The 115,569-nt window shown below is 49.0% G+C and overlaps 3 protein-coding genes and 1 non-coding gene across 7 annotated transcripts; 2 read left to right on the top strand and 2 right to left on the bottom strand.

Moving 5' to 3' along the window:
• Positions 1-4,488: 4,488 nt before the first annotated feature.
• MYH7B (myosin heavy chain 7B) lies at positions 4,489-32,185 on the top strand. 2 transcript variants are annotated; one of them, XM_027442963.3, is made up of 43 exons: positions 4,489-4,636; positions 5,387-5,542; positions 6,446-6,549; positions 8,412-8,555; positions 8,660-8,816; positions 8,974-9,001; positions 10,118-10,214; positions 11,079-11,102; positions 12,441-12,533; positions 13,307-13,370; positions 13,488-13,586; positions 14,411-14,514; positions 15,085-15,223; positions 16,066-16,184; positions 16,715-16,864; positions 17,197-17,367; positions 18,050-18,229; positions 18,314-18,446; positions 18,940-19,016; positions 20,585-20,672; positions 21,133-21,250; positions 21,843-21,966; positions 22,462-22,598; positions 23,013-23,268; positions 23,812-24,054; positions 24,424-24,600; positions 24,953-25,098; positions 25,656-25,746; positions 26,361-26,750; positions 27,162-27,288; positions 27,710-27,828; positions 28,058-28,254; positions 28,424-28,773; positions 29,267-29,391; positions 29,662-29,777; positions 29,913-30,105; positions 30,188-30,391; positions 30,477-30,602; positions 30,763-30,933; positions 31,156-31,260; positions 31,607-31,702; positions 31,834-31,977; positions 32,060-32,185. In XM_027442963.3, the coding sequence occupies exons 2-43, from the start codon at positions 5,446-5,448 to the stop codon at positions 32,066-32,068; spliced, it is 5,832 nt and encodes a 1,943-aa protein (XP_027298764.1). In that variant the 5' UTR covers positions 4,489-4,636; positions 5,387-5,445; the 3' UTR covers positions 32,069-32,185. The 2 variants fall into 2 exon arrangements, with proteins under 2 accessions (XP_027298764.1, XP_038021985.1); XM_038166057.1 differs by lacking the exons at positions 4,489-4,636; positions 5,387-5,542; positions 6,446-6,549; ... (1 more) ...; positions 10,118-10,214; positions 11,079-11,102 and having other exon boundaries at positions 8,704-8,816.
• A 1,113-nt stretch (positions 32,186-33,298) lies between these two features.
• On the bottom strand, positions 33,299-73,318 carry TRPC4AP (transient receptor potential cation channel subfamily C member 4 associated protein). 3 transcript variants are annotated; one of them, XM_013092174.5, is made up of 19 exons: positions 72,336-73,318; positions 59,317-59,445; positions 58,935-59,051; positions 56,320-56,377; positions 55,137-55,192; positions 53,411-53,539; positions 51,990-52,191; positions 49,682-49,870; positions 47,905-48,047; positions 43,976-44,107; positions 43,258-43,316; positions 40,785-40,886; positions 39,608-39,691; positions 39,179-39,269; positions 38,700-38,840; positions 36,948-37,056; positions 36,490-36,602; positions 36,098-36,304; positions 33,299-35,344 (listed from the first exon to the last, which is right to left on the bottom strand). In XM_013092174.5, the coding sequence occupies exons 1-19, from the start codon at positions 72,402-72,404 to the stop codon at positions 35,207-35,209; spliced, it is 2,268 nt and encodes a 755-aa protein (XP_012947628.3). In that variant the 5' UTR covers positions 72,405-73,318; the 3' UTR covers positions 33,299-35,206. The 3 variants fall into 3 exon arrangements, with proteins under 3 accessions (XP_012947628.3, XP_071882626.1, XP_012947629.3); XM_072026525.1 differs by lacking the exon at positions 72,336-73,318 and adding an exon at positions 68,335-68,546; XM_013092175.5 differs by lacking the exon at positions 72,336-73,318 and adding an exon at positions 67,905-68,041.
• Positions 73,319-73,470: 152 nt separating this feature from the next.
• On the bottom strand, positions 73,471-81,660 carry EDEM2 (ER degradation enhancing alpha-mannosidase like protein 2). The gene is made up of 11 exons (XM_027442968.3): positions 81,500-81,660; positions 81,290-81,400; positions 81,177-81,216; positions 80,837-80,942; positions 79,644-79,769; positions 78,707-78,918; positions 77,396-77,537; positions 77,050-77,174; positions 76,202-76,346; positions 74,918-75,039; positions 73,471-74,117 (listed from the first exon to the last, which is right to left on the bottom strand). The coding sequence occupies exons 1-11, from the start codon at positions 81,610-81,612 to the stop codon at positions 73,632-73,634; spliced, it is 1,728 nt and encodes a 575-aa protein (XP_027298769.2). The 5' UTR covers positions 81,613-81,660; the 3' UTR covers positions 73,471-73,631.
• Positions 81,661-114,503: 32,843 nt separating this feature from the next.
• TRNAE-UUC (transfer RNA glutamic acid (anticodon UUC)) lies at positions 114,504-114,575 on the top strand. Its single transcript has one exon. It is a non-coding gene; the product is annotated as a tRNA-Glu (tRNA).
• Positions 114,576-115,569: the final 994 nt, after the last annotated feature.

The following is a 115,569-nucleotide window of genomic DNA, read 5'->3' as shown; positions in this document are numbered from 1 at the left end:
GCAGTGGGGCTCCTGCTGCGGGCACAGCTCGGGGGGCTCCCCCAGAGCACAGCCCCTCGGCCCCGTCCTGCAGAGAAACGCGGCTCTGCTCCCGCAGCCCGGCTGCCCTGCCCTATGGGTGCCAGCTTCGGCGAGGGTATGAAAGCAATCTGTTGTCCCCCAGGCCGCCTCTCGATGCGAAATGCTCCGCTAAGGCCAGCAATCCTAAACCCCCCCCCACGTGTGCCTATTGTCTGAGGTGCAGAACAATTGGAGGGTGCTCTCATGGGCTAAAGATAGCCAGGCAGCTGGTGCTGTCCTTTTGGCTGTAACTGAGAATAAAACAATGCCCGCCTATTGTCTGCATGACTGGAGCGGTGACATTGGACTCTCTGCCAAGGCAGCATCCACAGGATCAATGAAACGCGGGTTATTTATAAACGGGTAGTGTCATTTCTTCCCCAAAGTAATTTCACTTCCTTAGCTTTTCCACCAGGCCTTTCTGCGCCGTGGAGCGAGGTATAAATAGCACCGAGCCGGGCTGCGAGGGAGCCAGCGGGACCAGCGGGTGGAAAACCAAATTGGGGGTTTCCACCCAAGTTTGGGTGTGCTTTTGCTTCCCGGAGCGATGCCCGAGCTCCTGGATGGGGACACGTGTGGGGACACTGTGCCCTGCTCCCCTGCCATGGACGCTCACCCACTTCTGCTCGGCTCAGCCTGCAGGGAGCAGCCCACAAGGCTGGTGACTGGAAACCTGGAATCCACGGCCAAAACAGAAGTCCTGGGGTGGTGGCCACCATCTCCTGCTGCCCTCACCTGGGCAGGGCAGCCAGCAGCGAGCCACCTCCTTGCTGTGACCGCCTGATGGGCCACAGCGACGTGGGGAGGTCCTGGCACAGCGTGGGGACACACAGCAATGCTGCTCCCTCCGAGGTGGCGGCCAGGCCCAAGCCTACCAGGTCCCATGGGAAAATCCCACGTTTGCTGCCTCTCCGTCTTGAACTGCTGTCCCCTGTCATGAGCTGAGCTGAGGTTGATCAAGCGGGAGAAAACACCTTGGAAACACCTAAGACCAGGGCAGCTCTTGGGCTTCTTTTCCAAAGGCTGCTGTGTGCCAGGGCCTGTCCCGGCAAGCCAGCTGCAATTGAGGTGCCATTAAGTGTTCAAACGAGGGGGGCGAGAGGCCCTTTTCTCTCATCTCTTTTTGTAATGCACTGCCAAAACCTCAAGCGTCTTCACTGAAGTCGGCTCACACATTCCTGTAATTTTTGCAGTGTTTGTTACAACCTCTGTTCCTAAACAGATACTGGGTCTTTCCAGTGGCCATCCCTCTGGAGAAGAACGTCCCTAAAACCTCAACGCTGGGAAATGAAATGCAAACAAATAAAAACTCCCCAGTTTTCCCCATCTCCAGGTGACCTTGCTGTCTCTTTGCCCGAGTGGGACCTTCCCAGCACATTGCTTACTAACTCCAGCCCCCGATTTCTCATGTCATGCCTCTTCCAGGTACATTCCCAATCCCAATCCTCATTTTGGATGCGTTTTGTACATTCATTTCTTTCACTCACTGTGGGAGCACAGTGCCCAGAGGCTCCGGTGTGCTCATGCTGCCCAAGCCTCACACTACAGCAAGCAGCAGCACTATTCCTGAAGGCTTTTTTGGTGAAAAAGTGCTTTGCAGAGAGCACAGCCAGGGTTTAGGGGTCTGCTTTGGAGGGAACCTCGCAGCCACAGGCTCGGGGTGCAGGCTGAGCCCGAGGGACACTGGCGGGTGGCAGTGCTGTGCTGTCACCCCTGCCTGAACGCAGACATTCCTGCTGCATGGAAATATGCCTGAAATAGCCCCTCTGCAGATTGTCTTTATCTAATCAGGCGCCTTCGCACTCCCCTCCAGTGCATTTCAGGGAGCTGATAGCGGTGATATGTTAAGTGTGGAAAGAAACCTCTAGCAAATGGCCCGGCTCGGAGAGTAATTCTCCTTCCTGCCACTTATCAGAGCCTGCTAATGGGGAGCATTCCTCCCGCGGGGTCGGGGAGCAGCAGGGAGGTCACAGGGGGGCGGCCGAGCCCCTGGCACCCCCTGGCTCTCTGGGACTGACGAGGAGCTGCTCTGAGTGCAAAACACCCAAACAGTTGGGTGCTGGTGGCGTCCTGGCCCATGGGGAGAGGCTTGTCCAGCCCTCAAAGGCATGGCCAAAGAGCCCCATCCTCATCTGCCACCTCACGGGATGCCGATACGTCAAGCGTAGAGCTGTAGGGGGAAAAACGGGGTGCCTCAATGGCAGGGGAGATGCTCACAGTGCTGAGGGTGGTTGTGGAGAGCTGGTGGGATGTCTGAGCAGGCCTGGCACCAGGTGATAGCCACCTAAAGCAAGTCCTCTCTGCTCCAGCTAAAGCTTTGGGCTCCTCGTCGTGCCCGTGGGGTTCTGTGGGAGGTTCATGGAGCCCTCCCCAGCCGCTGCCCCGCTGAGGGTGCTGCACTGCACCTGTCTGAAAGGCACAGCTCAGGCCTGGCCGGGAATGGCAGGATGAGCATCCTACCACCCTGAAAACCACATCACAAAGGCTCCGAAATCACCCGCACCCAAAGGAAGTGCGTGTCAGCAGCTGCTGGAGTGACCATTCCACATCTCCCTTTCTACAGAGCTGCTCGGCCTTTGATGGACCCTGCTGGAACATCTTCAAAGAGGGAGGGAAACTAGGGCGAGCAGAAGGAACTGCAGAAGGAATCTCCGAAAATAAAATCGCTTTAAAGATAAGGCAGGGAGGGGGTGAGCAGAGCGCGGGGTGGGTACGTGCCCTGAGAAGAATGTGCGAGGCCGGGCCAGCTGGTAGGGCCAGCACGAGCGCTCGTCCCACTGCCCGTGGCAAAGGTACTTGGCACCGCACCCGCCTCGGGCCTCGGGCCCCTCCAGGGCGTGGGTGGAAACCCGACTCCGAGCTCGGGACGGGGAGGCAGAAGACCACCGGGCCGACCTCAGAGGAACCTGTGGCCCACCGCCGCCTGTTGCTCTCCCAGACGCTGCAGCCCTGCCGTCTTGGTGAGGTTGAAGGCCTCTGCGGCGCCACGGCCAGGTGGGGGCTCAGGACCCCCGATGGTCTCCCCCCAGGGGAGATGGAGGAGACACATCTGTGGAGTCCAGCTCTGCAGCAGCTGCTCTCACGTCCTGGTGGATGAAGAAATGGATTTCAGGCCACCATAGTGGGGGAGTGACCATGTGGTATTTGGAGATGGGGGCTTGCAGCCTGCTTCATCCTGGTGGGCTCAAGGTCACCTTGTTAGTGACAAAGCAACACGCCTTGGGCACCAGGCCACAGCCTCCTCTCCATTTTAATTAATGGGAAGACCAGCACCATGCAAAGCCCTTACATTACACTGTGCAGTCACTGAAGGCATTACCGACCCGTCTCTGAGCTCAGCCATCCCCTCCAGCAGGGCTCCCACCCCAGGGGGAAGCTCTGGAGTCCTCCTCCACCTCACAAAGCTCCCAGGCTTCACTCCGGAGTCACCTTGGTGGGATCAGTTGGCATTTCTGTGCTCCCAGGACATGACCACAGGACTGGGCAGCCAAGAGGTGTCCCCCATGTCTGCACTGAGGCCCACCTGCTTCCCCAGGGGGTGAGGTGGCCTGGTGCCTGGGACAGAGCAGAGCTGGGCTGCAGAGGGGACCAGCCATGAGCTGGCTGGGAGGAGGTGTGGGGGTCTTCTGCGAGCAGTGCCAGTGCCAGCCAGGAGGGCAGAAACCACTTAGGATGCCAGCAACTACATGGCTCTTCCTTGAACCTGGCAGACAAATTCCCGTGACACAGCCATTGGGTTGTGCTGCTCCCACCGGGCCCATTCCCATCTCAGAAAGTTCATGGTGCTGCTGTTGGGATGGAGCTGTGCTCTGAGTGGTGGTCACCGTGCTGCCCATGGACTCTTTGGGGTCAGCCTGGGTAAAATGATGTGGAGGAAACCCAGCAGCCTCTCTGTACAGAGTGATTTTTCATCTGCCTCAGCCATGAACAAAGCTCTGGCATTGAGGTGAGCATGCTCTGGAAGCAGGACCCAGGGGTTTAGTGCTGGGCAGAGCCCATCCAGAATCAGCCCCTCCAACAAACCCATTGCATTTCCATTGCCTATAACCAGAAAAGCAAATTCATGACTTTTGGTGTTCAATGGGAAGCAGCTAGTGTGGTTGGATAAACTAACCAAGCCCATGGAGAAGAAGGCAAAGGGGTATCAAGGGCCGACCCCAACGTCCTTGCCCTGGTTCCCTGCTCCCAGGCAGTCCAGTGAGGAGAGCCTGGACCAGAGCTGAGCCAGAGGTTCGGATGGGCCAGCCTGGGAAGGTGGAAAGCAAAGATTTTGATCCTGCACTCTTGGCAGAGCAGGCTCCAGGAGCTGTGCTGCCTCCCGGGGCTGCAGTCCCTCGTTCTGCCTTTGTGCTCGCCTGACAATACAGGAGTAAAAATAACCAGGCTGCATTTGCAGGGAGATAAAAGCGAAGTTTGCCTTTTGTGTCTCTCCGGGCAGTGGGACAGCAGCACCAATGGAGCTGTGTGGACATGACACATGGGAATTTCTGACATATCTTTTCCCACTCTGACCTTGACAGACACAATAAAAAGGGGCTTTGCGGCACGCACGCAGCCGCTCAGTCCTATCAGCAAGGTTAGTAATAAAGAGCACGGCTGTGTGCATGCTTCTCCTCTGCTACTAACCCGCTTCACCTCCGCAGGGCGGGTGTTCCTGGGAGACAGGGGCTGGCACAGGGTGGGACGGACCCGAATCAGGAGTATTTTTGCTACGGTTTGTGCACTTTGCCAAAGTTTGTGCACTTTACCGACTTTGCACTGGGCGCGTTCGTGGCAGCAGCGGCGTTTCGGTGTCGTGCCGTGGGACACTGCGTTAGATGGATGTTAGAAAGCAGTGTCATAAAAGTGCCTTTCCAAGCAGCTGTCAGCGCCGTCCTCTAGAAGGGCTCTTCCAAGGGATAATGCCTCCGGTCTTGCTTTTATTGTCTTGCAATACTGCTCTGCAGCACGGACACGGGTCTTTGCAGAGGCTTTGTGCAGAGCACCAGGGCTCCAGCAGGTCTGCAGAGCTGCAATAGCTCTTAGCTGGGCTTATCAAGAAAAGGGGTGCTGCTGATGATCTCTGGTCAAGCCCTAAATGCGAATGATTTTGATACCAGGGCGATGCAGGCTCACATAGCTGGGACTTGTAGTGCGAGACTGATAGCAGCAGCAGGAGGTGTTCGGTGATTGTGTTGTTATTAAGGTTATTATTAGCTAGTATTGTCGCTGTCTTCTCTCACTGTCTAAAATTAAAAGGACTTTTGGTGACTGTTCCTCTGGGTTAGCAGCCCAGCGGTGGATGCCTTCTCTGTGCACTGACTTCTTGCCCCTTCCCTCTTGTCAGCATTCAGGTGTTGTTCACTCTTCCTTTGCTGTTGGCAAGTCCTCCTCCAACCAGGCAAGATGTCTATGCTGGACATGAGCGAGTTTGGGGAGGCTGCTGAATACCTCCGGAAAAGCTACACAGAGCAGCTGAAGCTTCAGACGATCCCATTTGATGGTAAGCCCCAAGACACAGCCCCAAGGAACCCATGGCCGTGGCTCTCCTTGGAGATTGTCCCCATCCCTTCCCCAGGGCTGTTTCTCAGGGTGTTGCAGGTGCTGCAGAATTGCCCCCAGCACCCTGGAGGATCTCAGAAGGTTTCTGACTGTCCCCTTCTCTTCTGAGGTGCGGGAGGAGTTGGCCCATCATTTCCCCTGGTCCTGAAGGGCAGAAGGGCTGGGGAAGATGGGCTGAGGGAATGGTGATGGCAAAGCCTTCTCCAGCTCCATTTCATTTTGGAGTTGTGCAGAGCTTGCTCTGAGGCAACCCGCTCTATCCCACACTTCTGGGCACTACAAACCAGGAGAGGGTTTTTTTGGTTTTGTTTTTGCTTCCTCTCACCTTTCTTTTTTATTAGAGTTTGACTGCAAGCACATGGGAAGCAGCAGACTTCTGTCACACCAAAAGTTGATCCAGGCAAATTAAACAGCTGCCAAACATGGAAAAGGCAAATAAATCCCCACTCCTATGACCAAGAGTGTAGGAAGGAATAATCACTGTCCTGCCATGTTATCAGACTGCATTGATGCAGCTTTCAGTTGACACTTTCAATATTTTTTTTCCTTTCCTTTCCTTTCCTTTCCTTTCCTTTCCTTTCCTTTCCTTTCCTTTCCTTTCCTTTCCTTTCCTTTCCTTTCCTTTCCTTTCCTTTCCTTTCCTTTCCTTTCCTTTCCTTTCCTTTCCTTTCCTTTCCTTTCCTTTCCTTTCCTTTCCTTTCCTTTCCTTTCCTTTCCTTTCCTTTCCTTTCCTTTCCTTTCCTTTCCTTTCCTTTCCTTTCCTTTCCTTTCCTTTCCTTTCCTTTCCTTTCCTTTCCTTTCCTTTCCTTTCCTTTCCTTTCCTTTCCTTCTTCCCCCCCTCTAGGAAAGAAGCGTGCTTGGATCCCAGATGAGAAAGAAGCTTACGTTGAAGTGGAAATCAAAGAAAGCTCCGGTGGCAAAGTCACTGTGGAAACCAAAGATAAGCAAGTAAGCAAAATACCTTTCCTTTTCCGAGAGCCAGCAAGTGTGTGCAGAGGGGGGATACGCGTGACAAGATCACGTCTGGACCTAGCCAGGCTCTCCCTGAGAGCCCATCCATGCTCAGCAGTCAGTTGTCCCCTGAGGGCTGGCCGTGCTGTTTGTCACACCGCCGTGTGTCGGCACACATAGGACAACGACTTTCTGAGCATGCCAACCGTTCAGCATCCCCCCGCCGAGGGGCTGCTTTCGAACCCAATTTACCGGGTGAGATGGGTGGATGGGACAGTGGGCCGACTCCAGCACAGCCCCGTGTGCTGCTGAACTGTTGCTTTGCCAACCTTGAAGGTTGAAACCAGAGGTAAGGAGCCAAGTCCTGCTTGTTTTAGCCTGAATTTGCAGCAGAGACAGCGGTGTTGGGGGAACAAGCAAAGAACAACTGTACGGGGGCCGTCATCGTGCCACTTGCTGCATGAACATGACTGAAAAATTGTTCTTTGCCAAATGCTAGGGTGGTGTTGGGCACTGAGGGGCTGATTCTGCGCCCTGTGCTCCCTCCCGCAGCCCAGTGGCTGCTCCCACCGCTGCCCTGGGGAGCAGGGCTGAGGCCGGCGGGCTGGGGCAGTGCAGCTCCAGCTCTGCAGCAGTGGGGGGAAGGCAAAGCAGGCAGCCGTCAGCTGGTATTTCTCCAGATAACATCCATTATGAATAGCCACAAATGGGCTTAATTAATATTCCCTTCTCAGCTGTGGGAGTTGCATGCCCATGCAGCGCTGCTGCTGTGCAGAGACTTGCACTGGTGTAAAATGGGGAAGAGAACAAGGTGCTGGCCCGGCAGTAAATGATAGACGTCGATGTTTTTATTTCTTGCCTAGTCTTAATGACACTGAGAAGTGCTCATGTCTGCCCAATTGAAGTGTATGCACTTGTCTATGAAAAGTGTAAAGGTTTTAAAAAGATTTTTGTCCGAAATTGGGGAAATTTTTCTTCTTCCATGAAATTTTCCCTCCATGACAGATAATTTACAGTGGAGGAGGGTGTCAGTTTGAAAGGTTTATTTTGCTGTTTAAAATGCTCTGGTTCGAGATCTTCAGATTATGCAAACAAAAGAGTTTCCAAACCCTTTTTGCCATTCCCTCTTGAAACTATTTTTTCAATTTGTCATGGATTTGCAAAATCTCAAGCTATACAAGCTATACCTGCTGCCACTGGCTCCAGGGTTCCAACAGAAACAGTTTCAAGAGAGAAACTCCACCCTCGTTCTTCTATTCACTTTCTGGCTTTTAACACCTAACACCTTTTAACATCACATGCTCAATACCTGAAAGAAAAAGAATCTCTTTGAAAGATATTGTTTCACATGCACTAACAAGCCCATTTGCTAAATCCAGCGCCTTGCATACAGATATGTAAGGCAATAGTTCCCCAGGGCTTGGATTTACGGGATTAAATAGACCCAGCTAGAAGTGGTGGGGTCTCGTTTCAGCTGTTTGCCCAAATAACCAGAGACCCCTCTGGTGGGCTGAGGGGTGCTGAGCACCTCGCGGGGCCAGTGCAGTGCCATTTCCCCTGTCCCGTGTGTGGCCATCCCGGTGGCACCTCTGGGAGGGCAGAGGGAGGTGGCACCTGCAGGGCAATGTCTCCATGGGGAAGCTGGGGCAATGAAGGGTTGGAGGTTGGGGGGTGGCATCTTGGTGCCCCCAGGCTTGGAGCCCTCCTCAGCTGTGTCCCTGGGGAGGGACAGGATTGGGGCTACTCCTCCCAGCCTGGGGTGCCACCACCCTGCCACCCCAAAATGGAGGGCAGCCCGTTGGTCTGGGGGAGAGGGTGCCCTGGAGCCAGCCCCAACGCCCCCATCCTTGCTGTGGCAGACGCGGGTGGTGAAGGAGGACGAGGTGCAGCCCATGAACCCCCCCAAGTTTGACATGATTGAGGACATGGCCATGCTGACGCACCTCAACGAGGCCTCCGTGCTCTACAACCTCAAGCGCCGCTACTCCCACTGGATGATCTACGTAAGCCACCACCACCCGGGGGGACCCCGCCACCCTCACCCCACCATGAGGGAAAGGGGTGCCGGGGCTCCCCTGCGCCTCAGCCGCCCCCTTCCTGCCCGCAGACCTACTCAGGGCTCTTCTGCGTCACCATCAACCCCTACAAGTGGCTGCCCGTCTACACCGCGCCCGTGGTGGCGGCCTACAAGGGGAAGCGGCGCTCCGAGGCCCCCCCTCACATCTACTCCATCGCTGACAACGCCTACAACGACATGCTGCGCAGTAAGGGGCTCGCTGGGCACCATGGCGGCCGTGGGGCTGGGGGGGAAGGCTGAGGGATGAGGAGGGGGGCACTGCCGCCAGCCTTGGGGGGGTGAAAATGGTGGAGTGGGCAAAACCCTCGGGCATCCCCACTGACTGCCTGCTCCTTCCCTTGCAGACCGAGAGAACCAGTCCATGCTCATCACGTAAGTCTCTCCCTGCGCCTCCCACCCCCCATCTCACCCCCAGCCACCATCCGGCTGCCCTCACCAGCAGCACCCCCTGCCCCAGCAGGGCCCCCAGCACCTCGCACCCCCACCCCGGCAGCTGTCAGCCCATCCCACGCCAGGTGACAGTGCCAGGCTGCCCCGCACCCCAACAGCTGCCACCGGGCTCCCCGGCCGCCCACCGGCGCCCGTCCCTGGACCATGGCAGGCAGAGATGGAGGCTGAGGCCAGGGGGGAGATGGCGGCATCGGCAGGTGGAGGGGTGGCGGGCGATGTGGGAGGATGCAGGCCAGGTTAATTTCAAGTGACATATAGATAAGGGCTATATAAAGGACTCTAAAGGACCCCCGGCCGCTGCCAGGAGCCACGGACATTTTTAGCCTCGGCCATAGCCTAATTAGGTAACGCAGGGGCTGAGGAGAGATGCTTGGCTCTGGTCCTGCGGCGCTGCGCTCCCCAGCTCCCCCCGCTCTTTGTCATCTGGGATTACAATAGGGGAGCGGCTATCTATAGGGATGAGCTCAGCGGGCCTGTGCAGCCGGCCAGCCAGCCAGGCCCTACGCTCATCAGCCCCCGCGTGGGCACAGCCTGGGCAAGATCGGCCCCACTGCAGCACCCTGGCTGTCTCCAAGCTCCCCCAACAAAGCGGGGCGTGCTGAAACCAGCCAGCACACGGCCCCGCGCTGATCCGGGACAGCTGAAGCCCCGGGGCGAGGGCTTCGTGCCCGCCAGACAAAGCTCGGCACCGCCTCGGTGTCTGCTGGCACCCCCTGACAGCCGGCTGTGTGCGGCCCCGCAGCAGAGGCAGGCAAAACCCAGGTTGGCGGTGGGTTTGCTCCGGAGGACGCGGAGCAGGGTTTTGCTTGCCTCTGCGGGGGCCCAAAGGACACCACGTTCGCCCTCGCCTCGAAAACTGCTGCCCAGGATGGCAAGTTGGTAGCCCCGTCTCTCCCTGGTGCTCCGCTTCTCCTACCTAGCATGATGCGTGGGGTGGCTGGGCAGCCCCGGCAGGTTGGCAGGGTCTCTGTTTGAAGTTTTTTTTTTTGCCTGTTCTTTGCCTCATGTCCTTGATCTGTGTATTTCTGTTACTCTAAGCGGAGAATCTGGTGCTGGTAAGACTGTAAACACCAAGCGGGTCATTCAGTACTTTGCCATTGTCGCAGCCTTGGGCGACACACCGGGCAAGAAATTAGTAAGACCCTCTTTTGAAAGAAATTCTTGCTGTTTTGTTCCTTCCTTTTTTTTTTTTCCTTTCTTTTTCCTTTTTTTCCCCTTCCCTCTTTCTTCTTTTTACTTTTTTTTTTTTTCTTCCCCCAACTTTTTGCATTTGGAAGCGTGTTTTGGTCTGACCCACCCAGGGCTTGGCTTTTCCCTGACTTTTGAACAAGCAAGGCTTGAAACAATCTTGCTCAAGGGGGAATGGATGTTTTTTTAAGTGGCTGCTCAGACTGAGCAGCCTGGAAGAGGTGCGTTAGATGCCCTCTTCATCTTCTCTTCCTTCTTCCACACGCCACAGATCTTCTTAAGGACCATTAAAGAAATGGAGTAAAGCTGCCATTACCCACCTTGTCTCTTTTAAGCCTTGCTTTTCGTCCTTTTCTCCTTTTTATTTTTCTCTTTTGTTCATCTTGACCCTTTTCTACCTTGTGCTTTTCTTGCTTTTGTTTTGATTCTTGCATTTCTTTGGTGCTGGTTATTTTTGAGCTGCTCTTGCAATTGCTTATTTCTTCTTGACATGTTGAGGCTCCAGCCTGCTTTCCCCTTACAGAAGCAAACTGGCTGCTTTAGGTATCAGATAAGCCATACTTCAGCATTATTTTCTTTACTCTTCTTTGGGTTTGGATTTAACTCTTCTTGCTTTTTGATGCATTTCTTCATTTTCTTGAGCTAATCTATTTAACAAGTTTTTGGCATATCTTAAAAAATTTAATCCTCCCATTTTTTCTTGGACCGTTTTTGACACTAAGTGGCCGTGTCCTGCTTTTCTGACCATGCTTCTTGTGGCTCTTGCTTGGCTTTTCCAGATTCTAAAGACAATTTTCTTTCTTTTCTCTAGGCAACTCTTGCCACTAAAACTGGGGTAAGTGTTATGGACTCTTAATCTTTAACGCTGAGGGCAGAGTTCAGCTGCACCAGAGCTCCAGCAGGACAGCGGGGAGTGCCAATGTGGGGCAGCAGTCCTGGCTCAGCCATTTCAGCAGCTCAGTTCAGTGCCCTTGGCCCCCAGCTTCTCCATCCAGCACTGAGGGGTGGCTTTAGCTGATGCACATGGCCAGCTGCCTTCATGCCCTGTTGGGTGGGAGACGCTTGTTAATACTTGAGGCTCAGGAAAACTGGTACTAAGAGCCAGCTAGTTGGAGGACTGAGGCTGTGGTTCTAGGGCAGCCCATGGGGCAGCCCCCCTGGCATCTCGCAGGCAATTTTTGATGAGATTAGATTTAAATAGATCAAAGGATATCCAAGAGACAAGATAGTCTGCTAGTAAAGCCGTGATTCACAACAGCTCCCTGTCTCTTTTGCCCTTTAAATGCCTGGAGCTGCTAGAGGTGGGGACCAGTCACGGCTCCAGCCTTGGAAGCCCAGAGCTGGTGTTTCACCCCCAGCAGGAAGGTGCTGTGAGCTGTCATGGTGTCAGGGAGCGGGCACTGAAAGGCTCTCTCCTGACAAATCCTGCAGGTGCCAGTGCTACCAAACTCTGCTGCTGTTGTCAGACCCCACTGTCCTTCATGTGGCTTGGCAGGAGTCTCTCTCTCTCTCTTCTAATTCTTTTCCTGCTTTGTCCGTGTTAGGTGGTGACTTTCTCTGTCTTTTTGAACTATGTGTATGAAACATGAATAGAAAAACAAGGTTATGGGGAGATAAATATTGGGGTTTTCTCCAAAGAGCTCCAGAGAGTTCAGAAGATGACACCAGCTGGGACCTGCAATGTGTCCCCATCACGCTGTGGCCCTGCTGTGCATTTTGTTAGCACAGGGAGCCAAGCTTCTTTTCTGCATCTGTTTACTTGCAATTTGCTGTGACTGGAACTCTCCAAGACTTTGGTTTGGTGGAAGGGGAAATGCCTGGCAAAGAGCCTGAAATGCTTCAGACTGTCGTGGTGGCAATGTGTGCTTGCTCTTGGTTTGCACATTGCAGCAGCCCAGGAAAGGGGCTAAGGACCTTGTGCAGAGAGGCGAGTTTAGGCAAGGAGAATCTCAGAGAGAACTTTGCTGCAAAACCCAGCTCTTCTGCCCCTAAATCCAGCTGCATCCCCTCATGAGAAAAGGAGAGGCCTCAGAAGCAGCAGGCTCTAAAGACAATTAATGAGCATAGCACGCAGACGGGACAAGGAGCCTCATGCTCCCTTTCCCTGCAACATTGGTGACAGATCCCCTCCAGCTGGGCGGGAGCTGACACAACCTTTGGTTTTGTTTTCCAGGGCACCCTCGAAGATCAAATCATTGAGGCTAACCCAGCTATGGAAGCTTTTGGCAATGCCAAAACCATAAGAAATGACAACTCCTCGCGTTTTGTAAGTGTCGGAGGAAGACGGGGTGCTGATGTGCAGCATTTATGTAACTGAATGCATCATCTGTGATATTTGTGCTTTTGTTCAGTGGAGTATCTAGCTGCAGAGCAGCCACCTAGCTCTTCCTCTAGTGGGGTTGGTCTGCTAGGGCCAGGCTTCTGCTGGCTAAATCAGCGCAGTGGGTCCGTGTGAATTGCCTGTGTCACGGCCTGGGGCTGCAGTCAAGTCCCTTACAAGACCAAAGCTGAGGGGCCAGAAAGCACAGATTGGAGTGCTGCAGTTGGGGCAGACAGGCATGCCACTTCCAAGCAGTATCAGCCCTTTTGCTAAGCCCAGCCTGGGTCTGCACTGGGATGTGGAGCTCATTGACCACAGGTGGCTTTGATGGCTATTTGTGTGCCTGGAGAGGAAAGGAGGGGCTCAGGGGCTGAGGTTGCCCAGCACACGATGAACAGGAGGCTGTGGACAGGCTCAGTGTCATACTGCCCCGCGGGAGGAACAGGCCTGAGGACAGGGATTTATCTGCTGTGAGTGGAATTTCTGCCTACCCAGTGTTTAAAGACCTAGGCAATACTGACTGACCCTCAGCACATTACAAACAAGAGAACTTCACCAACCTATCCCTCACTGAGCACAGTTATTTGCCTGGCATCAGCAGAAACCTAAGAAGTGGGGAATTACCAGTGTCCTGTAGCTATCTGAGGTTTCTAGGAGCTGCCTGGAATCGTGCCTGTGTAGCCAAGCCCAGTGCTTACCTCCTTGTAAACGTTTTTCAGGGCAAGTTCATCCGCATCCATTTTGGCCCCTCAGGGAAGCTGGCCTCTGCAGACATCGACATCTGTGAGTAACACGTGCCAGCTGCAGCAGGGATTTCTTTCTCACTATTTCTGCTGATGCTTGGTCAGCTCCAGGGAAAAGCAAGCCCTCCTTTAACCCCTCTGCCCTATTTGCTTCTAGATCTTCTGGAAAAATCAAGAGTGATTTTCCAGCAACCCAAAGAGCGAAGCTACCACATCTACTACCAGATCCTCTCTGGGAAGAAACCAGAGCTGCAAGGTAAGGCAGCAAAAGTTGCAGCATAGCCTTTACAGTGTGGCAGCTTGAAAACAGCCAGAAAGAACTATGTTGTCAGGGTCCTGCTCTCCACAGAGCTGAGCAAACCCAGCTCACCATGCAGGTATGGCCCTCAAATGCATTGATGGCTGTGCAGGACTGTAGGGTTGCTGGATAATTCACGGTAGAAGGGATTTTAAGATGTTGTCTACTCTGGCATCCTTTATCTTCACAGACTGAGAAACCAGTCACTTTGGTCTGAAAATTAAAGCCCTTTCTGCAACTGTCTGGGAGCAGGGCAGACATATCCTAAATGTGTTCCCCAGGACAGTCTCAACTGACCCTGAATTTGCCCTGGGGCCACTCTCGTGCTCTGGGCAGCCCTGCCCTCCAGGTGCCAGGTTGCACAGTGCACAGGAAACCTTTGTCCACTGCAGAAGGATGGCTGGCACGATGCCCTGGGGTGGTCAGTCTTTTGGCTGCAGGCTCTTGAGCCTGCTGCTGGCTCCAGTACGATACCTTATTAGGTAGTTCTGGAGAGCTGTGCTGAGCAGTAATCTTATCTGGTGGTCACAAGGGCATGGATGGCCACTTCTAAATCAGTCTACCGCCAAGCCATCTCCCAAGATAGCAACCAGGAGGAACATCACAGAAGGGACTGACCCATATGAGGGCCTGCCTGGGCGTGCAGAGATTGTCCCACTGGTTGGTGCCATCTAGTTGAGGCCACTGTGGCCTCACCTCTTCATCTACATCCAGTGTTACCCCTCTTTCACCCAGATTCATCTCAGTCTGGCCTCACCCCTTGCATGTCTCCTCCCATACAGATATGCTGCTGCTCTCCCTCAACCCCTACGACTACCACTTCTGCTCTCAGGGCGTAACAACCGTGGACAACCTGGATGATGGCGAGGAACTCATGGCGACAGATGTACGTGCGCTTCCTTCATGCCACAGAACCAGAAGTGGGGGCCTTAGGGAGGGCACGGCCTCACAACCACACTCATAAGGACATGTCCTGCGTTTTCTCTGTCCCTCTCTAAATTAGCTGTGGGCTCCTTCTGGTTCATTGGCAGTTGCTCTGCATGTGCTGTGAGCCTACAAGAAATGGCAGGGTGACTGATCCCCTGTGAACAGCCTCTTCCAGGCACAGAAGGGACAGGAGGTCTCTGCAGTAAGAAGCGCCTGTGGTGCATAAGCACTTCACAGAGCTCCCATGAAAAAATGAGAAATATGGTCCCTAGACCTCAACTCAGAAAACCTAGCTGTGGATGCTAGGTTGGTCTTTTTGCTTTCAGATGGATCTTGGGAAAGTTGAATTCACATTTGAAACCCTGTGGAGCAGGATTACTCAGCTAGGTGCCCACCAACTAGAGCATCCTGCACCACTCAGCCAGTAGAGCCTCAGGACGGGGAGAGCACCTTAGGAGGCAGTAGGAGCACCAAACCTTATCTCAGATCCATGACTTTGTCCTGTTTATGCTGCTTTGTCTCTCCTCAGCATGCCATGGATATCTTGGGCTTCAGCAATGATGAGAAGTACGGCTCCTATAAAATAGTGGGCGCCATCATGCACTTTGGCAACATGAAGTTCAAGCAAAAGCAGCGGGAGGAGCAGGCAGAGGCTGACGGCACTGAAAGTAGGTGTTGACTTTTTTTTGTTGTTGTTTGTTTGTTTTTTCTTCTCCATGATACTTGACACCCAGTGTGGCCTTTACATGCAAAACTCTCTGAGAGCAGACTGTGATAACACCCCTGGCCTGGTCTGTGAAGGTCCATGATCACAATCCCTAGCAGTCAGATCCCTAGCAGTAGGTCTTAGGACTTACTTTGGGTACACAGAGGGGTTTGTCTATAAGCAGGCATTTTTGGGGACAGACCCTTGCAAGAAGTAGATGTTCTCATTTGCATCAGACCCATTTCAGCCACAGCCCATCACAGAGTTGTGACAGACGTCAAGAAACCTGCCAGTACTTCACCTTCTTCAGTGTTCTCATGCCCTTGCTCACCAGAAATGTGAACACAAGATTCTGCTGCTACCTGGTAATTGAAGATTGTGATCTAGTAGAAATTATTTCCCTACAGAGCTGTTTTTCTTGCTACAATCTACTATAAAGAGTCTATGAAAGATAAGCAAGAAAATCACTTTTCATCTGATCAGTTGAAATTTTCCGCATGGGAATCCAAGCTCCCACAGGAAAATGCGTAGAGATTCACAGATAAGAAGACTGGAAACCATACTGGGGGCAGCAGGTCTATTAAGGCTATCTCCAACAAACTCTGACTTCTCAGGCAGGAGGTCCAGACTTTAAAAGTAAAATGTGATACCCAAAGCAGGAAATCACAATACAGAGACTGGAGCAGATTATGAAGCAAGTGGATAAAATGATATAGTTAGTGTTGATCAGCAGAAGAGCTGGTAATATATATTTTTTTCATGGCTTACTTGCTGGCTTCCTCATGCCTTCCAATTGTTTTTCAGGTGCTGACAAAGCTGCCTACCTCATGGGAATCAGCTCAGCTGACCTCATCAAGGGATTGCTCCATCCTCGTGTGAAAGTGGGCAATGAATACGTGACCAAAGGTCAGAATGTGGAACAGGTGGGTGTGCCAGGACACAGGCTCCCTGCTCATACTGGTATGTGTCTCCTCTGTGGTCAGGTCTGTTGTGTAATGTTTTCTGTACAGGGTGCATCGTGCTTCAGTTCACTCTCTTGGGTTTGGGAAGAGACTCCAGAGTGCCATAACAAAATGTGTCTACAGTTACTGGCTTTTAGTTGCTAGAAAATTTGGTGGCAGGGCTGGCAGAAAATTTTGGGTGTTAACCAGGGATGGAGTTTCAGTTCAGTGTCTTTGCAATGTGGGCTGGATCACAGCCAGAAGAAATCCAAATTCTATGGGTCTGCTTCAGAGTCAGTTCCAATCCCATGAAGAGTTCAGCTCTGACAGAAATCTCATCCGAATCACTGATCTTGTGGGAAACTTAAATGCAGCAAAAATGCATCCTGTCGGCCACATCAGAGCTAGGAATCTAGACCTGGCACGGATGGAGCTCTCTTCTGCAGCCTATTCCCTACAAAATCAGGGAGAAACATGAGTGCTCATGACCTCGGCTCTGTTTGCCTCGGCAGGTTGTCTATGCTGTGGGAGCCCTGGCTAAAGCCACCTACGATCGTATGTTCAAGTGGTTGGTGACTCGGATCAACAAGACCCTAGACACCAAGCTGGCCAGACAGTTCTTCATCGGAGTACTGGACATTGCAGGCTTCGAGATCTTTGATGTGAGTTCTGTAGGCCCTCTGCAATCAGGGGAATGTGGTAATGACACAGCTAGGTCCCCTGGTGTCCGACAGCTTTCCTCCAGGAAACTGTTGGCCTTGATAACAAAAAGAGCTCTTGCATGAATTCATTTGTCTAGAATAAACAAGTAGCTTACTACTACTGTTCTAACATTGCTGTGGGCCCATCTCCAGTGAGCTCCTGGCTACTTGTTCACATAGCAATCCAGCTGATCCTAGCACAGATTGCTCTTCACACCCAGACAAAGCAGAACAATGACTCCGTTCACCTCTGGAGCTCCTCCTGCTGAAGCAGGTTGGTTTTGTTCTTGCAGTTCAACAGCTTTGAGCAGCTGTGTATCAACTTCACCAACGAGAAGTTGCAGCAATTCTTCAACCACCACATGTTTGTTCTGGAGCAAGAAGAATACAAGAAGGAAGGCATTGAATGGGTCTTCATTGACTTTGGCCTGGACCTGCAGGCTTGCATCGACCTGATTGAGAAGGTAAAGCATGAGCCAGGTCACAAAATTGGTATTTCTGGTAGGCAGCTTGTTTGCAAAGGCTGAAACAGTGAGAGGTGCTCTGCTACCAAAAATGAGACAAGTCCCTCTCCCAGTCAGTAGCAAGTGCACAACTTTGTTTTGCCTGCATTTATAACTGAACCTGCAGCTCATTAGACCCTTTTTGAGACAAATTTTGGTGTTGTAAAACCATGGCAATTCTGTTCCTACTCACTGGTGAGCCTGGTGGGGCCTTTTCCTCCAGAGAACAGTTATCTCTGCCCCCTTTTCCCCACCCTCATTGCTTCTCATTGGGGTGTTTACTGATTCAGAGAAGCTTGTATTAAATTTTGGAAACCTTTTATGGAGGAAACCCACCTTTTTTTGGAAAGGGGCAGGAGAGGGCCTCCCCTGCAATAGAATGGATCTGGGCAAGCCCCATGCCTGGCCAGTCCCACTCTGACAGGCTGGCAAATGGCAGCAGACCATGCAGCCTGAGGTACACCAGAGGAGCAGTGAGAGCTTGCCCCATGGTAGATGTCCTGCACTATTTGTCTGAAGGAGGACAGGACCTCCTGGGTCAGACCTTGCCTCGCCTTGCCCAGGAGCACAGAGAATCCCCTGTACTGGGATGGCACCTGGCAGCACTGAACTCAGACGTCTTTATACCACCTTTTTCCTACAGCCACTGGGAATCTTGTCCATCCTTGAAGAGGAGTGCATGTTCCCAAAAGCCTCTGACATGTCGTTCAAAGCTAAGCTCTACGACAACCACATTGGGAAATCACCCAACTTCCAGAAGCCCCGTCCGGATAAGAAGCGGAAATACGAGGCCCACTTTGAGCTGGTGCACTATGCTGGTGTGGTACGTCCCTTGTCAGCTCTTCTGCAGCACTCGCACTCCTCCTGCACAGCCGTGCTTACCTTTGCCTCTCTCGTTTTCTGACAGGTGCCCTACAACATCATTGGGTGGCTGGACAAAAACAAGGATCCCCTGAATGAGACAGTGGTGTCTGTCTTTCAAAAATCCCAAAACAAGCTCCTGGCCTCCCTTTACGAGAACTATGTGGGCTCCACTTCAGGTGAGGAACAACTTTATCCTCCTTCTAGCTGTTCCTCCCTCCCTCCTTTTACAGCAAAACCCTATCATGCACACCCCCAGCTGTGAGTGCAGCATTCCTGCACCTAGCAGCCTGGGCAAAGGCAAGACCCGCATCAGCTCTGGAGGAGCAGAGCTGGCCTAGGGGCTTCAGGCGGGTGGGCAAGACCAGGCTGAGCCTGTGCAGTGCTGTCCTGGTGGCCCTGCCAGAGGTAACATGGGTTGTGTGAAGGGCAGCCCTGTTACCCAGAGCTGGGTGCTGTGGGAGGAGTTTTTGGCAGTCCAAGGCTTTGCTCTGCAGTGTGGTGCTGCCATCTCCGCTTTACAGAGAGCAGGGGCTGTGAGCATTTCACTGATATTTTCATTGCAGGTTTGCTTGGAGGTGCTCCTGAGTCCTCCAAAGCAAGCTGACAAGTCATTATTTGTCATTAATTGCATGTTTGGTCATGTAATTAATCAATATCTCAACCCTACAGAGGAACCTCACAAGCCGGGGACCAAGGAGAAACGTAAGAAGGCAGCTTCCTTCCAAACAGTGTCCCAGCTACACAAGGTAAGAGCCTGGCCCTCATCCAAACCCACGAGGGAAGCGTGTTCAGAGCATCCCAGTATCAATCCCACTTCCCTTCCGAGACTCCAGGGTACCTTACACACCAACTCCTGGGCCTTGAAGAACCCCAAGGCCTCCAGAGAGTTGTCTTGGCTAGGCAAAAGCTCCTGAATATCTTCTTGCCCCTGGCAAAGGTTGGCTCTGGTCCTGGCAGAGGCCCTGTCCCCGTGCTGCTAGGGAAGGACACGAGGCTGGGGCTGGTGCTGCTGCTGCCCGCGTGATGCCTGTGCTGCCCAGCAGCTCCTTCGCCTTTGAGAGAGCGGCAGTTAAGACTTGTAGTGATGTTTAGATAATGTATTACATGAACATCACTTTAAGTCTGTGCTACTTCTCTCCTCATTCTTGTCGGCGGGAAGGCCAGCCTTTGGGCAGAAGAAAATGGAGGAGCATCTTACGGGTCTCTGAGCAGGCGGCTCTCTGTTCAGGGAGAGCTATGTGACAGCTCAGGATAGCTCACACCCCTGATCCCATGCTCAGAACAGGAGTTATTTGTCCACCCCAGAGCTTAAGCAGCTGAAAAACAGCTCAGGGGTATCTGTGAGCCCAAAGCTGAGTCCTGCTGTGACAACTTTATGGTTCAAAGAGGGCAGCATTTCTAATAGGTCCACTGACAGCTCTGGTAGCCAAGTTGTTTCCTGAGGGCAAGGTCCCTGACCCAGCCCTGTCCAGGGAAACATGATTTTCTTCCTTCCAGACAAGCCACAGACCTTGGGGAAGGTGTCTGTGGTGAGAAGTTGCCCCACACTGAGGCTTTCCAGAGCAGGTCCTGGATAGGCTGAGCCTCTGAGGAGGGAAAGGCAGCCTGGAAAGACCAGAGATGCAGACGTCTTTTCTGCAAGAAAACGTAGAGCCAGGAGTCATCCCAGGATTCAGGGCCTATGATGGTGCTCTGCAGGGCTCTAATCCCAGAGACCCAATCCCACAGTCCCTGCAGGGCACACAGGCCTTGAAGCAGACGTTCACAGAGCAACCCCCATGAGCCAGACCTGGGACAAAGCTGGCTGGCAGGATGCAGAAGGCCCAGGCTGGCTCGGCAGGGCCCTGTCACAGCCAAAGGGCATGGGCAGCACTGTGGGGTACAGGGAAAACAAGATGAGATGGGGGCTGCAGGCAGCGTGGATGCCAGCACTGGGCTTGCAGGGTGCTGAAGGGAGGCTGGTGGACACCAGCAGAGGCGTATGCCAGAACTGTGCTCAGTCCTGTGTTCCTGGCTCTTCCCTGTAGCCAAATTTTACTTACAAATACTGGCGAAGCATCTGGCTCCTCTCTGGCATAGCAAAACCAGCAGGTTCCTATCGGCACGGCTGCCAGCCCAGTCCTCTCTGCTGCTGCACCCAGCCTGGCAGAAGTGGTGCTGCTGTGGGGCGGGGGATGTCCGGGTAGCAGAGCAGCACTGAGAGCAGCGAAGCAGGAGGAAATCCCTCCTCTCCCGTGGGGAGAATGTGCTGGAGAGAAGTGTTGTAGGGGCAGAGGCATCACCTCATGCCTCATCCCCCATGTCTGCCCTACAGGAGAATCTTAACAAGCTGATGACCAACCTGCGCTCCACTCAGCCCCATTTTGTCCGCTGCATCATCCCCAATGAGACAAAGACCCCAGGTAGGCACGGCACAAGAGAGCGGCCTGGCAGGTCCTTCGGGTGACAGCCCTGCACAGCAGCTGGCAGGGTGTCCTGCCCAACTCCTGCACCCACCAGCTCCCCAAACCTTTCCTCGCAGCAGTTCTGCTGCTGCTGAGCCCTGGCCCCATGTCTGTGTGGAAACCACCGTGCCCCTTCCCAGTCTCTTTTACTGGGGAACAAGAGTTTTGCCAGGCTCCCAGCTGGGCTCTGTGCTGGCAGTTGGGCTGCCTTGTGCCTGTCTGGCACCGGGCACGGATGAATCTTTCAGACCAAATTCCATCCTTTGGGGCCTAGGCTGCAGCACCAGTGCTCATCATAGATGGGTTAACACCCCTGCTCAAAAACAGAGGCTGTTTGCAGAGCTCAGGCCCGTGGTGCAGCTGCACTTCCCCATCTGCTTGGGCTGAGCCCCTGCCCCATCCCTGCTCTCCCCCCTAGGAGCCATGGATGCCTTCCTGGTGCTGCACCAGCTGCGCTGTAACGGTGTCCTGGAAGGTATCCGCATCTGCCGCAAGGGATTCCCCAACAGGATCCTCTACGCAGACTTCAAGCAGCGGTAATTGCCTCCTCTCCCCTCGCCAGCTGCCAGCACGTGTTCTGGGGGGAAGCAGGCTGCCGTGGCTCTGACTTGCCCCTCAGCTTGTGCCCGGCTGCCGTGAGCCACCAGCACAGGGTGTGCACAGCTCAGGACAGCTCTGCTGGTGGCTCTGGGGAGCCAGTCAGGGGTAGATTGATGCCTGGCCTGATGATACAGCAGGGTTGCTGTGTTTTAAGATGTTGCATGCAGGGCTGGTCGGGTGGATGGTGGCCAGGCTCAGGACCTCTGATCCTGGTTCTGATTTCCCTTTGCACTTGGAATCCTTGTCATTGTCCAGCCTGATTCCATCCACCCTGCTTGGGCTGGGTCTGGCCCAGGCCAGGTGAGGCCAGCGACCTTCTCCTGCACAGCCCCCCTTGGGTACAGGGACTAATTCATGCTGGGATCCCTGGGCTCTGCTCTGCAGTAAAGCCCGTGCTTCAGCTGGAGCTCCAGCACACACTGCAGTGACAGCTCCCAGGGAAACTGGCATGGCACAGGGACAGTGACAGAGTTGTCAGGTCTGTGCTAGGGTTCTCTTGCATGCCGTCCCTCTGCTCTGTGCCTGCAGCTACCGTATCCTGAACCCAGCAGCCATTCCCGATGACAAGTTCGTGGACAGCAGGAAGGCCACAGAGAAACTGCTGAGCTCCCTGGATCTGGATCACTCCCAGTACAAGTTTGGTCACACCAAGGTGAGGTCGGGCAACTGCTGGTCCTCGAGAGGGAGACCTTGTGGCTCCTGTCTCTCTGTAACCCCAGCTCGCTGTCACTGCCCAGCCTGCTCTCTGCCTGACCACAGCTCTGCTGAAGCTCTGGATGCTCTGTGGGCTGAGTGTGGCCCCTGAAGGGACTGAGGAGGGCAGGGGGAGAAGCAGGCTGGGCAGAAACAGGTCTGAGCAGAAGGTCACTGCTGCCTGAGCTTGTATCATCCAACACAGTGGCCAGTCCCTGCTGGGCGACGTGAAGGGAAGGGCACGGGGCCAGGAGATCTGGTGCCTGGCTGTTTCTGTGTCCTGTGTGGGTGAATCTTCAACCAGTTCAGAGCGTGGGTGCCTGCCCATGCAGGGCATGTTCCTTCTGCTCCGTGTATCCCTGCTTCGGGTCATGTTTTGTAGCCCTGTCTGACAGGTCACCCCTGAGCTCTGTCCTCTGTGCCATTGACTCTGTTCTCATGCCCTTGCCTGCAGGTGTTTTTCAAGGCTGGTTTGCTGGGCTTGCTGGAAGAGATGCGAGATGAGCGTCTGGCCAAGATCCTGACCATGCTGCAGGCCAGGATCCGTGGGCACCTCATGCGCATTGAGTATCAGAAGATCATCAGCAGGAGGTAGAGTTTTGGGGGGAGGCAGAGCTTTGTGAGCACCTCTTCTTGTTCCCTCTGTGTTTCAGTGGGTTTGGTTTGTGGGTCTTGGCTGTGGGTGGGAATGGAAGGGATGGAGGCGGACCTGCAGGGTCCAGCACAGGCCTGACAGGGACAGTCACCGGTCGCTGTATCTGGGCTGGGGAAATTTGGTTTCCACTGGAAGGATTCAGTGAGATGCAGATGGAGGAGAAGTGGCAGCCAGGCTACACCACTCATCCCACCGAGGCCACTACAGTGTGCTGACAGCGTGCCATTTATGCAGCTCTCTGCCACTTGGTGGGGAACAAAACCATCTCCAAAATCCTGCCAAAGCTAGGGGTCTGCTGCAGTGAGGATGGGAATCTACACAATGACGATGCTGTGCTTGTATCCCTGCAGAGAAGCCCTCTACACTATCCAGTGGAACATCCGGGCCTTCAATGCTGTTAAGAACTGGTCCTGGATGAAGCTGTTTTTCAAGATCAAGCCTTTACTCAAGTCTGCCCAGACTGAGAAGGAAATGTCCAACCTCAAGGAGGAGTTCCAGAAGCTGAAGGAGGCTCTGGAGAAGTCAGAGGCTAAGAGGAAGGAGCTGGAAGAGAAGCAGGTCTCCATGATCCAGGAGAAGAATGACCTGGCTCTGCAGCTGCAAGCAGTGAGTGCCTCACCGTGTGCCTGGCAGCACACAGACAGTGCAGGGTCCTTGGGTGGGCGAAGGAGCAGAGAGCACCAGATCCCTCCTTCAGCCTCTTGCAGTTCTGAGGCCCACTCATTGCCACAATCTGTTTGAAGTGCAGCGTTGGTCTCAGTGGAAACCTGAAGCTACATCACAGACTCACTGTCTTATGGGAATTCATGGTCCCCTGGCTTTGGAAAGGGTGATATTGTCATGTGGAGGTGGGAGGGATGGGAATGTTTGCTCTCTCAGTTGTGGCTAATTGGTGGCATTTCTGTGTCACAAAGTGTCAGGCCAGTGTCTCCTGCTTCTGGAAACATTTGGTTGCCATTAGCTCTTCACCCCAGTCAGTGTTAGTTGTCCCATGGTCTGGCATGGATCTCCTGATACGCCTGAGCACCTCGAGTTTGCTCTGCCCCTTCCACAAGGAGAGCTTGACCCTTAGCCAGGGCAGTGTGGCTGATCCTGCGGGTATGCTCTTGGGGCAGTGGGTGAGCACCTGCTCTCCTTTGCCTGTCTTAGGAGCAAGACAACCTGGCGGATGCGGAGGAGCGCTGCGACCTGCTGATCAAGTCCAAGATCCAGCTGGAGGCCAAGGTGAAGGAGCTTACAGAGCGTCTGGAGGACGAGGAGGAGATGAACTCAGACCTCACTGCCAAGAAGCGCAAGCTGGAGGATGAGTGTGCAGAGCTCAAGAAAGACATCGATGACCTGGAGATCACACTGGCCAAGGTGGAGAAGGAGAAGCATGCCACGGAGAACAAGGTCAGTAGCCCTTTCTGCAGAGAACAGCCTCATTGCCACGGGGCCTCAGTGCTTGTGGGGGCACAAAAGAGAATCCCTGGGGACGAGGCTGCTGGTGTGAGGGAGGTGAGGCTGGGCAGAGGGCAAAAATATGTGGGAGAGGGCGAAACCATTTCTCCAGTATCCTGCCTTATTGCATGGGAGTGGAATGAGCAAACGGTTCTGTGCATTGGCAAATGACTTGGGGTTTGGGCAGAAGCCTGGCCAAGTGGAGAGGAGCTGGCTGCTGCTGAACGTGAACTCCTGCCCTCCATGGGCCAGGCTGCTGGACTGGCTTTGCATCGCTTGTCTCAGAGAAGATGCACTCAATTTGTGACTTCATTGATCTAGGTTAAAAACCTGATTGAAGAGATGGCTGCCCTGGATGAGATCATCGCCAAGCTGACAAAAGAGAAGAAAGCGCTGCAGGAAGCCCACCAGCAGGCCCTGGATGACCTGCAGGCTGAGGAAGACAAGGTCAACACACTGACCAAAGCCAAAGTCAAACTGGAACAGCAAGTGGATGATGTGAGTCATGGGCCAGTGACAGTGAAGTGGGAAAGGTTTGAGTCACACATCTCCAGGAGAGCACAGAGGCTGCCTCTGAGTGGGATCTGGAATGTGTGATCATTATTAGATCCCTGTTGAATATGGCCAGGTGATAAATAACCCCATTGACAAACTTCCCCTGAACCACGAGGAACCCAGAGGACCCCATGTAGTCCATGGGTCCTGGGCTGAGGGCATGGAACTGGAGTCTAACTGGGAAACAGCTGTGACCCTCAGGGCTGGGTGAAGTTCCCACAGCAATGGACAAGGGGAAGGTCAGTGGCTACCAGGGGTCCTTTCCCTCCCTAGCCTGTCTCCCTTCATTCTCCAGCTCGAAAGCTCTCTCGAACAAGAAAAGAAAATCCGCATGGACCTGGAAAGAGCTAAGAGGAAGCTTGAAGGAGACCTGAAGTTGACACAGGAGTCCATAATGGATCTGGAGAATGACAAACAGCAACTGGAGGAGAAACTCAAAAAGTGAGTGAGTGACAAGTACTGGGGCTATGTTCTTACCCTGCCAGGCCACTGCCTGCTGCTAAACCCAGCGGACACGTGCTCTCTGCAGGGCGTGCTGGGATGTGGCTTGGAGCAGTCCAAGCAAATGGGCTTAGTTTTTCCGGGCACTAAGCAGAGTTGACATGGGAGTTGCTCTCCTGAGGAACTCAGCTGCACAGACGAACAGATCATGGTGCTATAGCTCATCCTCTGTACAAACTTGTCTGGCAGGATCCTAACGCAGAGCTGGGACCTCATGTCCAGTTCTAGGTGGGGATCTGTAGAACAGTACCGAGGGGGATCCCAGGGAAAACCTCAGAGCCAGGCTGTCTGCCAGCATGGCCGCTCCAAGCCTCCTTCAGAGCAGTCCATGCACTGCTCTTCACCCTAGCGAGCACTTTCCTGTGTGGGTTTGTTTGTTTTGACTCTGGATCTGGGTGTCACAGTGCAAGGAACAATCTTCCTCTGGCTTCAGGACCTGGAGGGTCTTGGTGGGACAGTGCTTGTCTGACCAGAGGCTCTGCCTTCTCTCCCTACAGGAAAGACTTTGAAATGAGTCAGCTGAATTCGAGGATTGAAGATCAGCAAGTGATTGAGGCCCAGCTGCAGAAGAAGATCAAGGAGCTCCAGGTATGGTGGGAAGTGTTCTCACAGCCCAGGAGTCCTGAATTCTCATCAGACAGAATGTGCGGGGGGAATCTGCACGGGCTGGTTCTTCTCTGAGCATGGGGACATCTCTTCAGCAGTGGGACTATGAAAAAGCTGGCAATGTTAGTTGAAGGAAAGCCCTCACTCTAAATGTGGTGGACAGAGAGATTAAAGAATGAACTCATGAGGTGAGCACCAGCATGAGGAACAGTTTCTGGGGTGTAGCTCTTTATCCAGGCTAAGATCATAAACACAGTCCCCAAGCTCTCCAGACCAAATCCAGTATGTTGGACTTCCTTCTAGCAGAGACAGATGCTCAGATACAGGCATGGAGGCTTCTCAGTGATGGGAAGCTAACATCAGCCTGGATGCTGATGGCAGGGTACAGAGGAGAGCAGCAGCTCAGTGAAGTAGGCTACCGGGGGACACTGGGCATACCGGCCTCCGAGAATCCCAAAGCAGCCCAAGCATTTGCTCTGGGCCAGTGCCTTGCTGCTCCCCAGCATCAGAGGAGATGCCTTGCTCCGTTGTGGGGAGCAAAGATGCTGGAACTTCAGCTGGTGCTCGGAGCATCTGCCTCATCCTGTCTCTGCCAGGCCCGCATTGAGGAGCTGGAGGAGGAGCTGGAGGCTGAGCGTGCTGCTAGGGCCAAGGTGGAGAAGCAGCGGGCAGAAGTGTCCCGGGAGCTGGAGGAGCTGAGCGAGCGCCTGGAGGAGGCCGGCGGAGCAACGGCTGCACAGCTGGAGATGAACAAGAAGCGGGAAGCAGAATTCCTGAAGCTGCGCAGGGACCTGGAGGAGGCGACGCTGCAGCACGAGTCCACGGCGGCTGCCCTGCGGAAGAAGCACGCAGACAGCGTGGCGGAGCTGAGTGAGCAGATCGACAACCTGCAGCGCGTCAAGCAGAAGCTGGAGAAGGAGAAGAGTGAGATGAAGATGGAGGTGGACGACCTGTCGTCCAACATCGAGTACCTCACCAAGAACAAGGTGGGTTCCAGCTCTGCGAAGGGCAGCTTCATCTCCTTTGTGAACAGGTAGCTGTGACTCCAGCGTCAGTGCAGTTTGCTGCAGTGTGTTCTGTGCGGCCATGCCCTTGGGCTGTTGTCCTCTTTGTCATGGCCACGGCCCTCTTGTCCTCATCAGGACAAGTATAGCTTGTCCCTATGCCACTGTGGCAGTGCTTGCAGGATGCTTTGCTTGTCCTCCTCAAGTCTGGACGATTTGGGGAAGACACTGCTTGTGAGAGTGACTGCAGAGACGTGAGAGCTCTGCCAGGCTCCTCTGCATCGTGTGCACGTGGGATTTGCTGAGCAGGGCAGCGAGGTCCGAGAGGGATGGAGTCACTGAGCCCCTCGGGGCAGAGCTGGGTCTCACGTGGGCCTTGCTTGGTGCATGCAGGCCAATGCTGAGAAGCTGTGCCGCACCTACGAGGACCAGCTGAGCGAAGCCAAGTCCAAAGTGGACGAGCTGCAGCGACAGCTGACCGATGTGAGCACACAGCGTGGCAGGCTGCAGACAGAGAACGGTAGGTGGGGGCCGTGTGGCTGCTCCTGCGCTGGGGCATCTGAGTCAGGAAACTGCAAATATCAGGGGGAGCTCTGTCTGGCGGGGAGGGGGTGGGGTGTCCGTGTGTCCATGCTGTGCCTCTGGCCAGGCCTTGCAGGTGCCGTGTGGCTTGGCAAGGGAGGGGATTTCTGCAGTGATGCTGATCAACTGGTGCTGGGAGGGACGTTCTGTGATGTCCGGCATCGGAAGGAGGGGTTCCTGGCTGTCCTGCTTCGTCTTTAGCTGCTGGGGGATGCCTCTGCCCATGGGCCCCAGCTTGCCTGACTGGGGATACAGCAGGGGGCTGGAGGTCTCCACACAGCTGAAGGCCACAGGCTGTGCACGGGCTCATGCCTGGGTGCTCGGCCCCAACGTGGCTGTTTGGCTCTGTCTGAACCCAGGGGAGCTGAGTCGGCTGCTGGAGGAGAAGGAGTCGTTCATCAACCAGCTGAGCCGCGGCAAGACCTCGTTCACACAGAACATCGAGGAGCTCAAGAGGCAGCTAGAGGAGGAGACCAAGGTGAGGCTGCTGGGGCACGGCTGATCTGAGTGGCTCCAGGTGACACAGTTGTCAGGGGATGGGACACGTGTGACAGTGAGCCAGCTTCTGGTACTGATGACGTGGGACACTCAGTACACGCACAAGCCCCCAGCCTTGGGAAAACAACATCCTCCCCTGCTGCCCCAGCCCACCCCTGCACCCCAGCACCTCCAGGAGCTGCTCCGTTCATGAGCTGTCCCTTCCTCAGAGCAAGAACGCCCTGGCCCATGCCCTGCAAGCCTCCCGCCACGACTGCGACCTGCTGCGGGAGCAGTATGAGGAGGAGGTGGAGGCCAAGAGCGAGCTCCAGAGGAACTTGTCCAAGGCCAATGCAGAGGTGGCCCAGTGGAGAACCAAGTACGAGACAGATGCCATCCAGAGGACGGAGGAGCTGGAGGAAGCCAAGTAAGTCTCACGCCAGGAGTAGGTTCCTTACAGGTGACAGGTTTCCATTCAGGGATGGATCTTTCCCAGATCTGGGGCTGTTTGGGCAGGCCGTGGCCTTCCCTCCTCAGAGCAGCAGGGTGGGCTGGCGTTTGGGCTGGGGGCACTCACCCCTTGCTGCTGGCCGCAGGAAGAAGCTGGCCATCCGGCTGCAGGAAGCGGAGGAGGCGGTGGAGGCTGCCCACGCCAAGTGCTCCTCGCTGGAGAAGACCAAGCACAGGCTGCAGACAGAGATTGAGGACCTCTCGGTGGACCTGGAGCGAGCCAACTCTGCCTGCGCTGCCCTGGACAAGAAGCAGCGCAACTTTGACAGGATCCTGGCTGAGTGGAAGCAGAAGTACGAGGAGACCCAGGCAGAGCTGGAGGCGTCACAGAAGGAATCGCGCAGCCTGAGCACAGAGCTCTTCAAGCTCAAGAATGCCTACGAGGAGTCTCTGGACAACCTGGAGACCCTCAAGAGGGAGAACAAGAACCTGCAGGGTAGGGTTGGGCTAACGCTCTCCCCTCAGGCTCCCTGGGGCCCTGCTGGCACGGGCAGCCTGTGGCTCCCATGTCCTCAGCCCAGAGACAGACGTGTGGTGGGATGGGCGTCCTTCTGGGCAGGGAACAGCCCTTGGTGCTAAGCTTCACGTGGCCCATTTCCTTCAGGCTGGGCTGTGAGGCACTGCATCCCTCTGGGAAGCTAGCGCAGGGCCTGTCCTCTTCATGGGGACACTGGGCAGATGGACATCTGACTGTTGTTTCCAAATGGTGTATGTTCTCTTCCTCTCCTTCACCCTGGCTGCAGGGGAGTGCAGGAGAGCCCACCAAAGGGGCCAGTACCCATTCCCCAGGCACAACCTCAGCACCCAGACTGATGCTCCCAGAGGGTCTGGGGGGACGTAGGCCCAGCCTGGGTGGGGGGATAGGAAAATCTTGTGTGGGGCTGGCCCTGCAGACTTGCTTCTGACCAAACACCTTCTGCTCCTGCCAGAGGAAATCGCTGATCTGACCGACCAGATCAGTATGAGTGGCAAAACCATCCACGAGCTGGAGAAGCTGAAGAAAGCCCTGGAGAATGAGAAGAGCGATATCCAGGCAGCGCTGGAGGAGGCCGAGGTGGGTCTGTGCTTCCCACCGATGCTCACAGGTGCCTGCTGCTCCTGAGAGCCCCTGACCCACCCTGCAGTGCCAGTGGGGTGGTGCTGGAGCAGCAACTCGCAGCTCTCTGATGCTGTGACAGTCCTGAGAGCCAGGGTGCACCCCGGGTCCTGCTCATGGGGGCTGTGCAACCTCAGCAAGGCACTGGGGTGGCTCCCCGCAGCTCTGGGCTGGGGTGACCGGAGAACTTCCCCAGGGGCCCCTTCCCACAGCTGCTGCTGTCTGCAGGGAGCCCTGGAGCATGAGGAGAGCAAGACGCTGCGCATCCAGCTGGAGCTGAACCAGATCAAGGCTGACGTAGACAGAAAGTTGGCAGAGAAGGACGAGGAGTTCGAGAACCTGAGGTGTGTGCGGGGCTGGGCCATCGCTGTGGGGCAGAGCTGGCACTATGGCCACGATGGGATGAGCACCTCTGGCCACGGCTGCCCCAGGCCGGGTGTCCCCATGCAGAGGGGGCTGATGCTTTGTCCCTCCCACAGGCGCAACCACCAGCGGGCCATGGACTCCATGCAGGCCACGCTGGACGCTGAGGCCCGGGCCAAGAACGAGGCTGTCCGGCTGAGGAAGAAGATGGAGGGAGACCTGAACGAGATGGAGATCCAGCTGAGCCACGCCAACCGCCAGGCCGCCGAGTTCCAGAAACTGGGCCGCCAGCTGCAGGCCCAGATCAAGGTTGGGCGGAGGGGCTGCTGCTGGCCTTGGGGCCACCCCCGTCACCCCCCCCCATCCCCACTGACCCCACGCTGCCCCGCAGGACCTGCAAATCGAGCTGGACGACACCCAGCGCCAAAACGATGACCTGAAGGAGCAGGCGGCCGCCCTGGAGCGCCGCAACAACCTGCTGCTGGCGGAGGTGGAGGAGCTGCGGGCGGCGCTGGAGCAGGCCGAGAGGAGCAGGAAGCTGGCAGAGCAGGAGCTGCTGGAGGCTACCGAGAGGGTCAACCTGCTGCACTCACAGGTGAGGGGCTGCCCACCGCCCCCCGAGAGCCAGGAGCCCGTCTGGCACGGCCAGTCCTCATGGCACTGCCTGTCTCTGCCCGCAGAACACGGGGCTGATCAACCAAAAGAAGAAGCTGGAGACCGACATCTCCCAGCTGAGCAGCGAGGTGGAGGACGCCGTGCAGGAGTGCCGCAACGCCGAGGAGAAGGCGAAGAAGGCCATCACGGATGTGAGAGCGGGGTGGGGATGGTGGCGCAAGGGTGCCCAGCACCTTCATAGGGCTGGGGGGGGTGGGAGGAGAGGGGAGGGTCTCGGAGCTCCTCCATGGAGTCCCTGTGTCTGGCAGGGCTGCCGGGCCTCAGGGTGATGTTTGTGCACTGGCCTTGCAGGCTGCCATGATGGCAGAGGAGCTGAAGAAGGAGCAGGACACAAGTGCACACCTGGAGCGGATGAAGAAGAACATGGAGCAGACCATCAAGGACCTGCAGATGCGCCTGGACGAAGCGGAGCAGATTGCTCTCAAGGGGGGCAAGAAGCAGATCCAGAAGCTGGAGGCCAGGGTAAGGAGGCAGGGGGCAGCCCCCAGGTGACAGTGGGCGTTGCAGGGCCCCGGACCTGCCCCGTCCCTCCTGCTGTGCCGTGAGGGGCACCCCCAGGGACTGGTAAGCCTGGGGTGGCTCAGCCTCAGCTGCAGCTGGGAACGTGGCGTGGCCTTGGCTGGGGCTGGCACTGGGTGCCCCTGTTTGGGGAGCAGCTCGTGAGCTGGCTGCTGCCTCCCACAGGTGCGTGAGCTGGAGGGAGAGCTGGACATGGAGCAGAAGAAGATGGCTGAAGCCCAGAAGGGCATTCGCAAGTATGAGCGGCGGATCAAGGAGCTGACCTACCAGGTACGGCAGCAGCGGGTACAGCTCAGGCCCCGCCAGCCTCTGGGCCCAGCTCTCCCCTTTCTCTGCCCCTGACGTTAACCAAAACCCCCAGCCCAGCACCTGCAGGGCAAGGGGCCAGGCTTCTTCCAGCATCCCCCCAGTTCCGTGTCCCTCTGCCCCTTTTGTGGCACCTCCTTGGCTGAGCGTGGGACACAAGGGGGTCGGCCCACATGGCACGGGGTTGGTGGCTGCAAAGGGCCCCGGAACCTCTGGGGCTGCTGGCACTGGGGCAGCTGCATCCCGAGCAGGGCTGAGGGGTCTCGCACCAGCATCGGGGTCCTGCTGACTGGGTCGGGGGCACTTGCAGACTGAAGAAGACCGGAAGAACCTGACACGGATGCAGGACCTGATTGACAAGCTGCAGAGCAAGGTCAAGAGCTACAAGCGCCAGTTCGAGGAGGCGGTAAGTGCTCGTCCCTGCTCGGCTCTCCTCGGGCAGCGCCGGCCTTCCCAGGGGCTGCCTGGGAGGCCTGGCACTGGGGGTGGTGTGGGGAGTGCCCCCCACACCCCCCTCACCCCATCCGCGGCCCCCAGGAGCAGCAAGCCAACTCCAACCTGGTGAAGTACCGCAAGGTGCAGCACGAGCTGGATGATGCCGAGGAGCGGGCCGACATCGCCGAGACGCAGGTCAACAAACTGCGCGCCCGCACCAGGGAGGCGATCACGCTCACCTCCAAGGTAAGGTTCGGCCCTGCAGCCCCCCCAGGCAGCCAGGGGAGCGGCTGCACAGCGCTGCCAACACCCTCCTGTTTTCCACCAGCACGAGTAGCAGGAGCCGGGCTGCCTGCCCTGCCTGTCCCCAGCCACCCGCGGCACCTCGGAGGCCAATGGCTGCAACAGCCACCGCCAGCTTTGCTCTGAGTGAATAAACGTAGCTCTGCCAGGAGCGGCTCCTTTGTGTCTGTGATGGGTACTGGGGCTGCTGCGGTGAGCTGGGGGTTTTGGGGAACGCGCTTCACAGCCAGGCAGGGGCAGAAGGGACACAGGCCTCCCTGGGCCCTGCTCTACTGTGCTGGTTTGCTCTGGGCTTCAGGGAAAGTAGGAAGAGCCCCCCCACATTGCTCACATCAAAACTCTCAGCAAGGAAGGGCCAGAGCCAAGGGACAAAGCAGGGTAGGGGCACGGGGGCAGAAGGCAAAACAGACCTTATTAAACCCATTACTCCCAGGCAGAGTGTAAAACACAATCCTGCAGGGCAGAGACAGGTCAATGACTGCTTAGGCAAAGAGACTACAAAGAAAGACAGCTCCACTTGTTTCTTTAAAATAAATTTCTTTAATAAGTTTCCATTTAATATGTTTATTTGCAGTTAGTAAATTGGCATTAATCTGGGCAGCACGCACCTCAGTGAGCCGTGGGGGTAGTGCAGACTTCCAGCTGCAGGTTAGCGCTAGGGCTCCCACCTCCACCCCGTCCCCGCACAGAGCTGCTGCCACCTTGATTGGGGTCAGCGAGTGCCCCCCAGCCCCGCACAGGCCCCTTCCTCCCTGTGCTCTCCGTAAATAAGCCACAACAAGGACAGAGCTGCTTGGTCCCTCTTGGAAGAGCTGCTGAAGGTACCTGCCATGGATACATTAGCTGGCAGCAGCTCTCAGCGTGCTCATGGCTGTGCCCCCAGTGGGCAGAGCCTTTCCCCAGAGCGCTCCCTCCCTGGAGGAGCTGCCGTGGTTTCCCTGCCCATGCCCTCTGCAGGCAGCCACCTCAGCCTCCTGCGCACACCTGATGGTGAAAGCAAAGCCAAGCTGCCTCTAGCAGGAGAGGACCCAAAACACAGGACCAAGGGTAGATGGCTGTGCCCCCATGGCAGGGAGGGATCCCCGAAGCAGAAGCTGGCTGGGGTTATTTCAGCTCAGCCTCATGCAGGCCCCTAGCCAAGGACAGCCACAGCTTGGCCCTTACCGGTACGTTACATAAAAACAGAGATGGAAATGAGACTCTGCAGGGGTATAGCAGCAATCGCTGGATGCACCAATTAACTAGACTATGGAAAAGGCATCCCTTAACTTAAAAGCCTTTTAATTTGAAGCATTTATTTTAAGTGTACATCTATTACAGTTAAGAAGAAGCAAAGATACACCAAAAACACAAATACCCAAGAACAAAAAAGTACAGATGAGAAAGAAATTAGCTGGGGGGAGGGAGGGGACCGGCTGGGATGACCTGATGAAGAGCAGGGAGGTGCAGCTGCCAGTGGAAGAAGTCCCGGACCCAAGGGGGGGGGGACACGACTGGAGGGCCCTCACCAGAGCTGGGCAGAGCCTGCCCCAGGGACTCAGCCCCGAAGGACACTGAAGGCTCCCCAGGGGCTCCAGGCTTAAGCTCAAGCTCAGCAGCTCTGAGCACCCTGCAAGCAGAGTTGTGACTGCAGGTCCGCAGCAGGACACGAAGGGTGAGATAAGCAAGAGGAGAGGGGCAACTGCTGGAGAGCAAGTCCTGCACTGGGGGCTGGAAGCATCGTCCACTCATCCGGGCCCCAGCACAGGGACCCCTCAGAGGGGGGTTTCATTCCAGGGCATGGATTAGAGACAAAATGCTACAGCTCAGGGACACCCTGGAGGGAGCTGAAACCAAATTGTCTCATCAAATAACAGATTTTAAAAAAAATCCAAATGCATGTTTGAAAAAGAAAACCGGTTTCCTATTAGCTGGAGCTGCAAGATTCATACCTTTTGACTTAAATGCAGTGGCTCAGGACTTCAGGCTGCATTTCATTCCTGGGAATGTGACTGTCTTGGAGCAACACAACGGTGGTGAGCAGGCAGGGTGTGCACAGGTCTGGCACTAGTGACCGCCAAAAACCTGCTTTCTCCCTTTCCCAACAAATCCTGCAAAGTTACTTTCAACTAGGAGTGTTTATTCCCAGTACTTAACACATTCTCATTAAAACTGATCCAGGAAAAACTGACATTTCCAATAAATATTGCACTTCAAGATTAATGTGTGTGTATTGATATTAAGGGCTGAAAGCAGACTGACATAAGACTTCCACACGTAGCAGGTTAGCATTAAGAGCAATGGTCCTGAAAAGTATTTTAAAACCCGATTAGTTATCCAAGAAGGGACAAGCCCCAAGTTTAAAAAAATTAGTATATTTTAATGCTAGTGCTCTGTGAAAAAGCCAACCCCTGTTGCAATTCCACCACTGCTGAAATGTCTCTGTTCTCTGCACCGTTGTGAAACACCTTCGGAGAGGAAGGATCTGCAGGAAAGACAGCAGGAGCAGAGGTTCTCTCCTAACATATAGACAGCGGCTGAACAGATTTAGTACCAAATGATCCAAAAGTAGATGAGAAAGAGGTGACTGGAGCTAGGGCTCTCAGGAATTAAAAGCGCACACGCGCGCACACATGCACACACACACACACACACTCTAACCAACCCTAAACCCGATTCCAAACCCCAACAGAAGAGGTGCACCTGGAGGGAGTCCTCGTGGTGGCTCTGCATGTGGCTGGTGTGTCAGGGTCCCAAGCAGACTGGCTCCTTGGACCTCACATTTGGAGGGCAATTTCTGTGCTTTGTGACTTGCTAGTTGGGGTAGCCATGAAAGGGAGCCATCACTAAGTTGGCACGTACAGAGAATCCTCGTCCGTCAGCACAAAGAGCTCTGACCAGCCACATTTAACGGGGCGGGGGTGGGAGGAGGGAAGAAAAAAGATCAGTTTTTGCAGGTGATTATTTTTTATCCCAGAACAACTGGAAGATACATCCCTGAATGTGTTGCCCAGAGAGCTCTCAAAGTCTCCTCCGTTAGAGATCAGAGATGGGGACCGGGGTTTTGACAATGCAGTAACAGTCAGCGGTTCCAAGCCGCGCACGCGCACACACACTACACAGCGAATCCCTGAAAATCCACGGGCTGCGAGGTACCCTCCAAGCGCTGTCCATCAGAAGCCAGAGCGAAGAATTACTCCTCAGAAAAGTCTCTGTCAATGTCCATATACGCCTCCTCGATGTAGCTAACTATGGCACAGGGGGACGTCCGGTCCGGACTGAGCAGTATAGATACAGTCTCTTTCCAGTAGGTAAAACTAATACATGAGCTCTGCGGGAAGAGATGAAGAGACCGGTTAGCGTGCTCAGCAGGTACTGCCACCCAGCAGAAGAGACATCTCACAGGCATTCAGCAGAGAAAACTGAAAATTGCTTCCTACTCAGCTTGACTGCCCCAGCCACGCACTTTTAGCCCCCGTTCTCACCCAGCCTGCCCTCCCGGGGCAACCCAGGGCAAACACCACCTGCATGGGTGGGCAGGCAAGGCCATCTGGGAGCAGTGCACACACACACACACGAGCTCAAACTCCTCCTCTGTTGTCCAAACACAAACTGGAACACTGCAGTGCTGCAGCTGAAGCCAGTGCTGGCAGCAGCTCCTGCTCCTAGGCAGGACACAAAGACAAGACAGCCTCCCTGCTCGCATCCCCCTTATGTCATTCTTTTAAGGCCAAAAAGCGTCTCCTGCAACAACCAAGTGCTGGCAGTCTCCCTCTACACCATGGATTGCCCGAAGCCTTTACACCCAGGACAACCAGCCACTTCCAAGTGCCAAGCAGCAGCTGAAAACAGCAAGTACTGCACTCTGAGACGCAGCAACGGCAGACAGCTTTGCTCTCAGCATCATCCCCTGTCTGCAGCCCAGGAAGCCACAGAAGGGTCGCTGCAAACCATGGCACAAACACTGCAACCCAGGGTCCAGGCGCTGCAGGACCCAGGGCACCCTGCCACCCCATTTTTGCTAGGAGGCTAACAGACAGATACTGCTCTGGTGGATTCTGACTACAGTAAGAGGTTCACGTACATTTTCTAAGCAGGTGCTGTCCTTATCCTTATTGAGGTAATGCTGTTGCCAGAATCGCAGAAGACTATGGAAGTTGTTCAGGATGAAACCTGGATATTTTTCTGTGTATTCCATCTGTTGCAAAGTGCGCAGATAAAAAGGTAGCTTTTCTTTCCTTCGGGCCAGCATTAGGATAACTAAACTTGTGTTCAAACAACTGACGTTTTCCTAAAAATAAAATGACAGCAGGTCAAACAACAACAACCACCCCTGAGGTATCAGTTGTATACATGTATCAAGAAAGAAGGGACATGGGGTCTCCTCAGAGAAGCCAGGTTCCTCCCTGTTCCCAGCCCAGTTCATCCATACACAGTAACAGCAAGATAACAACAAAGTTACTGTCAGCTCTTTACCTGTGTAAGTGTCTGTACATGAATAATATTAATGAGACGGAAAAGAAAGGACATTCTCATGGACATCTGGGACATATATGATAACAGGCGGCACTCTGACAGGACTTCTGCAACTGTAGCAAGAGAAAAAAGACAATCATCAGGTACTTAACAGTTCAGACACATTGATCCAAGCAACTCAGCAGTAAGAACTGGTGCTCAGGCTGTAGGAACAAACCTGCAAGGTGACCTTTTCTCTGTTTGATACCCAAACTTGCAAAGCCCACGCTTAAAATTTGAGTTCAAGAAGCATTTGGACAATGCTCTCAGACACATGGTCTGATTTTTTGGATGGTCCTTTGGGGACCCGGGAGATGAACTCCATAATCATTGGGTCCCTTCCAACTCAGGATATTCTATGATTCTACGAAAATGAGCATTATCACAGCCACACACCCATGCCATTTCTTATTCTTTACCTTTAGCATCAGACTGATTCTCAAATCGGTCCAGGGACAGCGTAATGCAGCGAACCAGCATGTTGGAGTCAACCAATGAACTGTTGATCTGATTCAAAAATATCTGGAACTAGAGAGAAGAAATTCATAGCGTTGCATTAAAAAAATGCAAAGTCATTGTACATGAGCACTCAGAGATAAGGCCTCATGGAACTGCATTTAATAACATTTTCAGAACGTGTATGGCCAAGAGGTGTACTAGCCAATTACCTCATTGGCACAGGAGGAACAGGCCAGCGAACCTGAGCAGGAAGAGCTACAGACAGGATGCAGTGAGTAGGGCAGTCAGTGTGTGCCAGGTTCTCAACACTGGAAGAATACAGTTCTTGAAGGTTACAGGAGAAACCACACCTTGAATTTTGAGCACCAACACCTAAACCACACACACCACCAACAAAAGCAAACACCGATGCACCCAACTTCCCCTTCTCTCTAAAGGACAGCAAGACCTAAGGTAGGTTCTGAATGCCAAAATGCATCTGGTCATTTCCTTACCACACCAATACATATACTCGTTATTTTTTTATTAACTCTAACAAGAGTAACAGGAGATACACACTCCTGATCTGCCTCGTCCAGCCGAAGCCAATACTGGCAGTGAAGGCCGTCCAAAGGATCCCTACAGTAAGTACCTTAAAAATGTTAAGGAACAGAAAAACCTCCAGGACAGTCCTGGCATTACTAATATCTATTACGAAGCTCTCCCTATCACGTCAATGAGATCAGGATTTCACACACTGTTTCTTCTAAAAGAGACGAATGACAGGGCTGCTGGGCTCTGTGGTTCCTCTAGCTCCCTATTTCCCTACACTTGCTTTGCACATCAGATAGGGCTGAGAAGGAATACAGCGAGGGATTCTTACCAACCCAAAATTTTAAAAAGTTATAGACCAGAAAGGAAGAAATCACAAAGTATATAGGTAGGTTCTCTAGAACGTGTGAGGACAGTTAACCAAAGAACAACCTGATATTAAATACACCTCTCTTGGAAATGCATCTCTGCTATGATTCTCCAAGATCTGCCAGACCTGACAGCAACCAGAGAAAAATTAACGTATCATAAGCAGGAGTGAGACCATTCAAAATCTTCCCAACAGCTGATGTTACATACACAGAAGTGCATAAAAACAAGAAACCGTTTTGCAGAGAGCTGCCCATTCTTGATCTACATGCACAACTCAGTTTTCTAGGTAATTACATCAACTATGACATCTTAAAACACCCACGACTGCAAATAATATCAAAAGGTATACAATTTTGCATTATCAAATATTAAAGAATGTTTTAACTCATGTACATCAAATCAGCCCCCTCCCTTTCTTTTTTAAAGAAGCTCCAGTGAAACAATTTTTGGAGCCTGTTTGAATGTCTATAACTATCAGCTTAACCCAAAACTCAGTCATTTCACAGGAATTGTTCTACCATCTTTGAGCCCTGACCTTGGACCTGCACGATCATGTAACAGGCAACATTTTCTGAACAGCTCAGCACTTGCTGACTCAGAGCAGCTGGGAACACTTCTAAGAACATGATTGTATGCAGCAACATACGCACTTGTGAAGAGACTTTGGCAGCTCACTGCTCTGTGTTTATTGTGCACCAGGCTCAACAGATGCACCAAAAGCAGCAAAGCAATCTGAGTTTCCTAGTGCCGTATTTGGTTATAAGAGGCTGTAATCTGACCCGCTGGGGACAACTTTTACAAATATTTACCTTCTCATCTGTGTTGATGTACTTGTTGAACCTCTTGAATGCATCAATATTGAATTTCATCAGTTCTCCCAGAAGGTCAAAGTAACTCTGAAGCACATCCCGTGATTTGCACTCACTATCAACAATGCAGTAGAGAATATGCTGTCATGGGAGGAAAACATGTTATTGCCATGGTTTAGCCCAAATACAGCAGAGACTTTGATTTAATCACTATTTCAAACACTTATCTGCAAGTTTAGTTCTTAAGTAACAGAACTAAATACAACAATTCAGACGAGTCTTTTATGAAATTAACTTCCCAATGATGCAGGCTATAGAGCCGGCCACCCCATGCCTGGTTGCCACATGTAGAATTCACAAATACCTTTTGAAAATTGCCTGATAAAAACTGTATTTTAAATTTGAATTCTTTACAGATAAATCCTTCTCAATTGCTACAGAGATGTGCTACAGAAGAAGCTGGGTGTGCAATTCATTACCTCCAGAAGTCCTCTCTTTAGCAGAAACATCTGGTCTGCATAGGAGGTGGTGCCTCGCAAAAAACTTTCAACTGCCCTTGCCTGCCAAAACCTAAGAAACGGAAGAAGAGATTTTAACTCTGGAGCAAGGGTAGGAATTTATCACAACTATAATTTACACCAAATTTCCTAATCAGTTTCATTCCAACCTGAAGCTGGAGAGAGATCTGTTAATCCTGCAGAAAATCACTGACCGTATTGGGTGTGAGGTCCAATGCAAACTTTGGCTACAGTGGTAGTGCAGGTGAGGGAGAATGCCAAGTGCAACAAAGCCACATTCTCTTCACAGTTTATGGTTTTCAAGCATTTTCAACTGTTGTAAGCTGTATGAAAACAAATTCACCTTCCAGTCAACTCAAAACAGCACACAGCAATGTAAAATTAACTCACCTGAAGGAGGATTCAGCTGGTTCCTTCTTCATGACCTGAAGAAGTCTGGTCAACAAACCTCTTTTCCCATCACAGACAAGACTCCTAAAAGCACATGAAGAAATGACAGTATGAGCAGGAGGGCTGTTTCTACTGCACCTTGTAGGACACTGAATCCAATCTCTTCTCCAGAGGTTGGAATGATAAATTAATGACCAGTATTGAATATGCAACATGAATATTCATTAACTTTAGTGACTTAGCTCTACCAGTGGTAGTGTTCTGCAGGGCAGCCAGAGATGATGACACTCTTGCTCTGATTCCTTTCTGTACACTTGCAACAGGGTGAATTTTTCCCCTTACGTACTTATTCAACTTATTCCAGACAAAGGCAGGCAGGTATCTATGCTTAGAAAGAAATGGGCTAAGTAATACGGATGCCATTTCTTACCAATTAGGCAAATTATTATGATAATAGTTATAATCTAGAAATCTCAGAGAATTTCCTTTCAAAGTGAGGTAAGTCTGCCCTGTGCAGACCAAGTCCCTGCTGGCAATCTAGGAGTATTCTGACAACTGAACTCAAAGTTTTTCAACTTTGTGAGGTCTGTACATCAGAGATGCGTATTGCAGTGCTCATTAAATCAAAATAGTCAATTGAACAGATAAGCAAATATAATACTAGTGATTCCATAAGGAGTTTTAACACATTAATCTAATTTAACTTACTCTAGTTATTAGCTGTTCTTAAAATACGCAGACCTGTAATGGACATTGTGTGTGCACAAACTACTTCTCAATCAAAAAACGTAAGATTTATTCATAGCAGCAAGTCATGTACTGGAGGGATCACAGCTTACTTTCCAGCTGTGTCTGCAATGCTAGTAGTGAGAAAGACCAGACAAACAGGAAGACTGAGCACATAATAATGAAGTCCAGGTCATGAAACCAAAATCCCCGTTTTAAGCTGCTTCTGTTTTTAAAAGGCCTTACTCAGAGAACACAACACGCTTTAAATTTGCTAATGACCACAGTGTACAAAAACAGCTAGACACTTCCTGCTGAAGCACGTCACTGAAATTAATGTAAGCGTGGTGGACCATGGGATCTCAAACAAAATAGGTGACACCAAAGCTCCAATGTAAGTGTTTGCACAATGCTGGAAGCTGCTGACCTTAAATTTTGTATCCCTACTCACCTGTCTGTGTTGACAACTGCATCAACTTCAGGGATGTTGGCTTTATGGGAGATTGCACTCAGCTCATTAAGTTCTTGACTGTTCAAAAGGAGATACTTGTTCCTAAAGCAAGACAGTTGGGGAGTAGGGGAGAAAAACACGATGAATCCATTCAAGAGGCAGACAAGTGTGCAGCTCTATGAAAAGAAATGCCACAGGCCTATAAGGGCTGCAGGTCTTAGGCAGTAAGTTTTCACCTCTCCAGCTCTCACAGCCTTTCACACTCTACTTCCTCGATCACAGCACACTCCCAAACCAGGCCAACTAGCTGCTGTTCTGTAAGCTGTCTTTGAAATTTGCCAAACACAAGTTTCAACACCAAACTGCTTTGAGATTCCTATTCTTTGCTGATCTGTTCAGGATCTTATGGTTTGTTTTGTAAATATTTGCTTCCAGATGGCAGAAGTTTCTGAAAATCTCAGCAAGTTTGCTGAATTTCAGTACACTTAAACAGCAAACTTTTCCACAGCTTCCAACACTTTTTCTCTGCCATATAGTGATCTTGCTGTTCATCAGTAATTAGCCTCAATTAGCAAGAAGAAACTGCAAAGGAGTACTCAGTCTTCCTGGTAGTTTTATTACTTCAAGCAAACTGTTTACTCTGGAAATATTTAAAGACTTTACAAAACAGAGAATCAGAATGGATATTAGAATAGGGAATTTGCATAAAATAATTTATCAAATAGAGATATTTTTTTTTCCTTTATGAAAACCAATGAGTTTATCTGTGGAAAAAATGAAGTTTCCAGAGTTTAGTAGGACAGGTCTGACAATGTAGAAATGTACTCCAGAGGCTCCCATTGCCTGACTCCTTCCCCAGTTCCAGCACGTTTCCTTAATGTCCTACTGCAAATTGCTCAGAGCGTAAGGGTGTAAAAGTAGAACATATTCATCGCAATACAGCAACTACGAAGAAGATAAGTAATTAGACCAGAGAAGTGACAGGGATGCCCTCTTGCTTCAAACACTATCTTCCAGATAAGTGCCCAACAAGTGCCATGTGAAGTTCCTTTTGATCTGGATCAACAGGCCTCTGTAATGAAAACACAGCCTCTCTCTCTCCATGCATGAACAGTTCTGCAAGTTTAGCTTATTCACAATTTTACTGAAGTCAGTACCAGTATATAAGCACTTACTCCCATCGTGTTCTCAGCTAATTCCACTAGACTGTGATTTCATAGAGTTTATGCAACCACTTGTTTAAAAACCTTAACCGGATTCCACACATTCCATCTGCTCAAAGGCTACAGATGAAAGCTGTTTTCCATTTAAACAAGCCTGACGTCTCTGTAGTAGTCACTTCACTCAGAACATAATCTAGAGAGATCTTACTGGAAAACCTGGAGTGATTCCTCAGCAAACAACATCTTGAATGAAGGATCAGGTCAGCCTTCCCCTTACATGTAAAATATGTTCAGCAGCTCCCCACTCTTATAACTAACATTCCCTAATCAAAAAGGCTGCCACTTCCAATATGCATGTTGAAGAAATTTAATGGGATTTGTTAAATCTTACAAAAAATATTACCACCCTGGGCTGTAAACAACACCAGCTAGGCAATAAGTGAATATGCACATGCGTATTTAGTGCAATATGCCTCAAATGCAGAGGTTTGCTAATAAGCATGAAACCACCTTGCAGGGCTGAATTAGAGCAGCAGGACACTAACAGAATGCAAGATGCGATTCTGCAAGTCAAACTACAGCAACAATTCTCTGCATCAGAGGAAGCATGTCTCTTGAGTAAAGGCATTTAAAGAAACCTACATCACCCCTTAACTACTGCGGCAGAATCAAGCTTCGCAAGCATGCCTTCTGAAGGCAAACAGAGCCCTTCTTCCTATTTCCAACCTAGCTTCCAGGTAATTGTTCCCCTAACATTTTCCACTGCATAATCATGCTTAATCAGGTCTTCCTCCATTGCTGGTATTTAGACAGCAATTGCATCTTCCCAGCCTCTTCAGTTAACCTCTTTCAGATATGTGCTGTCTTTCACCCTGATCTTTCAACAGACATTTTTGGCTTGTTCTACTCTGAATTAAACCCGAATGTGTACACACAGGGAAAAAGCCTCTTGTGAGTACACTGCTCGCTACCAACTCAGGGAAAAGAGAGAAACAGCATCATGAAAGCTGCCACCTTCGTCCTGCAGCCACAAAGTAGTAACTCATCACATAAATGTTTCAGTTCAACTCATCATTAAGCAAAACAAGCTCGTCTCAATCTTCAATGGACACATTAAACTTGCCCACTGGAGAACACAGCCATAGTCTTTTCATAGAGGAGCTGGAAGGCACATAACATCTGAACAAATGTTTAAGGACAGTACAATGTTCCATTCACAGAGCAGGCACCGTGCCTAGGAGACCTGCTGTAACTGCAACCAGACAAACAATACTGCCGAGCCACAATTTACTGGAGCTTTTCATACTCACTCGTGGTGATCACTAAAGCTCTGAAGAAGCCTCAAGAACTGTATCTTTAAAGTAATGTCCTGAAAAAGAGAGAATAAAGGTCAACAAAACTGCTTTGGTATTTTTGGCCATCATTAATTACCAAGCTGACATGAAACAGCTGAATTGAAAACCTATCCAAATCAAACCCATTTGGACAGTAGAGCAAATGACTTGCATAAAAGGAGAAGGGTGCACTTTGCAGGCTTCCCAAAAATAGAACAGAAGAGGCTACTTGCAATCCTATGCATGTAACAGTTAATTTCTTCTCACCACAAAGGAAAAAAAAAAAAAAAAAAAAAAAAGTCCTCACTATGCTTATTGGTTTAGGGTATCTAGGTTTGAGTAACAAAACCAAAAACAACTCAACTCTTTGCAATTCATTTTCTGCTCTGTGGCTCTCCTTGCTAGACCCATCAGCTATCATTTCATTAGTTTTGGTCTTCTCCCACTTTTGCCTCCAGAGACCAAAAAATTTACCCCTTTCACAACTCCCAAACTGGGAGATTGGAAAGAGGCTAAATTGCCCTCTGCTAAATTGTTAGAATGAACCATTCTAACTTGCATTAGAAAACCCAAAAAACCTGAGTCCTACTGTACCTCACTTAACTTACACAGGCATTCAGTTACTCAGTACAATTCCTCAGAGTTACTAGGTAATAACATCAAAATCCAACACAGTACTTAAAAAGTTACTCACTGGGCTACAGTCACAATTTTGATTGTGTCCATGCAGAACAAGAGCTGATGCTGAATGCTTCCTCCAGATCAGTTTGTCAAACAAATTATTGAGGCCAGGAATCAGTCTGAACTCTGCTATCATTTTATGAACCTAGAAAAGAAGAGAAGGAAGTACTCGCTGCAGCCTCAAATACAGATATAACAGTCTGGAAAACAGATGTGCACAACTACATCATCCTCTGACAACAGAAAGAGTCAATTCTTTATCTAATAGCACGTGTGCATGGTAGCGTGCATACTGACCACGATGCATCGTTAGCTTCAATCTGTTGGTCATGGATAGGAAACACATTCTGAGAGAAAACTGTGAGCTGCTTTTTAAATTAACCACTCTAAGACAAGCTTTGGAAATTGGGTGATCACTTGTAACGCACTGAAAATACATCCATACCCAACTTCTGTGCATCGCAAAACCAAGCTGCAAACATTCTGCTGCCAGCCACCCACTGAGCACCCTCTGCCTTTCTAGTTCACACAGCTAAAGCCAAGGCAGCCCTCTGAAGACAACATAAAATACTGATGCACTTTTTGTGCATGTAACCTAGGCAGGAGTCCGTAGCAAACAGAGCCTAGCAGCAACACAACCACAACATATTTGAAACAGACTAGCTAATAATTCTGGTGCAAACAGCTTGGACCTACAGTCCAAGCTTTGATACTTCTGAAGTAAGCACTTAGGAGGATGAGCAGTATGAGCAATAGAAAGGGGGATCCTCATCAGTTGGAGGCCTATGACAAGCAGCATCCCTTGAGAGGCAGCGTACATGAAAATCATGCATGACTGTGTAGCCCAACAAGCCATAAAAATCAAGTCCCCAGTGCAGTAAAGGCTGTGTTCCTTAAAATTAAGTCACCTAAACATTAAGCTAGGCTGTCCTTGAGATGTAGCATCCTACCTAGCAGCACTTAAGCAGACCACTCAATTTTGCTCTATTTTCCTCAAGTGCCTGAATGAATTAGAAGTATTAAAGCCAGTGCTATTTTACAGTTTTTCATTCTTATTCTTGTTAGCAGCATAGCTGATGGGCTTTTGTGTTCCTTTTGGCTATAGCCACCACCTTTCCCATCTACCTGGAAATCACATTCCTGCTTCTGGGCATCTCTGTGAGCATCACATTGGAGGAAGCATGCAGCTCCTTCCCACCTCACGCATGCCACCCTGACAGACTGCTGCGTGACAAAGCTCCTGAGTCACAGTCGCTGCCTTTGGATTGTGCTCCCCCCACGACCCCAAGCTCATTACAACTACTCCATCCAGGGATGCCAACACAACCCCTGCTCCATACCCATCCTTCAAACTCCTTTGACTTTCTTTCCCCTGTTGCTGCCCAGCCTCATATAAATTGTTCTATTACTTTCTTGCCACTAAAGCTATTACGAGCTTCTACTGTACATGGTTTGTCTCCCTGTAACAGGAGCAAGTAAAACAACTGATTATCTGTCACAGTAGAGACATGCAAGACAGCCTAGAAAAATGTATGAGGAGAGTAATTTAGGGTGTGACCATAATGAGAAGGGAGCAAAGGCAGAGATCTGCAGTGACACACCACTTATCCCCAAGGGTGTGTTCATTCCCAACATGGCAGCAGGTAGGAGCCACGTCACTGCGAGCAGTTTTCAATTTATGCAAGTCAGTCAAGTTCAAACCAAGGATTTAGAGTAAACATTCAGCAGCAGGTTTAGTTTAGGAAGCTGCATCATGCTTCAAGCAAAATGTCAGACCATTATATTGATTACCACAGCGGACAGAAGCAGATCTGTGACGCCCTTTAGAAACTCTGCACAAAATTATTCCAATATTAAACTATTAAGATCTTTGGCTGCACAGACTGGAAGACTGATGTTACAGATCCTATGCTTTTATTTCCTGATAGAAAATGAGAGCAGCTGAAATGCTTGTCAGTAGGAGTGCCACTACCTGCTTACTGCAGCTCAGCTCCACACGGAACAGCTCAGTTCTGATTCTTAATCTGTCTGACTTCCTCTCAAGAAGGGGAATAGATTCCTGTCTGCCACACAAGTCCCTGAAAGTTTTATGCAGATAAGGAACGAGGGATATTATTATGCTCAATCAAAAGCAGTGGATTTTACAGAAGGACCTGGCTGTGGACAAAAAACATTTGGGAGTGAAATAACTTTAAATCTTGCAACAATGCAACTCCAGACCTGAATGAACCCCGGAGAAGAAGAGAACTGCATGCCAGTTTAACCCTTAGACAGTTTGCATCAGGGCAGAAACAGCAAAGGAAGAACAAGGAGTTTTCCTAGCAAATAAAAGAGGAGTCAACTTCCAAGCTAGCTATTTCAGCAACATACTTGCCACCTTGTCACAGCTGGCAGCAGTATTCGAGAACTGACCGGGGAGGTCAGGAAAGGAGCACGTCCAGCTCCCTGAACAGGCAGTGTGGGATGAGTGCAAGTTGCAAGTTGTTTCTGAGGCATCTATAAAACTGCATTCTTGTGAAATCGGGCAGGCATGAATTATCTGACTTGATACAATGGAAGAAAAAACTCCTAAGAGATCTGTGTTCTGGTTGTTGGTAGTTCCTGTTATTTCTTGAGCATGCTTGTTTTTTTTTTGTATTATACCCAACAGAAAGATATTTTTTTCCTCCTAAAAGGACTAACAGGAATAAAAGTTTCTTATGATAACAATTGTGGTTTCTGCAAGAATTGCTAGCTTCCTCTGGTTAGTATTAAACAGAATCTATTTAATTTTAGTGCTAAGTATCCATTTGTAGGTTCACTGTGAACAGGTTAGTTATGTTGCAAAGCCGTACTTCAAACACACTTCTACTTTAAATTCAGATTAAGATATTTAAAGGACTGCCTGTAATGAGTATTTGTGAGTCCTACAGGGTGGGAGGTTGCTACCAAAAAACAAAATGGTCAGGATAAATGTGCTCAAGCAACAGCCCCCAAACACAGCTACTCTTGCCCAATACAACAACCCTGCAAGAACTCAAAAAAATGCGATCCTCCCAGTCTCTAGGGCATCCTAATACCCAGCTATTCCAAGCTGCTCTGCTGAGCTGAGCAGACTGCCCGCACTGGAAATCTGTCAAAACTGCACCAACAGACTGCCTCCCCTTTCCCTTCACAGTGTGCTTTTGACCTGTTTAAAACCCAACCATAGCCAAGCTGCAGTGACTGGTTCTCCAGAAGTTATGTAAGGTATGGAAAAATTATTAATTTTTCACTTCAAAGGCAAGAAATGCAAAAGGAACAGATGAGTGGGATTTCTATGCAGTGAAAAGTTTGTACTGACAAAACTGAAGTGTATCCTCTCAGCTGAGAGTTTAACAACATGCTCACTTGGCTGAGGCATGGAAATGCACTGCAAAAGTTACCAGTGCAAAAACGACCCCAGAGGACTTCCAGAAGTGAAAGAAGCCCAAGTGGAATGCCTGGTAGGGTCTGTCCAGGCAGGTCAGCAGCACGCTGCGAGGAGGAGGAAAACCCTACCAGGCAACTCCCGCAGGTATGGCCACACACTTTCTCAAAACCAGATCCAGGATCCTGGATGAGGGATTTCTGGCACTTAATGCTGCAGATTAGGGCAGCCTGCAGGTACCTTCATGTATGTACCAGATCAAGGCCTGCCATTAGCTTTTGTTGCTCTGCATCCATCTTGCACCAGTAGCAGCTCCACAGCAGCTCTCCACCCCCACGTTGTCACAAGCTGTGCTGTCCAAGTCCTGCCCAGTGGCTCATTCTCAGCAACAGAACACTGCCTATTTGTTTGTGCATCACCGCAATGATAGGATTTGTCCAGCTTTATGCCTTGAGCTTTGCCCTTCATGTTTCTGCGTCCGTGACCTAATTAATGAGCACTTAGGTTTACAGGGACTTCAACTTTTGCATGTGTGATCATTTGCAAATGCTTACCTGATTCCTTTGTCTCCCCATGAGCAACACACAGAGAACATACAACACCTCCAGCTTATACATAATCTCGTGCATGATCTTCATGGACTGTGGAAGCTGTGTTCGTGTTGAGGTGTTGGCCAATCCACTTTCATCAGAAGACTCTGAACAAGATGGCAAAGATGTGAGCCTGAGGCAGTTTCAACAGGAAAGGATTCGTTACAGTTATTACTTTTACACTCAGACACCACAGATGTAAGACCAGCAAGTCTGCCTGAATCCTCTTCACAACTAAAAGTATTGGCATACAACAAATAACCAATTTAAATTAAATGCAAGAGAAGAGGAAAAATATAGCTGGAACTTTAGAAGAGATAAAGTTCGATTTTTTAAAACTATTTAAGTTTTCCATAGTAAGGTAAATGGCATCACCTACATAAAATAACTAGGATCCCCTAATAGGAATAATAGAATACTGCATCAGAAAGGACACGGCAGGAAAGGTAACAAAAGTAAGTGTGAGATTATCAGAAACATTTACTATTTGCCTGCTTCCATTTTGTACCTCAATACCAGCATACTTAGGCCACAGTTAAATATTTTCATAGCCCTATTACATTGCTAAAGGGAGAAACTGGATGTAACATGCCACAACTGTAAGTGGAAAATGTGATGAAATCATGAGTGACACACAGAAACGGGGACAGTGAAATCTGCAGGTTGCAGTTCAGAACGGAGTTAGCTCTTTACACAATTCATAACTAAGCCACGAACTGCCCTGCCAGAGGATAGCGTGAATGCTTTTTAAACCCATGGGAAGGAACAGTCACCAGACAGGAACACAGAGGAATGAAACCATCAAAGGCTAAAAAGTACAGACACTACCTTTGACTCATAAATCCCTAAGCCACAAGCCACTAGAGACTGAGGCAGTATTCTGGGAAAGCATGTCTAGGTTTGCTTGCTAACTGATTTTGTGGGTCAAGAGCTGCAACAGGGCACGTTGCACCTCCACAAAATTGCTTGGTGAATTCTGTTTCAGACTACTAAGCGGTCTCTAGTTTGCACCAAGATGGCATATAAAGGTATGAACAAGATGCTGTTGGAGCAGGTACTTCATTCCTTTGTGCGCTTTCAATTTTTTAGAATAGTTTCTGCAAAACTAAGATGAAGAAGAAAGCTTCTAAAGAAGTACAACAGCAAAGATTTAGCTATCAAATTATGGGGATAATTTTCATTTCATTATTTAGTGCTTTGAATTAAATAAAACATGCATTGCAATTTTGTAATATTGAAGGGTGAAAAAAGAAACCAGGCAGTTGCTTTAAAGCTTTTTCCGAAGTTTGTGTTAACACTTCCATACACTCTCCTGGAACAAGATTTTCTTTTTAAAGAAGGGGTCACTTCTTTGGTATGAAGTATATGGAATAAATTCCACCAGCCTAAGTTTTAGAGCAAATTCTGGTAGTCACTTACCTCAGACGTGTTCTTGTCACTCTGGGGGAGACTAATTTTAAGGATGTAGTGTTACAAATAAGTGTTATAAGTAAGTGTTATCTAGGTGTGCAAAGGGCAGTTTGCCCTGGAACACTTTTTTTCCTTTTGCTAACTTCAGCTTGTGAAAATTAATCAGCACTACATGAGAACAAAACAGTCAGACCGAAGTGCTGATATGGCAGTCTTTCATGCAAGAGAAGGGGAATCAATACTGGTTGAAAGGAAAAGCAACAAATGACAAATACTGAAAAAGATAAAATATGCATTGTTAATGGTGGCTAGAGGAATGCAAGCCAGATACCTGTACTGCTCTGCTCTGCCTCTTCATTTGCCACTCTCATCAGTGCATCAAGCACAAGCGCATTGTCCAGCCAGGTATACCATTCTTCTAACTCCTGAAGGAAGCTGGAAGTACCCGTTGTTTCAGATACCTTCCGTGTTGCCAGTTTGCATAATCGCTCAATGAAGCCTGGAATATTCAGAAGCGTAGCTGAAAAAGAAAAATTATATTATGACTCAGGCTCACCAACACAACAGTCATCAAAACCTCTCTGCTGGCAGGTACCAAAATACCTACATTAGAAATATAGGAAAGTACACAGGAACAAATTCCATCTAGTTAAGAAGATCCAAAGATTGAAGTAGTTGGTGCACTCTCCTCTTAAGAACTGGGAGGGAGCGTACATATGCTAGGCATAATTCAATCAGCACTAAACTGGTCTACACTGGACTTACACTGTATAAAAAAACAATTCTACCCTATTCTAACTGCTTGTTTCAGGACAATTCCCTTTTGCTGACACTGCTGTTTTCTAGCCCATAGTGAGTCAATATCAAGAAACTGATCTGGCTGAAAATTAAGCAGGCAGAAAATAAAGCAGCAGCCCTTAGAAGGGCCAGCTCTATCCTCCTTTCTGCGTGTGATGCCACCTCCTTCATTTTGCCTCCTGCAGTGTTTGCCTCACAGCAAACTGAACTAGCTCACTTCTGTAACTAGCTGGAAAGCTCTTAGCATTTTAAGTATTTGTTTCCCAAAGTAGTTCATCACAGAGTAGAACAGGAGGGGAACACATAACAGCAGCCCCAAGTTAGAGGGTTATTAATTGTTGTAAACTGCACCTTTAGAAACAGCATTTCAAGGACAGAAGTCACTGATCTGCAAGATCTTTGGGTGGTTTAGAGGGTGCTAGTATATGCATTTTGTCCTGAAGTTTTCACAGAATGACTTCATTACAGGACCTGTTTATTATATCATGGAATAGCTTGGGTTGGAAGGGAGCTTAATTATCACCCAGTTCCAACCCCCTGCCATGGGCAGCGACACCACCCACTACATCAGGTTGCCCAGGGCCTCATCCAGCCTGGTCTTGAACACCCCCAGGGATGGGGCACCCACAACTTCTCTGGGAAAAGAAGTCAAGTTACACTGAGGTAAATACACAGCTAAGTCTTCATACTTGCACATAAAGTAGAAAAGGACAAAGAATTTAGCCACGAACAGCATGTAAAAGAGCTGTGTTTCTGCCCACTAGTACCATCTTGGAAAGAATAAACTCCCTAATAAGGATTTTTAAATTGAATATGCTTTGCCGTCTTAGACACAGTCGCTGACTGTGCAAACAAAAAAACGGTCAGTTAAACATTTGCTCAGCCAAGTTCAGCTCTACAGGGTCCAAGCTTATTCAGTTCAACTAATTTAAATTAAACTTTGTACCCTCACCTAGACATGCTTGTGCACTGCTCTTTACAAGCAAGCTCTGGTGATCGCAAGGCAGAAGACAATACACCACCATCCCCCTTTAAAGTTTCTCAGCTTCTGCCTGCCATATTATTCTATCCATCTTTCACTTGGATGCTCTATAGCTGGCAGTGGTTATGAACAGAGATTTCTTCAGAAGCTCAAAAGATTTTCAGTATATCAAGAGCTGAAAACAGCAGATTCCACCTTTGATGGTATTTTAATATAAATGCCATGCCTAGAAGATTGAGTACGAATTTAGGACTTCTGCATCTGAGCAAGGCTTCTGCATCTGTACTTGGCAAAATAAGAAAACCTACACTCTGCCCACGGTTAAAGTTTAGATTAGACCCACAGATTTTCAAAGGCTAGCATGGTAAGGGTATACAAGTGACTAACAAACATACTTTTGTTGATAGACAGACATCCTGCTCATGACAATGCCCGATAAAAATCGGAGAAGGAACTACTCTGACAGCAATTGTGATGGTTGTATAGATTTAGTTCAGGAACTCATATATTAAGGAGGACATGAAATTACCGAAATGCTAAAGGGAAGGCCATGGAACCAACCAAGCAAGAGAAAACAAATACAATTATTTTAAGCTATTCAGTTGATCAAAGATGGCTGAAATGACTGACTCAACTCACCTAACTACTATCTGGGTATGAAACTGAAAGCTAGGAAGCTTCATTAACAGAGAAGACTGTGTCCAGGAATTGCTCAAAGAAACTGAATAAAGACAAACACTTTGTAAGGCAGAACGCTTACAGTATCTGCTAAAAACACACACTACAGATCTAAGGTTGAGAAGAGAGAAATTTTACATTATTGTGACTCTGCTGCATTTGTTCACAATGTATCAGTTACCTTGATTAACTTCAGCTCGAGATGGTCCCAAGTTTTTTTTCTGCTGAGCATTTTTGGCAAGCAGGGTGTGCTTGTCATCACTTCCTGTGTCAAGTTCAGAAATTGTGACGGCGAGGATCCTGCAGAAATTTGCAAGCTGCTGCTGATCAAAACTAGATACAAGGCTTGCAAGATTGGGTATATCATCCAGTTGTATCATTTCCTAGAAGAGGCAATACAACCTAAGTTGTGCATGATGGATAGGAGAATGTACAACACAGCCTGAAAGCTTCATCTACAGCTTCTCTGTGGTGAGATCTGTGTTATTTCAGTGTTAGTAAAGCAGAAGCACACAAGCAGTGGCAAATGAACTCTGAAAACAGCTGTTAATTTACAACTGGTGTCATTTATGTTTATTAATTCCAGAAGCATATCTATCCTTTAAAGACTTTAAGGGCTCTGCATTTAAGTGAAATTTGGGGGGCTTTTTTTTTTTTTAAATCATTTAACAGACCATTTACATTTAAACTTTCAAATCTGAAATTTTTCTGCTTCTGTCTGAAGTTTCTTAGAAGCTTACAGATGAAAACAGGCTCCTAGATTTCCTTCCTTGTTCATTAAAAAGATACAAAGATATATCTTTATAAGATATAGACTTGTTCATTAAAAGATAAAAAAAATATTTTGAAAATTTGTTATTTACATTCAGATAAACTAAGCTAGTTTACTTCTTTAGAAGTGCAATATCCTCAAATTTACTCTGAAAACAAAACAAAACAAAAAAAACAGTAACAAGCCAGCTACAAGACCCTGACCCTCTCCACATAATGTACATTTTGCTGATACATTTTGTTGCCAATTTTCCCAGGGTTACAACTCTGAAGTTTTCTTTGCACCACATTAGGGTGCTACGCTGTGATGACATCAGCAAAGTTTTCAGTACAAGTTCAAAAACCCAGCTCACGCAGAAGACCTCACTGTCTGTTCCCCCAGCCTACAGCAAACAACCTCAAGTAATCTCAGGGAGATAACAAAACCCAAGGTAAGGGAGAGAAGCACAGGAAGCTTTATGGATGTCAGCAAGATTGCTGAAATATCTGGAACGTAATCAAAAGGAAAGGACTAAAAAATGAATTTGGATGCGTTCCATTTTATTTTAAATATTGGCCGTGCTTTAATAATGAGCTACTTATCCACTCCCCCCCATCAACCTCTGCAAGCTACGCAAGAGCATTACAAATATGATACCACACACATAGTTTGGCTTCTGTCTGAACTGTGATTAAAGTTAATGATTAGTGTAAAAAGGCATGCTTCAAACAAGCTACAAGAAGTGAGAACGCTAGCTTTGAGAATTATTTTCAGCAACCCTTCACAGAAACAGATGTATTTTCTCCACTGGCCTGAAAAGCCATGCAAAAAAAAGAAACCAGTTAACAAACCTTTTTTACTCCCAAGATATCTTCAATGAGCGTTGCAGTTTGCAGGAATGTCTTTTTGTTTGTCATCAGTGTAAACAGGAACAACACAAAGTCGTTTCTTTCTGCCAATCGCCTTGTGACTCCTTCCGTCTGGAAAGCAACAAGAAGCACAGAGACCCAGATTCAGAGCCCACCCTGACATGTCATGCTACAGGCACACGCACAACAGTTTTAAGATAATGTATTATCAAATCCTATGTTCCTGAAAACATTGTGGTTATAGTGACCAAATCTAACTGCAATCCTCGCTTGGAGTTAACAAGAGGCTTGCAAAATCAACAGGCTCCAAGATGAGAACCTTCACTCAAGGCAGAGTCGTTTACTTGCTTAAATCAAGAGTAAACACTGAATGCCTGGAAACATGTCAGAGAGGCTCATCTCTAGTTTCCCATACAAATTATAATCAGCTCCATTTCATAATATGCAAATGCAGTCCCCAGATTCCTCCTTAACTGTTAGCATTGCTCTCAGCTGGGCAGAGTCCAAGCAACCAGAATCACGCTTCAGCCTTAATGAATTCAGTGATGAACACATCAGTCATGCTACAGCACACTAAGGCACGACTTTTGGGTTCATCACAGAGTTAAGTAATGCTAGCTTTCACGCTCTGATCTCTGCTGACACCACGGACACTCTTTTCTGGAATTAAATGTAACAAACTACATCCTCAGTGCTTGCAAAGTTGGCTATTGTGACTGACCTATCACCACTGCTCACAGAAATAGACTAGCTTACATACTTCCTAAATATTTACAGATAAGTATAAGAACAGTTTATGTTGCACACAGAAGACCTCTGTGATCCTGAACATTTCTCATTCAAATGAGTGGTAATAATGAAGTGAAGCAAGTCAAACAGCAGCTAATCCAAAAAAATGCAAACTTGTTCCTTTGCTATTACAATAATCACAGTCTGCAAAAGTTGCATTACCTCTGGTTTAAGGAACAAAATAAAATCCTATTAAGTCAAGCAGGCGGTGGTGTTCCCTCTGTTCTCCTTCCCATCTGTACACAGATACTTAGTACTCAAACTCTCCAGATAAGGTTGATGTCTTTGGAAGAGCTCCAGTCCAGTGACTATCAACTTGTTTTTTTTTCATTAAACAATGCTCCCTAGGTTACGACCTAATAAACTGCGTGATTAACTAAACAATGGTGAGGATGTTCCCTGTAAGCATAATCAGAGGCATGCCCTTCTAGCTCTCCATTACAATTCTGAAGCTATTTCAATAGCTGGCACTGATCTGCCATCAATGCACAACTGCACTGGTATTCAACATACAAAGAATCTGCAGGATCAAACTTAAAGAGTTTGCCAGCACTGTTACTGAACAAGATGAGCTGTAGCTTGGGTTAGACTGCAGGCATCCATTTAGTTTCAAATTTTAAGCTTCAACACAACAAACGCTGACATGAATTTCCTATGGGAACACAGATACACAAAGATCCAACCAAGAGAGATTAAGCGTAACAATGTGCCTAAGAAAACACAAATTATTTGAACAACAATCCAAAATGTAGGGTGGTCCCACATTTAACTAAAGGAATTCTAACGAAAAGTTTCAGAGTCATTTTAAGTTATGTTTAAGAGTCTGTCGTCAAGTATAAAACAATCCCGTCACATGAAGCCCATACCCAGCAGATGCACTGGTCAAGCCAGAACACATTTTCATAGCAGTTGCACTTACACATATGCACGTGTTGTACAGTATGCTTAAACAGTCCTTGATGAGGTCATCGCTTACTGCAAAGGAGAAAACAGACATTCACTAGCCTCATCTTAACAAGTAACGTTGATCAGTGATGTCCACAGTAGCGAAATTAATAGCTGTAAACTGAGTGAGAATTTCAGGCTAACTACTGACTTGGATCATACCTGCAAATGTCTTGCAGATAAAAAACACAATAAAATCACTCTGTATCTGCTCTGTTTGCTTACCTTCTTCCAAAACTACCGCCTAGGACTGCAGATGGAGATGTACCTGAGGGCTAGCACACTTAGTCACACATGCAAAATTACAGGGTTTGTAAACAGTATTTTAGAGAAGGAAAGAAGTCATAGATCAACTCAAAATTTGTCAATATGGAAAAAATGCTATAAACAAATTAGTTCCAATTATTAAACGTGAAAAGAAGTCAGTCTTTAGTTCATGTGTTTTTCTCCAGGCAGCATCAGGAATTGGTAGAAAAGCTTTCAATCTGATTTATTCCAGCATTTTAATATTTAAAAAACATATGGGCACAGAACAGCTGCCTCTAGCTCAACTTCAAGTTACTTCACCTTTGAAGCTCCCTGGCTGGTGGGCAGGGACCACGGCGCATACCATGACATTTCCTTTCCTCGGGAGAGTTGTAGGGAGTCAGAAGAATCACAGACAAGAGAAATGGAAACACTAAACTGAAGCTGCTCCAGCAGGAAAGCTGACCTGAAGCTACTGCTCCCCATTAGCAAGTTCTCTTTACAACAATTTGGAAATTAGTAGTCATTGTGACTTGGTCAGGAAAACAGCATACTTTTCATATCTCACGATCTCTGTAACTCCTATTACATAAACAATGCTTTGTGGACTGTTGTTAGTAATTGTTAACAGTAGCTATAGCCACAGTAAGGTGAAGTTTCAAGTGACTACAGATTTGCTGTGTTGAGAAATGTTCTGCTGACAGCATGAATACTCCTGATTTTGCAGCAGGTTACTATCCTAATTCTCAACATAAATCAGTACTACAGAGAACAAAGAAACCAATGATTCATTTTGGAACACGAAATCCTTGGTATAGAAGGAAAAGAGCAACAGAAAAATAGAATAACTCCTGCTTCAAGAAGGGTACAAGGCAAAAATGGAAAAAAAATGAGCAGACCTATTTACTTACTTTTTTGTTTCTTCTTTTGTGTCATAAGAGTTGGTCTCATGAGAATTTCTACTAAAAGCTGAAAAACAATAGATAAAGAATTACGGGAATAATCACTGGGACACAAATAACCAGTTAATTTGTCAGCAAAAAATTCGAACTTAGACCCATCTCTGTTGAAGTCACTAAGATGACTGATGGGAATTTTACTATCAAAAACCCAGTGGTGTCAAAATTACATTCACAAAAAATAGGTGTATTTACCCTGCAGAAAAATAACATATGTATAAAATAGGCTCCCACTGGCAAGTTTTTAAGCACAAGTCAGCAAAGAATGTATTTTCACACATATCCAGATAACATCAAGGACGACTATCGCATATTTCCCAAAATAATGAATCTTTAGCAATAATCTGCAAAGAAATGCAGATTTTGAAAGGGCTCTTCCTAAATCCTGCCGGATTTCAAAATGTATTTCAACTTGAAAGAAGAAAATACATTTTTCAGTATTTGTTAGAGCAACTGTTGAATTAATAGGGAAGTAAAAATGACAGCAGCACTAATGTAGTGCTCAGATTAACAGCTTAATTTTTAGGAGGAGAATGCACACCTCAAAGCCACGTACCCGAGATAAGCACACAAAGATATCCATGAACACTTGGGATGCAGGCCACCTGCTCTTCTTCTGGGAAAGAACATCTACTGCAAGCAGTGAGTCTTTTAAGAGTGGCTGCAGTAAAGATCTCTTCTATCCTGCCACAGAAGCATACCCTATCTCTTTTTCTTTGTCAGTACTATAACCCACCACGTAGTTATCATCTTATCCTTGAGCACTGGTATGCTTCGCACATACACTCCAGGGACTGGACTGCAGTGGTGTCAGACACTCCTTGGAGAGGGCTTTCTTCAGCCATCCTACTGAAACCGCAACAATATGCAGCAAGAAGTGCAAGAGGCCAAAAGGCAGAGAGAGAATAGGTAAGAGGGTGCCTCACTTACCCAGAAAACAAAACAAAACAAAACAAACAAAACACAGAAATGGAGTTATGAGATCTAATTGCTTGAAATGGGCTTGCATTCATGTCCAAAGTCCCTAAAGCTCATGTATTAATTGACATGCTCGTACTCTCAGGCAGCATTTTACAATAATTCTTACAAAGGAATGATGCATAAATGTGCTTTTCTTCTTCCTTGATGTAAAGGCTGTCTGAATCTGAAAGTACCTACACCAATATGCTATCACACATTATAGTGCGATGCTACGGAGTACACTGCAAATCTGGTGTCTTCCTAAATTACTGATACTTCGTGGTTTGAAATATCCCAACACAGAATCAGTACGTGGCACACACAGAACTAGTAGATCAGACTAATTGTCTCTCAAGTCCTAAAGCAGGACTTTCAAAAACACCTACCGCTGCCTTCTAACACTACCTTTAACCAGATTAAACCCACTTGGACCAGCTAAATCTCTCACCACAGTTCCAGGTAATTAGGAACCAGGTATCTATTGTTATAGTCAGAAAGCTGACTGTTACCCAAGCAAGCTGAAAAAAAAACAACCAACAACCAACCAAAAAAAAAACAAACCACCAAATCACTCCCCCTGACTATCACAAAAACAAATATACATACTCATTTAAATATGAAACAAGGCTTTTTTCAGTGCATTCTTATGGTAAAAGCACTTTAATGGAAAACATCGCTTTTTCTGTTTAAAAATAAAAAGTATTGTTTTTAAACATTTTCATACTATGTTCTAAATTGCTTGGGTAGCTGAAGAATGTTGTCCTCAAGTGACATGACTCCAGCAACTAAGCGAGTGTTATTTTCAAAATAATATATCCTAAATAGATGTCTTGTTGGAATAAAGGCCCATTAAGAGTAACAAGAGAGAAGTAGCAAAGACTGCTAGAGAAGAAAAAAAGTTAATCAGTCGCCTGAAAAACACAAATCATACATTTCTAAGGAAAAGTAAGATCCCATTGTCTGTCACAATAAAATTGAACAAACTTGGGTATATTTGTAATGTCAAATTATAACAGACAAACAAAAAAGATAAAATGCCAAAACATCTACACATAAACCTAGCAGCCCAGCTTAAAAATTTTTCCACAGATGAAGCAGTGTGTGTTGCATGGCAGCAATAAAGGGACAACCTTGCCAGGAGTGTCCTAGTGTGCTTAAAAACAAAGACATTCCCTTCAGTAAGTGTCATTCTTATTGCTCTAGTAGTGACTGTAGTATTTAACCTTACAACTAGAAATCATTTGAAACCGTTGAAGACCCTAGAGGTGTTGTCTCTCAAGTACAAGCAGGCTACCTGAAGAAAATCAAATTTACAACATAAAAACCAGCATTTTGCTTTTGATGATGTAATACATTAAAAAAAACTTTTTTTTTTTTTTTTTAACATTTTGAACAACTCAAATAGACACAAATGTAATTACTAACATCAAAACAGTAAAATGTTTCTGTTGCTTGCATTTAGAAACTTCACAAGTCTCAAAGGTGTCATTTACAGATTTAGCAACGGCATGACTACCATGCAGAAATCTCTTGGTGTCTTTGGAGGAAGAAAAAAGAAAAAAAAAACAGCAACAAAAAGAAACAAAAGCACAACCAACCACACTTACATCAACTCCTCCAAACAAGTCAAAGGTGTACGTGTTTGGGAAAGTGGACTCTTGAGCAGCTTTTCTATCTTCTGTAACAAATGCCATGGCTTCCATCGAGAGAAGTGGAGAAATTTCCTGTATGCAGTTTAAAAACAAAAAAACAAAAAAAGAGATGATTCATAGAGAAAACTATTCATCAGTATAAACACAACTTTCTCAGACTATCCATGTGATCTGGTGACTAATTAATTACATGCATTCCTAGCTATTATTTGCATCCAGTTCACAGGTACTATCATGCACACACTTTCAAAAGTCACAGTATATCATCATACCAGTCTTTAGAGAAAGTAACAACAAAAAAACCCACCCCATTCCAGGAGAAGACAGCAGACAATACCTTTAAGATGCTTTGGCACTGGGAGAAGTCGCTGTTTGGGTGGCTATGCTCGTACAGCTTTTGCAACAGTAAGGGAATCCCATTCCACTTTGCTTGTTTATCTCTTTCCTTTAACAAGGCCTCTGTGATCTGCAACGAAAGACGAATATAATTCCCACGTGTCCAGTGCATGACACCCGGGAAAACAGCCTGCCCACAATCCCAATATTGGAATATCACAGAAAATCACGTGTTGTAGACTGTACCATCAGAGAGCACAGCACCTTTTCCCAAGCAGCAATCTATCCAGGACTGGCAGCAGCAGAATTTCAGATGGTCCATGTACCTCATCAGGGACTGGGCTTAAGGCAGATGTTACCACTTTGAATACTTATTTGAAGTTACTTAGTTATTAGTTAGTATGGAAACATAATCATCTCTAAATAATTCCAAGAGTGTACCTCTGATTGACAGGTCACTGAAGGAGGAAACTGGGGACCCTGACACTATCACAAACAACACTGGACTGACGTAGAGAGCACACGCTGAAGACAGAAAGACTTCATTACTCGTTACGTTCAACCAGTAACGAGCCTTTCCTCAGCCAAGTCCCTAAAAGCGTTGCTGGTCCTAGCACTGGCCCAAAGCCTCAAGATTCACAAGCACTCCTGAGGGACGTATCAACACCCCGGTGAGACCCCTCCTGCAGTCCTGGGCTGTTTGGAACTGGAGACCGACAGCAGCAGCAGCACAACAGCACCGCTGCTACCCCGGGAGGCAGGCTGCAGCCACAAAGAACACCTCAGCGTTTGCTACTGCAGTTTGCAAACGTCCTCCAATTTTCTTCCTCCTCCCCAGTATTTTACCCCTACACAAACGAAGCAGCAGCACAAGACTAGCGAATATTCTGCTTAGAGCACTGAAAAATCTCCAGAGGCTGAACGCTGCAGGTTAATTCCAGGGGATGCTCTAAGGGAGGAACTCTCCATCAATCCCCCAGCCCAGGTAGCATGAACCAGAACTTAGCCCCTCTGCTTAGCGTGACCTCACTGCAGGTACCCAGACAAACCTTAAGTGAGGATTTATCCTTGTAGAGAAGGGCAGAGGAGACTTATTAATTAAACCCAGCAAGACCTCTGGCTGGTTTTACAAAATTTTATATACCTTTCAAATAAAATATATTTTTTTAAAAAACGCCAATCCTCAGGCCAGCAAGACCTTACTTCAGTGCCACATGGGTGAATTTTCCCTCACTCCTGGAGCCACACTTCTCAGCTGCTCTCACTCTGGGTCAGTTAACCCGCATTGTTTCCTTCCAGCCTGCTTTAATGCTCATTGTTAATAGTTAACAGCCAGGAAATCACCTTCCTTATTGTTTCAGCCAAGACATCCTTCTCAGCTACACCTCAGCTACCATTCCAAAGGGATGGGCCATTCAGTTCCAATTAGACAATTATATGCAAATATCCTCCTGTTTCTGACTGAGAATTTAACCCTTTTCTAGGCTTGTAAGACAGCATACAGGAAGGCAAGGAAACTGATGCAAGCACATGAAAACCTCAGACTGACACTAGTTCCTACGAGTCCTCTCCTGTCCTAGCTTCCCAGATCTTTAGGGCTCTTTTCCTGATGAAATACTCAAATTCATACTTTAAGAATTTCAAGGTTCTTAAGCACCAGTTTTTCTTGCTACAAGGAGAGACTGAAGCAATCCGAGCAAGCCTGGCACGTAACGCTCCCTCCAGTTTTAAACTTTTCTCTAATTTCTGACTTTGGAGTAAGAGTCATTCTCCAGCGATGCTGGTTGATGTGGCAGAATTCCTTCTGTGGAGGCCGCCCTTACAAGAAATGGCAGGACAAAACCAGAAAGTCGAAATGGCTTCGCTTCATTTCGCATGTGAGTAATGGGTCAGCCTCTTTGAAGTCACCAATCCCCAGCTCTCCCTGTAACACCCAGCACAGAGAGGGCGAGGAGCTCTGCCACTACCCGGTCCCCGCCATGGGAGGAGCACACAACCCCACGAGCTGCAGGAGGAACCGGATTAATTGCTGGGTAAAGTGCAAAGAACAAGCAGCAAAACGCCAGGGCCAGGATCCAACTATCTGGCTCCAGCTGATGTGGGAGATACCACAGGCAGCGATGACGTGAGCGGGCTGCAGCCTGAGGTTCCAGCGGTGCAGCACAGAGTTCAGCATCCAAGTGCTCTCAGAACAGGCCAAAAGCCCTTCAGTGCTGTTTGGTGCGTAACTTTGTCCTGGGCTTCATGCTGCCTTTGGTAATCACACAAACACACACTTGGTGTGGGGCAGAACCCGTCTCCGTCCTCATTTCTCTACCAGCCAGGCTTCCTCTCCCCATCCTGGCCTCTGATACGCAGCCACTTGTGCTGGGCTGCAGAAAACTTCCAGACGTCAAATTCTGAAAGACTGAAGTAAATGTTTCCTTGCTCTCATCTCCTTGTAACTGCTTTAAAAAAAAAAAAATAAAAAAAATAAAAAAAACTAAGCTTTTAAGCTTTTCTTTCTCTTGATTTAATGCCCGTCTTTGGTTTCGTTGCAAGCTCCAGCCTGTGGTCCTTCTGAGGCTGCCCTGGCTCAGAGTGTTTCCATTGTGGCGGGGCGGCATTTGCCAGCGGAAAGATTTTGGATTCTGCGGAGGGATTCAAATTCAATTAAATGGGATGGAGCTCTCTTTCCCTGCAACCATCTTGGTTAAGATCCGCATCTCGTGAGTTCTGTAAGAGCAGCGAGTCACCAGTTTTCATTTAGAAGCAGAGTTGGTCTCCCTCTTGCTCTCCTGTTGGGTGGACAGCAGCGAACACACACTGAATTGGCAGCGGGGTCTTCTGGGGCCCCCTTCTCTCTCCATTTTTTTGGTCTCACCCAAGCGGAATAAGCCCAATCCAACAGCGATATTTCAGGACTTTTCTTCGCTCACCGAGCAGCTGTGGAGAAAACCTCAGAGATCCTGCACACGAAGCCCATGAAGTTAGGTCCCAGCTAGCACGAAGAGGAGGCTGCAGAAACCTGGCTGGAAGCGGCATCGGGTAAAGTAAAAGGTTTACTCGAGGCTGTGGGTAGGGGCTATGAGCTGTCAGGCCTTACCGGCAGCGGGAAGAGACAGCAAAGTATCAATTTACTGGGAAAACAGAAGAAACAACATCAAAACTTCCCTGCCACCCACGCACAGTTCACCAAACTGGTACCAACACCCGGGCAGCGCACGTTTCCCAGAAGTTTGCCAGAACTCATCCCAGCTCAGAGCCGCAGACCCCGAGCTCACCCCGAGGTGTGTGGGGCTGGTGTTTTCCAGCTCCCGGAGAGGTTTTGTTCTGGGCAGCCTCCGGGACGAGGTGCCACACACCAGCTCAAGCCTGAGCACCCAGCTGCCAAACTACCTAGAACTGCCTGCGCCGAGCTGGCTGGACACTGGAGGTTCCCCAGCGGGCGGATGCACCCCAGCCACCCCACGTTCCTCCTGAAGCCAGTATGGGAACACTGGGAGGACACAATGGATCCGACTGCCGAGAAGATTCAAGCAGGGAGCTGAAATGGTCGGCACGTCCACCCATGCCTGCAGGTAGAGCACACAGAGCCTTTTCTCTTCAGCCTCTCCCACAGGGCTGCACCTCCAGGGGATTATTCCAGAGCCCGACAGCTGTAGCAGGAACACTGCAGAGTTTAACCTGATTGTTGTGCATAGTTTTTCCTCGAAGTATACAAAGAACTCAACACTGAGACTGTAGATGAGTGTACCTGTTTTAATTTTTTTACTCCTCCTGTGCTAGAAATCCTTTATCCATTAGGATTAAGGCAAATCCAGCATCCATGAGCAGTTCCTAATGGACAACAAGTAACAGACAACGCTGAGACCTTCACCAAGCCATATGCAGCTCCCTGTTAAAATTTACCTAAATCCACGCCTTCCTCTCACCCGCAGCTACAGCACTTGCAGCTTTGTGCCAGCGCCCTCGCACACGCACAGAGCTGCACCATGTGCTCAAACTTTTGTTACCAGCTTAAGGTCTCTCGCCTGCTTCCCCTTCCAGCAACAACTTTCCCTTCTGTTTGTGTTCCTCTCCTCTGATGATTTTCACTGCCCAACAAAAGCAGCCCTGGTTTTTGCTAACCTGGCCTCTGCCACGTTTCTGAGCTGCAGTCAGGGACACATCCACACCTTCCTGCAGATGCTGAGGAGCCCACGACAGCAGCTCCAGATGCGCTGTGAGCCAGCCCCTTTGCTCTCCAGAGGGATGGTAACAGTTTTCTAATAAAATCATGTCTTGATTTCACGTTTTACCCTTCAAAAACGTCACTGTCTGACTCAATGCTCAGTACAGGAGAGCATTCTAACAGTGTCTTCTGAGAGGCTGATCTCTGAAAAGGAAAAAAAAGTTCACTCAGGTGTCCAGGCATCCTCCACACTGCTACAGCATTCGTTCTGGGACAGATTTTCAAGCCAAGGCACATCATTTGTCATTTTTTAAATTCTTTTTTGTTGTTGCTGTTGTTCATTATGCTAAGATCAGAAGTTCTCTAAGGAAAAAAAGCAGAACTTCCATCCCCAGTATTCTTCCTGATCGCTTGTGAAGCGCATTCAGAAGTTCTGCAAGTTTACAAGGAAATGAGGTGTATGATTCTGGATCCCAAGGAACATGCAAGCGCGTGGCCTCTGTATGTTAACAAAAATCAAAGCCTTTCTATCCCCTTTCCATTAAATCTTTCGGGCTGCACCTTTATAAAAACAGGAAACTAGTATTTGTGCAATTAAATATTCAATTTTCCTCAGAACATTAATAACTGAGGAAGTTGTCTCTGACACACTGCCAGGAACAGGATTATTCAGGATTTCGGGGACTGCCCAGTCACCTTGGTTCTTTATTATATTTTCCTTCCCAGTCAGTAAAAGCCACGCGTTTGGCTATGCCGTCTCTTTCCTCGTGTGACATTTCACAGAGAAGCCTAGAATCAAGGCAGCCCCCACCCCAATGTTCACGTTAACACAGGAATACAACTGCAGGCTGCCACAGCGATTCTGGAAGTGCTGTAAGGCAGAAGTGGTCACCCTGCAGCTGCAGGACAGTGACCGCTGCCAGGTACCTGCCGGGTCCTTTGCACAAAGCTCCAAATACGAACAAGTAAGAGGCCCCCACACTTATTTCCAAAAAGAAACCCTGTGCAGGTGGATTAACACAGTGAAAATCCACACAAGAACCCCCACTGCCAGCCTCCTGCCAGCTCCAAGACCCCTCAAAGCACAGCTCAAGCTTCCCATCACCACCACTTCTCCAAAGGCCTTTCTCTGGCCACCCCAAAAGCAGGGGATGAACCCGGTAGCACCGTGCCCCAGGACAAGCCCTGCTGCAGCTGCCAGCCAGGTGTAGGCGTCCCTGCAATCCCCAAGTCGCGTGCCACTTGCTGGCACTGCAGGACGAGCTGGCCTACCAAGACAGGACAGGTCTGTGAATCCCAGGGAGCTGCAGTCCTGCGAGCAGAGCATCAGCATCATGCTGGGAGCAGATCAGCAGCAGCAGTTCTTCAGAACTTCCTGGATAGGCTGCTGGCGTTTGTTCTGACCATCTTACACTCACAGAAAAATAAATCAACGAGTATGTAAAATTATATTAACTTCTCGGTGATCCCTCTTTCCTTAGAGCTTCCAAAGCTGCTTTTTAAAAAAATTCATTTTGAAAATAAAATAAAATAAAAATCTTAAGGATAGCTACAAAAACACCAAAGCAAGGAACTATCACATCTGCAGCAGTTCTCTTCCCACTGATCTTCAGTCAATCAAAACAATGTTACCCAAGTCTAACACCAGCACTTTTGAACATTTCCAGTGTAAGACAGAGCTCCTGCCCCTGTTACACAAGGAGCGTGTCCAGGCTTTCAATACCAGCTAGCTGTCCTCTCCTCAAGAGCCATAAGCCTGCTAAGACCCATACAATTAGAGCTACTAAAGTGGATTATATTCACGTGAATGTTTGCTGTTGTTGTTGCCAGGAAAAAAACAAAATTGATTAGAAAGCTAAGTATTTTCGTGGGCTCGGAGGGGAACGACTCCATAGAACTGATACTTTATAGTGGTAGGAGTTGGAAATCTGAACGATGAGGTGGAAAATGTTTCCTTTTCACAGAGAGATCTTTCAGAGTGGTTAGGGACTACGCTGCTAAGGGAAGCATCTACTCCCAGGAATAGCACATCATGAAACGCAGCTGGAAAAATGGACTCTTTTTCCATTCTGATTGTTTCAGCTAAGCCTTGGCAGCCCTGAGAGACTGTGAGACCAGCGCTGGCGACCTGCTCCTGGGGCTGCACCAGAAGCATGCTAATTTGCCAGCAAATCTCTGGCTAATCCGTCATTATACTACTTCTCCACAGGGATTCGCGTAGCTGCACCTAAATATCTTCTGGTTTCATGTCATATACGTGCTTTTCACAGTCGCCTTGCAGCAGATGAAGTTTGTGCCCTCTTGCCACAGGGATGAAATCCTGCTTTCAGCTCGACCAGGTGAACCAAAACATTCCTTTGCTTTCACGGAGCAGTGGCATAAACCCCACCATGTCTCTCAGCACAGCTGTGCCAGGCCAGCCAGCTCCCAAGCAGTGTTTTTCCTTATTAGAAAATGCGTGTCACTTCTGGGAAGTTGGCCCACTTCTAGTTTACCGGTATCTGAAAAGCCTCTTTCACTTGCTCTGTGCTCAGCACAAGGTTACACAATCTGATACCGGTGATTGATGCTTACATCCAGGGCAGCCGCTGATGCTAGCAATATGGCTAAAATGGATATATGAACAGATAATGGCAACGTCCACTAAAACCTGTTTTATCTGTCAGTCTTCTTAGCCCTAACGCAGACAGCCCAACCGACAAGAAAGCCGTGACTTCAGGTAGGTGAGCACAGCAGGAACACACAACAAAGACACAGATTTTAGAGGTTTAGCTGGCTTCAAAACTGCCAGACCTTCAGGTGGCTGCTGTTGTCCAAACTATTTTTGTGTCCTTCTAAGATGAGACTGACGAACGTTCCGATACAGGCCTGTCAAGAATTATCCTTACCATGTTGAGGATAAGCCCCTACTTTCCTCACAAAATGGATTTTTTTCCTCACAAAATGGATCACCTGAAGTTAGTACTCCGAGCTTCACTAGAAAACAATTAGCACTGTTGCCTACAGAAGCACTAATTGCCTCTCAGAGACTAGATGCTGAAACAGTGACAATAGAGCAGGAGAACAGGACTCAGATGGCAGCACCACGATACAGAATGGTGTTTCCCAATCTCTCTGAAGATTTTGAAGAGTTTCTCCTCCTCACAAGATGCCAGGGGTGCAGTTCACGCAGCTGGTGACTCAGAACTTCCCTACAAAGAACAGTACGACAGAGCTGGAAGGGCATTCTCCTGACTTGTTCTTGGAGACCCCAACACGGCAGCTTGGAAATTCAATCTGCTCTCATAATTTTCAGGAACAAATGAGCTGAGAACCTTAAGCAAGGGCTCCACGCTGCTACTGAGGAGTCAACAGAAGGAAAACTGTTAACATCGCGATAAAAATAAAACTTCAGAAAAGAAAGTACCCCAACCTGCCTTGTACTTCTTTAAAAGTTACGTCAAAGTGTTTTATATTTAGACCTTCTACAAACAAAAAACTGCTTCAAGGTAACAGTACAGAGACAATTTACAAAGTTGAAAATCGTTCAAGGAGTTGACTTTTTTTTTCCCTCAGTGTCAGTGATTTAAAAATGCATTCCCACAGCACTTAAGAAGCGCTGGGAGCCCAGCTTGTCCAAGCTTCTCTCAGCGAAGCATAGCAGCACTGAAATTTACACAGCAAACAAACAAAGCAACAAAATCCACCCCAAACCAGGGCCTTAGGAGAAGCAGGCCAGAGCGGGCAGAAGTTTCCTTGATTCCTGTGAAAGCCCTGTCGTTTGCTTCAGCAGTTGTTTCAAACAATTCACAAAAGCCCCAAACTAAAACCCAGCACCACTGTGCTTCCTGAGCAAAACAAAGCCTGGAGCGAACGCAGCAGGCACACGACATTGTTACAGGTTTATTTGGCTTAAATCGCTATGGGAGCGAGCAAGCCCATGAAGGTGGGCAGGCACCACGCTGCTGTGTCTGCCTGCCCTGCAAAACACATTCCTGGAACAATCCTACAGAAAGAGATTCCTAAAAAACTGGGAGTAATGGGGTCAAATTCAAGCAGATTTGCTTTTTCTGAAGTATTTACCAACACAGTGCCTGAGTGAGTGGCACAACCAGGGCAAAAAGAGCAGTTAAAAATCCCCCCCTGCTCTTTCACCTACCTCACCTACGGGTATGGGTGCTTATTTGGGTGAGCAAGTGTTCTCGGAGAAATTGCTCGGAATCCTTGTTAATCAAGGAAAATACTCTGTTGTCTGTACTAATGAAAACTACATAAATCCCTTTTTTTAAAAAAATTAAATTTCAACCCTTTTATAATACTTTAGCTCACTGAATCACCACCAAAACGTAAATTCTTTATCCCATGCTCCAGCTTCCAACTCCTTGCACCATTTCACGCATAACCTTTAAAATAAAGGCCAGCTGTTCCTCGTGAGAAGAGCCCAGCCCGGTACCCACCACCAGCATTTCCAAAAAGCTCCTTGCGCTGGGAGCCGAGCCGATTTCACTCCTGGGCATTTCCCAACAGCATCAGCTGGGAAAGACGACCGATTTCCAAGGGACCTGGACCGGCTCCGTGGAAAACCACCAGCACCAACCCTCGGAGCCAGGCGGCCTCCGGAGCCGGATAAATCCCCCCCCCTCCCTCGGTGCCAACCGGGGCCCAAACGGCCCCGCCGCCTCACCCGGCGTGGGGCCTCCCCCACGGCCCGGGGCCGCCTCGGGGGGGGGGGGGGGGCGGTAACCACAGGAGAGGCCCGGTAGCCCCGGGGGATGCCCGGTAAGCCCGGGGGGGTCCCACCAAGCCCCCCACATCCCCCCCGTACCCCCAGAACCCCGCCAGGCCCCGCCAGGCCCCACCGGGCCGCGCCCCCCCTCACCCCGGTACCTGCGCCCCCCTCGTGAGGCCGCGGCCGCTGAGCTGCCCGCGGCGGAGCTGCGCCAGGATGTTGGTGGTGGGCGCTGCTCGCCGGCTCCTTCCTCCTCCTCCTCCTACTCCTCCTCCTCCTGCCCCGCCGCCGCCACCGGGCCCCGGGCCGCCCCCCACTGCCGCCGCCGCCGCCATGGCGCTGCCCCGCTCGGCCGAGACAAACAGGAAGCGCCCCCTCCCCTCCCCGCCCCCCCCGCCCAGCCGCGCTCCGCGGCGCCCCCGCGCGGGCTGCCCGAGGGGAATGGCGGCGCCGCGGGGGATGCTGGGAAATGTAGTCCCGGGGCTGTGAGGGAGCCACAGCGAGCGGGGGGGGCTGGGTGTAAATAACGCCCAGGAAGCACAAATCTGCCCTGGGTCGTGATGTAGGGGCTGGTTGTCAGCCCTACAAAGGTGGGATTCCCCATCCTGACCGCTCTGGGTGCTGTGCCTCATTCAGCACAGCACCCAGAGGGGTCAGGGTGAGGGATGCCACCTTTGTCACCACAGCAGCTCCACACCCTGTGAAGCTGTCACTGCCATCCTACAGAGCTGGCCACAACTTACACACGTCCCGTTTTGATACGTTTCTTTCTGACAGTCTAATATCCTTACGGCATAAGCACATAGTGAACAGTCCCTGTGAATAAAGTAATATCAGGAACAGCCCGGCCACGTTGCAATAACATGTTTATTTCCATTAAATTACCCACATGCTTCCCTGCTATTAGCTGAGGGGAACAATTCAGACACGGGACTGAAGTCCATAGTGCAGCACCCAAGGAGCTTCTTGACTCAAGCACAATCTAGCACCTCAAAGAGCCCAGACCGTAAGGTTCATGGCAAAGCTGCTCTGCCCCTGGAAGAAAAGGGGAAAAGTTGGGTTCTCACATACGGCTAAGCAGGTGCAAGAAAAAGGGATGGAGAGGGACTCTACTTGTGTAGATAACAATAGGACAAGGGGGAGCGGTTTTAAACTGAAAGAGGGGAGATTTAGATTGGACGTTAGGAAGAAGTTCTTCACTCTGAGGGCGGTGAGGCCCTGGCACAGGCTGCCCAGAGAGGCTGTGGGTGCCCCATCCCTGGGGGTGTTCAGGACCAGGCTGGATGGGGCCCTGGCAAACCAGATCTAGTGGGTGGCATCCCTGCCTATGGCACAGGTTGGGACTAGACGATCTTTGAGGTCCCATTCTATCACTCTTTGAAATACCCGAGGGTTAACAAAGCAAGCAAAAACAAGCCAGAGGTCCCAGCACTTTGCAAAGGCAGACATTGAAAGCATGTTCTTGACTCGCATACAGACAGCAGCTCCTGATTATGGTCCCCAAGATCAGCTGCCCTCTTCCTTTGCTTCAGCCTCTCCTAGACTTTTGCTGCTGTCTCCTGCCCAGTAGAGCAGCCCAGACGGGGTTCTTGTGAGACAGCAAGGATTGCAGTTTAACTTGCCCTTGGTGTACAAAGAACAATAGAAAGTAAGAACACCAGGGATTAACATATTGCTTAACAGCATTGTCTGACCAGTGGTGTGAGATCCAAGTGAGGTATTTTAAAGTTTTACAGCATCACATCTTACCTCACTAGTCACCAACGTGAGTAACCCGTGGGCCTGCTGTTGATCACACTTATTGGTAAAACGCACGATCTGCTAATGGATGACTTGCTGTTTGCATAAATTGCTGTTCACAGAAAAACGCTGAGCACTGCACTTGAAGAAATGCAAGCACAGTAATCTTTTCACTTACTACTTAACTCTCGCTGCTTCATAGCTACAAAAGGCAGCTCTCAGTCCACTTTCTTACTGCTTCCCCTACTTCCCTTCCCCCTTCCTTACTTTCTTTTTTTATTTTATTTTTTAAACAAACATACATTTTTGCCATTTGCCAGGAATGCATGCTAAGGTCTGACTCATTTTCCTTCTTCTTCTCCTTGGTTAGCTCCGCTAAAATAGTCTTTCACAAGATGCTTCTCTGACCTTTCATCAATCCTGCCACATGCTCAGCCCCTCCAAATCCCAACAATTGCTTTCAAAATACCTTAAAAAATCTGGCCTTAAGCTTTGCAGGCTGCCTACAGTGGAGAAAAATAATAAGACAATTACAAGGGCAACATCAATAACAAATGCTAAATTTGGTCTCTGTGCTGTCTTTCACAGGCTCAACCAAATCCGCAGTTTCCTTCCAGCTTTCAACAGCTGCCAGGAGCATGCACTGTAGGTGGGACCTTCTGAGTTCTGACCTGCCTCACTTGGAAGCCCTCCAGAATTGCCGCTACCCATCTGTGTTTCATGCACATCTCATTTTGGATTCCTGACAAAACTCCTCCACGTTCTGCTAACGTGACCAAGTGCGCACCATATTGCTTGACTGGAGCTCTCCCTCCAGCTGGAATATGCCAAAACAGAGTTGCCGTCTCCTCTCACAGATGTCCTCCATCGTGAGGCTCCTGGAAGGAAAGGCAGCAGGACGCCACAAGCTGCATCTTTCTTCTTTTTTAACTGCCTTGTGATATTAATTCAGAATCCTGCTCTCACTAAGCGCAGAACCTCTCAAGCTCCGCATACAGGGAATGGAATCTGACCTCTAGTGGGACAGCGAGCCACCAGCCATTTCATCCTGCCATCCCTTAGGGAGGGGTTTCCAAACATCTGTCCTTCATCACCCTGCCTACGAAATAGTACAACTTGCACGTCAGCAAGGTCCGAGCATGCTGCCTACCCTCCAGCAGCTAGGCCAAGTCAGACAGTTTTCCAGTTAAAGAAAAGGTTTGCTAAGAGGTTTACTAAGGAGCCTACAAAACCACATCAGAGAACTTTTTGTTAAAACAAAGTTTTACTAAGATGGTAGTCACTCCAAACTGGAGCATGCCAAAATTGAGGCTGTATTATTCGAACACATCTGTCCTGTAACACTAATCAAGACCTCATTACTCACAGTAGAACAACATCTATGGACAGATTAATTCTTTCAGCTGCAGCTGTGCTGAGCAAAGATCTCACCTCCTAAGGCTATTAGCCCATGCATCAGATATGGAGCCTTTTAGGTGAGGGTACCGAAATTCCACTGTTAACACACATCTACTGTGCTGGTAATCTGCAGCCTACCCTCCAAGACCTTCATTTTCCCCTAGCTCAGGGTGGGGCAATGCTGAGAACCAGGACTGAGCAAAGCTGTTGGAGAACACCTGTATTTTGTTGTTCTACAAGCTGGGCAGTGAACAGTGAGAAATGTGAACAGCTGGAAAATAAAAATATAACCTTGTGGTTACAGTGAGGAGCCACAAGCAAAAGCTCCATCTTTGTCTAACGATGTTTTAGGGTGCTCCACTCTTAGTACCTCCGTACCTGCCTGCAGCAGTTGCATGCAGTATTTCTAGAAGGGCAGCTGTCCTACCTGCTGAAAAGAGAAGCACACAACTAGAAGGGACTGTAGAAGTTACCAATGCATCCAATACATCTTCCGTCTGTCCACAAATGGAAATGCCTCTTACTGTAGTTTACTCATAACTGCAACAGGATTTCCAATCTCAGTGTAGGAGTTCAGGTTTTATCTAACTTTATAGCACCAGTGCTGCCAGAGGCAAGAGCAATTGCTCCCCAGAGCAGTAATCCTGCCCCACCAGCAAAGACTGGGCCCTGACTCAGGTACATTTCAGTATTTCACTGGCCAGATGGATTTACTTATCCTGTACCTAGCCCACTCAGATAAGAGGCTACAATACACCTCACACAGCCATGCCAGACTGACAGCATTGTAATAGACAACACAGAGGAGGAAAAAAAAATAGTGTTAGATGCAAAACCCAACATTCCTGGGCTGCCGGGGGTGCATTTTAAAGCCACAGAAGAAACAGCTGTAATGCAGACAGCAGTAAGGCAGTATTGGCTTGCACACAGGGAGGCACAGGACTTTCCTGGTTGTCTAAGTACTAATCTATGCAAAAACCTCTGTAAGGCCAGCAGATACCCCTTTAATAGTGGTCCATACATTGTCTTCAAACTGCCAGCTTGGAGCTTCTCTACGCTTGCTCCAGGCTGCTTGTGATCCAGCAGGCATGGAGAAAGACCATCATTCTTCTGCCCTTTTTTTCTTCTCTTTAAAAAAGAAAAACCTCTTCACATCACTACTAAATTTGCTCTCTCATCATTGCATGCACCTGTTGAAAGCAGACACTAACACTAGTTTCGATTTGCCAAGTCAGCTGAATGCCAGGAGTTTTCATGCTTTTCACCTGTTGCAGCAGTGATGGAAATGCAGCTTGGTTTCCATTACAGGAATGAGCAAAAGCAGCTCTCTCACTTCCTCTTGCAGGGAGCAGCTCCTAAACTCGTGTTCAGCTGTCTCCTGCATCGAGGGCGAGTTGCATTTCAGTTTGACTCAAGTCTCCTTCCACTTTTCCCTCACAGGTGCTACACACAGCTCAGCAGGCACGCTCTGAGGCTTACTTCATTGGCTGAGGTGGCTGATGCGGAGTTATGTGAGTGAGCCCCCAAAGGGAAGTTTCAAAGAGGAAGGAAACAGAAAAAGCCTATCAGGTTCTGTAAGAAGAGAGCAAGCTCTGCTGCAGGGTAAAATCACTGTGCTAGTCCATGCTCCAGCTCTGTTTGCAGAGGCATTACCTGGATGCTTACTGTTTCAGGCAGGTGGCACTGATCCATGCTGATGCCATGTACAGAGGAACCCAGCAATTTCCTGTGTCACACGTCCCTTCCTCCCACCATGCTCAGCAGATATGGCAGATTTACAAATCTGAGCCTTCACCTCGTGAATCACAAGGTTTTCCTGACTAATCATGAATCTTCTCAGGCTAACCACATATTCACAAAGAGGCCAATGATAAAAGTAGAGCATATCACAGAGGAGACTTGTAGTCTCAGAATTAAAACTAGAGCTACTAATCCCGTGCTTCTTCCCTAACAACAGGGAGCCACCTCGGCTCATTTTTATGGAGCAGGGTAAGCTGTGAACTCTGCACAAGTCTGTAAAATTTCAAACTCACCATGAATTAAACACAGCACCTCTCAGCCCTGGAGAGGCTTTCTTTCTGAACACGTGTTTGTTATTCAGGCAACCAGTTGGATTGAGGCTAGCAACTCTACATCATTAACAGCTGATGTCTGAATCACATTTTATGAACCAACAGCAGCAGAATTTAATGGGAAGCTGTTTCACTTCATACAATTCACATTGTGGGGTACGGCTTTTTCCATTATGAAACCATAAAAATATATTCCCAGAGTCTGAATCAAGTTCAATAATTTAAACTGACAATTAAAAATAGAATCAGGTGTTGTCTAGGAACACCTGTCCCAGTACTGCAAGCTTAGAGTTAAAAGACTGACTGGGGCAACTCAAGAGGGAGTGTGAGCTCTTCTTAGAGTTTCTTTTCTCTCCACCTGAAGAGGCATCTGTGGCATCTTTTGTACTTTCTCCTTCATCACGTTCAGACGCTTGTTTTAAAGTAAATTTCTTGTTTTTCTTAAGTGAGTAAAATTCCCGCATCAAGTCTTCCACCTCCCACTGCTCCTCTTTCCGCTTCCTACAGCAATGCAGTGCAGCAGGGTCAATGGGATGAGCTTCGGTGTTGAAGATGTACCCTCCAGCATTCAAGACACATTCCCCATATGGTGTGATCACCACATCAAAGTCCGAGCCATCGTTGTGAATGAAGTTGTCTGGGTCAAACAGTAGATACAAATATTTCACCGTTTCAGCCAAAAAGAAGGATTCCATACGATTATCCAGTCTGTGATCTCTCAAGTCTTTGATCTACAGGAAAAGACAACCAGTGGGTTACAGTTATATCAAATTCAAGGAATTATGAACTTTGGGGAAAGAGTAAAATCAGCTTGCAATTTACTCAAGTCAAACAACAGAGTACAATATCAATTCACTCCATATTTTAAGTGATTGTATGCAAGTACATCAAGTTTTCAAGTTTTCCTATGTTTTGAATTAGCATACTTTTCAGTACCGAATCACTAGACTAAGTCAGAAGAAGGCTTTACCTACTTCCCAAATCACAAGGCCTTCCCAATATTTATAAGTTTTTTTTTTTTTTTTTTTTTTTTAAAAGAGAGCTTGATAGCATCTTTGAAATTTTCTATTAACAGATTTTAAAGAAATCCCTTACTGCAGATCTCTTGCGCTTGATCAGATTTTCAAAGTATAATGGGAAAGCAGAATTACACAACTGACAGGCAGAGAATCTCTGCATTTCTACAGGGCACATGAGCCTTCCTGCTAATCTGGGACACCTCATATCTACCAAGATAAATGAGAGTAGAGAAGATTCTGATGCTTTCTCATGTTTTAGGGCTCTGGTGTGACAGTCAAGTGTAGATTCTGGCCCACTTTTCAGGCTGTAGGAGAAGTTACTCCCAGAAACATGACCAGTAATTACCAGATCAGCTTCAGAGGAAAGCAAGATTTCTTTGAAAAAAAAAAAAAAAAAAGCCACACTGTAGCTGAAGTGATCATGTGATCATTTAACTTAATGGCAAAACCATCAACCATCACTCATGAGAAGCCTTTCTACCTAAAAGCTGATACTTAGCAGCCACACTTACAGTTGCAAACCCACAGTCCACCTTGCTGATTTTCTCTATTGACTCCACTGCATCTCTTCCCAGTTCTAAGAGCGTGGGATCTCGTGTAGCACGGTACAGATACATTGCACTCTCAATTAGCTCTGAAAAACACAAAAAACAGAAGATAGTTGCAAGCATATATATTATCAACCACATATATGGTGAAGAAAAGATGCTCCTTGAATTCATTTAACAATACTATTTTAATAAAAGCAGGTAAGTAATCTGGTTTGCCTTGCGTTTCCTCTGGTTCAAAGAACACAAACAGACTTTTACTGAGGATGTGTTACAAAGAAAATCACTCTAACAATGTTTCATCAACTCAGGCAAGACTGAATAATGCTCAATCCCTCCACATTCAAGAAGGGCAAGAGGAGCAACAGAGAAACTCTGAGCAACTGAGGGAATTCAGTTGTTAAAATTAGCAAACAAGGATACTTCTAGAAAGGATAACAAATATAAAACTCAAGCTCCCAAATATAATCTTTAAGCAGTGCTATAAGCTTCTCAAACAGGGGTATCTAAAACACCAAGAAAACAAGCACTAAGGAAATACTCTATGTAGGTGACACGTACACTGTGTTTTCTTTAAGATTTTTTTTGGATGCTGTTAACACTAATGAGTATTTTTGCTGGAAGTGTCCAATGTGCATTTCATCTTAACACTCAAAGAGGGAAAGGAAATCAATTTATGCTCATTACAAAGCTTTACTGACCTAATAACCAGGTGTGATTTTTTTTTGTCAGAAAAAAAAAAGCACAACAGGAAAAGGATAATTTCATTGCAGTCTCACAGACATAATTAATCCAATTACATATTGAACTCTACTAGTGTAACTGGAATTAGTTTATTTCAGAAACTCAGAAGAATTTGAGTGGTCTATTCATTCTCATTTTCACTTCCTAAATTTAAAGGATACAAACAGTCACAGTAACATTTCACGTGACTTTAAAAACATCCCTTTACCAGAAAATCTAACACAAACTTGCCAAATCCCACACTGTGAACACAATTCACTAACAAGAACCCTTTATATAGTAACACTAATGTTTGCGTCCTTTAACAGGTAACTGTGCCTTTGTGAATGACAGAAACCAAAACATTTTGCTTTGACCATGGAAATCATTGGTAAAATACATGCAGGAACTAAGCCAAAGCAAAACTGAGGAGGAGCTTTTGGAGGGCAGTTACCGCTAATGTCTGACCTCACCATCAGAGCAAAAGCAGAACTCTATGTTCCTTTTTATTTCATTTCTCCTTACCTGGCCTGAGTGGATATCCTTCTCTCTTGTCCACTGTATAGCCCTGGGGAATGTTGTAGAACTCAGGCAGCCCACCAAACTGCTTCCAGACAGTGTAATAGTTGAGGAAGGTCCGCATGGCATTATCTACATCCCCTATTAGGCTCTGGAAGAAGGGCAACATCAGGGAGAAAAAGAAACAACATAAGAATTGATTCAATAACACTGCCATAGACAAAGCAAGGCGTGGTGAAACGGGTTGTTTGGGAAGTCTGAATGGTACGATTAGTATTTAGGCATGATGATAGGTAGTACCAAAGAGGAGTGACATGCCACTTTTCTGTTTTATTACATCCTGTACACATGAAATAACATGAAATCGCCTTGATTTTTAGTGTACGGAAAGCTGGGTTTCTTCAGTTTATGTTTCTTAGTCAGTCATGACATCCACTCTGCTTTAGTGGGGACAACCAAGTCCCAGACCAAACACAAGCACTGATGGGAAAGCAAGCCTCTAAGTGTATTTTGATGGAAAGTATTCACAAAAAGAAAGTATGTATGCTGTGGTGGTGGTAAGAGAGCTACATTTTATTTTTCCTTTAGGTTCACATCTGGATTATGAGATCACTATAAGTAGAGCTTGCTACAAAAAAAAAAATGCTCTTGCCATGTTATGATGACTTTTTTTTTTTTTAATAGACTATAGATGGAGTCAACATTTATTCTTTTACACTCAAGAATATTGCAGATTTTATCAGAGATCAGAACAAACTTTTAAACTAGCACAGAATTTGTAATTTTTATTTTAAAGACTGACCTAAGACAGATGAACAAAATCACTCTATGCCTCCTGGTATGACAGCTCTTACCTGTAGGCCTGGCCAGTAAGCCTCCAGCGACTGAAAAACAGGCATGGACACTGTTCCTTTGTACATCTGAACCCAGAGGTACCAGTCATCAAACTTTGTGTAATTTTTGATAGCTTTGTTATACTCTATTAGAGGGGAAAAAAAAAAGCATAGGTGGGTAGGTAAGCCAAAAAAAATATCTTTTAAGGATGAGAGAAGTCCCTGTTTCACTTGAGCCGTGTCAAATGAATGTCTCACACTTTCTTCCTTCTCTGAATGCCCCACACAGTAGGAAAATAAGAAACTTTTACAGGTGTAGTCAAGGAGGCATTACTGGGACCCCTCACACAGGAAAAACTCTGCTCACCTAGGAACATGGACATCAGCTCCTTGTCCTGCAGGAGAATGGCTCCTTTAACAAGGTATTCAAAGTAGGAGTCCACTCCTGCCCCAATGCCAGCATCCTGGGCCACCCATTTGGCAGTTACCACATCAATGTGGTTACCAACCTGGAGAAAGCACGGAAAGAAGGAAAGACGGAGTTAAAATAAAGCTCATCATCTAAACGATAAAAAAAATCCCTTACCACCACCACACAAGAAACCCCTGACCTTTTTCAGGGGAACAGACTCAGCATAACCATATCAATGAGCATTTTCTTTAGTACAAGACATCTTTATCAGTACCACAGAAGTGTAAACCATAGAAAATAGTCACTCTGGGATTTTACACTTCCAGTGTAAACACTGCACTGGCCAAAACAAAATACCATTATGCTACTGTAAAAATCCACTATTTCAACATGATGCATCTGGTACCCATTCCCAAGTTACAAAAGCATAGAGAAGGATGAAGAGGTACAGATACAGAAAAGGATGCCAAGGTTGTCAGAGGCATGAGACAGCTGCCATGTTAATATTTAAATAGATCCTTCACACCTGGGACTCTTCAGCCTGGAAAGGTGCCCAGCTGATGGAGAATTCAATACACAATTGCTACTTGCCTTGTAAAGATGGAAAAAAAAACTCACAAAACAACAAAAAATATTTTCTTTCCAGTTAAAAAAAAAAGAGGGCAAAAAAAAAAATAAACAGATACCAAAGCAATCAGAAGGAAACACTTCTTTATATAGCGCATGAATACATCTGTTCACCTCACATATGCAACACCCTAGCTCACATAAGTTCTAAAAGCAGCTAGGTGCGTCAGCTGAAGGAAGACTGACCGAAAGAAAGTCAACACAGAGTTGACACTTCCAGCTCTGGATACCCCCCAAACACCAAAGCTGTAGAGGCTTGAAATATCCTGGTACACTTGCTATGCTCCTATTGTCTTCTGTAGGCCACTGTCACACAGGCATTAGACAGACCTTTTATTTAATCTCATACAGCTGCTGCTACAAAAACTGCACTGCCCAGTACAAGGCATTTGTCTCCCAGCCACATCTGTTACAGAACAGAACAATGGCATGATGTTGGTTCGTATCACTAAAGCGGAGATGTGCGTGCTGCAGGTGCTCAGGAACAATGTCAAACACACAATGTACAGCCCAGCTATCAGAACTAGATAAACAAACACGGTGCTATCTCCTCTCTTTGTACTTTTTACACTTGAAACTGCATCCCTCAAGACTTTACAAAAAGTAGCCTGTAAGTTCAGAGTCTGTTTCCTCACTCACCAGTCCAATGTCAGAGCGATTTTTCCACAGTGCCTTCAGAGCCTTCCTGGCAACATCCTCAAACACCGGGTCACCAGTAAGGTGGCTTAAAGTGGCAAATTCCACTATAAACGTACCGATCCCAGCAGTGCAGGTAACTGGGGTCTCCCCAGGGTTTACTCCATGCAGCAAGTTCACTGTTCCGTATGGCATCCCAGTGGGAGTCTGAAAAGCTGAAACAAAGTTTTCGGTTCACACGAGAGCATCCACTGTTAGATCTGACAAGCTGCCAGGTACCTGTGCCTCGCATTCCCCGCACCTACAGTGGCAACATATGGAGCAATTGCAGCAACTGCAAATGAGAAGTCCAGCGTGATCCTGCAGGGGCCAGAGGAGGGGGTATCTCAAACTACACACGCAATCCTGGGAAGTCACTGATATCTTCCATCTCTTCCCCCCTGTTCAGTGCAGGGGACTGCAGCCTTACTTTGTTTCCAGCACAAGCAGAGTAGTCAAATTAAACAGACAACTGCACAGGCTGGTCAACAGCATAAAAACACTGAGCTCACGATTACTCAGGGGTAGCCCAGGGCTCACAACAGACATGGAAACGGTGTCATGCTATCAGAGCAAACATCCTAGCAGCAGCCCACAGAGGGGCAGTCTTGTCTTTACAAGCGGTTGTTTCAAAGCCTTTATTTATCATGTATATAAAATATATTTCCCCCCAATGAGCAATTAGCAAATTGATGTGTTAAGCACAAACAACACTTGGCACGCATGCAGACAAGTGGTGTTACGTGCTTCCACGATGCTTTCCCACATGCTGAATTTTCTTTGATCTCAGGGAACACAGGACTGTTGTGTGCACGTACACATCAGGCAGTGCCATCTTCCTCAGATGCACCAGTTACCTCAGGAGCTACAACACAGCAGCACAAAGCAGACAAGTTCTCACCTGGCAGGAGTTTGCGAGCTGCTTCCTCTGCCATCCGCAGGAGAGGTCCAGAGCACGGCCATCCCACTTCCACTTCAATGCCAGCCTTCTTTGACAGCAGATGAGCAGAGAGGAGACCACCCACCACTGGAAGGCAAGCAAGAAGCCCATTAAAGAACATTTTGGGAGGGGAACAAAATCCAAAACCAGATTTATTTTATTGTGATGCAAGGACAACGTTCATGGAGAAGAAAAGTGAGATGGCTTATCTTTAATGGCATAATTCAATATGCCTCAGAAGAAGAGTCATTTGTTTCTTCCTGCCTGTTTGCAGGTATATTACTGCCATTAGAGTATGCACTTCAGACCCTATCTGCCCTCATACACCTGCACTGTTCTGCAGACAATCAAAACAAGCTATAAATATACTGACCATGAACCTCTAAGAGAGAAACTGCGTTTCATTTCTTCCAGACAGCTTAATGCCATGCTTCTGTAATGTAATACAGCATTCCTTCCTAATTCCTGACGGGAAAACGCCTAGGTCAGAGTCAAGAATTTTAGTGTGACTGACAGAGGCAAGGAGTTTTAATTCTTTGCACAGCCTTGTTTGCTGTTGCATAACAAGCAGGAAGAGAGAAATTACAGTGCTGCAAAAACAGTTTCAGCAGTGGCTGAAAGGAGAAACAAAAAAGCGTAACTGACAGTTGTGTTCACTGCTTGTGTTTTGGCGTTGCACGGTGCCAAGGCAGTGAGGTGCTCAATAGGGTACAAGATTAGGGTACAAGATTCCTCCCCGCTGCAGGTAAAGGTCTTTGTGGTTTTTGAGAAAATAAGAAGACAACTTTTATTTTACAGAGCCTAAGAAATAAATTAATAATCTCTGATTCAAAACAGCATGTAAAGAAAACAGAGCATTAGTTTTGTACCATCTCAGCAGAAAAATACATCTGTTCAAAGGCTAAAAACGTGGCACCAGAATACTGAAAGCGCCACATCTGCATCCGTTTATATTGGGGCAGGAAGCAGAAAGGTGCAGGACAAAGACAAAAAGGAAGTGACACTTGTTTAGTTTTTTTCTGTGCATTTCCATGCCGTATTACACTGCACTACAATCTCCCTCTGACCGCTGCCTTGCGTTACCCCTGCCTACAATCCCGAGAGTTGCACAGACAGGTAAAGCAGCACAACCACAACGCACAACCATGCCTCACCTCGAATGTTGGTTTCGAAGACGGACGCATTGACATCGATGTCAAAATCCACCCCTTCCTGCAGCACGGTGACGACTCTCTGGAACTCCGAAACGTTTCCCAGAATCTGCAGCGGGGCCACAAGAGAACAAGGCTCAGCGCCCAAAGCACGGAAAACAACGGTGGAATTTAACACTAGGGGCCAACATTAGATTTGTTTCAGGGTTTTGTGCAAGAGTTGTCTTCAGGTGACACCAGACGAGCAGCTTCACCCCATCCTGAAGCGCCACAGGCCCTCGCACCAGAGCAAGGAGGTGTCGGGGCAGCGAGCTCCTGCCCGCCGGGGCCGGCTCCTACTCACCAGCAGCGTGTCCAGGGCATCGATCAGCGTGAGGGAGAAGCTGTGCGGGAAGAGGGCTGAGTGAGGCGAGGCCCTGCGGCAGCCCCAGCCCAGCCCAGCCCGGCTGCCCCTACCTGCCCCAGGTGTCCTGCCCGTCGCAGGTCAGCGGCCGCAGCTCGTCGTAGGGGAAGGCGCTCTCCAGGTAGTGCTCGTAGGCATGGTAGAACATGGCACGCACCCGCTCCCTGCAGCACGGCACAGCACGGAGCGGCTCGGAGCGATAGGGCACGGCTCACCCTGCTCACACCCCAATACCCCTACCCCTACCCTCACCCCACACTCACCGGTACGCAGCCATGTCCAGCCCCCGTGCGGCCACAGCGGTGCCCGCCGGCGGCCCCGGGAGCCGCAGGGCGCAGAGGCAGAGCAGGGCACCGAGGCCCCGCAGCAGCGACATGGCCGCGCCGGGCCGGGCTGTGCAGGGCGGGCAGCGCCTGCGCCGGCAGCGCCTCAGCGGGCTCCGCCCGGCCGCGGCTCCGCACCGCCGCCCTGCGCCGCCCCGGGGCCGGAGGCTGCGTGGGCTGAGGGGAGAGTTTATGGATGTGCGGAGATACACGAGGGGAGGAGGTCGGGGGGATGGAGCCGGTCAAGAGACAGGACGTTCTGGCTCAATATGGGGGGGCACTTCTGTGCTGGGAGGGTGGCAGAGCGCTGGGACAGGCTGCCCAGAGAGGTTGTGGGGTCTCCTTCTCTGGAGATACACCCCGCCTGGATGCCTTCCTGTGCAACGCGCTCTATGATGCTGCTTGGCAGGACTGGGTGATCTTCAGAGGTCCCTTCCCATTCTGGGATTGTGATTGCCATCAGGACAGGTCACGGCTGCACTGTGGGGAGGTGCTGCCAGTCCCTTGTTCTGACTGGAAAGGAGGCTGGGAATGGTGCAAAAATCCTACAGAGCAGCTGTTGGTGGTCTGTCAGTCCTCCTCCTGGCAAACTGCCCCCAGCCTCTTCCTCCTCTGACTTACAGCCCTGTTTTCCAGGAGTTGTGTGGGGCATCAGATGCCTCAAAATGGGGCCGTGTCACCCTTCCACCTCAGGGTGCTGCTGTGGGTCACCCAGTGCCAGTGGGACTAGCTGACACGGTTTAGGACCGTGCTGTTGTTGCACCAACTGGTTACATACAACGTCCTTTGTCTCTTCTTTGGGGTTGCAGAGCTCTCTCTGCTCCAACATTGTTAGGCTTTGATTCACAACAAGTCTGTCCCTCTCTCCCCCCTTTGTATCTGAGGGCTGGGGGCAGCAAGGCAGGACCCTGGCAGGGGGAAGGTGAGGAAGGTGAGAGGTGAGGCCTTAGGCTGGCGAAGGTGCAGCATGTAGAAGTCAAAGCTGTAACCAGCCTCTCACAGGAGAAGGGACACAAATAACCCAACACTTTGCCACCTCATGCTGGCATCTAGCAAGGCAGAGGGCTGTAGTTGATGTTCTTTAGCAAAAGAAAACCTCTTTATCCCGAGGCAGTGCTGCACAGAAAACGCTGGTGAGGTAGTGGGAGCCAGGGGCCTTCCTACACCAAATTCTTTGGGGTACAGCCTTCCCTGCAGGGTGGCTCCAGGGCAGAGTGGGGCTGGTTCCTCGCCCGGGGCTATCCCACTAGGTGTCAGTGCACACTCGTGTACCGCCACGCTGCCCTCGGCTCTGCCGGGTGGCTGCAACGAAAAGCCACGGAGTAATTTCGATATATTGTTCGTTTGCTGCAGCTGTAATTTAGGTTTCTAAGGCCATTTATCATAAAGCTGTCTGCTTTCTTATTCCATGGCTCAAGGCTGCTGGAGTATATCTATCTCACTGCCTTCCTGGGAGAATCAAAGTATTGGAGTTGATTTCACTAAGAGCTGTCACAATACATTATTGGAGCACATTTTATTAAAGTTCATTTTCCAGACTTAAATTTAACAGTGTTCTAGACCACTGTCATTTACCATATACTGGAACAGTAATTTCTCTATCAAAGTCAGCTATTGGATTCTAAAAGTTGACTGAAGTGTTTTTGAAACAGATACTGCATGTGAGCTGAAAGAAAAACAGGAGGACAGAGCTGTGCGTGCCTCCACCAGCTTCAGAGAGAGGGCAGGGAAGGCAGGAGTGTGCTGCCACCGTGGCCACTGGGTAGGTAAATTCCATGGGTGCCACATTATGGGCACTAACTGAAGCCTGGTGATGAGTCACTGCACCCCACTAAGTGTTTGGAACATGTTTTAATGGAAAAAAGCATATCTGGATACTAACTATAACAGATTTGAGCAGACAATCACGAAAGAGCTTTCTGTCTCTAAACCTGTGAGGGCGAGTGGGTGTCCATGACCCTAATGAGCAGAGAACGGTGCAAACGAGGCTGTCCCTGCTCCAGGGACACCGATGGGCAGTGCCTGAGAGAACCAGCTGGATCGAAATCAAGCTGGCTGTGAAAAAGCCCCGTTTAGTGCAGTGCTCATCACCTTCCTCTTCTGAGAGCACTTCTGGCTGCTGCACACCCCGGGGCAGATTTGGGAAGCAGAGGGAGCTATCTCCTTGTTCGCCCTTGGTGTTCTGTCTCTTGACACAGCTGCAGCTTCACTGCAAGCCCCACTGGAGCAAGGGGAATGTGCTGTTACACCACAAGCTCCGCAATACAGAGGCTGAGAAAAGTGTCTGTGGGGGGCTGGGAAGGAGCAGCTCCCATTTCCAGAAACAGCGCCTTGTGCTGGGGCTGGCTGGGTTGGAGAGCCTGGGCAGCAGATGCTGCATGGCCCCTCTGCTTGGGATAAACTGGCACTGTGGCAAGCACCTGCATGTAAATAAACACAAATACAGCTGGTAGAACAGAAATTACTTGTAGGAATAGGTGGTTTCTGAAGTGGCCGTAGCATATACTAGAGGAATATTAACGTGGTATGCATATTTCCTCAGATCATGCAAGTTATGTCGGCCTTCATGCCACAAATTGGAGATGTGGGGAGTGGTGCTTTCAAATGGACGTAGCACGTTAAAATATTTAGGCTGTATCAGAGATAAGTGCTTCTTCAGATGTCTCCTGCTCATCAGGCATTCAGTCTTTATGAAAAGGCCACTGGCAAAATAATACAAAGTTTGATTTGGATGTGGGGGAGAGTGTAATTATAGGGGCGTTTAACACAGGGTTTATGACATCTTCAGGATGACGACTTGTTTACTACTTGCTATTACTGTAAGTAGTGCTGTTGCCCTGCTTGCAATTTTGATGCCCATTAAGATGGAAACTATATGTAAATCAGGATCAGCCATTAATATTTATAATTCGGAGTGGAAGGTAGGAGTTTGTCTGTTATGAGAAGAAACATAAACAGGGGTTTTATGAACACTGAAAACTGTTGCTAAGGTGGTTCTCTTGAAATAATTTTCCTTTGCAACCAAACATCAATTCTTAATTTTAGTAGCACACATAGTGGGATGGAAACGATGATTGATTTTTCTCCAAGTGCTGTGGGCTGCTGCAGTTGAGATTTCACTATAAAAGACTAGACATTTCCAATTGCTTTTTATAAGTTCAGAATTGATTTTATTTGTTTAGCACCTGACTAACATAATAAAAGAGAGAAGACATACGGCCAAATAGAAGACAGAAAACTCACAGGCTGCCAGGTTTCTGTCCTTCCTCTTGGCACTGTGATGTCAAGTCATGCTGCAAATTCAAAAAGAAAGATCTGGGATCTGAACTCTAGCTGTGACTGGCAAGGTGTCGCAGTGCTACGCAGCTCCACACTCCCAGGCAGGTGAACAGAGAACATCCCACCAAGACGGCATTTAGAAATGACAGCAAAAGATGAGAAAAGGTGAGCTGATGCTGCAGCACTCCACTGTGCATCTTCCCTGCCTTCAGCTCATTTTCTTTAAATCTCCCCATCCTTGCTTCTTTTTTTCGCTAACTATCTTAACTAACTTAACTGACATGTAGTTGCAGAAGCTGTTGGTGGGCAGCAAGCAGAGAATTAATGCAGTGAGGGCTCCTGTTCCAAACAGGCTCGTGCAGGAGCTGTTTGTACTGTGTTCACAAAGAACGATGGCTCCATATAGAATTGAATATCTTATGCAAGTCTGGCTTACTGTTGGGATTTTGACAAGTGAGAAAGCAAAAATAAAATGGAGTTAACATCAATGTGTCTTGGTTTTTAGTGTTGGGATTTATGGCACCTGTGTTACATGACATTGATAAAATCCAAAGCTGCCAACTTGTGCGACTGAGGTTTCATTTTCTCAATCTGAGTGCTAGGATTTTCCCATAGGGATTGTGGCTTTGATATTCTTTTACCAGAAAGATTTAGAGGTGTTGAGGTGATTGGTGTCTGTGGAATGCAGATAGGCAAAAGCAAAGGACAGACTGCATTTCCCTTCTACATCAGTTCATCATGTTCCCAAGTGATGCGACCATCAGGGAGAGGCATGGGGCTGCCTGTGGTCAGCAAAGATAGAAAAAAAAAAAGTAGCCTTGAGACTATAGAAATTCAGCCTTATTCCACACATGGTTGGGAAATCCAGTTTGGTTATCAGCTCCAGTGCAGCTGGGATTTTGACCTAGAAGCTCAAAACACTTTTTTTTTTTTTTTTTTTTGGTCTGGGAAAGTCACCCAGCTTTCACATTCACATGTTGAATGTGGTAAAAAAGATGGAGTTTACAGCTGGCAAGAAGCAATGAGTAAATCCTTCCGTGTCTGGAAACATGGAGAGATTGCAGAGACATTTTATTCCCTAGTTTACGACCATGTAAAACAAATTCACTGAAACTTGTCACAGAACAAGAGGGCTCCTGCTGTTAGGTAAAGGTCAGAACAAAGGTAAGTTTGTTTTTCAAAGCAGGAGACAAGGACCACGTGCATGAGTGGGTAATGCTGCCTGAGGCTGGGAAGCCAGGGCAGATGGATCTGGAGCTGCTGTAGGGGCTGGAGAAATGCGAATTTTGTCCTGGGGATTCCTGGGGACTGGAGCCACTTCTGTCCAGCATTCTCCTTTTCGATTTCCTGTTTTTGCTTTCAGCCTAAAATTACTTCATTGCCACGACACCGGTTATGTCACGGCTGCTCAGGTGGCAACCTGATGGCTGCCTTCTGTTGCTAGGCCTGTTTTTTGACAGGAGTGAATAGGAAGCTCCTCCCTGGTTGTATTCTCTGTGAAAATCACTTTGGTATTAAATAACTGCTAATTTTGTGACGCTCAAATTACTGTGAAGACAGCATGATTTGTCTCCATAAGTGGTCATCAGCAGAAGCGACTGCCCTGTGGTGCTTGGGAGTGGGGTGGCTTGCAGGTAGACATCAGAGCAGAGGGAAGCCCTGTCCCTGCTGAGGTCTGCAGGGTTTTGTCACAGGTTTCAATGGAGCACTCTCCCACAGGGGTTTTTCTTCATGCTGCCTGGCGAAGCTGTGGACAAGGACAGATTTCGATGGCCAGAACCCGCCCAGAATTGGCCACTTCTGCAGCAGCTTGGACAGAGGTGCCTGCCAGAAAGTGAGCTGCTCACAAAGATGTTTACATTGAAAGCTCTCTGCCACACTTGGTGGCTTATAGAAAACAGAAAGAATGAAAAGTTCACTTTAAAAACAAAACTTTCAGTTCTCAGTTGTTAGTTTGATATTACTGGTAGAAATCGAGCATGCTTCCACTGGCAGGGCCTGGCCTCGGCTCTGCTGGTTGCCTTCAGACTCTTTCATGGAAGGATGATTTGGCAACTGCTGTTCATTTTAGCTTCCTCTGAAGCACAAGCGTTGGGCATGTGTAACGCCGGTCTGTGGGTGCTCCAGTTGGACCTGGTATCTCTTTGGAGTAGTGCTTGTGCTCTTGGGTGTTGGCAGTGACCATTGGGCTCTTCATGTTCTGGCCCATGGGCGCATCACTGCTCTCGCTAGGCCCTGCGCTCTTCTCTTCTCTTCCCTTCCCGCAGGGACAGCCTGATCTGCCGCTGTCTGTGTGCGGAGGGACAGCCACAGCACTGCAGAGAGCTCAGGCAGCCACCAGAACTGTCAAGGTGGAAATTATTTTTAAAGAAGACCATGTGCATTTGTTGTTGTTATGAGTGGTCTGATCACTTCCGTGTCACAAGAGGCCTGTTTTCATGGCAGTTCTGCTGCTGCTGCCTGCATCCTCAGGTGTCACTGGGCTGAAGGGCTCCTGCCTCTCCCATTTGAAGATTTATTTCTACTCTGTTGATGTTTTTCCTAGAGCCTGCTAGAGAGGCTCACAGACAGGTGCTGGCTCTGCTTTCCCTTCAGACAAAATGCTTTGAGGCACCTTTCCAGCTCCAGCTGCAGAGCAACTTTGAGACAGCGAGGTGGCACACTGGCAGTGAGCTTTGAAAAGACAGACTTCCCGATGGGAAGATGATGTGCTGGCAGTGTGCAGGGCCATGCAGAACCCCTGGCCATGACCTCCCAGCTCCACTGAAACAGAAGCAGGCTCCTGTTGATGTCAGCACAGCCGAAGATCTGACATCCAGAGGTGGGCCGTGGCTCTGGACGTGACTGAGCAGAAGACAGAACCACCACCTGCCTCTGAGCTTCTCATCCACGGTGAGCCCAACCATTTGTTGAGCTGGGTACGGTGAAGACACCAACAGTGGTACAAGGGGGCATCCCAGCTTCTCCTCCATTATGGCATGGGTGTCTGAATCTCAGAGCAGGCAGAGGACGCTGTGGGCAGTTGGTGCACAGAACCTTTCTGCAGCACTTTGAGGGTGCAATGCATTTATACCTGATCAGCTGTTGCATTCGTGAAGTCCCCATTTAAGCCCGTGCTTCATCTGTTTTTCCGTGCCAAATGTATTAGCACTGTGGCTTCTGTCTTTCAAGTTTTTGGTTGTGATTTCTCAGACTTGTTGGATGAGTACCAACGAGCAAATAACGACAACAACATACCAGCCTACTGCAAAAATACACTGCAATTTTGGGACCAGGTTTCTTTGGATTCTGCCAGCAGATCTGAATTGATTTTTGCTCATTATGAGACCTAGTTGTTGGGGCTCGTTTCCTGTCTTCCTCTTTCTTGTTTTCTCATGATGTGTCAAAACTCTGTGAAGCTTAACATTAGAAATGGCTTAGGGCTTTACTGAACCATGCTTGGATGCTCTAAAGGCATTTTGGAGAACATCTTTTGTATCATTCACTCTCAAAATGTAGTGAGCTTAGTGAAATGTAGTTAAAATTCAGCTGACTAAGCTTGGCTGCTTATCTAGATTTTTATCTAACAAGCCTTTGTGGGTAGTATCGTGCACCAACATATACTTTCTGTATTTGTATACATGTATTCAGGTGAAAGAGCAGTTTTCATAGCTGGAAGGGGAAAATATGACCTCTCCAAAACTCTGAAACTTCCCCCTTCTCTCCAAAATAATAAAAATAAAAAGTCAAATGGAAAACACTCTGAGAGTTTCTTTTGAGGCTGAAGGAGGGATCTGCTAACCTGTAGTCGAAGAAAGCCCCAACTGTGTTCTAGAAGAGCTCCTAGTAGGCTATATTGAGCTGATGATAAATGATCCTTAGGCTTTGGGACTTTGAAATCAGGCGATGGGCTGCAAAATTACAAAGTTTTAAAATTTTTGAGCTCATCCTCTTTGTCTCCTTGTTTCAGAGTGTTGAAGGGTCAGACTGAAACTTGTCCAACTTTCTATTGCTACCCTCAGTGCTAGAAATAAAACATTTTCCTTACTGACAGATGATAATTTTGACTGACCCACAGGGCTGAGATTTTAGGAAACAAAGCCAGTCTCACGGGAACTATTGGTACTTGCCCAAGGCAGCAGCAATTTGGGGCACGGCACACTGCCTGGGCCTCATCCAGAACCAGGCGCCGTGATGTGCGGGGCAGCACTGCCACCCCACAGGGCTTGGAGCCGGGACTTTTTGGGTGCAAGCTGGTGTCACCTACACTGTCCCATAGCCGTGTCACACCTGCCACCACTGGAGCTGCAGCAGCGTCTTGGGGCAGCCTGGCCAGCTCATCTCACAACTGCTGTCATTGCTGCGCGGCGCTGGGAAGCGAAGCGAGGCAGCGATAGAGATCAGAGGTGCTCGTGCTCCATGCAGCACCGCGGGCGGGGGGTGAGGAACGGTTATTCTGCCCTGCAGCACCCGTGAGATATCAGACGCCTTCCCGTGATGGGCTGAGGTGGAAACGTGTCTTTCTGACTTTTCTCATGAGAAGCACGACTTGCCCGCTCCAGCCACAGCACGGCCAGTGGCCAGGTTGGGGCTGTGCCTCCTGCGGGTCTCCTGCCTCCTTCCAGACCCACCAGGAACCAGGGGATCCTCATCTGGTGCTCCCCAAGTCCCCTGTGAAGCCCGTGCTGTGGTGAGGGCCTCCAGTTTCTCCGTGTCATTAACAAAAAGAGGTAAATGCTCTTTTGCTGGAGAAGTCAGCTCAAACTTGGTCACCAGCCTCCGTAATGAGGGCCTCTAAGCAACAGTGATTTTGTTTCTGACTTTAACCAGATTGTCTTCTCAGACCAGAGAAACCTTTTTTCAACACAAATTTCAGAAAACTTAGTGCATCACAGGTTTAAAAAAAAATCCGGTTGTAAAAAATCCATGCTTTCCAAAATAGAGTAATGCTTTCAAAAACCTCAAAGCAGGGTAATTAGGAAATTCCCGTTTGGCTTCACCTTGCTTGGTCTTACTAAAATAGAAAGTCCTGGGTTTGCATGTTTATTCCATTCAGAGCATGGCTGCTGTCAGGCTCCTCCAACCTCAGTGTGCGGCTGTGGCCAGCCGTGCCATGGCCTGTCTCTGGATGGTGGCACTGCGGGGACTGGTGCCATGACCCGCTTTGTTTGTAACCATCAACCACACAAATTGTCCTGCCCGACCTGGGCTTCTGAAAAGGTCAGATTATTTAGATAGGTATGTCCCCTTGGTGCAGCTGCAGAAAACATCACCAGTGATGAGGAGAGGAGTGAGTGAGGAAGAATGGGGATGATTTGTTTGCAAATCATTGTTCCTTCACATGGACTTGAGCTGAAACACGTCCATGACTCATTGTGGCTGCAGAGGCCATGCTGGTCATTTCCAAGAGTCCTTGCTGTTCATTTCCAAACTTTGCTGCAGCCCATGAGAGGTCTGCTCCGGCAGGGACCAGGGTGTTTAGGGACTGGTTTGGGACCATTGTCCCCTTATTACAAGGGATGACTTGGGGACCGATGGCCAACCTGACCGGTGCCCAGGTGGGAATCCCTCACTGGCCACTGAGGAGAAGTGTCAGAGGGTGAATTTTCATCAAAAGCCATGCAAAGACTTTTCCCTCTTCCAGTCTTTGTCCCGAGTCTCTCTGGACATGTGTCCAGCAACCATTGCACCAAGACCTTTTATCGCACTGCCATGGCGTGATGCAGGGAAATACAGCCGTACATCAAAGCCAGCAAATATGAAACACAAAATCGGTTTTGAAAATGGCTACTGAGGAAACGAAGCTTTTGGATCCTGTATAATGGGCTGGCAGCAGCTTATGAGCCACTGTGTCTAAGGTATAGGAGTAAAAGATGCATTACAAAACCATAATGAACTGGTGGCCCTTTCTTTGGGCATTTTCGGCAAGGCTTTGGAGCCTGGAAAGGGGTAGTCATTTTGCTATGGGGATGTTTTGCTTTTCCTATAGAAACATGCCACACTTTGGCTGTATCACAAGCCTTTGGGGAAACCACATTGTGCATACACTCAGCAGGGGGCTCGGCAATAATTCAGCAGTTAAAAGCTCCATGGCTCCTGCCTGCATTGGCCAAGGCTGGGAGATGGGCTCCCATGGGTGCTCCTGGCCCTTTCCTGGGTACCGAGCAGGAGAGCTGGGCCACAGCAGGGAAGAAGATGTAGGAAGGGGTGGAAGAAAAAAATCCCAAAGCCTGTGGGGAGCTGGGGCTGGAGCCAGGCAGCTGGGATGTTGTTTGGTAAGGGAGCTGGGGCTGGGGCAGGAGCGGTGCTGGCGAGGTTCGGTGGGACCTGCAGCTTCCTCGGCGGAGTTTCCTGCCCTGCTAATGACCCACATGGGTGTGATTATAATGACAAAGGAAATAATTACTTCACTGCATTCTCTTTTTCAGAAACCCATCTCTTCACACCCTGGTGCCCGTTAGCAGAGCGGGGAGAGCTTTGCACATCCAGAGTGTGGGAGGAAGCCCAGCCTGCTGGAGCGTGGGTCGTCTGCACCGTCGGTGAAGGCAAGAGCTGCAGCAGCATGGCTCGAGTCCTGCAGGTCCAACAAGGCTGCTTGGAAGTCAACATGGGATGAAAAAATCCTGTGAGACAAATCCTGCTTGGTTCTGAGACAGCTCCTCATACTGTGGCGAGTACCCTCAAGTCAGCCAGCTGCCTCTCAAGACCTGCTGAGCACCCAAAGTCGGTAGATTTTGGCTGTGGCCGTCATTACTAAGCCCTCAGTGGGTCAGCAGTTTCGGAGAGCTGATCTAAGCCTGGCCTCTGTATCAGCTTTATGGAACGTGCATCTATCTCAACCCACCGTTAGGTGTTACAATTGTTCCTTACTGATGGGAAACAAAGTGCAGCTTTGAAAAAATAATATATCCTGGTGATGTGTTTTGTTTTGCATTTCTTTGTGACAAAAGTGATTAAACTGCTAAATCACAGCTGCTTTTCTCATAAAGAAGACAAAGCATCTTTAGATCCCTACATCATTTCAAGAGTTGCAGAAAGCTCAAGGTAACTGGGAGTGATTAGATATATCTTGGTTTTATCACTGTATCTCCTACACCCACAGGCTCCTGAGCAGGGTGTATTTGCTGTCTCATGGCTTAATAGCTTCCTGTGTTACTCATAACTTAAACACTGAGGGAGAGATAAGGGATTGGGTTTGGTTTGTTTCCTTTAAGAAGAAATGAACATTAATAAATATCTCATTACCAGAAAGTATCATAGTGAAAGTACAGCGCTTTCTCCTGTTCCTGGCTCTTTAATTTTCACTGTGGTCTAACAACAACATGAAAACCCTGAAAAATGATCCCAGTCACACCCAGCTGAGTTTTCAATAACTGCAGGATCAGATAGGGCTGAGGGCCGGTCGTGGGAGATGATCAGATAGGGGCAGCACACTGCCGCAGCCCTTGCTCAGCACGAAGCATCCTCTGGTGATGCCCATTGAAATGCTGAACGTTTGCAGCACCTCGGCCAGGAAACTTTCTGCTCTCTCACTTCAGGTGCATGCGGGATGTGAGACCACCACCGGTCTGCAAGTCCAGGAGCTATCATGGGGAAGGGTGATACCAAGGTCAAGGTGAACACTTGGGGCAGGACTGATTTGATGCCTGGGTTTGGATGACAAACGCTTTGGGGCAAACCGTGTTCTCCAGCCCCTTGAGAGCAGCAGTGAATAAGCAGCGTGGTGGTGCTCATGCTTGAAAGGTCCAGGTATGGGAGTTAAGAGGTCTGAAGTAGACCCCAGCTTGAATTTAACGTATGGGAATACGCTGCCAGGAATAGAGGGTGGAGAGGAAAGCTTGAGAAAGAGGCAAATGAACAAGAAAGAGTCGTAAGGCAGAGGAAGGTCCACCTTCTAAACTGCTAGAAAAGGAAACTCTCATGATTTTTAGGCCAATCTCCTAACACATGACTCCAGGTTTTTGAGCATGTGGGCTTGGCAATGCTGTGGATTATTTGTTACAAATGATTTACAAGGCCCTTCAGAGGGAAATAAATTTCACAGGGCAGTGCCTCCAGGGAAAATAATATGTATTTGGATGGGTGATCCATCATTCTGCATTAAGCCCAGAAGCTCAGCTGACATCGAAGTATACCTGATAATCTCTTATCTAAATAATTTCCCCTTGAAATCCTCCATCTGTGCAGCTTTGTGCTGTTGATGTGAGGATAAACTGTTGGGCCAGAATTTCTGTTGGGGAAGCTGGCCTAGGAGTGGCATGGTTGGGATGGAGAGCTGCTGAGTCTGCCCTAGGAGATCACCCTCCCCTGCCCTGTTCTATGGGAGGTGCTGGTGGTGCTGGGTGACCCCAGGTAAAGGGGTTAGAGGTCAGCTCTGTGTTTTCTGGGAATCTGGGTCACTTTAATGCTTTTGAGGATGACCCACCTGGTCATTTCTTGGCTCATGGTCTGCACCAGAGGAAGGCTGAGAGCCTCCTGCAGAGCCTCCTTGATCTGGCCTGGCCAACGGGGAGTTTTCCACAACCTTCAAGGGACAGTGGCTGTCTTCAGTCAGACACTTCAGCAGACTTTACATCTTTTATTTGCAGCTCTCAGTCTGGTTCATCTTTGTTAGCCATCCTGGGATGAAGTTGAGCCAAATTTTGGGCTTCCAAATCGTCTTCCAGTGGTGATGCTGCAAAACTAAGAAGGATATCCCAATATCCTCCCCAAACTTCTTTTCTTTTTTTTTTTTTTTTTGTTTGTTTTACGTCACCTCTCTGTGGTCTCTCCACCTCTGGGGGCTGCTTTGCCATGGGGCTGCTTTGCCATGGGGCTGCTGGCCACGTGTAGGTCGTCATTGCTGCGTGCTGTACGTTGGGGCAGGACAGCCCCAGCCGTGATGAGAGCAGAGCTAGAAAAGGTGGTTGTGGCTCTGGAAGTGAGCCCTTCGGGGGTCCTGCAGCCCCATAGCACCCTCCTGTCGTGTGACCCTACAGCCATGCTGTGCAGCAGGGACACTAGAGGTGGGATTTGGAGTGTCCTCTGGCCAACCCACCTCGTGGTCTGCACGCAGCCGACTGGCTTGGGAGGGCAATGTGTTGCTCGTGCTGCCGAATTCAAGAAATTAGCTGCCAATTATAGCAGCCGCCCACAGTGTCCCCAGTAATGTAGCATCTGAGAAGGTCACGAACCCCGTGAATCACCTCTGAATCCAAATGTAACCGGTAAAATAACAGGAAATATCGGCATACTGAGATGTCGCCCCACTGCTGACTGTGCTGACAGCACGCACCGTGCTCGGCCCTTTGCCCTGGGAGCAGGTTTGGATGGGACCCAACGGGGCGAACACCCTGCGGGTACCTCTCCCCTGAGCTCAGGCTGCACAGGACCGGTGGGGAGGACTTCAGAGAGCTTCCACCCAGCCCCAACAGCCCTGCTGAGCCTGGAGCTCCGTTCCTCCATCCCTCCTCATGGAGGGGCTGCAGGCCGGGGCACTGGGGACCCTTCCCGGGGCGGCTCGCTGCCACTGACACAGTTTCTGTGCCGGTGCCGCGGGCGGTGGCAAGGCACGGCTGCCGGTAAGCAGCATCGCTACAGCCTCTCAGATGTGGTTATTTTGTTTTTCTCCTTTTCTTTTTTTTTATCTTTTTTTTTTTCCCTCCCAGGGGAAAGCTGCGAGTTTGGGTGCGCCATGAGAAAGGGCCTCACAGCCCAGGGTGCACGACAAAGCGTGGGTGCCTGTGTGGCTGCAGGGATCATCCCGCATCATCCCGCGGGTGATGGCATCAGAGCTGTGTCTTAGCCCCTCTGTGTCTGGCCCCATTTTGGGCAAGCCCCTCTGCTCCCCTGTGCTCCCCAGTGCCCTGCATCCATGGTGCTGCCCGGCTCCCAGGCTCCCTCCATCCCTACCAGGAGCCCCTCGCCCCTGCCCGCTCCTCCCAGCCTCTCCCACCCCTCTCCTAGCACCCCAAAAACCTCTGCTCCCCCTCGTTTCTCCTTCTCCCTGCTTCTTAAAGCCCCATCTTGGCTCTCCTGCTCCTCCCTGCCCCTTGCCCAGCAGCAGTTTTTGTGAAATTCAGCAAAACCTGTGTGTTTTGGGAGGGCTGAAGGGATCTGCAAATTTGCTTTGAATATAGCAGCATGTTTTGGCTAAAGGGAACAGGAGAACATTTTGAAAATGTCAAAATATTGTGTTTAGGCATTTTTTAAACAAAATGTTTCACTTGGTAGTTGACAAAAATAAAAAATAAAAAATAAATGGTTCAAAGTCTCCAAAGCAAAACCTTCCCGCTTGTGTTTAGAGACGGCACCTGCACGTGTGAGCTCAAACTACGAAGGCACGCCGGCAGGTTTCAAATAATGCCCAGGCACCGCATGGGAGTTTCTCTGGGGAAAATCAAAATGTTTCCATGGGAGTCAAAACATTTTCGGATTTTTGGCCCTGTTTCACTGGGGAAAAAATACAAACACCAAAAGCACAACAACAAACCTGTCCTTGCAGGGCTTGAATCAAGGACAGCTGCTCACTTTTTTCTTGGCCGCTAAGTAGGAGTGTTTGTGACAATGCCTGTGGCTCGCTAGCTGGTCAAATCTACTTCGTGGAGGCAGATTTAATCTGGGGTCAGGTCCTCTGCTGTGAGCCTCCCTCTCTGTGGCTGTCTCACTTTGGCTTCTCATCCCATAGGACGGCATCCTGCAGGATGAAGAAGCCAGAGGAAATCTCTTTGTGTCCGTTTGCTCCAGTCCTTGGTCTGCCCTGCACCTCCTGGAGGTTTTTCCCAAGCAATTTTTTTGGGTTTTCCAAGCCTTTCATATTCCACAACCTGTCTGGCTCTCCAGTCCCAGCTCTTTCCATCCTCTCAAGTGCTGCCGATCCCTGCGGTCGTGGTCCAGCTCCCCACCACCACTTTGGCTGCACCAAGCCTCTTCTAAAAAGCCTCAGGCCAACACACATCCCATTTTTTTTCTGCTTTTCTGAGGTGACAAAGCGCTGCAGTGGTGCCAGCTGCCTATTTGTCTTTCTGCCATCTGTCTGTCAGTCCCCCACCGAGCTTTTAAGCCCAATGACTAATTCCCAGCCAACTTGCCCAAAGCCTTGGAGGCACGAAGTCCCGACAAGCGCAGGGCCCAGCATTTTGCCCTGAGTTTCTGCCCATAATGACGTGTGGTTACCGAACCCCATGGCAGGATGGAGCCCTGCTGGGTGTCCCCTCCAGCCTCACATCCCCAGGGCCGGGGGGTGCATGGCTGCTGCAGCTCAGCTCGGTTTTGAAGTGAACACCCAGCCCTTGAAGCAAAACCCACAGCCTCTCCGTGCACCTTGCGGGGAGGTCGGGACTGAGACAATAAAGGTGAAACCTCTGCGTTGAGGTGAGCAAAGCTCAAGTTTTGCCACCTTTGGCTGCTAGAATTACAAATATTTCAAGCCTACTTTAATAGTCAACAGGTTGTAGAGACCCACAAATGTTTCTCCACTGTCTCTAGTGTTCAGGGGGTTCAGTGGTTTGGCAGATCGCCTTCTGATGAACTGCAGCTTGCCCATGGACCATGGTGATGTGACAGGAGTTTTGAGCATGAACCCCTAGCAAACAGCCCCTCTATCCTACCTGTTATACCTGGTCCTTGGAATTCCTGAACTGTCCAGTGATCTTCATGATATCCAGTATTTTTCTTATAGCTGCAGCTCCTGAAGCTGTAAGTGTACCAAAAATCCATCTGCAGCTGAAGAAAAAAATGCGGTAGAGCTTGGTGAATATTTCTGCACAAAACTCTCTGGTGGTAACAGAACCTTAAATTTTCGGTCCATCAGAACTGCAGCATTTTTGGGAACTAGAATGGTTCGTTCCTAAAGCATCCAAGCTGGCATGCACCACAAAGATTCACTTTCTATTCTGCATCACCTCTGTGTCCTGATGTTTGCAGATCAAAGCACAAAGAGATCTGGATGTAGTTTAAAGGCTTGGTACCCAGAAGGTGATGAGAAGAAGCCCGAAGCATGCATAGATATGAAAAATGTTCATGTAGATACCTCTCAGCAGCAATTAGAGGTAGACCATATGAAGTTTATTATCTTTGATTAATAAGGTTAATTACTTGGCATGATGATATCCAGACTAATGTGCTGTGGTCTGAAAGATATCTTTTAATTTCTCAGGCTGGACCTGTATCACCTCTCCTGAGCTCCCATTGTGGAGCAGGAGGGCACTGAGATGTTCCTGCCACGGGGGGAGTCTGCAGTGTCTGGGAGAGTGCCAGAGCCGCTCTGCCTGCTCCACATCCACCACATTTCTTCTTGCTGGATGTGTCCTGTGCCTCAGCCCCCCGCCAGGTGGGCCTGGTGTTGGTGAGCTCCCCAGAGGAGCTGGGCAAAGCCTTTGAGCTCAGCCCCGACGCCATCCTGCCAGCCCAAAAACCCCTTGCACACACTTAGCGCAGAGCTCCAGGGGGTTTCACTCTTTTGACAGTCCTGCAAAGCAGGGGACAAGGCAAAGGACTCCGAAAACACCACCTCAGGGCATTGGGGAGGAGGTGGCCAGGGCACATCTCGATGTGTGCACAATAACAGGAGGAAAAGAGCAAACACAGCCTGGTACCAGCCGGGTACAGCAAGGAAGGCAGCGCCGCCCTGGGTTATGGAGCTGCCCGGGGTGTGCTGTCCTCACACCACAGGTAAGGGGAGAAGTTATGCAGAGGAAATCTGGCCTGGAGATCGTGTCCTCTGCTCATGTTTCAGCTTGCATTGTCCAGGCTCGTGGGAAGTGAGCACTTGTGCCCAAATCTGCCTCCGGTGCTGCCACAGCCCTGGCTGCAAGCTGATGTTGGGGCTGGGGTGGGGGTGTTCCCCCGGAGAAGAGCTCAACAAATACCGAGGGAGCCTCAGCATCTCTGCAGGAGTCACCTGAAACTAGCTTAATGTCAGGAAAACACTGCAAGAAAGAGGTTTAGGGATACGAGGTCAGTTCTGGCTTTGGACTCTGTGAGAATGACAGGAATGGGCTTGGAGGTCTTAGCATGGCGCCGTCTCTGTGTGGCTGTGAGCTGTAAAGTCCAACTCAGAAAGGGAACCCAAGAATCTTTGCCAATTTAGTTCCATGGCAAAAATATTAGGAGATTCAGGCCAATGTCTGAAAATGTTTAATAGGGAGATAAAAAGTAAGAAGTAAAACCAAGTGTTAGAAAATTGAAATTTGACCTGTCTAGCCAGGATGTGCTGAGAGAGGAGAGGGCTCTGAATATGCCCTCCCACCAGAGCTTTTTTCTTTTTCTTTTTCTTTTTCTTTTTCTTTTTCTTTTTCTTTTTCTTTTTCTTTTTCTTTTTTTCTTCTTGCATTCTTCTTCATTCCCTTTCCCCTTCCCTTTTCTTTGTTCTTTTCATTTTTTCTACCCTTTTCTTTTCTTTTTTCCCCCTTTCCCCTTCCCTCCCCTCCCCTCCCCTCCCCTTCCCTTCCCTTCCCTTCCCTTCCCTTCCCTTCCCTTCCCTTCCCTTCCCTTCCCTTCCCTTCCCTTCCCTTCCCTTCCCTTCCCTTCCCTTCCCTTCCCTTCCCTTCCCTTCCCTTCCCACTGTTATTCTGAAAACCTTAAATACTACCTCATCAGAGTGCTGTTTGTCCTGAATTTCACAGGAAAAGGTGCCTTTTTGTTTGTTTGTTTTGTGTTTTTGTTTTGTTTTGTTTTGTTTCAGCATTATAAGCTCAGGCCAAAATTGCTTCCAGTTTTGACATCCTTGCATGCCAGGGTGCCCCGCAGTTGTGCCTGACACGCAGAGAATACATGTCATAGATGTGTCCATGTATAAATACATGAACAAATACAGAGATATACACGTATATATCTGTATCAACGCCATCCATACCACTCGTGCTGCCACCCACCGAGTTACATCGCACGGGGTTCGGCTGTGCGCCACTAGAGGCCAGTGTGCGCCTTGAATGCGGAGCCCGCTGCGCTAATTGGGAACCTGCTGCGAGGAGGGGGCTTGTTGCACAGGCGGTGCTGGCCGGGACCCAGCATTAGCAGCGTGTCAGGATGGGGAAAACCTTCCAGCCTCGGGCCCTTTGTAGTCTTGGAAACTTTTTGCGAGATCCTGGAGCACGGTCACAGCCTGGGGACCGGCATCCCCATCCCTTCCCACCACCCGCACCCGGCTCTGGAGCTCCAGGCTGGAGGTGGGCAGAGGCAGACAACTGCCTGCCTGCTGCTCCGGCTGTGCCCTAAATGCCAAGCTCTGGACGGTCCCAAAAAGTAAAGTCAGCTTCCGAGGCAATCGTGAGGCTTGGCTTAGGTTACAACGTTGAGTTTCATGTTGTTCTGCAGCAGCTTTCATCCTGACATCGCCAGCAGCAAACTGAGGCACCTTTCTCCCTACAAGTCCATTCTGAAGCAGTAACAGAACCTTTTTTTTTTTTTTTTTTTTTTTTTTAACCAATTCTCAAGATGAAACGTGAAGCTTTTTAAAATATATCCTGTGATGAGCACATCTGAGCTGGAGCTCCCTGCCAGCCCCAGACTCCCCCCGGGGGTCCCAGGTCGGTGGCTGGAGGCACAGGCAGCAGCACTGGGATGTGCTCTGTGCTGTGTGATCGCCTCCTTAATGCAGCTGTGTTTGGGGAGCTCCTCCTTCACAGCTGATATCACATCAAACCTTGTTTATTGCTCAGCTGCTTTCATTTTTTGTGAGACCAGGCTTCCAAAGTGTTTTCTTTCCTCCTCTTAGGAATGTTTTTGTCTTCCCATTCACAACCTCTTCACTAGAAGGTATTCTGCTTACCCAGAAATAGGCATCTTCACCGGGCTGCCCCAGGGCAGCTGATGGCAGAGAGCCGGGGTGCCGTATAACCCCGTGCCACATCCTCCTGCATGGGGTTAGGTGGGTGCAAGCCACCCGGCATTCTCCTCGTGCCAAGCTGGGGCTTGCTGCTGCCTACAGCTTCGGAGATCCCAGGGGACCCCAGTTTGTTTAACCCAGGACATTGCAGCTGGGAAATGTCAGGTTTCATGAGCCGCCTCTGGGCCCCTCATGCCTGGTGGCACAGCTGTGGGGAGATCTGCTGGGTCCTGGGGGATCTGCAGGGCATCACCCCGGCACCCTCTGCAGGACTGGCCTTGTCAGCCTGCTCTTTTCTGGTGCAGAAAGGGATGTTGTCTCTGTGTGGCGGTAGGGTGGGAGCCTGAGGAGCACCTAGAGGTGTTTGTCTGCCTTTGCACGATGTCTGTCCTCTTGCAGGATCTGCCACGGTGCTGTTCCTGTGAGCTCCTGTGTTGTGGAGGGAGCACGGAGCTGCATTAACACGGGACAACCCGGCAATCCCCTCCCCATCCTCCTCCAGAGACCCACCGAGGAAAGATGCCCAAGAGCACCCCGTGGGACACACAGACCTCCCTCCTGTGCTCCCCCAGCCCACCTGGGAGCACGGAGCCAGCACAGGAGCTGCGCCCTGGCAGGACAGGCAGGGAGCACCGCTGAGAAGAAACACCACCAGACCCACCTCGCTTTCCACCCCCCATCCCAAAGCACGGCCCCATACCCCACCCAGGGCTGTGCCAGCACTGCAGGAAGGTGCAGGACCCCGCTGGGTGTCCCGGAGCGGTGCTGGCACGCAGGGGTTAGCCAGGACTGTCCCTCCCTGCACCGCTCTGCATCCAGCCTGCTGGAATCTGCTGACAGGATTGGCACCGGGAATTCGTGCACTGCACTGTGTTAGGAAAATAAGGGCATGAAATATATTTAGTCTCTCATTTTGGAGCTGTCTCTGACATCTAAGTTAAATAAAATGTTCCTGAGGTCATTAAAAATCAGAAATAGTACAAGATTTGGGTTTACCATAGTTTCAGAATGAATCAGGTTTCTGAACTTGTTTTAATCTGTATAATTGCTTTTCTGTATACGGTAACCTTTAGAAAATGAGTTTAATAATTAGTCATCTCAGCCTAGTTAGAGACAACATCCTGCCCTCAGTTCAGTCTTATTTTCAGCAACAACAACAAAAAAAACAATGCCAAAGTGAATTCTTCACCATAGCTGGAAACATGGGTTCAGGCTCCGTGTTCAGCAGGTAAAATAATTCATGTGTTAACCTTCCTGGGAGCCTGGAAGCTCAGCAGTGCTCATCTTGGCCTCCAGGGAGATGGCTTTTTCCTCTTCATCTACAAGAGGAACTGGAAGTGGAAAACGTCAGGTAGCAGCAGCAGCACAGAGCCTGGGACCAGCGCCAGGAGGGGCTGACACTGGGGCTGGAATTGGGACCTTGGGCCCAGACCCCTGGTTTGCAGGGTGGTGGGGCTGGGCAGAAGCTGGGCTCAGTTTCTGACTCCTTTGGTCCCAAGCCCAGTGCCTGCCTCCAGGGAGAGCATTTAGGGACAGAGGCACGAGGGCTGGCACTCCCAGGGGACAGAGATGGAGGAGGCAGCTTTTCACCACGTACTGAGGGGAGCTCTTTTAACCTGGGAGCAGAGAAATAAAGACAGTTCTGGCTGGGCAGAGCTCTCACAGATCAGCTCAGCCCCTGAGCATCTTTCACCCTACGACTCACCCCCCTGGGGCCGGTCCTTGGCCGGGTGCAGTCTCTTTGGTGGAGCCAGCAGCTGCTGGAAGGGCGATGCCAGCCCCACGCTGCTGCTGTCCGGGACTGCCAGGCACTTCGGACACCGTGTTGGTAGTGTGGTGAAAATGTGGTACCAGGGAAAGTGTGGGAGTGAGAGAGAAATACTGCCAGGTACCTCACCATCCAGCGTGAGCTTTTCCCTCTGCATTGCCTTGTGCTTTATTTAGTTTAAGTTTCTAAAGTGATGGACCTGCCACCGTTTCCCTGGAGAGATTATTTCGACAGCTGTTAGATCTCACTCTGGGAAATGCTTCCTGCTACTCACCTCACATTTTCCTTTTCTCAACTTATCTCATTATTCCCAGCTCTAACCCTGTGGCTGATAGCCATCCCAGTCCTCCCTGCTGACAGAGCCCCTACCTGGATTTGCAGGAGCTTTTGGAATTTGTGGGCCAGCTCATTCCCTCTGAAGTCAGTGGTTTTGGTGGTGTGCAGGGCAACGACAAGTGCTCTGGGCTAGAAGAGACCCTCTTGGTCATCCCGTTCCCCTTGGAGGAACTGCAGCCCCACGCTGCTCACCTGTTGCATCCAGAAATACATTGACCCCACCCTGGGGTCTCCGGGCTCCCGCTCCCAGCCCTGCCAGCCCTCAGCCCCCCACTCCTTCTGTCTCAGCACGGAGCACTGTGCAGCTCGGGCCGAGGAAAGGAAACCAGGGCCTGTGTGGAGGCCGGAGCAACTCCAGGAGAAAAGGCCCATAGGAACCAGCTGCATCGCTGCAGAAACCAGGGGAAGCTCACCAGAGTGAGTGGTGAATGGCACTGCTGGTCAGCACGTCTGGGGCTGTGGGTAGGGGGGCTCTGCCCAAGCTGAGAGCCCACCAGTAATGGACGTGGTCTTTCTTTTCACCCTCTCCATGGAGTAAAAATATATTTAACATATCCTCTGTATCGTCCATGTGCCATGCATGTGGAAGCACGGCTTGAACTCCTCTCCCCAGAAACCTCTACTGGGCTCGGAGAAGAAGGATGCACCTGTGTTAGGGTCATGGTCCCAAATACCCCTGCACAGCAGAAGCATCTCCAAGGGTTAAGGGCCTCAAACATCTGGCTGCTACAGTGCATCCCGTGGAGACACTGACACAGGGAATGCTTGGGAGCTCTGTGGAGTAAAGAGGAGCACTGGCTCTTGTTTCAGAGCAGTCTGGGGAGGCAGGAATATTCACCCTCCTCTTGTCTTGGGGTCTGAAGGAAAACTTGCATGGAAAACCTTGAGAAAGAACTGGTTCTAGTCATAAGCTTAGCTCTGGTACCAAGGCAGAGGGATGTTCTGGATGAGCCCTGAGACCAGGTACTGACACTCCCCTGCTTCCTGGGGAAGATGCTCCAAAAGGCAGGAAAAGGTGAAGCTCTCCTCCTTTGATATATTCCTGGGGAAGAGCAACAGGCTGGAGACAAAGGTGATGAAGAAGCCTGGAAACACGACATGAACTGACTGCACAACGGGTCAGCCAACAGCTTCCTAATCCATCCTCATCACGTCAGTCCAGCCTCCCTGCAAGAGTATTTCTGTTGCCAAGACACTCTCGGATATTCTTTCAAACCACTCATAGCTTAGGTCAGCGTTTGACCATAGTCCTACCCCAGGGTCACCTTACAGCACACCCACTGCACATTACACAGGTGTAAGGTGTTAACACGTCCTCTCTGGAAGCCAAAGAGAAGGCAGGAGCTCGGTGGGAGCAGGTTGCATGGGCTTGGATGGCCGGGGTCCGTGGTGGGGATGGATGTAGTGGAGGTGGGAGGGAGAAGCAGGAATGCCACCGTCCTTGGGCTGTTGTCACTCTGACTGGGGGCTGCTGGGTTTAAATATATGCCAACAGGCCCCAAAGCTGTGGCTGGAGGAGTTCACCAAAGTCACCAGCTAACGAAGGAAGTGCTGGGCATGCCCAACACACTTGGTCCACAACACACAACATCAGCAGAAGAAGGTCCCTTCCCCCTCCCTCCACTGCATTAACTTCTGCTTTGATTTTACCACTGAGCAAATGAAGACAACAGCTGTGATATTTAACAGTGCGTTTTACTACCAACAGAGAACGGTCCTTAAAAACATGCAAAATGCTGCGTGCCCTTCCAGCGAGAAGTGGAATTGCAGCTTTGGACAGAACGACCCAAACAATAAAAGTGCAGCTGGAGCATTAAAAATATGGTCGGTGGCAAGGATGGTTGGGTTTGGCTTGACTAAGCTGAGTGATGATCAAACGGACGACTACGCTGAGCTGTTTGCCACATATTGCAACAACGGCAAACCTTAAGGATCGGTGGTTATTCAAAGAAGTGATCCAAAGTAAAAACCAAACCAAACCAAAAAAACATATCTTTATTGCTACTAAATTTCTAAAGGTCATTCAGATCTCATAACAGTTGCTTTGCAATGAAGACCTTGGATGCGGTAAAAGACCAGAGGTTACCGTGCCTGTGCCGAGGGAAGGAGACAAAAGCAGCTGCTGAGGCCAGATCTGAGCTGGCCTGGAAATGGGCACCAAAAGCAGTGAAACCACAGCAGCATGCAACTCAGCACATCCTCGCTCGAGATGTTTCCCCTACTGTCAGCTTACTTCTTGGGCTTACCTCCTTGAGCTGCCTTAACCCCCAGATTGCCGCGTGGGCTAGCGATGAGGCTGGGGAAAAGAGTAAGCCTGAATATTCATGCTGCCATGGCAAGGAAAGTTGTGCAGAGAATTCCTGTCTGACATGAGTGACACAACATATCCAGCGTCTTGTCTGAAGCACTCAGAAATGAAGCTGGAGCGTGCAGGGCATTTTGAAACCTAAATGGGAGTGTTTGCCAAGGCTCAGGTGACAGTCAAGGGAGATGTGATGCATCTTTGGGGTTAGTTTGATGCAAATGGGCACTTGAAAAGAAATGTGATGGTTGGTTAGCCAAAGGCAAGCAGTAATGCGTGCTAAAAAAGCTATTGTATTGATTGAAATGCATCTAGAAAACATCAGTCTGATGTAAAACATGAGTAATCATCAAAAGCTAAAGGCTATTCCATAGAGCTCCCAAACGTGTTTCTGAGCACCCTTCATTAATAAATCAATGAAATGTTCGTGTTGGCAGCGGGTTCAAAGAAGCTCTTGGTGAGCTGCCAGAGGAGGTGGCTGCATCTCAGGCTGCTGGGGGAGGTGGCTGTGCCTCTGGGGGGGTGGTGAGGACACCATGGGCCACCCAGGGATACCAACGTCTCCACTGGTGTCCAGCAGCCACGGGTCTCCAGGGGTCTCTTTACAGAGGTCTCCGAGCCTGGCAGACAGCTGGAGAAATGCTGTGGGTCACGGGAGGCAGAAATTTAGAAGACACACACAGGGCTTGGCATGCCAGAAGGACCTGTGAAATGTCCCTTTATAAACGTAAATTTTCTTATAATTGACTGAACTTTCACTGCCCCTCTTGGCGCCTCCCTTCAGTGGTCTCTCTGCTCTTCTGCTGCCGCTTACCTGATGGACTGAGACGGTTTCTGTCTGCAGGACCTTCTGCACACCCAGGGGACCAAGTGGGCCCCTGAAGAGCCCTCCCCTGTCCCACGTGGGGACCTCACAGAACCCCTGGGAGGTTTTACCACAGAGCTGGCAAGCTGCCCCTGTCCTGAGTTAGCTGTGGGTTGCAGATCCCTGATCTTTGCCCGAGTTTGCTGGGGGCAGGCCCAGCTAAGGACAGAAATAAAGGTGCTTTCTGGCTGCCCTCCCCTCCATGGCAGCCACTGCCTGCAGAGCAAAACACCTTTTCAGTACATCCTGGGTGTCTCCGTGCTTCTGAAGAGCTCCCTTCCTGGCAGCAGTTTTAGCTACAGCATCCTTTCTGTTGGGATTTTCAGCCTGGCTATCCTAAGATACAGACTGGTGTGAACTGCAGTTCCTTGATCCTGCCCGTGGCACAGCAGCAAGGCTTTGAGATTGGGAGAGCATTGCCTTCACCGTGCTGTTGGGCCGTGCTCCACGAGTTGCAGTTGAGCTGCCCCCCGTAATCGTAACACAGGCTGGTGGCACTGTCACGGTGAGTGGCTGTGACACTGGCTGGCTGACGTGGCCCTGGGCTGTACCCACACTGTGGGCATTTGCCACGGCCGTGCCATCACCACGAAGTGATGGTGATGCTGGAGGACACAAGGTCATCGTGGCGAGATGGTGATGGTTTGTGACGGCTCCTTCATGGGGACTGGCATCAGGGGCATGGTGCTCAGCAGCGTGGTGGCACCGCAGTGTCCGTCTGTGGTGGGTGAAGGGATGGATGGGGTAGAGGTGGTGGGTTGCCAGGACCACTCTCCTCCATCAGTGGGTTCTCTGTGTGACCACGGGCACGGGTCCAGTGGGGACGTTGGCTGGCAAATGGTTGGGCCATAGCACACTGCTTGCAGAGCTTGAGCCATCCACCAGCCCCAGGTCCTCCAGCACAGGGCATAGGATGCATGCCCTGCATTGCTCCTGTGGCCATGATCTCCCTGAGTTTGTAGTCTGAAGCCTTTGAATTTCTGAAGGATGGTAGAAATTAGTGAATAAGTCAAAATTAAGTCTGGTGCTCACAGCCTTGTGCCTTGTCAGTGAGCAAACCAAATGCCAAGGACTCGTGTCTGAGCGGCACATCTCGGGGTGCCTTTCTCCATGGTCTCATCCAAGCCCAAGCAGCACCACCTGATAGCAGAGCCCTCTGTGAGCTCGGCTGGTCTTGGCTCAGCCTGCAGCCCACCCCACTCCCTTTGGCAGGGGGCTTCCCCCAGGCAGAAGTGTCTGCGTCCCTGGGGGCAGCAAACACCCAGCACCACCACCCTGGTGCATGCACCACAAGGGTAGAGCCAAGCCATCTGCCCAAACCCTTGTCCCAAAGCCCAGGCGGCTCCTGGCCAGCCTCAGGCTCATATTTGCACTGAGAGCCAATGGGAGCCCCTGCAGTGAAGTCCTGCTGTTTTGCAAAACTCTGGGCTTTGGGTCTTTCTGACCCAAAAAAGTTTGAGAGGGGAGTTTTTTGGAAAGAGCTGCAGTTCTGCTGCGTCTGTAATGTGCCTTGCAGGGACCACCGAAAGCAAGAAGAAGAAAAATGCAGCAAACCTCCCTGTGCTCAGCCCCCTCTTTCCTATTACCACCAGTTTGTACAGTAGAGGTTTTCCTTCAAGAGCTGTGCATTTTTAATAGATTTTATTTACATAATTCTTCTGTCTATTAAGATGGGCTTTAAATGCATTAACTGCAGCATAGTTACCTCAGACCTTTGGAGAAAAGAAACTACAATAAAGATTCTTGTCTCTTAATGCTCTGGGTTTCAGGCAAAAATTATACTATAAGATAGGAATGCTTAAAAAAAGCCGCCATAGTTCTACTGAACAAGAAAATCCAGTTAGAAAAAAAATGCATTGGAAAACATCTATTTGCCCACAAAATAATGTAAAAATAATGAGTCCATATTCCTCTTTGATGTGTGTGGCACATGCTCCTTTAAGGAGAAATTCTGTATTTCAGAGATAGTGTGCATATCGTGGAATGAAACGGTTGTTATGGCAACAACTCTCAAAAGCAAGTACTTAACTGAGAAATGTGTTCCACATAGCCATAGAAAAATGAAAACATGAAAACAGAGACAGGAAGAATGGACAAACAGAAGCAGTATGAGACGGCAGAGACATTTCGGATTTTCAAGCACACAGAGAAGCAGCACTGAACTAGCTTTTTGCGTTTATTTTTTATTTTTTATTTTAATTTAAAGCCAAAGTTTAAAGCTGCATCTGTTCCTGGAAGGTTTAATATGTCTTTTACTTGCTGTTGGTGATCCAGTAATTAAAAATACCGTGTTATATTAGGCCACCCTTATTGCTGTGGAGCTGAACGATGGGATGCAGATGGACTGGTCTTTATTGATGCTGTGTTCAGACAGCCCAGGACATGGGGAGGCAGCACCATGGGCAGCTGCATCCCCAGCATCCCCAGTATCCCCAGTACCCCCAATATCCCCAGCATCCCCAGCACCCCCACCATCCCCAGCATCCCCAATATCCCCAGCATCCCCAGCATTCCCAGCATCCCTGGATTTGGTCTCCTACAGCTCAGAGACAGAGTGCACTGCACATCCTGCCCCTGAGCAGCAGCACTTAGTGCTGCTCTCTGGCCTGGGAGCTTCATTCAGCACGACCTCTTTTAACTGCACCCACATCCACCTGGTAACTCCTGCCTTCATTCCCAGAATCTCTACTGAAATAATAATTTCCCATCAGACCCCGTATACAATATTTTGTTTAAACCTAGACAGATTAGCTCCTCTGCTCCTGTCTGTTTTCCTATTAAAATTATATTAAATTAGTCTAATGTGATCTACTTTGATAAAACCTTCCTGCATTTTTTTTCCTCTCATTTTGTATTTGTCTTCATGTCATCCAAGGTCCATGTCTTAACAATGTTTTCTAGGACAAATGAGAGGGCCTGAAACCAGAAGGGGAAGCAGCACAGAAAAACAAACAAACAAAGAAACCCTCTAGCACTTCAGCTAACCCAAACTGATCTTCCTGCTTCCTTTACCTGTGTTGGTGCATACTGCTGATCCAAGCACTTACAGAAATGACTGAGCTGTAGGAACTGACTCAGTTGCAAAGTGAGATACACCACTCTGCCAGCCTGCCTCACAAGGGTTTTTGCTTTGGGGTTGAGATGGGCTGGATGCATGAGCAGAAATCCTGCTGCAGCCCCGCTTTTACACCCTGTGTGTCCATCCCTGGCCTGACTTCATGTGCGTGCAGCCTCTACTTTGCAAGAGCCAAGCCATGGAGGAAGAAGCCTGGCTTTGGGGGTAGAAACCTGGGTTTGTGCTCTGGGTGACTTTGCCCAGCCTTGCACTGTGAGGGAAATGGTCACTGCTGTGGGTTGGCAGCTTGGGCCTAGTGACACCCAGCGTGTCCATGGCTGGGGGACCCCCCTGTGGGGGTGCCACCGACATCCTCAGGCCAAGCACAGCAGGATCACATCGAGGGCACGGCTGAGGCCGCTCTGTGGGGCCTCTCCTGCGAGTGCTTTGTCCCTGTCCCGCTGTGGGGGCTGTGGAGGGGCGGCACCTCCACAGCGTGGGTGTCCGACATGGCGCCTGAGCCAGGAGGCTGCCACCCCTGCGGAGCCGCCGTTCCTCTCCATTGACTTCTCCGAGCTCATTACAAGCCCCAGGCTTCATCTGGGAGACGGCTGCGGGCCGGCTGGATGAGGGTTTATCCCGTGTCGCGTGTGACGATGGAAGAGAAGGATTTCTCAATCCAACCCAAACGGCGGCAGGCCTGCCGAATCCTCCTTTGTAAATAAGTCACTTACATGTCCCAAAGGCAAAGCAAGAATTTGTAAATGAAAACTTTTTCAGATAAATCTTTTGTAGGATTTACAAACCTTCTGATCGGATTTGTAACTCCAGACACAGATTTGTATACTTGCTGTGAGATTTGAAGGATTTAAAAATCCATCTCTTGACTTGTGAAACAATCTGATGTTTTAGAAACCAGGTAGCTAAATCTAAGACTAAAAGCACACAGCACTTGGGGCTGAAGGTTTAGTGACAGGATTTATACATTAGAACTGGGAGATAATGTAACTCAGGTGTATTAAATCCTGATTTATTAACAAACTCAGAAGTAATAGCTTTACAAATAACTCCCAAGACATTTAAAAGAGCTTAACCCTTAGAGTACTAGCATTTGTCAGGCTGCCACTTCCACGAATGCCAAGCAAGGGGTTTAAATATTCCAGGGAAAATTCAACTGTGCTGCAGACGAGCACTGCAGTCCCTGTCGCTGGCATTTTCCTCCCCAGGGGACCTCCCCATGGTGCTGGAAGGAGCACCCCTGAGTGCTGGGCACCTCTGGCATGCTCCTGGGGGGCATCATCAAACTCAGCCACCAGCCATGGCTGCAGGTCTCTGCCTGGCAGCATGAGTCCTCCTCCTGACATGTCCCAGTGCCACCTCTGGGGACATCATGGATGGGCCCAGGAACCTCTGCTAGGACAGGGGCTGAGGTTCATTGGAGAGGGCTGACAGTGTGTGGGGACCAGGACAAGCTGTCCTGCTTATCAAGGGCTCTGAAAAAAGGCTGCTGGGCTCTTTCTGTGGATGCTTTCCCTGCATCACCACTCTCTCCTCTTCAGCAGTGTCATTTTTACTTCCTATCCAGGCTACACAGCTTTGAACTCCTCAGGGGGGGAGATGGAGGACTTCCCCTTTGGGATGGTGAGGCAGGATTTCATCCAGCTATTTAAGGGCTCTGTGTGCTCAGGGGTCGGGCAACAACCAAAAGCTGATTTCTTCCTGCTGGCAATCAGTTCTGTGGTAATTTTACCTTTGCCAAATGTGTTCGAAGATAAATGTTTTTGTTGTAGAACCAACTCTTCTCCCATTCATGTTTATGCCAAAAGCACCGGCATAACAAAACAGAATTTCCAGAGTAGTTGTAATTTTTAGACAGAAAAACCATAATTACCTGGAGGAGTCTGACAGGGCTGCTAATTCCCCTTTCCTCTTCCCTCTGGTGCCCTATTAGCTTTTGTTTAGCATAATTGAGTTCTCACGGCAGCGGCATGCCCCAGCGAGCAGCGTGTTTCGGGATTGCCCTGGGCACTTGACAAGCTCTGCGGGTATCTGAGCCCTCGTGTGCGGAGAGGAGCCCAGTGTGTTTTCAGCTGGTGAAAGAGCTGGATGCTGTTTGTGTCCAAACTTGCTTGCAAACAAAATGACCATTCACAACAGCTTGCTCCGTTAATGGTACAAAGTGCACTAGAAAATGATTGTGAAAATAATAGCTACTTCTTAATGAGAGAGCCAAGAGCAGCAAGAAGGGCCAGAGCACTGCATGCAGAGAACTGGAATGGAAAAGGCACTTGACATCTCTCGTGGGTTCAGCTTGCACAAGCAATTAAACATTTTAAGAAATGTAACTCCTATTCCCTTTGGTGAGCTTTTCTCTCTTCCTTCTAGTTGACTCTTCATCAGACGGCTGCTCATTATTTTCGGAACGCTTTTCCCTCTTCCTTTGATCAGGACTGAGTGCATGTGGCTTGGGAGCACCCAGAAACTGGGCCCTGGAAAGATGTGGGCGAAGATTCCCTCCGGCTGAGGGCTGTGTGCTGCTGCCCCACCAGGCACCACTGCCACCCCTCTGGGTGCCACGTCTTCACCTCCCCACGTTTTTTTCAAAGATCTGAAGTAAGTTAGGGATGAAATACCTGCTGCGCTTCCCTTTATCTGCTTAGCTCTTGCATTTTTCAGTTTAGATGCTGAGAGGCATCGGGACAGGGGCAGAGGGTGGGATGGGGAGAGGGAGCAGCGGGAGCAAAGGGTCTCCCACTCCCTCCACCCAGCTGGGCTGCCCCTTCAAGCCCCAAACCACCAGGCCAGAGCACCGTGGGTGCATGGAGCAAGCAGAGGGACAGTTGCTCTGCCCAGGGCAGCAGGTCAAGAGGAAGAAGAGGTGGTGATGGCCCTTGTCGATTCAACCAGGTGTGGGCAAAAGGCCGTTGGGTCACCCAGGCACATCCTGCTCTATCTGGAGCATCTCCCAGCGGTGATGGTGCAAACGCTTGGTTGGGTCCAACAGCCCTGCCTGTGCTTCCATCCTCCTCCTCACAGTTTAGGTGACCAGAAGAAGGGAAAGGGTTAAGAACAGAGTAATTAATATAAGAAGACTGTTCATTATTATGAGACGTCTGTGTATCATTAAATTTCATTTGAGCTTTAATTAGACATTTTTTTTTTTTTCATATAAAAGTCTTTGTTGTGTCAATTAGTTGATTGACTATCATCTGGTTTCTGGGTTAGTGAAACCTGATCCGTTGTGAATGAATTTGTTTATCAGGGAAAAGGGACCAGGGGATGGAAAAAAATTCAATTAAATGTCAATGTGTGGAGTGACAAGCAGTATTCGATAGGGCTTTTAGTTTAATTGCTTGTATTTCATTAAGAGATTTATTTATCAAGAGAATTCTTCATTTTCAAAAGATCTTGGACAATTTCTTGTTTGCTTCTGGCTTCCTAGGTGCTCTTGTATTATTCCAAAAGCAGAGAGATCTCTCTTTTAATTAGAAAGAGTACTTCATTGTGACATGTCCTGAGACTGCCACTTCACTGACATGCAGTGGGAGCCTTTTGATGAGATCCACATGCAAATTGCTGAGGACAGGGTGTACCCCTGCAGCACTGAAAGGCTATCATTGAAGATCTGCCACTCCCTCTGCTGTTCTGCAGCCTGCGACCATGCTGAAAATAGCGTGTTAATCCTGAAAGTTTATGTGAGGAGAAAATTATTCAGCTCCCAGCCCTCAGAACATTTTGGAAGATCTGTTTTAAATCTTTGAAAGGCTGTAAATCCCTTTGGGAGGGATGGTTTTCATTTGTGTTTTATTTGGATTCCAGCTCATCACTTGCGGTTGACAAATAAAAATGAAATAGCTTTTGGTAGGGGGCTGGCAGGCACCCTCCCAAGGCAATGTGCTTGGTTTCGTTGCACAGAGGCATAGCCTGGAGTATGTGCACTCGCACCAGAATAAAGCACTGAGAGCAACGAAGTTTATTCTGATACCTTTCTGTTTATTTCTAATCCAGCCTAAAAACTACGAGCAGAAAAGCATGCAGCAGACTTGTCTGAGAGATGACATCAGGCTTCCAACAAAGCTTCAAAAATGTTAAACGAGTGGTTATTTTCCTGTATGTCCAGGGAAACTTCAGGAGCCATCCCTGTGTGCAGAGCTCACCTGCAGGAGGCATGGTGGGATGCTGCTGGAAGGACACGAGCTGTGGTGGCACAGGACCTCCAGCAGCCCTTTATAAGCCTCGTTGCTGAGCCAGGTATGAGCTAGCTCAGAGCAGAGGTGCCTGTGGATCAACCCTGGGCTGCTTTCTGAGGCTGCAGTGCAGTTTTCTGGCTACTGCAACTCTTCTGCTTGCATCGTTTCATGTGAATATAGGGGGTGTTTGTCCACTCACCCACAATTGCTCCAAGGGGCCAGGGTAACTCTTGTAGAGCACAGGGGATGGGATCCCAGACGGGATGCTCTACTGGATGTAGAGCAATGGGGCCAACAGCTTTTGTGACAAGAAACACTTTTTGGCCTGGGAATAGGTAACAGGCCAGGCCAAACAATCAGCCTAGTGGGTCTGGAGAAGAACTGGAGCAAAGGAGCACCATGACACCAGCTCCTGTCTTCTGCTTCTCTGGGAAGCCCTGTTGTGTGTCACATTGGTGAGCTGACCAAGATCCACCGTAACACTAGCTTTGTTCTGTGCCCTTGGGAGATTTCCTTTTGAGACAGCCTGGGAGCAGAGAGTGTCTCTCCATGGATTTGCTCAGTGCCCAGCAGAAATCCTGGCAGGGCCTCTGGGAGCGTCTGTATGATAAGTGGCTCTAATGAGTACTAATTACACCCAGCGCATGGGTGATCAGGCTCTTTTCTGAAACATGTCAGTACAGTTCAGGATTTTCTGCCATGTCTCTATTCTGTGCCCCCATTTGCTCAGAAAGTACAGCCAGGACAGGTCTGTTCTCAGAAACTCATTTCTCCTATTCTGTGATGAAAGCCCACTTTCAAGAAGTTCAGATAATAAGTTGGGAGGCAACACATGAAGCAACTGGCAATTACATCCTCCCTGAACATTTTGTCTGCAATGCTACACCAGCATTATGACAGCAATTGGGAAGCCTGGGCTGCTACAAGAGCAAAAAAGAACAGCAGGACACCAAGAAGTGCTCCAGGTTGTTGTCTCTGGGGAAGCTTTATAAATGTCCTTGGAGAGGGCCCAGGTTCAGCCAGGGCAGAGCTGACATGGGTGCAGAGGCTGTATTTCACCTAAAGCTACCAAGGAAGGAAAAGTGAGCAAAGACCAGCCTTTCCAAGGCTCAGTAGCAGCAGAAGAGGAAGAGGAAGGCATGTGGTGTTTGGGAATGGCTATGAACAATTCTGCCCTGCCTGATGCTGGACAAGAGCTTTAGAAGATCAAAGGGAGCATCTTGTGAACATCACACACTGCCATCAGATGTTCCTCCACGCTTCCAGCTGGGATGAGCTCAGAAAACTTTGATTATTTTGAAGGCTGAGGGAAGCAGCTTCAGGTCGTTCAAGTCTTTTGGTCTGGCCCTGCTCAGCATCTCCTCTGCTAGGAGGATGTGCCTATACCAGGCTCCTGGGAAGGTTCCCTTCAGACCTTGCTCACGCCACCAGTTTTAGGGTTTCCCTGAGCAGGGGAAAGAGGGACCATGTCCCACAGATCACCTACTGGGCATCCTCACCCTGTCCTTTGCTCCACAGGAGCTCCATGGAGCTGTCCCCTGCCATCCTGGCTGCAAGCCCACGGTGGGGGCGAGGGCTGGGAGGTGCTGCAGGAAGCTGCTTCGGGGTGCAGAGCAGCCCCAGCCCATCACAAAGGTTCTGTTTTCTTCTCTAAGTAGCCAAAGTGCGTGTGCCTATCAGTAAATCTCCATCACCCCAACTGCAGCGTGCTTCCTCAGATAAGGGTGCTGCGTGATGGCAATTATGTTTTCATTTGTTGTGGGAAAAGTTAATACGCAGAGTGGCAGAGATGTTATTCATCCTCTGTTAATTATGAAATACTTACTGGAGGGAATCATGCAAAAACAACAGCAAAAAAAAAGTGTAATCAAATAAAATAAAGGGGAAGCGTGCCTCCGTGATGGATGGAATTAGCTCCTGCGACGCTCTGCCACTAATTATTGCTAATAACACCGTGTGGCCCCGTGCGGGACCTCGCTGCAGCTGGGCAGTGCCGTAACTCCCTGGGAAGATCCATGAGATCCTGCCGGAGGGCAGACACTGGGGACAGCCACCAACACACCCCTGGCACCGGGCTTGCCCCAGCTCTGTCCCTGCATGTCCCAACGTGGGGCCGCACATCGCTGAGGGGGAGCTGCAGGAGGGTCCCAGCAGAGCCCCAGCAGGACCCAGGAAAATCAGATGTTGCTTTTTTCATTCACTTATTTATTTATTTTTCCACTTTGCTCTGATTTTCCCAGGAAAGAGGCAGCAGGAAAGAAAAGGATGGGGTCACTATTAGGGTCACCACAGGGCCCCAGGCCCAGGAGCAGGGCCAGCGGGCCCTGTAGGCCCAGGGCCAGGCACCCAGCCCAGCACCACAGCTCCCACATGGTCTAGCGGTTAGGATTCCTGGTTTTCACCCAGGCAGCCCGGGTTCGACTCCCGGTGTGGGAAACCCTAATATTTCATATTGCTGTGCCCATTTTGGGGCTTTGCAGGACGAGGAAGACACCAGACTGATGGTGGCAATGGGCACAAGGTGGAGCAGGGGAAGCTGGAGGCAGGATTTTATCACCACGTGGTGCTGAGGCACTGGAAAAGAGTCTCAGGGAAACAACAGGGTCTCCGATCCCAGAGATACTTTGAACCCAGCTGAACTAGGCCCTGGGGGACCTGTTTTAAATGGACCTGCTTGGAGCAAGAGGCTGCAGAAGAGACCTTCATAGCGCACTTCTGACCCAGATTTTTGTAAGATTCCCTCATTTCATGGCTCCAAGAGCCAGCTGGCCGCTACCCTTTTACAAGAGCTGTTCTCCCAGCCCTCGAGGTGACTTGTCCTAACACTACAAGATCTTACCACAGCCAGGTGAACAGACACTGGAAAATAGAGGAGCTTCCAAATAATGTCACTGTGGATCTGTGCCATATCAAATGAAAACTTCCTTCTGAGCTCACGCCGGTAGGTGTGTGATAGAAGGTGCATCACCTGCATTTTGCATCCCCTATATATAAGTATAAAGGGAGATGCTTTTACACAGGTACCCACCCAACACCTCTGCAGGGTGTTATAAAACCTGGATTTCTCAGAGTTCGGTGTCACCACCAAGTAACTTTGCTTTTGTCTCAGAAGTATTTGCAGCCAAGCTCCTCAGACCATAGCAGAGGAATCATCAGACCTAAAACCTTGTGAGCATGTTTGGGCCTTAAAATGGACACAAGCTGCAAACTGTGCTATTTGAGTCACTTGAATAATGTCTAAATTCTTGATTACTTCCAGGAATGACCAGGAACAAAAAAAGAAGTGAGATTCGTCTTCTCAGCCCTCAGCTGTGATTTTTTTTGCTCAGCTCTGCTGCTGATACTGAGAGCAGATGCTTCCTTACTCTGCAGAAACGCAGCGTGTGAAACAGTATTTTAACAGCTTTATCTGATATTTTATATCTCACTG

The sequence above is a fragment of the Anas platyrhynchos genome, chromosome 21 (genome assembly GCF_047663525.1).
Source record: "Anas platyrhynchos isolate ZD024472 breed Pekin duck chromosome 21, IASCAAS_PekinDuck_T2T, whole genome shotgun sequence".
NCBI lineage: Eukaryota > Metazoa > Chordata > Aves > Anseriformes > Anatidae > Anas > Anas platyrhynchos.
The sequence above is the reverse complement of the archived record's forward strand: the minus strand, read 5'-3'. Positions and strand labels throughout refer to the sequence as shown.

Coding starts and splice junctions, on each gene's coding strand:
- EDEM2 (XM_027442968.3), bottom strand. CDS start 81,612: ATGTCGCTGCTGCGGGGCCTCGGTGCCCTGCTCTGCCTCTGCGCCCTG. Junction 78,919..79,643: donor AGCTCGCAAACTCCTGCCAG/GTGAGAACTTGT, acceptor ACTTTGTTTCAG/CTTTTCAGACTCCCACTGGG. Junction 74,118..74,917: donor TGGACTGTGGGTTTGCAACT/GTAAGTGTGGCT, acceptor CTTTTCCTGTAG/ATCAAAGACTTGAGAGATCA.
- MYH7B (XM_027442963.3), top strand. CDS start 5,446: ATGTCTATGCTGGACATGAGCGAGTTTGGGGAGGCTGCTGAATACCTC. Junction 12,534..13,306: donor ATGACAACTCCTCGCGTTTT/GTAAGTGTCGGA, acceptor AACGTTTTTCAG/GGCAAGTTCATCCGCATCCA. Junction 25,099..25,655: donor CTGGAGGAGAAACTCAAAAA/GTGAGTGAGTGA, acceptor CTCTCCCTACAG/GAAAGACTTTGAAATGAGTC.
- TRPC4AP (XM_072026525.1), bottom strand. CDS start 68,511: ATGGCGGCGGCGGCGGCAGTGGGGGGCGGCCCGGGGCCCGGTGGCGGC. Junction 59,446..68,334: donor GCCTCACGAGGGGGGCGCAG/GTACCGGGGTGA, acceptor CTTTCGTTGCAG/ATCACAGAGGCCTTGTTAAA. Junction 59,052..59,316: donor AGTGCCAAAGCATCTTAAAG/GTATTGTCTGCT, acceptor AACTGCATACAG/GAAATTTCTCCACTTCTCTC.